Below are 123,756 nucleotides of genomic sequence, written 5' to 3'. Positions count from 1 at the left end.
TATATTAAAAGATTTGAAATATCGAGAGGATTACATATATAAAATTTGGAACTATTTAGAGATAAATTCGAGTTGATCAAGATTGATTTGTCAATGTATACTTCATATATAGTCAATGTATATTTTATATATAATTAAACTACATTTAATTTTTGAGTATATCTTCATGTATAGACACACTATATTAAATAGTGAGTACTCTCTATACACTTTATAGGACTTTTAACAAATTATATGATATAAAAAGTCAATGTATACTTTCAATGATTTTTTTAATTATATGACTCTATTTATTATACACTAATTGCTAATTTATTATATCTAATTGTAGTTATTCCTAAAATATCTTTAAAAGACCAAAACAAAACATTACTAGTAAATTAAGTACCATTTTAGTCATTTCTCAAAAAATCTCACATAAAGACAAAATAATTTACTCATATCCTACTCACACTCTTTAGTTACTAGGTACCAAAAATATTTTAAAAAACAAAAGCTGTCATTGGAGGGTTTAGCTCAAGGTCTTTCCTTCTTTGCTAAGCAACTTTGCTTCATCAGCCTTTGATTTTGATCGCAGAGTCCTACCAGTTGCTGAATCTGATGGATTCCTGTGAGTTTTTTTTACTCACTGTCATTACTTGTTTATATGTTGAATGTTTCTGTATTTTTTTATAAATGAAAACAATAAAATTGAACACTTTTGAGATGTGTATGAAGTTTTGATGTTTTTTTCAGTGAATTGATTGGCGAGAGCTTCCTTTTTTAGGTTTCATTCTTTTTAGAGTTAACAAATGGGGATGAAAATAAGTTTATTTTTTTTCTGTTTGATTTTTTAACCCCACTTCTGTTTTGACGAAACTGGGGTTAGATTTTTTTTTTTGCGTGTGTTTTGTAGAGGAATGCATTATTTTGCTACTAGATTTAATGTATAAGGGAGTTTGACCATGAAAATTGAAAGAATTTGAAAAAAAAAATTTCACTCCAAATAACTCGCAAAAACTCAAAAGCAACTTCAATTTATGTTCACAACAAAACACAACTATGATTTTCAATCATTGTATTCACTTTTGATAGTGAATAATGATGATTGAAAATTGGAGTTGTGTTCGGTTGTGAATATAATTGGAGTTGCTTTTGAGTTCTTGTGAGTGATTTAATGTGAAAAAATGTGAAAACAACTTGAATTTTGAAATGAAGTTATAGAATGAATTTAGATATAAAGTAACTAGTGGAATTAGTGATGCATATATGTTTTTGTTGGAAGTTATTATTTTCCTTTCTTTTTACGTTTGGGTATTTTTTTTTTGAGGAGATGAGTATTAAAATGCCAAAATTTTATATGTTTATGCTATAATTAAAAGAAAATCAAAATATCATACTACTCCAAGCTACGTTCAACACATACCCATTTGTCTTTGAAAAGCAATCTAAGTTTCTACTGGGGTGGCTGAAGCCGTAGTACCTCATTTGCTATATCATCAACCACAACTAAACAACTATGGCCAAGCATTCACAATGTTGGCCAACTACAAATATTCCTGCTTTGTCGACTCAGAGATTCTGCTACGCAAAGGGCACATGAACATGAAGACAACCATGAAGGGTGACACCAGTGTTGGTCCGAAGCTGATCAATTCTAGCAGGTAAGTTGACCACCTGAAGAAAAAAAATTATGTCAGGCCAACTTACAAATGGAGAACCTTTTGATTGTCGTAGACTTCTTAAGAGTGTTGTGAGCAGCAAAAACATAACAACGATATAGTTTTCAGATCCATTTAAGAAATATCAAGTTTTCTGCATGACAGTTTCTCTTTACCAAAGTACGTCAAAATTAGTGAAATAAATAGCAAGGTGTGTGTGTACCTTCTTGAAGGCAGTAACACCCCAAAAATTGTCAAGTTGTTTTGGCTGACCAGTTATGACCAGGCGACCAGCTGGATCAGATTGAACCCGTACCTATGTTTATTTAGAGCTTTGAGATGGTGTAAAAGGATGAAAACAAATTGAATGCACTTGATGGAAACAAGTAGCATGATTGGTATTATACTTCCTCCCGTGAAAGCCCAGAAACCAGTGCATAGACCTCAAAGGAATCATTCTGTTTGCATAAAATCATTACAAATCACATGAGAGATAGAATGCATATATAATCTTTTGAGAGGAACTTACTGTTTCACGAACATTGATTTTCACCCAATCAGCGGGGGGTCCAACATCAACAACTTGGACATCCAATCTGTCCATTTATCTTTACATCAGTAACGGAGGAAACAAAAAGAGAAATACTACTGAAGTTCCTAGTACAATTTTTCTTTTGGGTGATAAAAACTGTCCGAGAAATTTAGTTTTGGCTTTAACCCATACTCTTATTAAAAAGGAATAGTGACCGCAGCAGAACTTCTTGTCGTATTAAGGTTCTCATGAGGGACAAAATGAAGAGGGGCAGCCAATGAAAGCTGCAGAAGCTAAAACATCTCAGCCAGAAGTCGTACTTTATCTAATGTTTTTATCTCTTCATTTATCTTGTATACCGACAGTTTTTATCACCCAAAAGAAAAATTGTACTAGGAACTTCAGTAGTATTTCTTTTTTTGTTTCCTCCGTTACTGATGTAAAGATAAATGGCCAGATTGGATGTCCAAGTTGTTGATGTTGGACCCCCCGCTGATTGGGTGAAAATCAGTGTTCATGAAACAGTAAGTTCCTCTCAGAAGTAAACTGCATTTCTATTTCTCTCATGCGATTTGTAATGATTTTATGCAAACAAAATGATTCCTTTGAGGTCTATGCACTGGTTTCTGGGCTTTCACGGGAGGAGGTATAATACCAATCATGCTACTTGTTTCCATCAAGTGCATTCAATTTGTTTTCATATTTTTACACCATCTCAAAGCTCTAAATAAACATAGGTACGGGTTCAATCTGATCCAGCTGGTCGCCTGGTCATTAGTGGTCAGCCAAAACAACTTGACAATTTTTGGGGTGTTACTGCCTTCAAGAAGGTACACACACTCCTTGCTATTTATTTCACTTATTTTGACGTACTCTGGTCAAGAGAAACCGTCATGCGGAAAACTTGATATTTTTGTTAAATGGATCTGAAAACTATATCGTTATTATGTTTCTATTTACTGCTCACAACACTCTTTAAGAAGTCTACGACAATTAAAAGGTTCTCCATTTGTAAGTCGGCCTGACATAATTATTTTTTCCAGGTGGTCAACTTATTTGCTAGAATTGATCAGCTTCAGACCAACGCTGGTGTCACCCTTCATGGGTGTCTTCATGTTCATGTGCCCTTTGCGCAGCAGAATCTCTGAGTCGACAAAGCAGGATTATTTGTAGTTGGCCAACATTGTGAATGCTTGGCCATAGTTGTTTTGTTGTTGTGGATGATATAGCTAATGAGGTACTACGGCTTCAGCCGCCCCAGTAGAAACTTAGATTGCTTTTCAAAGACAAATGGATATGTGATGAACGTAGCTTGGAGTAGTATGTTGTTTTGATACTGAAATGTATCTCTCTTTTTAGCATTTGACGATTCTATTATAATCTCAAAATTATTGGATAGACACATACATACTTTCAGAAACACCATTTGAGTGTTTGAACACAAACAAAATTATGCAGGTTTTTAAAGTTTAGCCAAACAGGCTCTTGGTATGTAAGGTGATGGAAGATGTTTATCAAAATATCAGTTACACCGTCTTCTTTGTTGAAGACTCGTATAGGATCGGTAAGTATGGAGTTTTTCTCCTTACAAGCTCCTTGCATGTGGTTTCATTGTGCGATTTGTGTCGGGGGTCTCAACTCCCAAAATCTTTTTCTTTCTAAGTTAAGCTTAACCTATTGTTTCGTCTCAACATTAGGAAGATGATTGTGGGGGAGATTTTCTTGAGAATGGAGAAAAAAGTAGAGTTTTGGAGGATAAATATTGTTGTTCATCTTGTTTTCGTCAAATACTTAAACAAAATTTTGAAGAACTTGATAAGATACAACAAAGTTTTAAGAACATTTTCACAATTAGAAAATTAAAACTAGTAGAGAAACTAGAATAAAAAACAGATTAGAAAAAAATATTTGAAATATTTTTCTTAAAGAAGAATTGTTGTCAATCTCTGTTTAAAAAATCTTACTGATTCCAACAAACTTTGCAGAAACACGAAATTACAAAAGTTTAATGAACCAGTGAAGAACAAAAATTAAGTCATAAATCTAATAATTGTAACACATACCAGAATTTAGAAAAACAGAAAGGAGATCAAGCCCAATGAATGCACAGTTTTCCCCTAAGGAAATTATTACCCTGTAGTATCAGAGGTTTGATTTGGAATATGTCCTCTCAGGATAGAATGATCTCAATCACCAGTGTATTGATATCCAAAGCGTTGGTGTCAGCGAGCCATTCAACGACGATAAAGTACACTTAGATTACTAAATTTAGTTGTAGTAGAAGAAGAAGTCCATAAATTCTATATTTTTTAAAATGAGAGAAAATCCTCCACTTTTTAGAAAACAAAGGATAGTGCGAAAATATTCTTATTGTTCCTTGCCGGAAATGTCCTTTGGAAAAATCACAGTCTTTCAAAAAGGTTGTCACCTTTCATAAAATTCTTAACTTTTCACAAAAGTCACAACTTTAAATAGAAGTCACAACTCTTCATTTTCCATTCACACCTTTTAAACTCAACAAAAATTAAGGAATGGTGAACTTTTTTGGAGCTGTCTGGAGAAAGAATTGTTCTATCAATGGGGAATAGACTGTTTAAAACGAATACGAAAGAGAAAAACGAGTACGGAGAAAGTCCCAACATAACCCCAGAATATGCCCTGCAATAAACATAAGCTCTACAGTATGCCATAAGGATTTAGTCGAAGCTCCAAGGAAACCCAAAAAAGAAAGAGAAAAATTAGCAAGAACAGGAATGCACTTTGTAGGTTAGCCTATACAATTCTATCTGAATATGGGATGTTTCGTGTACTGAGCTGTCCTTTTGCGAAATTTTATTTATCGCTTCACAAAGAAAGATGGCTATAAAGCTCAAATGGCCGATTTAAGGTCCTGAGGAGAAAGTCATGTTGGGAGTGTTACCCAAAAATAGGAGGCCTATAGTAAGCCGTTCAAATGTAGTCGGAGCTCAAATAGGACATCGACCGGGTGGAAATCCAAAAAAAGAAAGAGAAAACTAGTAAGGAAAGGAATGCACTTTGTAGGTTAGCATGTACAACTCTATGTGAATCTGGGATGTTTCGTGTAATGAATTATCTTTTTGCGATATTGTATTTTTGGCATATTGATTTAACAGTTTCGATAATGAACTTGCTTTCTTTTTATTATCGGGTTATCAGTTTTAAGCGATACACTATATTCAAGTGAATTCGTATGTATCTAGGATACACATTGACAAATTTTGTTCACCACTCTTGGTATCTCGAATACATGTGAATTGCACTACTTAGAAACATTAGCGTGATTCGTATGTATATGGAATACATAAGCAAATTTCGGTTGTCTCCCTCATGTTCTCGCTCGCCTCTCTCCCTATTTTAATAAATCTGATAGCAAAAAACATTTACAAAGGTGTATCTCACTTGAAATCTGGTATGAAATTATTAACTAATTGTATAAAATATAATATTATAAATTATAAAAAAAATTAATAAATACAGTACAAATATTTGTGTAATTAATTAGTTTCTCCTATATATTAATATCATAGAATTAGGTTCATTTCTAAACTTTTGGCGAAAAGATTCATTTCTAGCTATTAATTATCACCAACGTAACTAATTATACATGATATCAAATGACTGTACAAGTCATGTGAACAGATTAGATTGATAAATGAAGCAAAATAAATACAATAACCAAATAATTGTTTCTCTCTTATCTTTTTTTAGACGGTTTAAAAACAATATTTTTTTTATAATTTGTAGACAATTCTTTAATTCTAATTTTTTACATGTTATGTTTAAAACAAAAAAATTAAAGATCATCTTTTTGTTATCCAATACTCTGTATTAAGTCGAAACAAAACAAACAAATTAAAATAGAAAGAGAGTAAATAATATATTTCTCACTATTTATATTCATTAGCAAAATATAATTATACTTGTACTATATTATTGGGCTTGTCAATGAGAGACGAAACTTAAAACTAGTCAAATAGATCATGTTGATGGTCCATTTAATTGGACAAAATTTGGTTTTTCAACAATTGAAATCGACAATACATATTTCATCTAGTTATCCACTAAAATAAAGAAAAAAATAGGGAAAATGTATATGTATCCCCCTAGATTATAATCGAAGTCTCAGAGACACACCTTAAGTACTAAACTAAGGTTCTATTACTTCTTTGAACTTATTTTTTTTTTGTAATTTTGTGTACCTTTTTGATTTACTTAGACATATATTAATTTGCAATATTATGAATCTTTGAAATTTCAAAAACATTAAAATTGGCCAAACCCTTAGTTCTTTTTCTTCATTCTAGTTTCATCATTAATAAGTTCTTTCTTTGTCCCCCCCCCCCCCCTCCTCTTTTTCTTTTCATGCGTTAGTTGTTTTTCCCTTTCTTTTAAATTTGGCGTACTGTAAACGTGGATAGTTTCGAGTAAATTATATATTAAAAGATTTGAAATATCGAGAGGATTACATATATAAAATTTGGAACTATTTAGAGATAAATTCGAGTTGATCAAGATTGATTTGTCAATGTATACTTCATATATAGTCAATGTATATTTTATATATAATTAAACTACATTTAATTTTTGAGTATATCTTCATGTATAGACACACTATATTAAATAGTGAGTACTCTCTATACACTTTATAGTACTTTTAACAAATTATATGATATAAAAAGTCAATGTATACTTTCAATGATTTTTTTAATTATATGACTCTATTTATTATACACTAATTGCTAATTTATTATATCTAATTGTAGTTATTCCTAAAATATCTTTAAAAGACCAAAACAAAACATTACTAGTAAATTAAGTACCATTTTAGTCATTTCTCAAAAAATCTCACATAAAGACAAAATAATTTACTCATATCCTACTCACACTCTTTAGTTACTAGGTACCAAAAATATTTTAAAAAACAAAAGCCGTCATTGGAGGGTTTAGCTCAAGGTCTTTCCTTCTTTGTTAAGCTACTTTGCTTCATCAGCCTTTGATTTTGATCTTAGAGTCCTACCAGTTGCTAAATCTGATGGATTCCTGTAAGTCTTTTTTACTCACTGTCATTACTTGTTTATCTGTTGAATGTTTCTGTATTTTTTTTTATAAATGAAAACAATAAAACTGAACACTTTTGAGATGTGTATGAAGTTTCGATGTTTTTTTTCAGTGCATTGATTGGCGGGAGCTTCCTTTTTTAGGTTTCATTCTTTTTAGAGTTAACAAATGGGGATGGTAATAAGTTTATTTTTTTTCGGTTTGATTTTTTATCCCCACTTCTGTTTTGACGAAACTAGGGTTAGATTTTTTTTTTGCGTGTGTTTTGTAGAGGAATGCATTATTTTTCTACTAGATTTAATGTATAAGGGAGTTTGACCATGAAAATTGAAAGAATTTGAAAACATATATATTTTTTTCACTCCAAATAACTCGCAAAAACTCAAAAACAACTTCAGTTTATGTTCACAACAAAACACAACTCTGATTTTCAATCATTGTATTCACTTTTGATAGTGAATAATGATGATTGAAAATTGGAGTTGTGTTTGGTTGTGAATATAATTGGAGTTGCTTTTGAGTTCTTGTGAGTGATTTAAAGTGAAAAAATGTGAAAACAACTTGAATTTTGAAATGAAGTTATAGAATGAATTATGATAAAAAGTAACTAGTGGAATTAGTGATGCATATATGTTTTTGTTGGAAGTTATTATTTTCCTTTCTTTTAACGTTTGGGTATTTTTTGTTGAGGAGATGAGTATTAAAATGCCAAAATTTGATTCATATGATATGTTGCCTGTGACTAGTTGTCAGAATTGATAAAGAGTGAAGAAGAGATGGTGGTTGATAGATCAGAGGATCCTCAGATGAAGACAAACGCTGCTATTGTTATCGCTGATGATGATGCTAGGTCGGACCAGTTTCCGAAAGTGACAACTAAAGTTACAGATTCTTCTGCTTTGATAGGCGAGGATGATGAAGGCTCCCCTGAGCATCAAGCTGAATTTATAGAAAAACTAGGCTCCTTTTACCAGGAGAAGGCGATGGAATTTAAACAACCTAGGTTTTATGGTCATCCGCTTAATTGCCTAAAGTAAGTGTGTCATACTTTTATCATTGAGCCTTATTATTTTCATCTTGTTCTTGATACATATTATATCTTGTCATTTTTCTCGTGCTAGGTTATGGAGATCTGTCATCAAATTAGGTGGTTATGATCAGGTAAGCCTTTTATTTTGCACTTAATTTTTTTTTAAGAAATAAGCAATGTAGCTCCGTAGTTTATACTATAATTAAAAAAAATCAAGTGTTGGTTGTGTGTTTTCTTCTGTTACAATATGCTATGAGTCTGTGAGATTAATTTTATGTTATTCCCACGTTCTTTTGATGGTTTACTATTAAGCTACTTTGTCTCTGTAGGTAACTGGAAAAAAAATATGGAGGCAAGTGGGAGACTCCTTTAACCCCCCCAAGTGAGCATTTAGTTGGGCCTGACTATTTCTTTTTTTTTCTTGCAACTTGATATAAATATTTCTCCTTTTCTCGTCAATATATACTATGTAAGGGAGATGTTGTCTGTCATTATTTTACTGATGATGTGCCAAGATTTTGAAGTACGATATATTTTGGTTACAATATATCAGAAGGTGTTTGAAGAACAATTGTTCATGAACTGTATTAAATCTTAATAACTACTCCCATTGTTTCAAATGTTTGTCTGATTTTGACTTGACATAGAGTTTAACAAAGTAAATAATTTTCTTGAATCTTGTAGTCTTGGATCACAACAGTACATGGTCCAGTTATTTACTTAAAATTATAACAATTTTTCGAAATAGAGAATTATATGAATTTGGGAGAAACTCCATTAAAGGAAAATCAATGACCCATATAAATAGCTTAGCAGGAAATGTCCCGAAGAAGTCCAACGAGTAACATAATCTTGTTATATAGAAAAGAACAACTATTACCTTTTTCTGATGAATCGTATAGTTTTACGATTTTATCGAATAAAAAGGTTATCAAATGAAGGGTAACTAGGTAAATATATGGCACCGCGAAGCAACTCAACCCCAGCTCATGAAGGGTGGTTTGTCCATTTCCATATAAAAATTCCAATTTCTCATCCATCTTCCGACGTGGGATTTCTTAACATTTCCACGTATGCCCAGACCTCAACTAGAGCATGAACCGTTATAAATGGAGAGCCAACATCGATGAACAACAAACTGGGATAAGTCTAACTCTAATACCATATGAAGATATGATACCCGAATCTACCACAACTTCAAAAACTAGCTCGTGAGGGGAGATTTGTCCAAGTCCACATTAGGAGTCCAATTTCCCACTTCTCTTCCGATGTGGGACTTTTTAATAATTTAAGTTGAAATAATCGAAAAGGAAATGTGAGTTAATGTATGCTCAAGGTTGAAAATATCATTAAAAAACTTTAAAAAGAAGAGTCCCTTAGTTACATAATTTTAAATGGATGAGAATTGAATTCATTATAAGATCTATTAATCCTTCTTAGAAGATAGTATGTTGCCCACTCGAACTCGAGCCGAGATGCATTAGCACTGCTTCCTAAGAGCAATGTGTCCATCGATTTCCCCATAGCAGCATGTCTTGAACTCATAATAGCATATGAATAAGCAATTGTCGAGGTTGAGTAGCTATTTTTGTTTAGTAATGACAATAAAAAGTTGTTCAAATAAGAATTTTTGATTTGAGTTTATATAATGTACCAAAATGTCCTTAATCTTGTATTCTTGAACATGTCATGTGCGTTGTTAAATTAAGAATTGCCAAAAAAGGGAAGATACATTCTTTACTTTGAACTTGGTAAATTTGGAAGGAGGTATTCTTTTTATAGCGGAGAGAGTATTTAAACTACTAAAATTGAAAACACGAAGAAAACATGAAGTGTTTTTTGCAAAAATAACAACATAGATTCCAATATCGAGCTACAAGCTGAGTTGCTCGGACTCTACTTGTGACACGTTGAAATTAAGAATTGCCAAAAAAAAAAGGAATGAGGCATTCTTTTCTTTGAACTTGTTAACTTTGGAAAGACGTATTGTTTTTATAGCGGAGAGAGTATTAAAACTACTAAAATTTAAAATACGAAGAAAACATGAAGTGTTTTTGCAAAAAATTACAATATAGATTCCAACACCAAGCTATAAGCTAAGTTGCTCGGACTTTTAACTTTTGAAGCCACACACGTGTTGACACAACATGTGTACAATGTGTGATCCGTGTCCAATTTGGTCAACCAATTTTAGGTGCTTTGACCAAAATCGATGGGGTAAGTGTGGACAAATTTAATGATTGTCTGTTATCAATACAAAAGCGAATGTGAAATTGCAGAAATCTAAATACCTTTTATATAGAAATTACTATATCACTCCTTTTCAGTTAATCTCCTTTCAAATTCTCCCATAATATCTCATAATTTAGGTTTTCTAAGTCTTCTTTTAGATATTTTAATTATTATTAGGCGAATCCCCGCACCCGTATCCCTACGTAGATTCATATCCCCGAACCTTATCATGAAAGATCCAACATCTAGATCCACACTTGTATTGGACACCCGCACCGATTCCGAGCAACTTAGGCTATAAGGGCTAAGAAACATACACCATATTAACAACAAACAACAACATACCCAAGTCATGTTGCATCTTTCTTTCTGTTAGGTCTCGGTAAAAATAGAGGACCAGGGATCTAATACACGTATTTGAGTGGTGGCAATCGGTTCTGGAGTTAAGGACGCAGGGATTTGAAGCCGAAAATATCTACAGATGCTTCTTAATAGGGAGTCTAGACTTTATGAGATACGGATGGGATGCTTCCTTATGCTAGATTTGCTCAATATGAAATGAGTGTCGATGTCTGATGTCTCCAATTAGATGAGTAACTTAGAATAAAGAACGGGATTGTAATGAGTAACATATCTTTTAATGCTCAAATAAGATAAGAATTTACTGGAATATATAAGACAATTAATACCAATGCTTTCTATCTACTATTATATGGCTTCCTCTAAATTCTTTTTTGGGGGCTCTTATAATCTTCTTTCTCAGGACTTGCACTAATGTTTCTTCGACATTCCGCGGCTTCTATGAGAAGGTAATTACCTGAAGTTCTCTTCCCTTGATCGTTATTAGCATATTTTGACCTAAAAGTTATCTTTCTCTCTTAATTTTTGTTTCTGTACATTTTATTATCTCATGATTTCTCTCTATGTTAGTTACTTCTCCAATACGAAAGGCATATGACACAAATTGGAGAGCTTCAACTTCCTATTGCTCCTTCTCCTGTTGACAATGAGGTAACACTGTGTTTACTTTGTTGTTATGTGTGTATGTTGTACACCTTTGAATTGATATATGGGGAAGCCTAGCCTATTACCCTAAGTAGTTAAAATTATTGAAGTATTCCGACTAATGGTCTTTACTTCATCTAAATGTCGAATCAACTAATGTAGACTTGTAGTATATGTGTATATATACAAATATGAACTATTTAAAGTAATTCTACAGGGAAGTGGTTACCAAATTTCTGCATTAGGAAGGGCAGTAAGAGATTCCGCTGCTCGATGTAGGCTAGGCTGGCAGGAGCAACACTTTCTTGCTGAGCCAAATGTAAAGGTCTGCTGCTGAATCCTTGTAGAGGTCTTTGGGCGTTGATTTTCTTAAGTTTGATCTTGTCTATAGCCATGTACAAGTAATTTTGGTGTTTTTCATTTTTTATAGGATGGGAGTTCCTACAATACGCCAAAACGTGCGAAGAGCCAAAAAACTAGTGGTAAGATTATTCGCCAATTCTTTGCCAACTTTACTTCATATATCTCTTTCATTGAGCTGTTTTCTCCCAATATAAAGTGTGGTACTTCCAAAACTTTTGCCTTTCGTGTCTGTTAGTTAACATTTTAACTATATCAGGATCATCGTCCGAGAACTTTAGTTTTGACTTTAATCCATACTCTTATTAAAAAGGAATAGTGACCGCAGCAGAACTTCTTGTTGTATTCAGGATCTCACGAGGGACAAAATGAAGAGGGGCAGCCAATGAAAGTTGCGAAAGCCAAAACATCTCAGCCGTAAGTCGTACTTTATCTAATGTTTTTATCTCTTCATTATCTTGTATACCAGCAGTTTTTATACCGAAAAGAAAAAGAGTACTAGGAACTTCAGTGGTATTTCTCTATCTTTCTCTGTTTTTGGTTCCTCCCGTTTCTGATGTAAAGATAAATTACCAGGTTGGATGTCCAAGTTGTTGATGTTGGACCCCCCGCTAATTGGGTGAAAATCAATATTCGTCAAACAGTAAGTTCCTCTCAGAAGTAAATTGCATTTTTATTTCTCTCATGTGATTTGTAATGATTTGAGGTAAACAGAATGATTCCTTTGAGGTCTATGCACTGGTGCCTGGGCTTTTACAGGAGGAGGTATAATACCAATCATGCTACTTGTTTCCATCAAGTGCATTAAATTTTGTTTTCGTCTTTTTACACCATCTCAAAGCTCTAAACAAACATAGGTACGGGTTCAATCTGATCCAGCTGGTCGCTTGGTCATTACTGGTCAGCCAAAACAACTTGACAATTTTTGGGGTATTACTGCCTTCAAGAAGGTAAAGATAAACTGTCATGCAGAAAACTTGATATTTCTTAAATGGTTCTGAAAACTATATCGTTGTTACGTTTCTATTTGTTGATCACAACACTCCTAAGTTGGCTGATATGGTTTTGTTTTTCAGGTGGTCACCTTACCTGCTAGAATTGATCAGCTTCGGACCCACGGTGATGTCACCCTTCATGGGTGTCTTCATGTTCATGTGCCCTTTGAGCAGAAAAATCTCTGAGTCGACAAAGCAGGAGCACTGTGAATGCTTGGCAAAGGAGCATTGTGAATGCTGGGCAAAAGAGGTGTTACGGCTTCAGCCGCCCCAGTAGAAACTTAGATTGATTTCCAAAGATAGATGAATATGCGATGATCATAGCTTGGAGTAGTATGCTGTTTTGATACTAAAACATACCTATCTTTTTAGCATTTGACAATTCTATCATACTCAAGAAAATATTTACAGACATGTGCTTTCAGAAACACCATTTGAGTGTTTGCACACAAACAAAAATATGCAGGTTTTGAAAGTTTAGCAAAACAGGCTCTTGGTATGTAAGAGACCTGAAGCTGAAGGTAGTGAAAGATGTTTATCAATATCATTACAAATAATTGCTTTAATGGAATTGATTTATTGATGGTAGCTTCAGAGTAATTGATTTTAAACATTGTGATGTGCCTCTCATTTGTTGTTTCTTGACACACATTCGAAATATTACTTCACATGATTTGTATAAAATTCTAATTATTCTAAATTCACATGGAACACACGTGCATTGCATGTGTCCGGAGACTAGTATATATATACATATAAACTACATTGCTAAAAGGTAGTATATGTGGGTGGAAACTAAAAAAGACGCAAAAACAAATAAAAGAGTTGCCACTAAACGTTGGTACTATTGGAAACTAAAACTGCCACTACACCATAGAACAGTTGTTGCCAAACGATGGGGTTAGTGGAAACTTAACCGCCATAATTGATCTAAAATCACTTCTAAACGTTGATATAAGAGTCATTGCTAAAGTAAGTATAGTTGCAAAAGAAATAAGCCACTAATTCTTATTATAGTCGCCGCTAAAGAAAGAATTAATGAAACAAAAATGTGCCAAGAATTCACATAACAAACCTCGCTAAAAGTTCATATTCATGTCACCAAAACCGCCACTAAATCATATGACAATTACCGCTACAAGATTGTATTAATGACAACTAAAATAACGACTAAATCAGTAAACTATTGATGCTAAAAGATTGTATTTGTGGTATCTAAAATTGTCGCCGCTTAAAATAACTTTTAGCGACTAAAATTAAAGGTTTTAGCGGCGGTTTTTAGTCCCTGCAAAAAGATTTTTAGTGACAAAAAATTAAAGGCTTTAGTATAGTCATCGCTAAAATTTATAAATTTGGTGGCTAAAAGTCTCTTTTATGGCGACAAAAATTAATGGTTTTAGCGCTATTAAAGTTGCCGCAAAAAGTCACTTTAGTGACAAAAATTAAGGAATTTTAGCGGCAGTTGTGGTCGCCACTAAATCATATAAATTATCCCCTAAAAGAAAGAATAAGTTGAAACTAAAACCGCCAGGCACCGCAAAAAGTACATTTTAGTGGCATTAGAAATTGCCACTAAATCATATAATATTCACAGGAAAAAATATGCATTTGAGGCAACTATAATCGTCGTTAAAATTGCCGCTAGTATTATTATAAGTGGGAAGCCACAAAAGTAAAAGTTGAAATACTATTTTACCTCTACTTTAATTCAAAGCGTTATATATCTAAGCAACAAAATATTAAACAATAATTATATAATATTATATTAAATACTAAAAATGAAAAAGTGTTTTAAAACACAGTTTAAGAATATCTTTCCATTGATTTCCAACATAATTTTTGAGCTCTCTACCAAATTTTAGGCAAACTTTTGGCTTATAAACAAGTGCATGAGGTAAAATTATTATTGGAAAATACATAAGCTAATTCGTCTTTCATAACTAAGAAGAAAAAAAAACTGATTTCATCAATTATATAAAATGCTTAAGCATGGATATTGCAAATTAAGGTAGAAGGTTGTATTAGACTGTTCTCTCACTTTTCGAAGGGTTTAGGCTTAGTGGTGTGTGTCATAGTAGTACTCTTATTCTTCAACTGTCTTTCTTTTGCTTTCTACCACCAAATGTTTTTATGGTGTTTCGGTTATTGCACTTTTTTTTTTGTTGTTGATATTGTTTTCATAAAAGTTATTATAGCATTATATTATATCCTCTTCACTGATATTTTTCTTTTTTATATTTACTTTAATTTTCAATATTGTATATGTATATGTTATGATATGTGAAGCAACGAATATGTAAATTTTTACTTTTGTCAGAAATAAGTATTATCTTATTTTGGAGAAAAAATATGCATACTTCGTTATACATTATTTGTAAATTATAGGATTTTCAGTGCAAATACTTTCTTCCCTGTCATGGTCTGTGCCTTTTGTTTTTCCTCTTTAAATTTGTAGCTTCCGAATATGAATAGCTTATTAATTCTATATTTATTTTCTATACATAATCTATATGGATAAAGTCTTGCGAATGATGTGTATGTTTTAGTTTTCTTCTATTTGTTCTGTGGTTTTTGTGAATTTTTTTAATCATTATCGTAAGTATGTATATTATTAGGCTCAAATCATTCATATCACTTTATTAGAAGTGTGTTACCAACTAAACAGAGTTAAAAGATTAACGATAATAGCTTTAACGGAATTGATTTATTGATGGTAGTTTCAGAGTAACTGATTTTAAACATTACAATGTGCCTCTCATTTGTTGTTTCTTGACGCACATTAAAAATATTACTTCACATGATTTGCATAAAATTCTAATTGTTCTAAATCATATGGAACATTGCACGTGTCCAGAGACTAGTATATATATATATATATATATATATATACTTTTGAATCTAAAAATGTAGAAAAAACATCATATAAATTGGGACAAACGAATCGAGAAAATGATCAAAATGATTTTTAATGTATGGTAATGTTTTCTACTTGTCCGTATTAACATTTTATTTGATTGGAATGATTCTTAATGTATGACAAATTATGCGCGTCGTGGTCCTTACTAATGAATTTCACTTGATTGAATGGTCCTTATTTCATAACAAAACATTTACCCTAAACCTAATAGATTTATCAAAAAAATATTAAATTTGCTCTTTTCTAAAATATTATTCCACCCGTCTAATAGTAATACTCATGTTTTAAGCAATAGAAAATAATAATTGTTTTTAATGAAAGTAGGGACAATGACGTTATATTTCATGAAGTTCTTTCTTTGGAACAAATAAAGAAGATAACAATGATCGATTTTTTTAGCTATGTGGGGTCCACATTTAAATTTAACACATTCTTATTGGATAATTTATAAAAATTCTACTAGTTTAGAATTTAATACTTAGATGAATATTAGTTTGCAATATTATGAATCTTACTAAATTTTTGTGTGACGAGATATGTCCAAAAATATGTGTATTGTGATACTTGGGTGTAATTTGTTCTAGATACATGTATCTAAGCGGATTCACATGTATTTAATATACATAAACAAATCTCCTTCTCCTCCTTCGCCTCTCTCACATCTCGCTCGCCATTCTCTATTTCCTTCGAGTATCAGTATCCCGATTACATGTGAATCATACCAAATACATGTATCTGGTGTGATTCATATGTATTTGAAATATATAGACAAATCTCGCTCGCCTCCTTCATGTTCTTGCTCGTCTTTCTCCCTACTTAATATTTGATATGACACTATTAATTAGTGACACAAAATATAATTATTTCAAACTATAGAGACAATTAATAAATACGGTAGGCATGTTATGTACTTAGATAGTTTCTCGCTTTTTATTTAGGCTAACGGTTGAAACGAACACCTTTTACTATTTAGAATCATTCCAATCAAGTAAATTAAAGAAAAAAATGGTAAGAAATGACTGTTTGGCTATTTCTATTACCATAATTTTAGCTTAAATTTGGAAAAAGAACACAAGTACCTCCTACACTATGACCGAAATCCTAGATACACATCTTAACTAAACTAAGGTCCTATTACCCCCAAACTCATTCTTTTTGTAATTTGATAAATCTTTTGGCTTATAAGGCACACTCTAGACTTTATGAGATACTGACGGGATGCTTCCTTATGCTAGATTTGCTCAATGTGAAATGAGTGTCGATGTCTGATGTCTCCAATTAGATGAGTAACTTGGAATAAAGAACGGGGTTGTAATGAGAAACATATCTTTTAATGCTGAAATAAGATAAGAATTTACTGGAATATATACGACAATTAATACCAACTTTTCACAAAAACTCACAACTTTAAATAGAAGTCACAACTCTTCATTTTCCATTCACACCTTTTAAACTCAACAAAAATTAAGGAATAGTGTACTGTTTTGGAGCTGTCTGGAGAAAGAATTGTTCTATCAATGGGTAATAGACTGTTTAAAACGAATACGAAAGAAAGAGAAAAACGAGTACGGAGAAAGTCCCAACATAACCCAGAATATGCCCTGCAATAAACATAAGCTCTACAGTATGCCATAAGAATTTAGTCGGAGCTCCAAGGAAACCCAAAAAAGAAAGAGAAAAATTAGCAAGAACAGGAATGCACTTTGTAGGTTAGCCTATACAATTCTATCTGAATACGGGATGTTTCGTGTACTGAGCTGTCCTTTTGCGAAATTTTATTTATCGCTTCACAAAGAAAGATGGCTATAAAGCTCAAATGGCTGATTTAAGGTCCTGAGGAGAAAGTCATGTTGGGAGTGTTACCCAAAAATAGGAGGCCTATAGTACGCCGTTCAAATGTAGTCGGAGCTCAAATGGGACATCGACCGGGTGGAAATCCAAAAAAAGAAAGAGAAAACTAGTAAGGAAAGGAATGCACTTTGTAGGTTAGCATGTACAACTCTATCTGAAACTGGGATGTTTCGTGTAATGAATTGTCTTTTTGTGATATTGTATTATTGGTATATTGATTTAACAGTTTTGGTAATGAACTTGCTTTCTTTTTATTATCGGGTTATCAGTTTTAAGCGATACACTATATTCAAGTGAATTCGTATGTATCTAGGATACATTGACAAATTTTGTTCACCACTCTTGGTATCTCGAATACATGTGAATTGCACTACTTAGAAACATTAGCGTGATTCGTATGTATATGGAATACATAAGCAAATTTCGGTTGCCTCCCTCATGTTCTCGCTCGCCTCTCTCCCTATTTTAATAAATCTGATAGCAAAAAACATTTACAAAGGTGTATCTCACTTGAAATCTGGTATAAAATTATTAACTAATTATATAAAATATAATATTATAAATTATAAAAAAAAATTAATAAATACAGTACAAATATTTGTGTAATTAAATAGTTTCTCCTATATATTAATATCATAGAATTAGGTTCATTTCTAAACTTTTGGCGAAAAGATTCATTTCTAGCTATTAATTATCACCAACGTAACTAATTATACATGATATCAAATGACTGTACAAGTCATGTGAACAGATTAGATTGATAAATGAAGCAAAATAAATACAATAACCAAATAATTTTTTCTCTCTTATCTTTTTTTAGACGGTTTAAAAACAATATTTTTTTTTTATAATTTGTAGACAATTCTTTAATTCTAATTTTTCACATGTTATGTTTAAAACAAAAAAATTAAAGATCATCTTTTTGTTATCCAATACTAGTCAAAACAAAACAAACAAATTAAAATAGAAAGAGAGTAAATAATATATTTCTCACTATTAATATTCATTAGCAAAATATAATTATACTTGTACTATATTATTGGGCTTGTCAATGAGAGACAAAACTGAAAACTAGTCAAATAGATCATGTTGATGGTCCATTTAATACAAAAAAAATTGTGCCACAATTGGACAAAATTTGGTTTTTCAACAATTGAAATCGACATACATATTTCATCCAGTTATCCACTAAAATAAAGAAAAAAAATAGGGAAAATGTATATGTATCCCCCTAGATTATAATCGAAGTCTCAGAGACACACCTTAAGTACTAAACTAAGGTCCTATTACCTCCTTGAACTTATTTTTTTTGTAATTTTGTGTACCTTTTTGATTTACTTAGACATATATTAATTTGCAATATTATGAATCTTTGAAATTTCAAAAACATTAAAATTGGCCAAACCCTTAGTTCTTTTTCTTCATTCTAGTTTCATCATTAATAAGTTCTTTCTTTGTCCCCCCCCCCCCCCCTCTTTTTCTTTTCATGCGTTAGTTGTTTTTCCCTTTCTTTGAAATTTGGCATACTGTAAACGTGGATAGTTTCGAGTAAATTATATATTAAAAGATTTGAAATATCGAGAGGATTACATATATAAAATTTGGAACTATTTAGAGATGAATTCGAGTTGATCAAGATTGGTTTGTCAATGTATACTTCATATATAGTCAATATATATTTTATATATAATTAAACTACATTTAATTTTTGAGTATATCTTCATGTATAGACACACTATATTAAATAGTGAGTACTCTATATACACTTTATAGGACTTAACAAATTATATGATATAAAAAGTCAATGTATACTTTCAATGATTTTTTTAATTATATGACTCTATTTATTATACACTAATTACTAATTTATTATATCTAATTGAAGTTATTCCTAAAATATCTTTAAAAGACCAAAACAAAACATTACTAGTAAATTAAGTACCATTTCAGTCATTTCTCAAAAAATTTCACATAAAGACAATAATTTACTCATATCCTACTCACACTCTTTAGTTACTAGGTACCAAAAATATTTTAAAAAACAAAAGCCGTCATTGGAGGGTTTAGCTCAAGGTCTTTCCTTCTTTGTTAAGCTACTTTGCTTCATCAGCCTTTGATTTTGATCTTAGAGTCCTACCAGTTGCTAAATCTGATGGATTCCTGTAAGTCTTTTTTACTCACTGTCATTACTTGTTTATCTGTTGAATGTTTCTGTATTTTTTTTTATAAATGAAAACAATAAAACTGAACACTTTTGAGATGTGTATGAAGTTTCGATATTTTTTTTTAGTGCATTGATTGGCAGGAGCTTCCTTTTTTAGGTTTCATTCTTTTTAGAGTTAACAAATGGGGATGGTAATAAGTTTATTTTTTTTCGGTTTGATTTTTTATCCCCACTTCTGTTTTGACGAAACTAGGGTTAGATTTTTTTTTTGCGTGTGTTTTGTAGAGGAATGCATTATTTTTCTACTAGATTTAATGTATAAGGGAGTTTGACCATGAAAATTGAAAGAATTTGAAAACATATATATTTTTTTCACTCCAAATAACTCGCAAAAACTCAAAAACAACTTCAGTTTATGTTCACAACAAAACACAACTCTGATTTTCAATCATTGTATTCACTTTTGATAGTGAATAATGATGATTGAAAATTGGAGTTGTGTTTGGTTGTGAATATAATTGGAGTTGCTTTTGAGTTCTTGTGAGTGATTTAAAGTGAAAAAATGTGAAAACAACTTGAATTTTGAAATGAAGTTATAGAATGAATTATGATAAAAAGTAACTAGTGGAATTAGTGATGCATATATGTTTTTGTTGGAAGTTATTATTTTCCTTTCTTTTAATGTTTGGGTATTTTTTCTTGAGGAGATGAGTATTAAAATGCCAAAATTTGATTCATATGATATGTTGCCTGTGACTAGTTGTCAGAATTGATAAGAGTGAAGAAGAGATGGTGGTTGATAGATCAGAGGATCCTCAGATGAAGACAAACGCTGCTATTGTTATCGCTGATGATGATGCTAGGTCGGACCAGTTTCCGAAAGTGACAACTAAAGTTACAGATTCTTCTGCTTTGATAGGCGAGGATGATGAAGGCTCCCCTGAGCATCAAGCTGAATTTATAGAAAAACTAGGCTCCTTTTACCAGGAGAAGGCGATGGAATTTAAACAACCTAGGTTTTATGGTCATCCGCTTAATTGCCTAAAGTAAGTGTGTCATACTTTTATCATTGAGCCTTATTATTTTCATCTTGTTCTTGATACATATTATATCTTGTCATTTTTCTCGTGCTAGGTTATGGAGATCTGTCATCAAATTAGGTGGTTATGATCAGGTAAGCCTTTTATTTTGCACTTAATTTATTTTTAAGAAATAAGCAATGTAGCTCCGTAGTTTATACTATAATTAAAAAAAATCAAGCGTTGGTTGTGTGTTTTCTTCTGTTACAATATGCTATGAGTCTGTGAGATTAATTTTATGTTATTCCCACGTTCTTTTGATGGTTTACTGTTAAGCTACTTTGTCTCTGTAGGTAACTGGAAAAAAAATATGGAGGCAAGTGGGAGACTCCTTTAACCCCCCCAAGTGAGCATTTAGTTGGGCCTGACTATTTCTTTTTTTTTCTTGCAACTTGATATAAATATTTCTCCTTTTCTCGTCAATATATACTATGTAAGGGAGATGTTGTCTGTCATTATTTTACTGATGATGTGCCAAGATTTTGAAGTACGATATATTTTGGATACAATATATCAGAAGGTGTTTGAAGAACAATTGTTCATGAACTGTATTAAATCTTAATAACTACTCCCATTGTTTCAAATGTTTGTTTGATTTTGACTTGACATAGAGTTTAACAAAGTAAATAATTTTCTTGAATCTTGTAGTCTTGGATCACAACGGTACATGGTCCAGTTATTTACTTAAAATTATAACAATTTTTCGAAATAGAGAATTATATGAATTTGGGAGAAACTCCATTAAAGGAAAATCAATGACCCATATAAATAGCTTAGCAGGAAATGTCCCGAAGAAGTCCAACGAGTAACATAATCTTGTTATATAGAAAAGAACAACTATTACCTTTTTCTGATGAATCGTATAGTTTTACGATTTTATCGAATAAAAAGGTTATCAAATGAAGGGTAACTAGGTAAATATATGGCACCACGAAGCAACTCAACCCCAGCTCATGAAGGGTGGTTTGTCCATTTCCATATAAAAATTCCAATTTCTCATCCATCTTCCGATGTGGGATTTCTTAACATTTCCACGTATGCCCAGACCTCAACTAGAGCATGAACCGTTATAAATGGAGAGCCAACATCGATGAACAACAAACTGGGATAAGTCTAACTCTAATACCATATAAAGATATGATACCCGAATCTACCACAACTTCAAAAACTAGCTCGTGAGGGGAGGTTTGTCCAAGTCCACATTAGGAGTCCAATTTCCCACTTCTCTTCCGATGTGGGACTTTTTAACAATTTAAGTTGAAATAATCGAAAAGGAAATGACAGATAATGTATGCTCAAGGTTGAAAATATTATTAAAAAACTTTAAAAAGAAGAGTCCCTTAGTTACATAATTTTAAATGGATGAGAATTGAATTCATTATAAGATCTATTAATCCTTCTTAGAAGATAGTATGTTGCCCACTCGGACTCGAGCCGAGATGCATTAGCACTGCTTCCTAAGAGCAATGTGTCCATCGATTTCCCCATAGCAGCATGTCTTGAACTCATAATAGCATATGAATAAGCAATTGTCGAGGTTGAGTAGCTATTTTTGTTTAGTAATGACAATAAAAAGTTGTTCAAATAAGAATTTTTGATTTGAGTTTAGATAATGTACCAAAATGTCCTTAATCTTGTAGTCTTGAACATGTCATGTGTGTTGTTAAATTAAGAATTGCCAAAAAAGGAAAGATACATTCTTTACTTTGAACTTGGTAAATTTGGAAGGAGGTATTCTTTTTATAGCGGAGAGAGTAGTTAAACTACTAAAATTGAAAACACGAAGAAAACATGAAGTGTTTTTTGCAAAAATAACAACATAGATTCCAATATTGAGCTACAAGCTGAGTTGCTCGGACTCTACTTGTGACACGTTGAAGTTAAGAATTGCCAAAAAAAAAGGAATGAGGCATTCTTTTCTTTGAACTTGTTAACTTTGGAAAGACGTATTGTTTTTATAGCGGAGAGAGTATTAAAACTACTAAAATTTAAAATACGAAGAAAACATGAAGTGTTTTTGCAAAAAATTACAATATAGATTCCAACACCAAGCTATAAGCTAAGTTGCTCGGACTTTTAACTTTTGAAGCCACACACGTGTTGACACAACATGTGTACAATGTGTGATCCGTGTCCAATTTGGTCAACCAATTTTAGGTGCTTTGACCAAAATCGATGGGGTAAGTGTGGACAAATTTAATGATTGTCTGTTATCAATACAAAAGCGAATGTGAAATTGCAGAAATCTAAATACCTTTTATATAGAAATTACTATATCACTCCTTTTCAGTTAATCTCCTTTCAAATTCTCCCATAATATCTCATAATTTAGGTTTTCTAAGTCTTCTTTTAGATATTTTAATTATTATTAGGCGAATCCCCGCACCCGTATCCCTACGTAGATTCATATCCCCAAACCTTATCATGAAAGATCCAACATCTAGATCCACACTTGTATTGGACACCCGCACCGATTCCGAGCAACTTAGGCTATAAGGGCTAAGAAACATACACCATATTAACAACAAACAACAACATACCCAAGTCATGTTGCATCTTTCTTTCTGTTAGGTCTCGGTAAAAATAGAGGACCAGGGATCTAATACACGTATTTGAGTGGTGGCAATCGGTTCTGGAGTTAAGGACGCAGGGATTTGAAGCCGAAAATATCTACAGATGCTTCTGAATAGGGAGTCTAGACTTTATGAGATACGGACGGGATGCTTCCTTATGCTAGATTTGCTCAATATGAAATGAGTGTCGATGTCTGATGTCTCCAATTAGATGAGTAACTTAGAATAAAGAACGGGGTTGTAATGAGTAACATATCTTTTAATGCACAAATAAGATAAGAATTTACTGGAATATATAAGACAATTAATACCAATGCTTCTATCTACTATTATATGACTTCCTCTAAATTCTTTTTTGGGGGCTCTTATAATCTTCTTTATCAGGACTTGCACTAATGTTTCTTCGACATTCCGCGGCTTCTATGAGAAGGTAATTACCTGAAGTTCTCTTCCCTTGATCGTTATTAGCATATTTTGACTTAAAAGTTATCTTTCTCTTTTACTTTTTATTTCTGTACATTTTATTATCTCATGATTTCTCTCTATGTTAGTTACTTCTCCAATACGAAAGGCATATGACACAAATTGGAGAGCTTCAACTTCCTATTGCTCCTTCTCCTGTTGACAATGAGGTAACACTGTGTTTACTTTGTTGTTATGTGTGTATGTTGTACACCTTTGAATTGATATATGGGGAAGCCTAGCCTATTACCCTAAGTAGTTAAAATTATTGAAGTATTCCGACTAATGGTCTTTACTTCATCTAAATGTCGAATCAACTAATGTAGACTTGTAGTATATGTGTATATATACAAATATGAACTATTTAAAGTAATTCTACAGGGAAGTGGTTACCAAATTTCTGCATCAGGAAGGGCAGTAAGAGATTCCGCTGCTCGATGTAGGCTAGGCTGGCAGGAGCAACACTTTCTTGCTGAGCCAAATGTAAAGGTCTACTGCTGAATCCTTGTAGAGGTCTTTGGGCGTTGATTTTCTTAAGTTTGATCTTGTCTATAGCCATGTACAAGTAATTTTGGTTTTTTTCATATTTTATAGGATGGGAGTTCCTACAATACGCCAAAACGTGCGAAGAGCCAAAAAACTAGTGGTAAGATTATTCGCCAATTCTTTGCCAACTTTACTTCATATATCTCTTTCATTGAGCTGTTTTCTCCCAATATAAAGTGTGGTACTTCCAAAACTTTTGCCTTTCGTGTCTGTTAGTTAACATTTTAACTATATCAGGATCATCGTCCGAGAACTTTAGTTTTGACTTTAATCCATACTCTTATTAAAAAGGAATAGTGACCGCAGCAGAACTTCTTGTTGTATTCAGGTTCTCACGAGGGACAAAATGAAGAGGGGCAGCCAATGAAAGTTGCGAAAGCCAAAACATCTCAGCCGTAAGTCGTACTTTATCTAATGTTTTTATCTCTTCATTATCTTGTATACCAGCAGTTTTTATACCGAAAAGAAAAAGAGTACTAGGAACTTCAGTGGTATTTCTCTATCTTTCTCTGTTTTTGGTTCCTCCCGTTTCTGATGTAAAGATAAATTACCAGGTTGGATGTCCAAGTTGTTGATGTTGGACCCCCCGCTAATTGGGTGAAAATCAATATTCGTCAAACAGTAAGTTCCTCTCAGAAGTAAATTGCATTTTTATTTCTCTCATGTGATTTGTAATGATTTGAGGTAAACAAAATGATTCCTTTGAGGTCTATGCACTGGTGCCTGGGCTTTTACAGGAGGAGGTATAATACCAATCATGCTACTTGTTTCCATCAAGTGCATTAAATTTTGTTTTCGTCTTTTTACACCATCTCAAAGCTCTAAACAAACATAGGTACGGGTTCAATCTGATCCAGCTGGTCGCTTGGTCATTACTGGTCAGCCAAAACAACTTGACAATTTTTGGGGTATTACTGCCTTCAAGAAGGTAAAGATAAACTGTCATGCAGAAAACTTGATATTTCTTAAATGGTTCTGAAAACTATATCGTTGTTACGTTTCTATTTGTTGATCACAACACTCCTAAGTTGGCTGATATGGTTTTGTTTTTCAGGTGGTCACCTTACCTGCTAGAATTGATCAGCTTCGGACCCACGGTGATGTCACCCTTCATGGGTGTCTTCACGTTCATGTGCCCTTTGAGCAGAAAAATCTCTGAGTCGACAAAGCAGGAGCACTGTGAATGCTTGGCAAAGGAGCATTGTGAATGCTGGGCAAAAGAGGTGTTACGGCTTCAGCCGCCCCAGTAGAAACTTAGATTGATTTCCAAAGATAGATGAATATGCGATGATCATAGCTTGGAGTAGTATGTTGTTTTGATACTAAAACATACCTATCTTTTTAGCATTTGACAATTCTATCATACTCAAGAAAATATTTACAGACATGTGCTTTCAGAAACACCATTTGAGTGTTTGCACACAAACAAAAATATGCAGGTTTTGAAAGTTTAGCAAAACAGGCTCTTGGTATGTAAGAGACCTGAAGCTGAAGGTAGTGAAAGATGTTTATCAATATCATTACAAATAATTGCTTTAATGGAATTGATTTATTGATGGTAGCTTCAGAGTAATTGATTTTAAACATTGTGATGTGCCTCTCATTTGTTGTTTCTTGACGCACATTCGAAATATTACTTCACATGATTTGTATAAAATTCTAATTATTCTAAATTCACATGGAACACACGTGCATTGCATGTGTCCGGAGACTAGTATATATATACATATAAACTACATTGCTAAAAGGTAGTATATGTGGGTGGAAACTAAAAAAGACGCAAAAACAAATAAAAGAGTTGCCACTAAACGTTGGTATTATTGGAAACTAAAACTGCCACTACACCATAGAACAGTTGTTGCCAAATGATGGGGTTAGTGGAAACTTAACCGCCATAATTGATCTAAAATCACTTCTAAACGTTGATATAAGAGTCATTGCTAAAGTAAGTATAGTTGCAAAAGAAATAAGCCACTAATTCTTATTATAGTCGCCGCTAAAGAAAGAATTAATGAAACAAAAATGTGCCAAGAATTCACATAACAAACCTCGCTAAAAGTTCATATTCATGTCACCAAAACCGCCACTAAATCATATGACAATTACCGCTACAAGATTGTATTAATGACAACTAAAATAACGACTAAATCAGTAAACTATTGATGCTAAAAGATTGTATTTGTGGTATCTAAAATTGTCGCCGCTTAAAATAACTTTTAGCGACTAAAATTAAAGGTTTTAGCGGCGGTTTTTAGTCCCTGCAAAAAGATTTTTAGTGACAAAAAATTAAAGGCTTTAGTATAGTCATCGCTAAAATTTATAAATTTGGTGGCTAAAAGTCTCTTTTATGGCGACAAAAATTAAAGGTTTTAGCGCTATTAAAGTTGCCGCAAAAAGTCACTTTAGTGACAAAAATTAAGGAATTTTAGCGGCAGTTGTGGTCGCCACTAAATCATATAAATTATCCCCTAAAAGAAAGAATAAGTTGAAACTAAAACTGCCAGGCACCGCAAAAAGTACATTTTAGTGGCATTAGAAATTGCCACTAAATCATATAATATTCACAGGAAAAAATATGCATTTGAGGCAACTATAATCGTCGTTAAAATTGCCGCTAGTATTATTATAAGTGGGAAGCCACAAAAGTAAAAGTTGAAATACTATTTTACCTCTACTTTAATTCAAAGCGTTATATATCTAAGCAACAAAATATTAAACAATAATTATATAATATTATATTAAATACTAAAAATGAAAAAGTGTTTTAAAACACAGTTTAAGAATATCTTTCCATTGATTTCCAACATAATTTTTGAGCTCTCTACCAAATTTTAGGCAAACTTTTGGCTTATAAACAAGTGCATGAGGTAAAATTATTATTGGAAAATACATAAGCTAATTCGTCTTTCATAACTAAGAAGAAAAAAAAACTGATTTCATCAATTATATAAAATGCTTAAGCATGGATATTGCAAATTAAGGTAGAAGGTTGTATTAGACTGTTCTCTAACTTTTCGAAGGGTTTAGGCTTAGTGGTGTGTGTCATAGTAGTACTCTTATTCTTCAACTGTCTTTCTTTTGCTTTCTACCACCAAATGTTTTTATGGTGTTTCGGTTATTGCACTTTTTTTTTTGTTGTTGATATTGTTTTCATAAAAGTTATTATAGCATTATATTATATCCTCTTCATTGATATTTTTCTTTTTTATATTTACTTTAATTTTCAATATTGTATATGTATATGTTATGATATGTGAAGCAACGAATATGTAAATTTTTACTTTTGTCAGAAATAAGTATTATCTTATTTTGGAGAAAAAATATGCATACTTCGTTATACATTATTTGTAAATTATAGGATTTTCAGTGCAAATACTTTCTTCCCTCTCATGGTCTGTGCCTTTTGTTTTTCCTCTTTAAATTTGTAGCTTCCGAATATGAATAGCTTATTAATTCTATATTTATTTTCTATACATAATCTATATGGATAAAGTCTTGCGAATGATGTGTATGTTTTAGTTTTCTTCTATTTGTTCTGTGGTTTTTGTGAATTTTTTTAATCATTATCGTAAGTATGTATATTATTAGGCTCAAATCATTCATATCACTTTATTAGAAGTGTGTTACCAACTAAACAGAGTTAAAAGATTAACGATAATAGCTTTAACGGAATTGATTTATTGATGGTAGTTTCAGAGTAACTGATTTTAAACATTACAATGTGCCTCTCATTTGTTGTTTCTTGACGCACATTAAAAATATTACTTCACATGATTTGCATAAAATTCTAATTGTTCTAAATCATATGGAACATTGCACGTGTCCAGAGACTAGTATATATATATATATATATATATATATACTTTTGAATCTAAAAATGTAGAAAAAACATCATATAAATTGGGACAAACGAATCGAGAAAATGATCAAAATGATTTTTAATGTATGGTAATGTTTTCTACTTGTCCGTATTAACATTTTATTTGATTGGAATGATTCTTAATGTATGACAAATTATGCGCGTCGTGGTCCTTACTAATGAATTTCACTTGATTGAATGGTCCTTATTTCATAACAAAACATTTACCCTAAACCTAATAGATTTATCAAAAAAATATTAAATTTGCTCTTTTCTAAAATATTATTCCACCCGTCTAATAGTAATACTCATGTTTTAAGCAATAGAAAATAATAATTGTTCTTAATGAAAGTAGGGACAATGACGTTATATTTCATGAAGTTCTTTCTTTGGAACAAATAAAGAAGATAACAATGATCGATTTTTTTAGCTATGTGGGGTCCACATTTAAATTTAACACATTCTTATTGGATAATTTATAAAAATTCTACTAGTTTAGAATTTAATACTTAGATGAATATTAGTTTGCAATATTATGAATCTTACTAAATTTTTGTGTGACGAGATATGTCCAAAAATATGTGTATTGTGATACTTGGGTGTAATTTGTTCTAGATACATGTATCTAAGCGGATTCACATGTATTTAATATACATAAACAAATCTCCTTCTCCTCCTTCGCCTCTCTCACATCTCGCTCGCCATTCTCTATTTCCTTCGAGTATCAGTATCCCGATTACATGTGAATCATACCAAATACATGTATCTGGTGTGATTCATATGTATTTGAAATATATAGACAAATCTCGCTCGCCTCCTTCATGTTCTTGCTCGTCTTTCTCCCTACTTAATATTTGATATGACACTATTAATTAGTGACACAAAATATAATTATTTCAAACTATAGAGACAGTTAATAAATACGGTAGGCATGTTATGTACTTAGATAGTTTCTCGCTTTTTATTTAGGCTAACGGTTGAAACGAACACCTTTTACGATTTAGAATCATTCCAATCAAGTAAATTAAAGAAAAAAATGGTAAGAAATGACTGTTTGGCTATTTCTATTACCATAATTTTAGCTTAAATTTGGGAAAAGAACACAAGTACCTCCTACACTATGACCGAAATCCTAGATACACATCTTAACTAAACTAAGGTCCTATTACCCCCAAACTCATTCTTTTTGTAATTTGATAAATCTTTTGGCTTATAAGGCACACTCTATGACTCCACACAATTGAGGTGCGTTAGAGATGTTTGGATTACGTGGCACAATCCAAGTAAAAGATGTATATTTAAAATTACACAAAAATGGGCTCGGGGGGCTAATAGGACCTTAGTCTAGTTAAGAAGTGTCTTTGGAATTTCAGTCAGAGTCTAAGTGGTACTTATACCTTATCCCGCTAAAATTTCAAAAATATTAAAATTGGCCAAATATCTACTCTTTTTCTTCCTTCTAGTTTCGCCATTAATAACTTCTTTTCCTTCTTTGTTCCCCCTCCTCCTCTTTTTTCTTTTCATGCATTAGTTGTTTTTTTTCCCTTTCTTTGAAATTTTGGATACTGTAAATGTGGATAGTTTCGAGTAAATTATATATTAAAAAACTCGAAACATCGAGAGGATTACATATATAAAATTTGGAACTATTTAGAGATGAATTCGAGTTGATCAAGATTGAATTGTCAATGTATACTTCATATCTGGTCATTGTATACTTAATATATAATTAAACTATATTTAGTTTTTTTAGTATATCGTCACGTATAGATAAACTATTAAATAGTCACTACTATTTATATACTTTATATGACGTTTAATAAACTATATGATATAAAAAGTCAATGTATACTTTCAATGATTTTTTAATTATATGACTATATTTATTGTACACTAATTACTAATTTATTACATATAATTGAAGTTATTCCTAAAATATCTTTAAAATACCAAAATAAAACATTACTAGTAAATAAAGTACCATTTTAGTCATTTTCTCCAAAAAAAATCTCATATAAAGACAAATAATTTACTCATATCCTACTCACACTCTTTAGTTACTAGGTACCAAACATATTTGAAAAAACAAAAGCCATCATTGGAGGGTTAGGCTCACAATCATTCCATTCTTTGTTAAGCTACTTCACTTCATCAACCTCCGATTTCGATCGCAGAGTCCTACTAGTTGCTGAATCTGATGGATTCTTGTAAGCTTTTTTACTCACCGTCTCTACTTGTTTATCTGCTGAATGTTTCTCTATTTTTGAAAAAAAAAAACTAAACACGTTTGAGATGTGGAGGTATAATACCAATCATGCTACTTGTTTCCATCAAGTGCATTCAATTTGTTTTCATCTTTTTACACCATCTCAAAGCTCTAAATAAACATAGGTACGGGTTCAATCTGATCCAGCTGGTCGCCTGGTCATTAGTGGTCAGCCAAAACAACTTGACAATTTTTGGGGTGTTACTGCCTTCAAGAAGGTACACACACTCCTTGCTATTTATTTCACTAATTTTGACGTACTCTGGTCAAGAGAAACCGTCATGCGGAAAACTTGATATTTTTGTTAAATGGATCTGAAAACTATATCGTTATTATGTTTCTATTTGCTGCTCACAACACTCTTTAAGAAGTCTACGAAAATTAAAAGGTTCTCCATTTGTAAGTCGGCCTGACATAATTATTTTTTCCAGGTGGTCAACTTATTTGCTAGAATTGATCTGCTTCAGACCAACGCTGGTGTCACCCTTCATGGGTGTCTTCATGTTCATGTGCCCTTTGCGCAGCAGAATCTCTGAGTCGACAAAGCAGGATTATTTGTAGTTGGCCAACATTGTGAATGCTTGGCCATAGTTGTTTTGTTGTTGTGGATGATATAGCTAATGAGGTACTACGGCTTCAGCCGCCCCAGTAGAAACTTAGATTGCTTTTCAAAGACAAATGGATATGTGATGAACGTAGCTTGGAGTAGTATGTTGTTTTGATACTGAAATGTATCTCTCTTTTTAGCATTTGACGATTCTATTATAATCTCAAAATTATTGGATAGACACATACATACTTTCAGAAACACCATTTGAGTGTTTGAACACAAACAAAATTATGCAGGTTTTTAAAGTTTAGCCAAACAGGCTCTTGGTATGTAAGGTGATGGAAGATGTTTATCAAAATATCAGTTACACCGTCTTCTTTGTTAAAGACTCGTATAGGATCGGTAAGTATGGAGTTTTTCTCCTTACAAGATCCTTGCATGTGGTTTCATTGTGCAATTTGTGTCGGGGGGTCTCAACTCCCAAAATCTTTTTCTTTCTAAGTTAAGCTTAGCCTATTGTTTCGTCTCAACATTAGGAAGATGATTGTGGGGGAGATTTTCCTGAGAATGGAGAAAAAAGTAGAGTTTTGGAGGATGAATATTGTTGTTCATCTTGTTTTCGTCAAATACTTAAACAAAATTTTGAAGAACTTGATAAGATACAACAAAGTTTTAAGAACATTTTCACAATTAGAAAATTAAAACTAGTAGAGAAACTAGAATAAAAAACAGATTAGAAAAAAATATTTGAAATATTTTTCTTAAAGAAGAATTGTTGTCAATCTCTGTTTAAAAAATCTTACTGATTCCAACAAACTTTGCAGAAATACGAAGTTACAAAAGTTTAATGAACCAATGAAGAACAAAAATTAAGTCATAAATCTAATAATTGTAACACATACCAGAATTTAGAAAAACAGAAAGGAGATCAAGCCCAATGAATGCACAGTTTTCCCCTAAGGAAATTATTACCCTGTAGTATCAGAGGTTTGATTTGGAATATGTCCTCCCAGGATAGAATGATCTCAATCACCAGTGTATTGATATCCAAAGCGTTGGTGTCAGCGAGCCATTCAACGACGATAAAGTACACTTAGATTACTAAATTTAGTTGTAGTAGAAGAAGAAGTCCATAAATTCTATATTTTTTAAAATGAGAGAAAATCCTCCACTTTTTAGAAAACAAAGGATAGTGCGAAAATATTCTTATTGTTCCTTGCCGGAAATGTCCTTTGGAAAAATCACAGTCTTTCAAAAAGGTTGTCACCTTTCATAAAATTCTTAACTTTTCACAAAAGTCACAACTTTAAATAGAAGTCACAACTCTTCATTTTCCATTCACACCTTTTAAACTCAACAAAAATTAAGGAATGGTGAACTTTTTTGGAGCTGTCTGGAGAAAGAATTGTTCTATCAATGGGGAATAGACTGTTTAAAACGAATACGAAAGAGAAAAACGAGTACGGAGAAAGTCCCAACATAACCCCAGAATATGCCCTGCAATAAACATAAGCTCTACAGTATGCCATAAGGATTTAGTCGAAGCTCCAAGGAAACCCAAAAAAGAAAGAGAAAAATTAGCAAGAACAGGAATGCACTTTGTAGGTTAGCCTATACAATTCTATCTGAATATGGGATGTTTCGTGTACTGAGCTGTCCTTTTGCGAAATTTTATTTATCGCTTCACAAAGAAAGATGGCTATAAAGCTCAAATGGCCGATTTAAGGTCCTGAGGAGAAAGTCATGTTGGGAGTGTTACCCAAAAATAGGAGGCCTATAGTAAGCCGTTCAAATGTAGTCGGAGCTCAAATAGGACATCGACCGGGTGGAAATCCAAAAAAAGAAAGAGAAAACTAGTAAGGAAAGGAATGCACTTTGTAGGTTAGCATGTACAACTCTATGTGAATCTGGGATGTTTCGTGTAATGAATTGTCTTTTTGCGATATTGTATTATTGGTATATTGATTTAACAGTTTCGATAATGAACTTGCTTTCTTTTTATTATCGGGTTATCAGTTTTAAGCGATACACTATATTCAAGTGAATTCGTATGTATCTAGGATACACATTGACAAATTTTGTTCACCACTCTTGGTATCTCGAATACATGTGAATTGCACTACTTAGAAACATTAGCGTGATTCGTATGTATATGGAATACATAAGCAAATTTCGGTTGTCTCCCTCATGTTCTCGCTCGCCTCTCTCCCTATTTTAATAAATCTGATAGCAAAAAACATTTACAAAGGTGTATCTCACTTGAAATCTGGTATGAAATTATTAACTAATTGTATAAAATATAATATTATAAATTATAAAAAAAATTAATAAATACAGTACAAATATTTGTGTAATTAAATAGTTTCTCCTATATATTAATATCATAGAATTAGGTTCATTTCTAAACTTTTGGCGAAAAGATTCATTTCTAGCTATTAATTATCACCAACGTAACTAATTATACATGATATCAAATGACTGTACAAGTCATGTGAACAGATTAGATTGATAAATGAAGCAAAATAAATACAATAACCAAATAATTGTTTCTCTCTTATCTTTTTTTAGACGGTTTAAAAACAATATTTTTTTTATAATTTGTAGACAATTCTTTAATTCTAATTTTTTACATGTTATGTTTAAAACAAAAAAATTAAAGATCATCTTTTTGTTATCCAATACTCTGTATTAAGTCAAAACAAAACAAACAAATTAAAATAGAAAGAGAGTAAATAATATATTTCTCACTATTTATATTCATTAGCAAAATATAATTATACTTGTACTATATTATTGGGCTTGTCAATGAGAGACAAAACTGAAAACTAGTCAAATAGATCATGTTGATGGTCCATTTAATTGGACAAAATTTGGTTTTTCAACAATTGAAATCGACAATACATATTTCATCTAGTTATCCACTAAAATAAAGAGAAAAAAATAGGGAAAATGTATATGTATCCCCCTAGATTATAATCGAAGTCTCAGAGACACACCTTAAGTACTAAACTAAGGTTCTATTACCTCCTTGAACTTATTTTTTTTTTGTAATTTTGTGTACCTTTTTGATTTACTTAGACATATATTAATTTGCAATATTATGAATCTTTGAAATTTCAAAAACATTAAAATTGGCCAAACCCTTAGTTCTTTTTCTTCATTCTAGTTTCATCATTAATAAGTTCTTTCTTTGTCCCCCCCCCCCCCCTCCTCTTTTTCTTTTCATGCGTTAGTTGTTTTTCCCTTTCTTTTAAATTTGGCGTACTGTAAACGTGGATAGTTTCGAGTAAATTATATATTAAAAGATTTGAAATATCGAGAGGATTACATATATAAAATTTGGAACTATTTAGAGATAAATTCGAGGTTATCAAGATTGATTTGTCAATGTATACTTCATATATAGTCAATGTATATTTTATATATAATTAAACTACATTTAATTTTTGAGTATATCTTCATGTATAGACACACTATATTAAATAGTGAGTACTCTCTATACACTTTATAGGACTTTTAACAAATTATATGATATAAAAAGTCAATGTATACTTTCAATGATTTTTTTAATTATATGACTCTATTTATTATACACTAATTGCTAATTTATTATATCTAATTGTAGTTATTCCTAAAATATCTTTAAAAGACCAAAACAAAACATTACTAGTAAATTAAGTACCATTTTAGTCATTTCTCAAAAAATCTCACATAAAGACAAAATAATTTACTCATATCCTACTCACACTCTTTAGTTACTAGGTACCAAAAATATTTTAAAAAACAAAAGCCGTCATTGGAGGGTTTAGCTCAAGGTCTTTCCTTCTTTGTTAAGCTACTTTGCTTCATCAGCCTTTGATTTTGATCTTAGAGTCCTACCAGTTGCTAAATCTGATGGATTCCTGTAAGTCTTTTTTACTCACTGTCATTACTTGTTTATCTGTTGAATGTTTCTGTATTTTTTTTTATAAATGAAAACAATAAAACTGAACACTTTTGAGATGTGTATGAAGTTTCGATGTTTTTTTTCAGTGCATTGATTGGCGGGAGCTTCCTTTTTTAGGTTTCATTCTTTTTAGAGTTAACAAATGGGGATGGTAATAAGTTTATTTTTTTCGGTTTGATTTTTTATCCCCACTTCTGTTTTGACGAAACTAGGGTTAGATTTTTTTTTTTTTGCGTGTGTTTTGTAGAGGAATGCATTATTTTTCTACTAGATTTAATGTATAAGGGAGTTTGACCATGAAAATTGAAAGAATTTGAAAACATATATATTTTTTTCACTCCAAATAACTCGCAAAAACTCAAAAACAACTTCAGTTTATGTTCACAACAAAACACAACTCTGATTTTCAATCATTGTATTCACTTTTGATAGTGAATAATGATGATTGAAAATTGGAGTTGTGTTTGGTTGTGAATATAATTGGAGTTGCTTTTGAGTTCTTGTGAGTGATTTAAAGTGAAAAAATGTGAAAACAACTTGAATTTTGAAATGAAGTTATAGAATGAATTATGATAAAAAGTAACTAGTGGAATTAGTGATGCATATATGTTTTTGTTGGAAGTTATTATTTTCCTTTCTTTTAACGTTTGGGTATTTTTTCTTGAGGAGATGAGTATTAAAATGCCAAAATTTGATTCATATGATATGTTGCCTGTGACTAGTTGTCAGAATTGATAAGAGTGAAGAAGAGATGGTGGTTGATAGATCAGAGGATCCTCAGATGAAGACAAACGCTGCTATTGTTATCGCTGATGATGATGCTAGGTCGGACCAGTTTCCGAAAGTGACAACTAAAGTTACAGATTCTATTGCTTTGATAGGCGAGGATGATGAAGGCTCCCTTGAGCATCAAGCTGAATTTATAGAAAAACTAGGCTCCTTTTACCAGGAGAAGGCGATGGAATTTAAACAACCTGGGTTTTATGGTCATCCGCTTAATTGCCTAAAGTAAGTGTGTCATACTTTTATCATTGAGCCTTATTATTTTCATCTTGTTCTTGATACATATTATATCTTGTCATTTTTCTCGTGCTAGGTTATGGAGATCTGTCATCAAATTAGGTGGTTATGATCAGGTAAGCCTTTTATTTTGCACTTAATTTTTTTTAAGAAATAAGCAATGTAGCTCCGTAGTTTATACTATAATTAAAAAAAATCAAGTGTTGGTTGTGTGTTTTCTTCTGTTACAATATGCTATGAGTCTGTGAGATTAATTTTATGTTATTCCCACGTTCTTTTGATGGTTTACTATTAAGCTACTTTGTCTCTGTAGGTAACTGGAAAAAAAATATGGAGGCAAGTGGGAGACTCCTTTAACCCCCCCCCCCCCCCCAAGTGAGCATTTAGTTGGGCCTGACTATTTCTTTTTTTTTTCTTGCAACTTGATATAAATATTTCTCCTTTTCTCGTCAATATATACTATGTAAGGGAGATGTTGTCTGTCATTATTTTACTGATGATGTGCCAAGATTTTGAAGTATGATATATTTTGGTTACAATATATCAGAAGGTGTTTGAAGAACAATTGTTCATGAACTGTATTAAATCTTAATAACTACTCCCATTGTTTCAAATGTTTGTCTGATTTTGACTTGACATAGAGTTTAACAAAGTAAATAATTTTCTTGAATCTTGTAGTCTTGGATCACAACAGTACATGGTCCAGTTATTTACTTAAAATTATAACAATTTTTCGAAATAGAGAATTATATGAATTTGGGAGAAACTCCATTAAAGGAAAATCAATGACCCATATAAATAGCTTAGCAGGAAATGTCCCGAAGAAGTCCAACGAGTAACATAATCTTGTTATATAGAAAAGAACAACTATTACCTTTTTCTGATGAATCGTATAGTTTTACGATTTTATCGAATAAAAAGGTTATCAAATAAAGGGTAACTAGGTAAATATATGGCACCGCAAAGCAACTCAACCCCAGCTCATGAAGGGTGGTTTGTCCATTTCCATATAAAAATTCCAATTTCTCATCCATCTTCCGATGTGGGATTTCTTAACATTTCCACGTATGCCCAGACCTCAACTAGAGCATGAACCGTTATAAATGGAGAGCCAACATCGATGAACAACAAACTGGGATAAGTCTAACTCTAATACCATATAAAGATATGATACCCGAATCTACCACAACTTCAAAAACTAGCTCGTGAGGGGAGATTTGTCCAAGTCCACATTAGGAGTCCAATTTCCCACTTCTCTTCCGATGTGGGAATTTTTAATAATTTAAGTTGAAATAATCGAAAAGGAAATGTGAGTTAATGTATGCTCAAGGTTGAAAATATCATTAAAAAACTTTAAAAAGAAGAGTCCCTTAGTTACATAATTTTAAATGGATTTGAATTGAATTCATTATAAGATCTATTAATCCTTCTTAGAAGATAGTATGTTGCCCACTCGAACTCGAGCCGAGATGCATTAGCACTGCTTCCTAAGAGCAATGTGTCCATCGATTTCCCCATAGCAGCATGTCTTGAACTCATAATAGCATATGAATAAGCAATTGTCGAGGTTGAGTAGCTATTTTTGTTTAGTAATGACAATAAAAAGTTGTTCAAATAAGAATTTTTTATTTGAGTTTAGATAATGTACCAAAATGTCCTTAATCTTGTATTCTTGAACATGTCATGTGCGTTGTTAAATTAAGAATTGCCAAAAAAGGGAAGATACATTCTTTACTTTGAACTTGGTAAATTTGAAAGGAGGTATTCTTTTTATAGCGGAGAGAGTATTTAAACTACTAAAATTGAAAACACGAAGAAAACATGAAGTGTTTTTTGCAAAAATAACAACATAGATTCCAATATCGAGCTACAAGCTGAGTTGCTCGGACTCTACTTGTGACACGTTGAAATTAAGAATTGCCAAAAAAAAAAAGGAATGAGGCATTCTTTTCTTTGAACTTGTTAACTTTGGAAAGACGTATTGTTTTTATTGCGGAGAGAGTATTAAAACTACTAAAATTTAAAATACGAAGAAAACATGAAGTGTTTTTGCAAAAAATTACAATATAGATTCCAACACCAAGCTATAAGCTAAGTTGCTCGGACTTTTAACTTTTGAAGCAACACACGTGTTGACACAACATGTGTACAATGTGTGATCCGTGTCCAATTTGGTCAACCAATTTTAGGTGCTTTGACCAAAATCGATGGGGTAAGTGTGGACAAATTTAATGATTGTCTGTTATCAATACAAAAGCGAATGTGAAATTGCAGAAATCTAAATACCTTTTATATAGAAATTACTATATCACTCCTTTTCAGTTAATCTCCTTTCAAATTCTCCCATAATATCTCATAATTTAGGTTTTCTAAGTCTTCTTTTAGATATTTTAATTATTATTAGGCGAATCCCCGCACCCGTATCCCTACGTAGATTCATATCCCCGAACCTTATCATGAAAGATCCAACATCTAGATCCACACCTGTATTGGACACCCGCACCGATTCCGAGCAACTTAGGCTATAAGGGCTAAGAAACATACACCATATTAACAACAAACAACAACATACCCAAGTCATGTTGCATCTTTCTTTCTGTTAGGTCTCGGTAAAAATAGAGGACCAGGGATCTAATACACGTATTTGAGTGGTGGCAATCGGTTCTGGAGTTAAGCACGCAGGGATTTGAAGCCGAAAATATCTACAGATGCTTCTGAATAGGGAGTCTAGACTTTATGAGATACGGACGGGATGCTTCCTTATGCTAGATTTGCTCAATATGAAATGAGTGTCGATGTCTGATGTCTCCAATTAGATGAGTAACTTAGAATAAAGAACGGGGTTGTAATGAGTAACATATCTTTTAATGCACAAATAAGATAAGAATTTACTGGAATATATAAGACAATTAATACCAATGCTTTCTATCTACTATTATATGACTTCCTCTAAATTCTTTTTTGGGGGCTCTTATAATCTTCTTTATCAGGACTTGCACTAATGTTTCTTCGACATTCCGCGGCTTCTATGAGAAGGTAATTACCTGAAGTTCTCTTCCCTTGATCGTTATTAGCATATTTTGACTTAAAATTTATCTTTCTCTCTTACTTTTTGTTTCTGTACATTTTATTATCTCATGATTTCTCTCTATGTTAGTTACTTCTCCAATACGAAAGGCATATGACACAAATTGGAGAGCTTCAACTTCCTATTGCTCCTTCTCCTGTTGACAATGAGGTAACACTGTGTTTACTTTGTTGTTATGTGTGTATGTTGTACACCTTTGAATTGATATATGGGGAAGCCTAGCGTATTACCCTAAGTAGTTAAAATTATTGAAGTATTCCGACTAATGGTCTTTACTTCATCTAAATGTCGAATCAACTAATGTAGACTTGTAGTATATGTGTATATATACAAATATGAACTATTTAAAGTAATTCTACAGGGAAGTGGTTACCAAATTTCTGCATCAGGAAGGGCAGTAAGAGATTCCGCTGCTCGATGTAGGCTAGGCTGGCAGGAGCAACACTTTCTTGCTGAGCCAAATGTAAAGGTCTACTGCTGAATCCTTGTAGAGGTCTTTGGGCGTTGATTTTCTTAAGTTTGATCTTGTCTATTGCCATGTACAAGTAATTTTGGTGTTTTTCATATTTTATAGGATGGGAGTTCCTACAATACGCCAAAACGTGCGAAGAGCCAAAAAACTAGTGGTAAGATTATTCGCCAATTCTTTGCCAACTTTACTTCATATATCTCTTTCATTGAGCTGTTTTCTCCCAATATAAAGTGTGGTACTTCCAAAACTTTTGCCTTTCGTGTCTGTTAGTTAACATTTTAACTATATCAGGATCATCGTCCGAGAACTTTAGTTTTGACTTTAATCCATACTCTTATTAAAAAGGAATAGTGACCGCAGCAGAACTTCTTGTTGTATTCAGGTTCTCACGAGGGACAAAATGAAGAGGGGCAGCCAATGAAAGTTGCGAAAGCCAAAACATCTCAGCCGTAAGTCGTACTTTATCTAATGTTTTTATCTCTTCATTATCTTGTATACCAGCAGTTTTTATACCAAAAAGAAAAAGAGTACTAGGAACTTCAGTGGTATTTCTCTATCTTTCTCTGTTTTTGGTTCCTCCCGTTTCTGATGTAAAGATAAATTACCAGGTTGGATGTCCAAGTTGTTGATGTTGGACCCCCCGCTAATTGGGTGAAAATCAATATTCGTCAAACAGTAAGTTCCTCTCAGAAGTAAATTGCATTTTTATTTCTCTCATGTGATTTGTAATGATTTGAGGTAAACAGAATGATTCCTTTGAGGTCTATGCACTGGTGCCTGGGCTTTTACAGGAGGAGGTATAATACCAATCATGCTACTTGTTTCCATCAAGTGCATTAAATTTTGTTTTCGTCTTTTTACACCATCTCAAAGCTCTAAACAAACATAGGTACGGGTTCAATCTGATCCAGCTGGTCGCTTGGTCATTACTGGTCAGCCAAAACAACTTGACAATTTTTGGGGTATTACTGCCTTCAAGAAGGTAAAGATAAACTGTCATGCAGAAAACTTGATATTTCTTAAATGGTTCTGAAAACTATATCGTTGTTACGTTTCTATTTGTTGATCACAACACTCCTAAGTTGGCTGATATGGTTTTGTTTTTCAGGTGGTCACCTTACCTGCTAGAATTGATCAGCTTCGGACCCACGGTGATGTCACCCTTCATGGGTGTCTTCACGTTCATGTGCCCTTTGAGCAGAAAAATCTCTGAGTCGACAAAGCAGGAGCACTGTGAATGCTTGGCAAAGGAGCATTGTGAATGCTGGGCAAAAGAGGTGTTACGGCTTCAGCCGCCCCAGTAGAAACTTAGATTGATTTCCAAAGATAGATGAATATGCGATGATCATAGCTTGGAGTAGTATGTTGTTTTGATACTAAAACATACCTATCTTTTTAGCATTTGACAATTCTATCATACTCAAGAAAATATTTACAGACATGTGCTTTCAGAAACACCATTTGAGTGTTTGCACACAAACAAAAATATGCAGGTTTTGAAAGTTTAGCAAAACAGGCTCTTGGTATGTAAGAGACCTGAAGCTGAAGGTAGTGAAAGATGTTTATCAATATCATTACAAATAATTGCTTTAATGGAATTGATTTATTGATGGTAGCTTCAGAGTAATTGATTTTAAACATTGTGATGTGCCTCTCATTTGTTGTTTCTTGACGCACATTCGAAATATTACTTCACATGATTTGTATAAAATTCTAATTATTCTAAATTCACATGGAACACACGTGAATTGCATGTGTCCGGAGACTAGTATATATATACATATAAACTACATTGCTAAAAGGTAGTATATGTGGGTGGAAACTAAAAAAGACGCAAAAACAAATAAAAGAGTTGCCACTAAACGTTGGTATTATTGGAAACTAAAACTGCCACTACACCATAGAACAGTTGTTGCCAAACGATGGGGTTAGTGGAAACTTAACCGCCATAATTGATCTAAAATCACTTCTAAACGTTGATATAAGAGTCATTGCTAAAGTAAGTATAGTTGCAAAAGAAATAAGCCACTAATTCTTATTATAGTCGCCGCTAAAGAAAGAATTAATGAAACAAAAATGTGCCAAGAATTCACATAACAAACCTCGCTAAAAGTTCATATTCATGTCACCAAAACCGCCACTAAATCATATGACAATTACCGCTACAAGATTGTATTAATGACAACTAAAATAACGACTAAATCAGTAAACTATTGATGCTAAAAGATTGTATTTGTGGTATCTAAAATTGTCGCCGCTTAAAATAACTTTTAGCGACTAAAATTAAAGGTTTTAGCGGCGGTTTTTAGTCCCTGCAAAAAGATTTTTAGTGACAAAAAATTAAAGGCTTTAGTATAGCCATCGCTAAAATTTATAAATTTGGTGGCTAAAAGTCTCTTTTACGGCGACAAAAATTAAAGGTTTTAGCGCTATTAAAGTTGCCGCAAAAAGTCACTTTAGTGACAAAAATTAAGGAATTTTAGCGGCAGTTGTGGTCGCCACTAAATCATATAAATTATCCCCTAAAAGAAAGAATAAGTTGAAACTAAAACCGCCAGGTACCGCAAAAAGTACATTTTAGTGGCATTAGAAATTGCCACTAAATCATATAATATTCACAGGAAAAAATATGCATTTGAGGCAACTATAATCGTCGTTAAAATTGCCGCTAGTATTATTATAAGTGGGAAGCCACAAAAGTAAAAGTTGAAATACTATTTTACCTCTACTTTAATTCAAAGCGTTATATATCTAAACAACAAAATATTAAACAATAATTATATAATATTATATTAAATACTAAAAATGAAAAAGTGTTTTAAAACACATTTTAAGAATATCTTTCCATTGATTTCCAACATAATTTTTGAGCTCTCTACCAAATTTTAGGCAAACTTTTGGCTTATAAACAAGTGCATGAGGTAAAATTATTATTGGAAAATACATAAGCTAATTCGTCTTTCATAACTAAGAAGAAAAAAAAAACTGATTTCATCAATTATATAAAATGCTTAAGCATGGATATTGCAAATTAAGGTAGAAGGTTGTATTAGACTGTTCTCTCACTTTTCGAAGGATTTAGGCTTAGTGGTGTGTGTCATAGTAGTACTCTTATTCTTCAACTGTCTTTCTTTTGCTTTCTACCACCAAATGTTTTTATGGTGTTTCGGTTATTGCACTTTTTTTTGTTGTTGTTGATATTGTTTTCATAAAAGTTATTATAGCATTATATTATATCCTCTTCATTGATATTTTTCTTTTTTATATTTACTTTAATTTTCAATATTGTATATGTATATGTTATGATATGTGAAGCAACGAATATGTAAATTTTTACTTTTGTCAGAAATAAGTATTATCTTATTTTGGAGAAAAAATATGCATACTTCGTTATACATTATTTGTAAATTATAGGATTTTCAGTGCAAATACTTTCTTCCCTCTCATGGTCTGTGCCTTTTGTTTTTCCTCTTTAAATTTGTAGCTTCCGAATATGAATAGCTTATTAATTCTATATTTATTTTCTATACATAATCTATATGGATAAAGTCTTGCGAATGATGTGTATGTTTTAGTTTTCTTCTATTTGTTCTGTGGTTTTTGTGAATTTTTTTAATCATTATCGTAAGTATGTATATTATTAGGCTCAAATCATTCATATCACTTTATTAGAAGTGTGTTACCAACTAAACAGAGTTAAAAGATTAACGATAATAGCTTTAACGGAATTGATTTATTGATGGTAGTTTCAGAGTAACTGATTTTAAACATTACAATGTGCCTCTCATTTGTTGTTTCTTGACGCACATTAAAAATATTACTTCACATGATTTGCATAAAATTCTAATTGTTCTAAATCATATGGAACATTGCACGTGTCCAGAGACTAGTATATATATATATATATATATATATATATATATATATATATACTTTTGAATCTAAAAATGTAGAAAAAACATCATATAAATTGGGACACTCTATGACTCCACACAATTGAGGTGCGTTAGAGATGTTTGGATTACGTGGCACAATCCAAGTAAAAGATGTATTTTTAAAATTACACAAAAATGGGCTCAGGGGGCTAATAGGACCTTAGTCTAGTTAAGAAGTGTCTTTGGAATTTCAGTCAGAGTCTAAGTGGTACTTATACCTTATCCCGCTAAAATTTCAAAAATATTAAAATTGGCCAAATATCTACTCTTTTTCTTCCTTCTAGTTTCGCCATTAATAACTTCTTTTCCTTCTTTGTTCCCCCTCCTCCTCTTTTTTCTTTTCATCCGTTAGTTGTTTTATTCCCTTTCTTTGAAATTTAGGATATTGTAAATGTGGATAGTTTCGAGTAAATTATATATTAAAAAACTTGAAACATCAAGAGGATTACATATATAAAATTTGGAACTATTTAGAGATGAATTCGAGTTGATCAAGATTGAATTGTCAATGTATACTTCATGTCTGGTCAATGTATACTTAATATATAATTAAACTATATTTAGTTTTTTTTGAGTATATCGACACGTATAGATAAACTATTAAATAGTCACTACTCTTGATATACTTTATATGACTTTTAATAAACTATATGATATAAAAAGTCAATGTATACTTTCAATGATTTTTTAATTATATGACTATATTTATTGTACACTAATTACTAATTTATTATATATAATTGAAGTTATTCCTAAAATATCTTTAAAAGACCAAAATAAAACATTACTAGTAAATTAAGTACAATTTTAGTCATTTTCTCAAAAAAATCTCACATAAAGACAAATAATTTACTCATATCCTACTCACACTCTTTAGTTACTAGGTACCAAAAATATTTGAAAAAACAAAAGCCATCATTGGAGGGTTAGGCTCACAATCATTCCATTCTTTGTCAAGCTACTTCGCTTCATCAACCTCCGATTTCGATCGCAGAGTCGTACTAGTTGCTGAATCTGAAGGATTCTTGTAAGTTTTTTTACTCACTGTCGCTACTTGTTTATCATCTGAATGTTTCTCTATTTTTGAAAAAAAAAATTAAACACGCTTGAGATGTGGATGAAGTTTTGATTTTTTTTCGGTGAATTGATTAGCGGGAGGATCCTTTTTTAGTTTTCATTTTGTTTAGAGTTGACAAATGGGGATGAAAACAAGATTTTTTTTTGGGTTAGGTTTTTTTTGCGTGTGTTTGTGTAGAGGAATGCATTCTTTTGCTAATAGATTTTATGTATAAGGGAGTCTGACCATGAAAATTCAAAGAGTTTGAAAAAAAAACACTTTTTCACTCGAAATCACTTGCAAAAACTCAAAAACAACTTCAATTTATGTTCACAACCTAACACAACTGATTTTAGATCATCGTTATTCACTTTTGATAGTAAAAGCTTACATTAAGCTGTTTTTCCCAATATAAAGTCTGACACTTCCAAAACTTTGGCCTTTTGTGTCTGTTAGTTAACATTGTAACTATATCAGGATCATCAATCGAGAACTTTAGTTTTTGCTTTAACTCATCCTCTTACCAAAAAGGAATAGTGACCGCAGCAGAACTTCTTGTCGTATTCAGGTTCTCTTAAGCACGAGAGAAGAAATGAAGAGGAGCAGCCAATGAAAGCTGCAGAAGCTAAAACATCTCAGCCGTAAGTCGTACTTTATCTTGATCCTATCTTCTAATGTTTTTATCTCTCGAGTCAACCTTAAGTTATTTTGATGAAATCTAGAATGTTTCATTACAAATGCTAGTGATACTTCATTTATCTTGTGTACCGACAGTTTTTATCACCCAAAAGAAAAATTGTACTAGGAACTTCAGTAGTATTTCTCTTTTTGTTTCCTCCGTTTCTAATGTAAAGATAAATCGGTTTCCATCTGCCAGGTTGGATGTCCAAGTTGTTGATGTTGGACCCCCCCTGATTGGGTGAAAATCAATGTTCGTGAAACAGTAAGTTCCTTTCAAGAAGTAAAAGAATTAAGAACCTCTAGATTATATATGCATTCTGTTTCTCTCATGTGATTTGTAATGATTTTATGCAAACAGAATGATTCCTTTGAGGTCTATGCGCTGGTGCCTGGACTTTTACTGGAGGAGGTATAATACCAATCATGCTACTTGTTTCCATCAAGTGCATTCAATTTTGTTTTCGTCTTTTTACACCATCTTAAAGCTCTAAATAAAAATAGGTACGGGTTCAATCTGATCCAGTTGGTCGTCTGGTCATTACTGGTCAGCCAAACCAACTTGACAATTTTTGGGGTGTTACTGCCTTCAAGAAGGTACATCACACACCTTGCTATTTATTTAACTGATTTTGACTTACTCTGGAAAAGAGAAACTGTCATGCAGAAAATTTGATATTTCTTAAATGGATCTGTAAACTATATCGTTATTACGTTTCTATTTGCTGCTCACAACACTCTTAAGAAGTCTACGACAATCAAAAGGTTCTCCATTTGTAAGTCGGCCTGACATAAATTTTTTTTTTCAGGTTGTCACCTTACCTGCTAGAATTGATCAGCTTCGGGCCATCGCTGGTTTCACCCTTCACGGGTGTCTTCATGTTCATGTGCCCTTTGCGCAGAAGAATATCTGAGTCGACAAAGCAGGAATATTTGTAGTTGGCCAACATTGTGAATGCTTGGCCATAGTTGTTTAGCTGTTGTTGATGATACTGTGCGTCAAAAACATTGAATGGCCCAAATATAGCAAAGGAGGTATTTCAGCTTCAGTCGCCCCAGTAGAAACTTAGATTGTTTTTCAAAGACATATGGATATGTGATGAACGTAGCTTGGAGTAGTATGTTGTTTTGATACTGAAACGTATCTCTCTATTTAGCATTTGACGATTCTATTATGATCTCGAAATTATTTGCAGACACATACTTTCTTGAAATTAAAGTACTCAAAAACCAAAATATGCAGGTTTTGAAAGTTTAGCTAAACAGGCTCTTGGTATATAAGAGACCTGAAGCTGAAGGTGGTGAAAGATGTTTATCTAAATATCACTAACACCACCTTCATTGTTGAAGACTCGTATAGCATCGGTAAGTAGCTAGCATGGAGTTTTTCTCCTTACAAGCTCCTTGCATGTGGTTTGATTGTTCGATTTGTCGGGGGTCTCAACTCCCATCCACCCACAACATCTGTTTCTTCTCTACGTTAGGAAGATGATTTTGGAGGAGATTTGCTTGAGAATGGAGAAAAAAGTCCAATTTTGGGGGATTAAAATTGCTTATTTGGTAGCTATCTAGAGAAAAAATTGTTTATAGCGATGGGGAATAAACTGTTTAAAACGAAAATGAAAGAAAGAGAAAAACTAGTATGGAGAAAGACTTGTTGGGAGTGTTACCCCTAAATAGACGGCCTACGGTATGCCATTTGGCTTTAGTCGGAGCTCCAATGGGGGCACTGGGTAGGAAACCAAAAAAAGAAAGAGAAAAACTAGCAAGAACAGGAATGCACTTTGTAGGTTAGCCTATACAACTCTATCTGAATGCTGGATGTTTTGTGTACTGAGCTGTCCTTTTGCGATATTGTATTTATAGCTTGTTGACATCATCTGAATAAATGCGAAAATCCTCCGGGACATCTGAAATAACATCATCCTTTCTTAGCAAGCAGACATTTTGAAGGATACTGAAATCAAATTATGTTTATATCATTAAATTTAATTAACAATTTGCTATTATATACGATTTTTCCATTACTTTATGCAATTAATGTGATTATTATTCCCAATAATCAAATGTATACATACCTAATAGATTCATCAAATAAAATAATATTAAATTTAATTATGGACCTTACGCGGCTAACAAGTTCATGATTGTTGTGTTTTTTGTTAGCTTAAAAGAAATTAGAATATCATAAAATCTAACACTATTTTCTCTGCTTTCTCCAACAAAATTTACTATGTTCACTTTTCTAAAATATTATTCACTGGCCTTATAAGTAATGCCCATTTTTCGTTTCAAGTAAGAGAAAATGATAAATTTTGCTAAATAAAGGATATACAATGATGTTATCTTCAAGAAAATAATAAAGAAGATAATAATAGTAGATTTTGTTAGCCACGTGGGGTCCACAGTTAAATTCAACACATTCTTATTGGGTAATTTACAAAAATTCTACTAGTTTAGAAGCTAACTACTTAGATGCAGGGGTGGAGCCACCTTGGTACAAGGGGGCTCATTCGAACCCCTTCGATGAAAAATTATACTATTTATACATGGTTAAAATGATATTTTATGTATATGTAGTAGATGCCGAACCCCCTTCAACTACTCCGTGTGCCTGTTTCTACGAATTTTGAACCCCTTTATTAAAAATCCTGACTCTGGCCCTACTTAGATGCATGTTAGTTTGCAATATTATGAATCTTACATGAATTTGGTGCGACAAGATACGTCTTGAAACATTATATCAATTTATATGAACTCATATTTAGGTGTAATTTATTCCAGATGTAATGTATTCAAGTGGATTGACATGTATCTAAATAGATAGACCTCGCTTCCTTCACATATAACCCGTCATTTCTCCATCTTGTTCACATGTCAGTATACTAATTACATGAGAGTCACACCAAATACATGTATCCGTTGTGATTCTCATATATCTCAATATAGACAAATCTCGCTCGCCTTCTTCGTGTTCTTGCTTGCTTCTTTTCCTATTTCAGTATATCTGGTAACAAAATATGTATGTAGGTGTATCTACTTGAAATGTGAGATGAAGTTATTAATTAGTGAGATAAAATATAATTATTACAAAATATAGAAATAAAGGGGTAACTAAGCAAACACCCCATAAAAATAAAATAATTACAAACATATACCCCTTTATATTTATACCCCACTAAATAATTATACTATATATCCCCCACCCCTAACTAATTTCTCTTAGTTGATATTGAATCAGTGTCATATATTGTATTGTTGTCATTAAGGCAGATGATTTCACTTATATATATATTGTTGAATGCCTTGAATCGGACCCGCTACAAACAGAAAGGACGGGGGTCTCGCTGCCCGGTCAGCGAGTCGGGGGGTCCAGGGGGGCGACGCGCCCCCTGGCCTGGGGGTCCGGGGGGGCGGAGACGCCCCCGGGCCGACGGTATACAATGTTGTTGTATTGGGCCCTTAATTTTCTGTTGATTCTGTATGTTGGGCCCAAGCCTGTTAGGGCGTAGCTTAGCACTATATATAGACGCTATGGGAAACCCTATTCTGTAATTCTGTTTTTGCCTCTCCATAATAAAACTGCTCCCTCTCTTCCCGTGGACGTAGCCAATTTGTTGGTGAACCACGTAAATCTGTTGTCTTATTTTTCGCGTTTATATTTTCTCGTATTATCTCAAATTCCGCACAACAAATTGGTATCAGAGCCTCTCGGTTAATCGGTGTTCTTGGAGAATTCGAGATGTCTGCTTTGAACGTGAAAATCGACAAATTCACAGGGAGGAACAGTTTCAGTTTATGGCAGATCAAGATGCGGGCCTTGTTGAAACAGCAAGGCTTCTGGGCGCCGTTGTCGAAAGACAAGAACGCCGTCGTTACTCCTGAGATGGCGATTCTGGAGGAAAAGGCGCACTCGACGATCATGCTGTGTCTCGCGGATGACGTCATCACGGAGGTCTCGGATGAAGAGACTGCTGCTGGTCTGTGGTTGAAGCTGGAGAGTTTGTACATGACAAAATCTCTAACCAACAAGCTGCTTCTGAAACAACGTCTATTCGGTTTACGAATGGCTGAAGGTACACAACTCAGGGAACACTTAGAGCAATTGAATACTTTGTTATTAGAATTGCGTAATATCGATGTGAAGATCGAGGATGAAGATGCTGCCCTGATTCTGTTAGTATCTCTCCCAATGTCGTTTGAGAATTTTGTTCAATCGTTCATTGTTGGGAAAGATACTGTGTCACTGGAAGAAGTCAGATCAGCCCTTCATAGCAGGGAATTACGGCATAAGGCTAACGGCACAAGTACGGACATACAGCCTTCCGGTCTGTTCACCAGTAGCAGAAAGGGAAGGAAAAACGGCGGAAAGAAAAATAAGCCGATGTCGAAGGGTGCAAAGCCGGATGATGTTTGTAATTACTGCAAGGAGAAGGGACATTGGAAATTTGATTGTCCGAAGAAGAAGAAGCAATCGGAAAAACAATCAGTGTCTGCTGCTGTTGCTGAAGAAGACACCAATTCTGAAGAAGATATTGCCCTAGTTGCGGATGAGCACACTCATCATTCAGATGTGTGGGTTCTTGATTCTGGGGCATCCTATCACATCTGTCCTAGGAGAGAGTGGTTCACGACTTATGAGCAGGTAGACGGAGGCAGCATCTCGATGGCCAACAGTTCTGTCTGCAAGGTGGTTGGGACAGGCTCGATCAAGATAAGGACACATGACGGTAGCTTCTGCACATTGAACGAGGTCAGGCACGTTCCATTGATGACGAAAAATCTGATATCTCTCAGTCTTTTGGACAGCAAGGGATTCAGCTGGTCGGGAAAAGATGGAGTCTTGCGGGTCTGGAAGGGTTCAAATTTGATTCTGAAAGGTGTCATGCGTGGTACTTTGTATTTTCTACAAGGTTCCACGGTTACAGGTTCAGCCCATGTTGCATCGTCAGAATTTCACCAGAAGGATATGACTAAGTTATGGCACATAAGACTTGGTCATATGGGTGAAAGAGGGATGCAAATTCTGTCAAAGGAGGATTTACTTGCTGGTCATAAGGTTAAGAGCCTAGAGTTTTGTGAACATTGTGTTTTTGGAAAACTACATCGCAACAAGTTTCCAAAGGCCATTCATAGAACAAAAGGCACACTTGATTATATCCATTCTGATTGCTGGGGTCCATGCCGTGTTGAGTCTTTGGGAGGCTGCAGATTTTTTGTGTCCATTATTGATGACTACTCAAGGATGACTTGGGTGTACATGATGAAGCATAAAAGTGAAGCCTTCCAGAAGTTCAAGGAGTGGAAAATTTTGATGGAAAATCAAACAGGGAAGAAGATCAAGAGGTTGCGAACTGATAATGGGCTGGAATTCTGTTGGTCTGAATTTGATCAATTCTGTAAGGATGAAGGGATTGCTCGACATCGCACAGTCAGAAATACACCACAGCAGAACGGTGTAGCTGAGCGGATGAATCAAACACTTCTGGAGAGAGCAAGGTGCATGCTCTCTAATGCTGGGCTAGATAGAAGATTCTGGGCAGAAGCGGTTAGTACAGCTTGCTACTTGATTAACCGCGGACCACATACAGGTATACAGTGCAAGACACCTATGGAGATGTGGTCTGGAAAAGCTGCTGATTATTCAAATCTGAAAGCTTTTGGTTGTACGGCTTACTATCACGTCAGTGAAGGTAAGTTAGAACCAAGAGCTAAAAAGGGAGTATTTGTGGGCTACGGAGATGGAGTGAAAGGTTTCAGAATCTGGTCTCCAGCAGAAAAGAGGGTTATTATGAGCAGGAACGTTGTCTTTGATGAAAGTCCTCTGCTTAGAACCATTGTGAAGCCTACAACTACGTCAGAAACTGGGAGTCTTGACAAACAGGTGGAGTTTCAAGTCATTCAGAACGAGAGCGATTTAAAGGAACCTGAAGAGGAGGATCAAGAGCCACAGACTGAAACTGATATTCCAGAATCTATGCCATCAGATATCCATCAGAGTATAGCTCAAGATCGGCCAAGGAGGGTTGGAGTTCGGCCACCTACGAGGTATGGTTTTGAGGACATGGTGGGTTATGCACTGCAGGTTGCTGAAGAGGTAGATACATCTGAGCCGTCTACTTACAAAGAAGCCATTTTAAGTTCTGATTCTGAAAAATGGTTTGCCGCTATGGGAGATGAGATGGAGTCCCTACACAAGAATCAGACATGGGATCTGGTCATACAGCCTTCGGGGAGAAAGATTATTACTTGCAAATGGGTTTTCAAGAAGAAGGAAGGGATATCACCAGCAGAAGGAGTCAAGTATAAAGCCAGGGTTGTTGCCAGAGGTTTCAACCAAAGAGAGGGAGTGGACTACAATGAGATCTTCTCACCAGTGGTCAGACATACTTCCATCCGAGTGTTACTAGCGATAGTTGCACATCAGAATCTGGAGCTTGAACAACTTGATGTGAAGACAGCGTTTCTACATGGAGAGTTGGAGGAAGAGATATACATGACTCAGCCGGATGGTTTCCAAGTTCCAGGGAAGGAAAATCACGTCTGCAAGTTGAAGAAGTCCTTATATGGACTTAAGCAGTCTCCAAGGCAGTGGTATAAAAGGTTTGACAGCTATATGGTGAAGTTGGGCTATACTCGGAGCTCATATGATTGTTGTGTCTACTACAATAGGCTCAATGATGATTCATTCATCTATCTGGTGCTTTATGTAGATGATATGTTGATAGCTGCAAAGAAGAAGTATGACATTCAGAAGCTGAAGGGTTTACTTAGTGCTGAGTTTGAGATGAAGGATCTGGGAGCCGCTCGGAAGATTTTAGGGATGGAGATCATTAGAGACAGAGAGAGAAGGAAACTTTTCTTGTCACAGAGAAGCTACATTCAGAAGGTCTTGGCGAGGTTTGGCATGTCTTCATCTAAGCCCATTGATACCCCCAGTGCTGCCAATATCCATCTCACTGCCATGTTCGCTCCACAGTCAGAAGAAGAGAAGGAGTATATGTCACGAGTCCCTTATGCCAGTGCCGTAGGAAGTTTGATGTATGCTATGGTCTGTACAAGGCCAGATTTAGCACATGCAGTCAGTGTAGTGAGCAGATTCATGGGACAACCAGGGAGAGAACATTGGCAGGCTGTGAAGAGAATTTTCCGGTACCTTAGAGGTACATCTGACGTTGGTCTCATTTATGGAGGTGATACTCAGTGCTTGGTTACTGGCTATTCTGATTCAGACTATGCTGGAGATGTTGACACAAGAAGATCGATGACTGGCTATGTGTTTACCCTTGGAGGATCTGTCGTCAGTTGGAAGGCAACTTTGCAACCTACAGTGACTTTGTCTACTACGGAAGCGGAGTACATGGCCTTGACAGAGGCTGCAAAAGAAGGGATTTGGTTGAAAGGGCTGGTTAGTGATCTTGGTCTGCATCATGATCAGGCTACGGTGTATTGTGACAGTTTGAGCGCAATTTGTCTAGCCAAGGATCAAGTCCATCATGAGAGAACCAAGCATATTGACGTGAGGTATCATTTTCTGAGAAGTGAGAAGAGAATCAAGGTGAAGAAAGTAGGAACTGCTGATAATCCTGCTGATATGTTCACAAAGCCGGTTCCACAGAGCAAGTTTCAACATTGTTTGGACTTGCTCAACATCAGAAGCTGTTAATTGCCCTGCGGGGCAATTCTGAGGAAGAGGGGGAGGCCTGGCACTATCATAGTGCGTCTGAAGAATCTGTTTGGAGAATTCAAGTCAAGGTGGAGATTTGTTGAATGCCTTGAATTGGGCCCTTAATTATCTGTCAATTCTGTATTTTGGGCCCAAGCCTGTTAGGGCGTAGCTTAGCACTATATATAGACGCTATGGCAAACCCTATTCCGTAATTCTGCTTTTGCCTCTCCATAATAAAACTGCTCCCTCTCTTCCCGTGGACGTAGCCAATTTATTGGTGAACCACGTAAATCTGTTGTCTTGTTTTTCGCGTTTATATTTTCTCGATTTGTTGAATGCCTTGAATCGGACCCGCTACAAACAGAAAGGACGGGGGTCTCGCTGCCCGGTCAGCGAGTCGGGGGGTCCAGGGGGGCGACGCGCCCCCTGGCCTGGGGGTCCGGGGGGGCGGAGACGCCCCCGGGCCGACGGTATACAATGTTGTTGTATTGGGCCCTTAATTTTCTGTTGATTCTGTATGTTGGGCCCAAGCCTGTTAGGGCGTAGCTTAGCACTATATATAGACGCTATGGGAAACCCTATTCTGTAATTCTGTTTTTGCCTCTCCATAATAAAACTGCTCCCTCTCTTCCCGTGGACGTAGCCAATTTGTTGGTGAACCACGTAAATCTGTTGTCTTATTTTTCGCGTTTATATTTTCTCGTATTATCTCAAATTCCGCACAACATATATATATATATATATATATATATATATATATATATATATATATATATATATATATATATATTGATGTGGTATCATTAAGATTTTTTGTTCGGAAATCACTCATTAGTCACTGTTACTATAAGAGTAACCGAACCCCCACAAATAACTAAGATTGCTCGGGGTTGGATAATCTATCAAATGTCGATTAAGTGTTGAGGATATAGGTTGTTTAAGAAGGGAGAGTCGTTGGTTCCTTATAGTCATTTCTTTTTTTCTCTTTTCTATCGTGACAACTCTTGTTCCCCCACCTTTTAGCGTTCTGGGGCCCTACTATGTATTAAAATGTGAGTAGATGAACAGACGAACCAAGCGAGCTCAATGCAAAGAACTCGAGTGAGGGGATCTGGTTACTTTGTATAATATGTCTTACGAGTAGGCAATGCTAATGGAAGACGGAAGTCAGACAAGGCGATGACTATTGACATAGCCTATAGATTCGGTAATTCATATTGTGAAAGTACTTAACTTCAGATTCAATAAAGATCTGGAATAAGACTCGAAAGGGCAATGTGGAATAGCTAGTCTAGAGCTAGAGAAAGATTTTGACTTTATCAATTAATATCCTACAGCTTGCATTCGTCTTGCACAACCGCCCCAGGAAAGTAATTATCATTAAGAGGGAGAACTTTGATACCTAACTATGACAGTTATGGGGCACGAAGGGTTTAAGAATAAGAACAAGTGACGGAGAAGTCGTTTACTGATATATATATATATATATATATATATATATATATATATTGATGTGGTATCATTAAGATTTTTTGTTCGGAAATTACTCATTAGTCACTGTTACTATAAGAGTAAATGTATATTGACATGGTATCATTAAGGCTTCTTGTATTTGTTTTTCTTCCACTCGTCTTTCCTTTTTCTTTAAAATTTGATGTACCGCAAACTTTTAATCGTTTCGAGTGAATTATATATCAAAAGCTCAAAATGTTGAGAGAATTTCATATCTAAATTTCGGTACTATTTGGAGGTGATGTCGAGCTTATCGAGATTGAATAGTTAAGGTATACTTCATGTATAGTGAGTGTATACTTTATATATAATTAAACGATAATTAGTTTTTTTAGTATTTCGTCTTGTATAGGTGCGCTATATTAAATAGTCAGTACTCATTATATATATTATATGACTTTTAACAAACTATTAGCATATAATAGGCAATGTATACTTTTAATAATCTTTTTAATTATGACTATATTTATAATAAACTAATTCCTCATCTTTCTTTTTCTCATGCATCTTCTTAGTTACTTTTTCGTTTTTCTTTAAAATTTGACGCACAACAAACATGAATTGTTTCGAGCGAATTATATATTAAAAATTAGAAACATCGAGATGATTTCATATCTAACATTTGAGACTATTTAGAGGCGGTTTTGAGTTGATCGAGATTGATTAGTCAATGTATACTTCATATATAGTCAATATATACTTCATGTATAGTTAAGCTGTATTTAATTTTTGGGAAAATACATAAGTACCCCCTAGACTATGACCGAAGTTTCAGATACACACCCAAACTTAGCTATAGTCCTATTACCCTCTAAACTAATTTAAAATGGAATAAATGCACCACAAATGTTGACATGTCATAGAGAGTCTGCACACTCTCTTGAAGGCAAGTGATAAATCGACAAATTGGAACATGCTATTTTTTATTGGTAACTTTATAATTAGTTTGTACACATATTTATTGATAATAAAACTTATATATAATTATTTTAATTTATTTCTTTGTAAAATATTTATTTTTATTTCTTTTCACTTTAATTTTATTAAAGTTAATTTATTATCTTTTCAATTTTAGTTATTTTTAAAATTATGCGTATTTTAAAATAAAACAATTTAAAAGTGTCCTTTAATTTTAATGTTTTTAATACTTTTGTGTTTGTTTTGATATCTTTACTTATTTTGAAATTCATACAAAATTAACTTATTTTAAATACAAGACAGTTGAAATCAAATCAAAACAAAAGACAAAGAAAATAATCTCAATAGAAAAATAAAAGAGAAAAAATAATGAATGTAAGTACAAAAAAAATAGTTTCAATATAAGGTAAAAAATGTGTATTAACTTAATTTAATACAAGATAAAAAATAAGATTTATTTTTTAAAAAAAATTAAGTTTTTATAAAAAAAAATTCTAAAAATAATTTTAATTATTTTAAAAAAAAAACAAAATTTACATACATGGCGGGCGAATATGTACGAACACAACCAACTTGGGTTGTTGAAGACGCCACATCAACACAAAAGGTGCACAAAATTACGAATAAATGAGTTAATGGGGGTAATAGGATCTAAGTTAAGTTTAGGTGTGTTTCTGAGATTTCGATCATAGTTTAGAAGGTACTTATGCCTTATATTTTTAATTTTTTGAGTGTACTATATGTGTAGCTCACATATGGATACACTATATCATATAGTCAATACGCATTATATAGTATATATGACTTTTAACAAACTATATACGAGGAAACCTCACTAAGTTAATCCTCGATTAATTAATAATCGCTCTAAGATAATATTTTTCTCTGGTTACGACTTGGCCGCTAATGAAAAAAAATTATTCATTTCGATAAGATAATTAGATAATATATTTTCAGACCCCTATATAAATATATGGTTGATATTCAAGATAGTATATGAAAATGGTTTAGTAAAAAATAATATTATTTCTTAGATGCTTTTCATTGACCTCTGAAAATATAATTTTAAGTCATTATTCTATTAAATTAATACAATATAATAAAAAATAAATTTATTTTTATGAATTTTATTTTTGTATCAAACTTAACTAGAAGAATTTTTTTAAAAAAAAATAATTATGTGGGGTTAATTCATGCGGCGTGGGTCTATGCGGGATGGGGTGGAGCGAATTGACAATTAATAAAAAGTTGTTATGCGGGATGGGGAGGAGTGAATTAAAAAATTTGCGAGTTAAGCTCAACCCAGCCCGCCAATTACCATCCCTACTCCTCCTCCTTTTTCTTCTGCATCGTCCTTTTTCTTTCTATGTCGTTTCATTCTTCTTCTTCTTCTTCTTCTTTTTGTTTTAAAATTGGTGTACCGCAAACATGAATAGTTTCGAGTGAATTATATATCAAAAGACTCAAAACATCAAGATAAATTCATATTTAAATTTTGATATTATTTAGAAGTGTTTCAAGCTGATCGAGATTTAATAGTCAATGTATACTTCATATATAATTAAACTATATTTAGTTTTTTTGAGTATATCGTCACGTAGAGATACACTATATTAAATAATCAGTACTCATTATATACTATATGTGACTTTTAACAAACTAATCCATATTAATGTATATATAGTCAGTGTACTGTCAATGATTTATTAATTTTATGTCTATATTTATTGCAAACTAAAATTTATTATATATAATTGTAATTATTCCTTAAATATATCAAAAAGACCAAAATAAAACATTACTAGTAAATTAAGTACCATTTTAGTCATTTTTTCAATAAGTTTCACACAAGAACAAAAGAATTAACTCTATCCTACTCACACTCTCCATTACTTAGTACCAAAAATATTTGAAGAACCAAAAGCCTCCATTGGAGTGTTAAACTCACGATTGCTTCCTTCTTTGTTAAGTTGCTTTGCTCATCAACCTCTGTTTTCGATTGCTGATTCCAACCTGTTGTCGAATTTAATAGATTCAAGTAAGTTTTTTCATTCACTAGCATTACTTGTTTATGTGTTTAAAGCTACTCTGATTTTGAAAAAAAATGATAAAACAAAACACATTTGAGATGTGGATTTAGTTTTGGTATTTTTTTCCGGTGAATTGAACGGTAGGAGGACGTTTTTTAGTCTTCATTTTGTTTAGAGTTAACAAGCGGGGATGTAAAACAAGATTTTTTTTCTGTTTGTTTTTGTATCCTCAGTTCTATTTTGATGAAACTAGGGTTAGGGTTTTTTTTGTGTGTGCTTTTGTAGAGAAATGCATTATTTTGCTACAAGGGAGTTTGACCATGAAAATGGAGAGAATATTTTTTTTAAAAAAAAGCTTTTTTCACTCCAAATCACTCGCAAAAACTCAAATTCAATTAGAGTTGTGTTTGGTTGTGAATAATTGGAGTTGTTTTTGAGTGATAAAAAGTGAAAACAACTTGAATTTTGAAATGAAGTTATAGAATGAATTATATATGAAGTTTCTTTTCTTGTAAAAAAATTGAATTTGAAATAAATGTATGAAATTTGTAGAGAATCATATAACTAACTAGTGGAATAAGTAATGCATATTAATTTTTTTGGAAGTTATTATTTCCCTTTCCTTTTACGTTTGGGTTTCTTGCCGAAATTTGATACATATGACATGTTTCTTGTGACTAGTTGTCAGAATGGATAAGAATAATGTAGAGATGATGGTTGATAGATCAGAGGAGCCTCAGATGAAGACAAACGCTGCAACTCTTACCACTGATGGTGATGCTAGGTCGGACCAGTTTCCCAAAGTGACAATTGAAGTTAAGGATTCTTCTGCATTTATAGGTGATGATGATGAAGGCTCTTTTGAGGATCAAGCTGTATTTATAGAAAAACTAGGCACCTTTTACCAGGAGAAGGCGGTAGAACTCAAACTACCTAGGTTTTATGGTCATCGGCTTAATTGCCTAAAGTAAGTGTATCATATTTTTATCGTTGAGCCTTTTTATTTTGATTTTGTTCTTGCTACATATTATATCTTGTCATGTTCTTCATGCTAGGTTATGGAGATCTGTGATCAAACTAGGTGGCTATGATCAGGTAAGCCTTTTATTCTGCACTTGTATTTTACTTTTTTAATTGAATCAAGAACTGCAAAGGATATTAGTCACTTTCCCAAATTGTCCTCAGCTAATCAGAAGCAGTGGATCAACAATCGAGTGCAATAAGTCAAGGAATTATTTATGGATTAACCATGATCTTGTTCACACAACCGTGTGCTAAGCATCTTTGGAGGGCTATGTTTCTCTTGCAAAATATCACAGTGTGAACCTCGAGTTGTTAGAGAGGGTAGCTCCGTAATTAAGAAAATTCAAGCAGTGGTTGTGTATTTTCTTCTGTTACAATATGCTATGAGTCTGTGAGATTAATTTTATGTTATTCCCACGTACTTTTGATGGTTTACTATCAAGCTACTTTGTCTCTGTAGGTAACTGGAAAAAAATTATGGCGTCAAGTGGGAGAGTCCTTTAATCCCCCCAAGTGAGCATTTAGTTGGGCCTGATTATTTCTTTTTTTCTGGCAACTTGATATAAATATTTCTCCTTTTCTCGTCAAACATCAACTTCCCTAATATATACCATGTAAGGGAGATGTTGACATTGTTTTGCTGATGATGTGCCAAGATTTTGAATTACGATATATTTCGGGTACATGTGAAAGGAATAAGTTGCTTGGTTGCTAGAACAATATATCAGAAGGTGGTAGAAGAACAATTGTTCATGAACTACTCCCGTTGTTTCAAATGTTTGTGTTGTTTTGACATCACATTGAGTTTAAGAAAGTAAATGATTTTTTTTGAATCTTGTAGCCTTGGATCAAATTAGCACATGGACTAGTTATTTTACTTAAAATTATAACAATTTTTTCGAAATAGAGAATTATACGAATTAGGGAGGAACTCCATGAAAGGAAAATTAATGATTCATATAAATCGCTTAGTGGAAAATGTCTCAAAGAAATCCAACGAGTAACATAATCTTTATAGCCTTTTTATGATCAATCGTATAGTTTTACGATTTCATCGACTAAAAAGGTTATCAAATGAATGGTAATTATGTACTGATATGGCACCTGGACGCAACTCAACTTCAGCTCAGCAGCTGATGTTTGTCTATTTCCATATAAAAAGCCCAATTTCCCATCCATCTTCCGATGTAGGATTTCTTAACATTCCTCTGTACGCCTAACTCTAATACTATATAAAGATATGACAGTCGAGTCTACCACAACCTCAATAGCTAGCTCATGAGGACAGGTTTGTCCAAGTCCACATAAGGAGTCTAATTTCTCATTCCTCTTCCGATGCGGGACTTTCTAACAATTTCACTTGAAATGATCGCAAAGGAAATGTTAGTTAGTATATGCTCAAAGTTGAAAATATCGTTAAAAAAAACTTTAAATAGAAGAGTCCCTTAATTACATAATTTTAAATAGAAATCGGGAATTGAATTCATTATAAGATCTATTTATCCTTCTTAGAAGATACTATGCTGCCACTCGGACTCGAGCCGAAATGCATTAGCACTACTGCCTTGCGGCGGCAAAAGGATTAGACGTCCCCCCCATGCTACGGTTTTAAGAGCAGTGTGTACAAATTTCACCATAGCGGCCTGTCTTGAACTCATAATAGCATATGAATAAGCAATTGTCGAGATTGAGTAGTTATTTTCGTTTAGTAATGACAATAAAAAGTTCAAATAAGAATTTTAGGTTGATGGTCATTTTAGATTTGAGTTTAGATAAACCAATATGAGTGGATGTACCAAAATGTCCTTAATCTTGTTGTCTTGAACATGTCATGTGAGTTGTGACACGTTGAAATTAATTGCCGAAAAAGGGAAGAGACATTCTTTCTTTTGAACTAGGTAACTTTGGAAAGAGGAATTCTTTTTATAGCGCAGAGAGTATTAAAACTACTAAAATTGAAAATCTGAAGAAAATATGAAGTGCTTTTGCAAAAATAACAATACATATTCCAACATCAAGCTATAAACTAAGTTGCTCGGACTCTTCATTTTTGGTGCCACACCCGTGTCGACTTGACATGGGTGTGGGATCCGTGTCCAATTTGGTCAACTGATTTTAGGTGCTTTGACCAAAATCGATGGGGTAAGTGTGGACAGTTTTAATGATTGTCTGTAATCAATACGAAAGCGAAGGTGAAATTGAAGAAAATGAAGTACCTTTTATCTTGAAATTTCTATATCACTCATTTTTAGTTAATCTTCTTCCAGATTCTCTTCAAGTTCTCCCGTAATATCTCATAATTTAGGTTTTTTAACTCTTCTTTTATATATTTTAATTATTCTTAGGCGAATCCGCGAACCCCTATCCCTACATAGATTCATATCCCGAATCTTATCATGAAGGATCCAACATCTAGATCCACACCTGAATCAGATATCCGCATTGAGTCCGAGCAACTTAGGCTATAAGTGCTAAGAAACATACACCACATTAACAAAAAACAACAACATACCCAAGGAATGTTGCTTCTTTCTTTATGGAGTTAAGCACGCATGGACTCTATGAGATACTGACGGGATGCTTCCTTATGCTAGATTTGCTCAATGTGAAATGAGTGTCGACCTCTGATGTCTCCCATTAGATGAGTAACTTAGAATAGAGAACGGGGTTGTAATGAGAAAGATATTTTTTGATGCTCAAATAAGATAAGAATTTACTGAATATGTAAGACAATTAATACCAATACTTTCTATCTACTATTATACGACTTCCTTTAAATGCTTTTTTGGGGGCTTTGATAATCTATTTTCTCAGGACTTGCACTTCTGTTTCTTGGACATTCCGCGGCTTTTATGAGAAGGTAATAATCTGAAGTTCTCTTCCCTTAATAGTTATTAGCATATTTTGACTACTGTCCACCATGCTGCTAATATTTGCTATTAGGTGAGTTTCTGGAACCTGAATTATGTCGCCTTGTTAGTTAGGTGATTTGTGATGTTATATGGAAGGAGAAGGAGAGAGTATTTGAAGGATTAGCCTTTTTTATTGGTGCACCTATGAGGTCCCTGATTATATAGTGCTTTTGAATAGATTTGTTCTAAAAAGTTCTCTCTCTCTATATGTTAGTTACTTCTCCAATACGAAAGGCATATGACACAAATTGGAGAGCTTCAACTTCCTATTGCTCCTTCTCCTGTTGACAATGAGAACTCTGTTGACAATGAGAACTCATACGAAAGGCATATGACACAAATTGGAGAGGTAACACTGTGTTTACTTTGTTGTTATGTGTGTATGTTGTACACCTTTTGAATTGATATATGGGGAAGCCTATTACCCTAAGTATTTCGACTATGGTCTTTACTTCATCCAAACGTCGAATCAACTAATGTAGCCTTGTACTATATATATATATATATGTATATATATATAAAAACAAATATGAACTATTTGAAGTAATTCTGCAGGGAAGTGGTTACCAAATTTCTGCATCAGGAAGGCCAGTAAGAGATTCCGCTGCTCGTTGTAGGCTAGGCTGGCAGGAGCAACACCTTCTTGATTATGGTGAGGTTGCTGAGCCAATTGTAAAGGTATGGTGAGGTCTTTGGGCGTTGATTTTATTAAGTTTGATCTTGTCTATTGCCATGTACAAGTAATTTTGGTGTTTTTCATCTTTTTAGGATGGGAGTGCCTACAATACACCAAAGCGTGCAAAGAGTCGAAAAACTAGTGGTAAGATTTCTCCCAATATAAAGTCTGGCAATTCCAAAACTTTGGCCTTTCGTGTTTGTTAGTTAACACTGTAACTATATAAGGATCATCATTCGAGAACTTAAGTTTTTGCTGAATTCATACTCTTATCAAAGAGGAGTACTGACTGCAGCAGAACTTCTTGTTGTATTCAGGCTCTCTTAAGCACCAGGGAAAAAAAGAAGCGGATCAGCAAACGAAAGCTGCAGAAACAGAAACTTTTAAGCCGTAAGTCGTACTTTATCTTGATCCTTTCTTCTAACGTTTTTATCTCTCAAGTCAACCTTAAGTTATTTTGATGAAATCTAGAATGTTTCATTACAAATGCTAGTGGCACTTCATTTATCTCGTATACCGACAGTTTTATCACCCAAAAGAAAAATTGTACTAGGAACTTCAGTAGTATTTCTCTGTTTTTGGTTCCTCCGTTTCTGATCTAAAGATAAATTGCTTTCCATCTGTCAGGTTGGATGTCCAAGTTGTTGATGTTGGACCCCCCGCTGATTGGGTGAAAATCAATGTTCGTGAAACAGTAAGTTCCTTTCAGAAGTAAAAGAATTAAGAACCTCTAGATTATATATGCATTTTATTTCTCTCATGTGATTTGTAATGATTTTATGCAAACAGAATGATTCATTTGAGGTCTATGCGCTGGTGCCTGGGCTTTTACGGGAGGAGGTATAATACCAATCATGCCACTTGTTTCCATCAAGTGCATTCAATTTTGTTTTCGTCTTTTTACACTATCTCAAAGCTCTAAATAATCATAGGTACGGGTTCAATCTGATCCAGCTGGTCGCCTGGTCATTACTGGTCAGCCAAACCAACGTGACAATTTGTGGGGTGTTACTGCCTTCAAGAAGGTAAAGAGAAACTGTCATGCAGAAAACTTGATATTTCTCAAAATGGTTCTGAAAACTATATCGTTGTTACGTTTTGTTTATCACAACACTCTTAAGTTGGCTGACATGGTTTTGTTTTTCAGGTGGTCACCTTACCTGCTAGAATTGATCATCTTTGGACCAACGGTGATGTCACCCTTCATGGGTGTCTTCACGTTCATATGCCCTTTGCGCAGAAAGATCTCTGAGTCGACAAAGCAGGAGCATTTGTAGTTGGCCTACATTGTGAATGCTTGGCCATAGTTATTTACTTGTTGTTGATGATATAGCAAAGGAGGCATTACGGCTTCAGCTGCCCCATTAGAAACTTAAGATTGCTTTTCAAAGACGAATGAATATGTGATGAACATAGCTTGGAGTAGTATGTTGTTTTGATACTGAAACGTATCTGTCTTTTTAGCATTTGACAATTCTATTATAATCTCAAAATTATTGACAGACACATACATACTTTCAGAAACACCATTCGAGTGTTTGAACACAAACAAAATTATGCAGGTTTTGAAAGTTTATCCAAACAGGCTCTTGGTAGTAAGATACCTGAAGCTGAAGGTGGTGGAAGATGTTTATCAAAATATCAGTAACACCATCTTCTTTGTTGAAGACTCGTATAGCATCGGTAAGTAGCAAGCATGGAGTTTTTCTCCTTGCATTTGGTTTGACTGTTCGATTTGTCGGGGGGTCTCAACTCCCATCAGATCTCCCCATCCACCTCGCAAAATCTTTTCCTTAGTTAAGCCTAGCCTAGTGTTTCTTCTCAACATTAGAAAGATGATTGTTGGGGAGATTTGCTTGAGAAAGAAAGAAAAAAACTAGTATAGAGAAAGTTATGTTGGGAGCGTTACCCTAGGCCCTGCAATATACATAAGCTCTGAACGCCATTCGGATTTAGTCGGAGCTCCAATGGGGCAAGTGGATGGGAAACCCAAAAAAGAAAGAGAAAAACTAGCAAGAACAGAAATGCACTTTGTAGGTTAGCCTATACAATTATATCTGAATACGGGATGTTTCGTGTACTGAGTTGCCCTTTTGCGATATTGTATTTATTGCTTCACAAAGGAAGATGACAATAAAGCTCAAATAACCGATTTAAGGTCCTGAGTAGAGTACAAATATATAATCAAAACTTGAGCATCAAATTATTTGCACTAAGGTCATATTTTTATCAAAAAATCGATACAGTTTTGGTATATAACGATATATGCAAATACTAACTCTAACATTGATCAAGTTGCTAGTTCATACTTACAACTCCAGTTTTTTCTCGAGTCGTCATAATATACCTTAACCAGAACTTGAATCTGTGATATCGCGCTCTCAATTATGTTTACCATTCACCAAACGAGAAAAACCAGAAGCTCAAGCCAAAATTTGCGATATCGCGCTCTCTGTTCATGTCATCATATTAATCTGAAAGAAGAAACAGCCTGCACATTGCAAGAAACTTCAGACATTGATTCCAATCATGTGGAATAGACAATGAACATTTTCTTAAGAAATCGTGAAAACGTTCAACAGTTGAGATCAGTGCACTCAGGTTTTTCCGTCTTTCATCACTTAACATGGTGATCTAACTCAATCCGGGATACTAAACAGGCTTAGAAAGGAGATTGACGTGTATGTATAGGTAAACTGTGAAAATATATCCGTCAAGCTACACAACATTTTGCAAAAACTTGACAATTTCTGCTGAAGACAACTTCTAATTATACATATACAGAGTTAATATATATGAAATGTGATGCAACTTACTTCAACATATCACAGAAACTGTATAATATAATCACAGAAAGCTTCTTCTAGCTTGAGGTGTGTCCTTGATGACACTGTCTCGTGAGAGACAAATGAATGCATAGATTCATGTTTGGTTCGGGAAAGGATTATGGAATCCAGGATTCAAAATTACTCACAAGCTTAGAAAGAAAAGAAGAATCAGAACTGGATTAGGCCTCATATATGATATATATCTCGCGTGCAGGGGAAGAGGGGCAAATCCACCTCTTTCGCCTTCAATCCCGTTTCTCATATGTATAAGCACATATTTCTTTTTTCTTCTATATCTTTTTACAAAGCTGTCGAAGTTTACAATTCCTTATAACGAAAAAGAGAGTTCTTCCTAATCCACGAGGGAGGCTTTCTTTTGAGATACTATAGACATTTTTGTGATGCATATCTTCACTCAAAAAACTAGCACACACAAAACAAGAAGAAAATGAACTTAAACTTACCTTCTGTATTTTGGCACCATATTTCTCTGCCTCCTCGTCTACAAACTGCGAGATAAATCAAATCTTAATCAATTTTACAGTCTATCGTCTCTTCATCATCATCCTCTCGTAATGGAAAATTGAAAAGCCAAGTAAGTTTAATGCATGTATTTTTGCTTCGTTTAGCTGACCTGTCCAGTGAGAGTATACAGTCTGTTGTAAATCCCATTGTTTGCTATCCCAAGCACTGAAAATAGATGTCTGAGACTTTCACCGGGATTTTGGAGAGTGTACTCGATGTAATACAACCCTGATTAATAAGAGTGACAATTATTAAACGGCTTAAAAAATTAAACGTCCTCACATCATGTGCAAGTATAAACTCCTAAGCGTTGAAGCAAAGTTACAACTACTTCAGTGAGATAAAATCACTTAGTTTCTTAATGACAGAGACAGATGCAGGATTTTAAATTTACGTGTTCTAAATTCTAGGAATGAGAGCTTTTCTTCTTGACTCGTCGAAAATCATTTCATAAAAGCACTTTCTAATTGTGTAGGTACAATAGTATGCATTCATTTCATGGCTTTATAAACACACTGTTCGATTTATATGTAAACCTCAGATAACCATTGCATCGAGGCAAGTTTAGCAAGTGACTTTCGATAGTCTTATATACCTTTAGAAGCTTTGCTATCTATGAGTTTTGCTTTCACTCCCGGAGGCCTTTGCCAGCTTCTATCAAATCCGCTGACCTGTTAAAAATCATTGAGGGCCGAAGTAAGAACGTGAATTAAAATAAAAAAAAGAAGAAGGAACGGAGAGTTTCTTTCATAATAGGGATGGATTAAGACGCACCAGATTCTCAGCAAAAGCATCAACTTTCCCGAAAGATTCCAACTTGGTGAAATCAGCACCAAGGCTTGTGATTACTATGCTGACTGAAACAACATGATGATCGAGTTAATATACACAACAATGTAATAAAGCTCAAATGAATCGATCCATCACTAATGTCCAACTAATACCATTTGAGTTAGAAGCTTCTGGAGGATAGAAAGCTAAGAGTGACCTTACTCCATCACCTTCTCCCGCGCCTATTTGCCAATCTGCAAGTAATTCTTCATCTGTTAACATCATTTTCTTCTCATTCTCGTCGTGTTAGAGCAAATCTTTTTATTCCTTGACAGAGATGATCTCTTCTCAAGAACTATGGATTTAAAAGTTTTACGTCTCAATATCTAAGCCAAAAAGATCCTATATTTGTTCAAGAAAGGTGATTTTCCTTTTCTATCCAAGCCTTGGTAGACCGAGTTACTCGATAACTGTACTGATGGGAGGTAGTAGACACCCCGGAATTAGTCAAGTTGCCCAAAGTCACTACGGTTATCCAAAAAAAAAAGAAGAAAAGATCCAATTTTTGTTACTACATTTTACATACCAACTCTCAATTTTCTTACAGAATTAACAGTCACAGCTACTGTAAATCATAATATCCATACGCGCTCTTAGCACATGGTTTTATCGATACTTCCACTCAAGAAGAAAAAAACGGAATGTAAAAACCATACCACTAGGTATCATGATCTTAAACTTGTTGACATCATCTGAATAAACACGAAACTCCTCCGGGACATCTGAAATAACATCACTCTTTTTAGCAAGTAGACATTTTGAAGGATACTGAGCATGTCAAAGTCGAAAAATTAATCAACGTGTACCCTTCTCTGCCAATGCAATCGATGTAAAGGCGGACAGAGAAAATGCAACAGAGCCTGCCTGTAGCAGGAGCTCTCTTCTCTTGGTTACGCATTCTCCTTTAACTTGCTCACTATCCAAATATTCGAGTTTTAGAATCAAATGAGGTAAACAAAGAAGAAATTCACAAATGTGCTCTGATAATCGATCTAGCTGATCGAAAATTGACAACAGTTCATGGTAACCGAACGAAATAAAACACACAAAAAGAAAAAAAAAGATAAGGATAATTTCGTCGTATGATCACAAAACTTTACTAACGATAACAACAAACACACAAATTTATCCTTAACACATCAAACTAACTGAATTTTTAGCTACCATAGTCTATAACACTAAAAACACAAATATATTGTCAATTAAAATTACTGAGTTTTATCCACTATATCAATAAAGTCACATATTTTTACCCTCTAATCACTATAATGAAAAAATTTAAAACAATTTGTGTATTATCAACAAAATTTATCTCGCGAAACACTAAGTGATTTCTTCTCATCTGCCCCAACTTTAACAGATAGAGTTACACCGTACCTGTGTTAGTGGGATTGAAGTGCATATTATCTTAGCATAAACAACACCATTATAAAATTAAAAAAAAATCAAGGTGACGATAAGCTGGCCTGAACAACACGACTATAAAACAAATATCACTTTACTACAACGTTGAGTAAAGTGGTAGCAATTATGCTTCATAATGCACGCAAGCAAACTCAGACACTACAATTATCAACAAAATAGTTGACTTTATTGTTGTATTGAGTAAAATTTAGCGACTTTATTGTTACATTGGGTAAAATTCGAATAAAAAAAAATTACCCTGTTCTTGAATCAGGCACAGTGTTGTTGCAGCAGAAAATAAGTGAGTTTCGATTTTTCTTGGGAACTAAACAAGCGAAAAATAAAATAAAATTAGTTGATATATGTAAAAATTTACTAAGATAAAGAAGTAAAAATTGAACCTTTAAGAAGATGAGAGGAAATTAAAGGGACACGTGGCAAGCGAAGAATAGCTTGATACTGGTACTGGTTCAAACATGGAGATGAAGATGAAGATGAAGATGAAAGAGTCGCCATTTCTGTTTTTATTTTTTTTGTTTTCTTTGAAGAAGCAGAGATATTGGTGTATCCAATTCACAGCCAACCAGTTTTCTGCTATTTTCATCAAATAGATACAGTTGGAAATTCCACTCTGGCAGTTAGTTTTTTTTTATAAAAAAAAAGTTATTATTGAAAAAGAGCACTAAAAAGTTGTGGTATCCTTTTATAACGGGAGATTATGAGTTCGAGTTTTATGTATGAAGTTGCTTTTATTTAATGTGGTATTTTGGAGCGCGAATAGTTTTATATTGGTCAGTGTTTATAGTGAGTACTGAACACTGGATGAAAAAGAGACAACAAAAGAAATAGGTATGAAACGATTTTTTCAATGAAAATATTATGTTTGTTGTGACGTTTTTTTGATTTTCCTCGAGACTTTTTATGATGTGTAAATAAATATTTCCTCCTTTCTATTTTACGTAAAGTAGTTTTATTCGGCACAGAGTTTTAAGAAAGAAATGAAAATTTTTAAAAAACTTGCAGTCTAAAATGAGAAATTTGTGTGGTGGTAAATCGTTTCATTAAGGATAAAATCGACGTTTTATAATTAAATTGTTACTTAATATAGAATTGTGTCATTATTTTTGGACTGACTAAAAAGCAACGTAAGTCGCATAAATTGGGACACAGGGAGTACAAGATACGATTTAGTATCTCTTTGTTACGGACAATGGCGAGGCTAGGATTTTTGAATAGGGAATTTAAAATCTCAAGAAGTAAACACACGAAATAATCGAAGGAGATTTAATATCTACTACATATGCATAAAAAAAAATAACTGATCATATATAAATAGTACTATATTTTTCGCTAAAGAGAATTCAAATGAACCCCTAAATATATATTGGCTCCGCTTCCGATTATAATTTTTTACATTGGAAGTCTTTTCATTATATTTAAGAAGAGCTTCATGAGTCTAAATGATTTATCATATATTATTCCATCACCGAAAATATTAACACACATTACACATATAATATAAACATATTTATCAATTTTTTTTTTTTTAAATACACTTCTACATTACCCATAAATTAAACATATTTATCTAAAGGTCAATCATATAATTTATTTGTTTCACAAATTTTAGTAAAATATTATTATATATTAGCTATACTTATTTTTATTCCATATTTTATTTATATAGTTATCAGTATTTTTTTAATAAAATAAATTATTATCAAATGACATCACTTGTCATAAGGTGTCTTATCCTAAATAAATAAAAATACAGATTTTTTATGACTAGACAAAATTTAAGAAATTGAAAAGAAATGAAGTCACGTGTTCATATTGATAAATTTGAGAAAAAAAAGGTCTTGGAATTAAATGCAATATATAATTATTATTAATTATAATTGTACTAGAACAATTTTTAGCCTTACCTTTTCTTACCTTCCTTTTTCCTTTTTCACCTTTATTTATTTTGTATTTTTATTTTCAAATTAAAAAACACAAATTATTTCTAAAAAAAAAAAAGTCATTTCTATTTCTTTTTTTTTTTCTCTTCTCTAAACCCTAAATATATATTTTCTTTTTCTCTTCCATCTTGACAATTTCCAATTTACGGTAAGAAAATTCAGATTTCTTCTTATTTTCAATTGAATTTTCAGATTTATTTTATTTTTCGAAAAAAATAATTATTTTTTTAATTGTTTATGTGTTGATACTATTTTTCGACCTTTATTTAATTTTTTAATTTTTTTTTTTTGCTTGATCTGTTAAAAATTTGGGGAAAATTCTGAATTTTTTTCTGGGTTTATAATTAAGCTTGATCAATTATGCAAAATTTTGTTCTGTTGATTTTCAGTTGAATTTCTAGGGTTAGGGTTTATACTGATGAACTTTTGCTAGGGTTTTAGCTAAGAAATCTGTAAATTTCGTTTTTTTTTCTGCTACAAAGAGTAATTTTGTAGATTTATAGAAGCCATTGGAGCTGAAAAAAATGTTTTTTTTTGGTTATGGTGTTCTTTCTCAGGTGAATTTGGGGGGAAAAATCGATGAAAAATGTCGGTAACTGAGGCAGGTAGTGGAGTAATGACGAGTAGAGATCATTTCAGTGTTGCCGGAGTTCAAAATTCTCCGTCGAATGTTCCGGCAACGACGCCGGTGGTTCAGAATATGCATTTGGGTTACAGAGATGAAAATACGGCTGTGTTTGCCCCGCCACCGTACCAGTCGGCTGAAGGTTCTGCCGGAGCTGGGACATCGATGTTGCAGAACTTGAACAATAATTCGTCGGAGCCGATGAAACGGAAGAGAGGGAGGCCTAGGAAATACGGTCCGGATGGGTCTATGGCATTGGGATTGAATCCGGCTGCTTCGCCGGTTGGTGGTGGTTCTCTTGGCGGTAGCTTGTCGCCCCGAGATCCGGGTAATTCTGCTGGTGCTCAGATGCATTCTGGAGGACCAGGTTCGCCAAATTCGTCGAAGAAAGGTAGAGGGAGACCTCCTGGATCCGGCAAAAAACAGCAAATGGACAATCTTGGTAAATTCTTATTTATATATAAGCATTTTTTCATGTGTAATATAGAATATTGAATGTTTATGCTTTTGCTTTCAATGTCTTGAATTGAGCATAGTTAGTTGTCATAGTATAATATTTATTTCAAAAGTACTTTCTCCCTCACTTAGACTTGTCGCGTTTCCTTTCTCGAGAGTCGAACAGTATGCACTTTGACAAGTATTTAATATGTTTTTTTCACTTATACTTGTCACGTTTCCTCAAGAGAGAGGTATGCACTTTGACCAACATTTTAATATACTTTTTTCATTATTTTTCTTTACGATCTTAGAGTTCGAGTCAACTTTCGCGGACTTCGATTAATTTCACGAGATACCTATCACCTCCCAGTAACATGTACCATGTAACCGTATCCATCAAAACTAGGATAGATGGGAAGAATTAACTAGTGTTTTTCTCATCGAACTTGGAGCGTCATGACTCTCTGTCAATCATTTCATTGACCACTAGACCACACTCTTGAGTGCTTTTTATTATTATATTAATATTTGAGATAGAATACAACTTATAGTATTTTTTGTATAGTTTTCAAATATCTAAATTTAATTAAATTAATCTAATCCAATTTAACTTCTTAGTTTATAAGAGAATAAAGAAAGATGGGATTTGGATCAATGAATCTACATAGACTGACTTCAGAATCTTACAGAGGAAGTAGTACTTATATCATATTCTGTATATTGTTTATTAAATATGTTTCTTTTCTTTATTTTTTCTTCCGCCTTTTCACCTTTTGGCAAATATTCAAGACAGATGCTGATTTTCCAATCCTTCTCCTCCATTTTCCTCTTTTTTGGCGGGTGGGTGGGAGGTTGTGAACATGTTATACTTGCCCTGTATAGTAAAATCCCACATTATCCTGCGTTTTTTTTTATTCAGCATCATTAATAGAACTTCTCAACGTCATTTTCTGATTGCAGGATCAACAGGATTTGGATTCACACCACATATTATCGCTGTGAAACCAGGAGAGGTAACCTCTTTATCCTTTGTATTTCCTTTGAATGCTAAATAGATTTTAAAAAATTGACTGGAAGAACATTTTATTTCTTATGAAACTTGGGAATAGCCAGCAAATATTCTAATGTCTCGAATTACGACTATTCCGTATTAGTTTTACTGTCAATATTTCAGTTTCACTGTCATGACATCTGAGAATTTGAATTAGGAGAAGTTAGAAGCTGGTTAAGCCCTTTCACCCATTTTTACTTGTCCAATTGCCTTGAAACTTCTCCTCTTAGCACCCAACCAATATACCGCTATTCTTTTCTAAACCCGGATCTAAGTGTCTACACGTGTTTAATGTTGAAACTTGGAATTCCAGTGTTGCCTTTGGATTCTTGTACTTTCTTGGACACCAGTGATAGTTTTCGAGATATCTAATCTTTACTATCTGATTTTCAGGATGTGGCATATAAAATAATGTCGTTTTCTCAGAATGGTCCAAGGGCTGTGTGCATCTTATCTGCCAGTGGTGCAATATCATATGTGACTCTTAAACAAACTGCCACGTCCGGTGGAACGGCAACATATGAGGTTTTACTTCTTAATATATGTTACATGTTTTAGCATATCACATTCCATCTCACATACATCAGCTCATTATAGTTTTTCAAAAAAAATAATCCAATTAATTGATGTCTTTTTGTAGTATTTCTGCATTACTTTTATTTATTTTTATATTCATTAGCACTCTTTTTTCACTAAAGCCCACACATTGATGTACTTTGCTCTTAAAGCCTCAATTTATTGTTGTAATTTAATTAGTCTCTTATTTACTTCATAATATTACTTCCAGGGGCATCTCACTTGGATGTGAGGGAAATTTTTTATCATTTTTCCATTCTACTTGAGAGATGTTTTTTTTTTTACTATTATTTCTAAACTCCACATGCAGTTCATATGCATTTTAATCTTATTCTTGATTTCAACTTCATTCTGCGCCTGAAATTAGTTGATCGTCTCTTCTAGAACTCACTGATCTGCAAATAAAAATCTGTTCTTCTGCATCGCTCTTTTCGTATTGTCTATTATTTCGTGCTTGACCTTTTCCTCCTGTAGGGACGGTTTGAGATTTTGTCTCTCTCTGGTTCATTTATGCTGTCTGACATTGGTGGTCAACAAAGCAGAACAGGTGGATTAAGTGTATCATTAGCTGGATCTGATGGACGGATTTTAGGCGGTTGTGTGGCGGGTGTTCTAACAGCCGCATCACCAGTCCAGGTTTGCCTTCTCATATTACATCCGATTCTTGAAAATGCTCGAGTATTTTGTTTGTCAAGTCCAAAATGGAAGATTGGAATTAGCAGTATCCGCCTTTCCTGGATTTAGTGTTAAATGGTAAATAATGAAGCTGGTATTGGTATATATACGAGACAAGCAATCCGTTTATTATTAAGTTTTTGTTTTGGCACTCTGATTACTTCTGTACCTCTTTCCTTTGGATGAGACAATTCTGGCTTTATGAAAGCATGCAGCATGCATCGTTCAGAATAAAGAACGAAAGGATGTGTGTGCGTCATCCCTTTTTTGTGAAGGGTGTGGGGCAGGGGACTTAAAAAAGAAGTACAATCATATCTTGTCATTAGTTATCTTTGACCTTTTGAGGTGTGTGAGGTTTACTATATTAAAAAGTTAACTGATAAAGAAATTAAAGAAGAAGAAGAAGAAGAAGAAAGCCGCACTCAAAGGTATGAGGACCTACTAATAATAACAGAGGTCAATGGCTTGGCACTTGTGCTCGCACTACCATTTATCGCATATGTTAAATGTTAAAAGAGTAAACCTGGTACAGATTTTGTTAGCATATAGCAGGCACTAATAAACGGCTTCTCTTCCAGGTTATCGTAGGTAGCTTCATTGCAGATGGTCGGAAAGAGCCAAAAACATCAAACCATTTTGAGGTTTTACCTGCTCCGTTGAATGCCAATCTTGGTGTTGGTGGTGGTTTGACAGGGGCCAATAGCCCACCATCACGAGGCACTTATAGTGAATCATCTGGTGGACCAGGCAGCCCCATAAATCAGAGGGGTCCAGTATGCACCAACGATAACCTGCAAGGAATCTCAAGCATGCCTTGGAAATGAGTTATTAACGCTCTCTTTTCTGACCAATTGAACTCCGTGTCATCGACTAGTTCACTGAAGAAGACTCCAAGTGAGGATTGTTGTAATTTTAATCGGTGTAATCGTAGTTGTGCAGAAATAAGGTTCACAGACACTTCTTACCTCAAGTTCAAGAACTGGTGAGAAACGTCGATTTGCTGATGCGTAGTTGTTCTGCATTTTCTGTCTTGTTGATTTAATTTCTTGTATTTCATCAGTCATAGGACATGGTTTGGCTTTTTTTGTTCTATCTAGTAATCACTTACTCATATTAGCCATCTTCCAACTTTAGAGTGTATTTTATTGCAATTCTGTGATCTAGAATAATATCAATTATGTACTTTTTATGTGGTGGTTAATTCATCATTTGGGAAGGGAATTGTTTTCCCATTGTCTTAGATATAATTCTCACAAACCAGGTTGTTCGGATCCTTTGAAAATAATTAACTTACGGAGAATCCGATGTACATTTGGAAACATTTTAAAGGATCTGAGTAACATAACAAATACGGAGTTAGGAATCAAACTTTATTAAATTTGAAATAGTATTTGGGGAGGCCATGCATGTCAGATCATTCAAAAATGTTGTTTTACTCGTGGTAAATGGGAGTACCATTATGTTACGACTATTTATGTCAATCAGGTCTATCTCAGCCTCAAGAGCTAGTTCAATTAATTGAGGATTGCCCCAACATTATACGGAATCCAAAAATTCTAATCAATCATTGATGCGTTACATTTCTTCTCAAACACCCCCGCTCATGTCTAAACCTCTTTCTCTGAAGCATGAGATACACCTAAATACATGTTTTTTTTTTCAGCAAATACAATTCGAGATTTGCCTATATGTGTCCTCGATACACGTATTTATTGTGATTCACGTGTATCTATTTCAAATACATGCCCCATGGGGATGGTTTACAGGGTTCATAACTACTCCTTTTACTACAGGACGCTTACCTAGCCAATGCTTAGATTTGGCTCTACCCAAACTTTTCTAGTTCACCTACTCAGATGCTTTCAGCAGTTATCCGCTCTACCCAACGTTTACCGTGGCACGATAACTGGTACACCCAGAGGTGCGTCCTTCCCGGTCCTCTCGTACTAGGGAAAGGTCCTCTCAATGCTCTAACTTTTGGGCAGCTGTTCACCGTTGGATCTCGCCAATACAGCCCCCTATAGTTTTCGTTACCGAGATATCTTTTTTTTTCATTCTTATGTTTCGAATTGCAACTATTCCATATAAGTTTTGTGATAATATATTCATGTCAGAGGCGTATCCAGGATTTTGAGATGATGGATCCACTATAATATAAAGGTTGATTTATGATATAAATTTTATCGGTTCGACATTTAGGTTTTTACTACTAAAAACCGTTAAAATTTTAAAATTATAGGTCTAAAATTAATTCTTATATACCAATTACCACTTAGAGAAGTATTATCTAATTTAGAAAGAAAAATAAAACAAGATAAACATAAAACTCAACTCTCTAACCTCGCAGAGGTGCACCCAATCATAATCGCATTATGTGATACTTGAAGTGTGGGTTCGCGCATCTATATTTCAATATTTTTTAAAAAATTATAACACTACTATATATGATTTCCATAGAAAACCTCAGATAAACCTCTGATTCATGCAACATATTTAAGATCCATGATTCGAAAAGCGTTTGGGGTAGTAATACATACATTTTTAGTTTAACGTCATGTGATTCATTCAGAAATGATGTTCGTGTCTTGTCAAAATAAGACATATAAAATGAAACCGGGGGAATGTAGTATAGAATTTCTTTGAATTATACATTGGATAGTTCCTTAACAAAATACAACATAATGCTCAAAACAACAAATGAAACAACATTCAACAAATAGAAGGAAAAAAAAAATTACAAATATTTTTTTTTTTCACTTATTTTTGGTAGGGAAAGAAGCCATTTTGTTGATTCCACAAAGACCTGAGGCTTTACCAGTATTTCTCTTCATCTTAATATAACCTTTTTCTCCCCATTTTGCCCCCCAAGAATTCTTCACAATTATGTAATCCAACCCTTTTGTGGATCCATATCCAACTGCTGCCACTCCATGATCCAATGCTGTTCCACAATGTCCATCAAACACACCCTACACTCGTAATTCCAGGGTTTACTCAGTATATCGACTAGAAAAAGTAAACAGTAAATCTGACTGATTATTTTATTTAAAAGATTGTTTTCATAGTATACATCATGTATTACAACCAAAATCTTAAAAGATTCTATTTCTAGTTAAGGGTATATATGTTTTGATACGATGAAAGTCATTTTTTCTAGAAAATCACTTGTTTACACAAAAATATATTCCGATACTTAGTCGGAGAGTTAGAGATAATTGTAAAGGAAAATGACTTCCCACAAATAGTAAGGGAATTAAGTAACTTTTCATTCTTTTGGTATGACAATCAAACATCCAAAAACAACGACTTATTTTCTAAGAAAACATTTTTCGTCACGACAAACGGAACACACAAAAAGAGAGTCAAAAGGAAGTATTACCCCTTTGTAGAATTGGAAATCTCTACCAGAAGCCTCAATGGCAACACTCAAAGGTTGGTTAGCAAGAGCTTTCAACAAACTTTGTTCATCATTGACAGGTACATCATGGTAACCATCTATTGTCACCACTTCACTTTCATCCTGAAAAAAAAAACACATTTCAATTTTAAGAATTTTAGTATTGGTATCGGATCCTTCAAAAATATATAACTTCTGAAGAATCTAAACTATATAAAAAATTATCTTTAGCGACAATTAATTAACTGCTAAAAACATATTTTTAACGAAATTTAGCACTCCCAAAGCCTATAGTGATACTGTATCCAATGACAACTAACTAGTGTCAGTAAATGATTTATCACTCTTTGTTAATGTGTATATTTGTTGCCACCAAAAGTTGTTTTTGTTGTAGTGGTTGTTTGGCCGACACTCATCTGACAACATTTTAAAGGATTTGAGTAACATATAGCTAGAGGCAGATCCAGGAATTGAACTTCATGAGCGTCCAAGATTGAAATACTCATAGAAGCTATGTACGTTTGCTTAGATCCTCCAAAAATGTCGTTCTACTCGTGTTAGAAGAATATCCTTTATAAAATGAACTACTTTCGGAGGATCTAAGGATCCAAGCAAAGCTATAATATTAGGTACAAGTTCAATAGAACTCATAAACTTAAAATTATGACTCCGACTCTACGAGTAACATATCTAGGAATATTGACTTACTCTTTTTTCATCACAAGTGCCTTCTTCCATGAGATATGGATAGTCATCCTCTTTGTGAAGACCACCTTGTGAAACAATAAATTGAAAAGCATAATCCATAAGGCCACCATTGCAACCACTATTGTATTTTGTATCACAATCAATCAACTCTTGTTCAGACAAAGATGTCAAATTCCCTGTTCTTATTTGGTTTATTCCCTCTACCGCCGCTACCGTCGAAAACGCCCAACAACTACCTGCAAAACTCAACATATTTTGTTCGATAAGAGCATGATACATGACCTTTTAAAGCTGAAAATGAAGTTTTTACGGGTAAATATAGCTCTAAACTATGATTGTAAAGGTATATTAGTATAACATATGACTAATATAGTTTATTTTTTCGATAGTAGAGGGACAAATATGACTTTTTCCCTAAATATAAATATGAAAATAAGGATTAGTAAGTGTTTGGATTTATTGAATATGAAACTAAGAAAAAAAATAAACACGTTTTTCCAATGTTGCTTGGACCTTACAAAAATATTATCGCATCCATGTCGATCATATCTCCAAAAATATATTGGTTTCGGAGGATCTGCATACACCTGAAGATATTTTTAAAGAGTTCGATGCAATATAGAAATCTATAAATTTTGAAATAAAGGATTAATTGAAGTGTTCAGTAAAAAAACGTTGTCTAAACGTTTTTTTGCTGAAATGACTAAAATACCCTTAAAATCTATGAATTTGAAAATAAAGGATTAATTGAAGTGGTTGGTAAAGAAAAAAAAAAGTGTCTCAACACTTCGTTTTGTTAAAATGACTAAAAATACCCCTAAAATCTATGAATTTGAAAATGAAGGATTAATTGAAGTGTTTGGTAAAAAGAAAAGGCCAATGAACGTTTTTATGTTAAAATGACTGAAATACCCTTTAAAGTTGTTAACACTAAAAATGAGTCCCTTATAATAATTAACTTACCACATGAGCCTTGATTTTTGACATCAGTCACAGCACCTTTTTTTCTCCAATCAACAGACTTAGGCAAATCCACAAAATCACTATAAATAAATTCATCATTTGATCTCCTTTCATTTTGAACTTTGAGTCCTAAATACATTTTCTTGAATTCATCATGGCTTAAATCTGCAAAATCATTCAAACCAAGCGAATAATTACTAACAATATTGTTCCTCTCATTAATGTGTTTCAAATTATCTCTAAAAATCTCAAATCTATGCAATTTCTCTTCAATGCTCTTGTAAATCTTGTTGTGTCTCTCCATCCACGTCTCGAAGAGATTGATGATGTTATCGATGCTATTCAAGTCATCGGGGGAATATCCCACGATGGAGAAGTCACGCGCAAATGTTGCGCGTGACATGATGAGAGAAAGTAATAAAATGGGAAATAGGATAAGAAATGAGAATTTGGAAGCCATTTTTATATTTGTTTTGTAGTAATATAGAGAGGTGTTGAGATGAATGAAGAAATAGAGGGGAATTAATGAGTTTATATAAGTTGTAAATTTTTTGATAAATTTGCTTTAAAGCTAAGTTTTGTGCAAAAATATTAATTGTATATGCTTTATAGTATATGGAGTAGTAGTAATAGGAGACTTAAAGCATGGTGCTTTATTTTTATTTTTTTGTTGGCTTTGAATTAAAGATTCAACTTCTCATTAAATATGTGATTTTATGCTATAATATTATGATGATAAATGTGTGATTTGGACTGAATTATAATAAGACGAGATAAAATGGAATGTGTTAATAAATGAATTGTCAATTTTGTTCTAAAGTTATTTGAGCTGAAATGAACTGAATAATGAGACTTATTCCAATATGATCAATTTTTCCAAATTTTAATTTTTTTTTATAATATGTTTTAGTTACCAAACAAATCTAATTTAAAAAATATATTTTTCTTTATTGTAATGATATTTTGTTATATAACATATCAAACAAAAAAAAATTACATAAATACTTCTCATTGATCAGTTTAGATTATATACTTAGCTAAGTCAATCGAATTTTTAAATAGACTTAATTTGAGCGGAAAATCAAGACATGTTGAGTTTATAAATGGACAGATTAATGATCCACCAAAACTTAGAACGGATCGAATTAGACGGATCATCATGTTTTCATGGGAAATTAAACCACCCCTATTATTGTTGAATTGTTATTATATTCGGTACTATATGATGAACGTAATAATAATATATGTAAATTGCTTGACTATAGTATAGGTCAGATATTTACGTAAGCAGCAAACAACATATCTCTTCTTGATAATCGATTTTGTAAGAATTTTTTTTCTCTTTCACATTAATCATTCAGTCTAATATAATTATATGTACATTTACAGTATAATATAATTAATTAAATTAACAAAAAAAATATATAGCACATCAGAAGTATGTGCATCAATTCCTTTGGCCCTGCCCAGTCCCCACTTCCCAACCCAATTATTTTAGCAATTTTAAGGAATAATGTGGATTAAAAAAGTATCAATTGTATTGGTCAGTTTCATTAAGACTTTTTAGCACATCAGACAAAAAAAAAAAAGAATAAATATGTAAAGTTTGGAGTAGACAGAGCGTAATAGGTTCATCTGAATTTTTTTAATCAAAAAATTATATTATATATATAAAAAAATAAAATCATTCTTAATTGTATAAAAATGGGTTGTTTTTATGCGGAGAACTAAAATTTCAATGTTCGGTTGCTTAAATACTTCGAAAAGAAAAATATTTACTCTATGAAGATATATTTTTTAACTGGTTCCTAGAGGAACTAGGAAAAACAAGTTCTACAAAAAATATTCCACATTAATATTTGTCCTCTTCACTTTCTAACACATTTCATTTCCACCCGACCGTCGAACTCCTACAATATACATCTATGTAATATTTATAAAACAATAAAATAAGAAATTTTGCTTACATATAGATCAAATACAAGAAAATAAGTAAGAAATCTGATTATTTCCACGAGTATATTTTTTTAAGAAAAATACTTTCCTTCGCACCAAACACGTCCACAAGAGTATATGCATGTTAGATTTCTTTGACTTCTTCATATTTTTACTTCTCTTTAATACTTTACGTTCTTTTAATGAAAATTTTGATTCCGTCAAATATATAAACCCCAGCATCTTTCTTCTTTATTTAAAGGAGGTGAGCATAGTGAGTACTTAGAGAAAATAATGGTCATGAAGAAATGGGGCTCTACTTATAATTGTCAGTGGGATTTTATGGGTCCTCCATATTTATTTTGTTGGATGGCTACCATTAAAAGGGAATGATATTAAAATGTCATGAATAACATGATCAATATTTTATTAATTATTTGCCACTAATATGGAATAATATTAATCGCATTAGTGTGTTAAGTATGTTTTAATTAAAGAAGCACATTACTACATTTGGACAAAAAAATGAAAGAAAGAATAATACCACTCTAGGTAATGTTGCTCTGTGTAATATGGAGTTATGTTTTCATTTTTCTAATAACCATATGATATTTAGAATTAGCGACGAAATTACGATTTTTTTTACATAGGCTTAAAATATGAAGAACTAAATATACGAACTAGCCTAAGAGGTTCCGTCACGATATATATAAGTGTGTATATATAGATTATTTTTCATCGAAGGAAATTTGAGAACCTTATTAATCTAAGTAAATTTGTGTTGAATAAGGTCTCGTAAAAAAGAAATAGTCAATCAAGACTCGAACTTGAGATATCTACGAGATTAATAATAGAAGAATCCATCCATCCTATCGAAGGCCCTTCACCTAATCCAACCATACCCCTTGATCGATGGGGGTCAGTTGTCACATTCCCATTTGATTATTAGTAGAAATATTTTCATTTTTTTTTAGAACCTAAAAAAAAAAGTTACTATTTTTTAGGTGCGTAGCTCACAAATCACAAAAAAAAACATACTAAGATGAATTTAAGATGTTAATTTGATTGGTTTAATCTCTTTCTGTTCAAATAAATTTAAATTTTTAATTTCACTTAGAGAGGTGCACTCAATTATCATTGTACGACAGTATATGATACTTCAAATGCGAGTTCATGCATTTATATTTAAATACTTCTTAAAAAATATAGTACTACTATATATGATTTCAGGAGGGGAGCATGGGTTCATGTGAACTCAGTGATCCCCTCCTGGATACACCTCTAGCCTCACGATGTAATAAACATGAACGAATGTGCAAATAAAACTTTTTAACTAAAATTTATGGGTTCAAATTTTATCATGAAAAAAAATCTCACTAGATAAAACTTTCGAGTCTTACACTACACAGACCTGGATAAGTCGAATATCACAACGACATACCAAACATATCAGTGAGGAAGATAGTGTCTATGAAGTCATTGCTCAAAGCAATAGACCTTCAGCCACGGGTGGTTCGACAATGTTAAAAAATAGATATGTGTTTTAGGCCCAAATTTAATGGGCCTTATTTTTAATAATAATATGTTATAAGTTATTATTTCTTAACAAATATTGAGTATTATTTGTAGAAAAAATAAATTTTTCATGAATACGAAGGAATTATTAGAAGAAAATTAACAAAGTTGATGTATTATATCTCATGAAAAATAATTTAAAATAAGAATGGTTATATTATGAATTAAAAACTAAAAGAAACCAATTATATAAAAGTTCTTAACAAATAAAATTTAAAGTTCCATTTGATTTTTGCTTTAGCCATTAAGAAAACGAAAACTTCTTGAAAAATATTTTTATTAGAAATAAAACTACTAGTAATTCTCAATACACGTACATCAATTAATATATACACTCAGCCTAATATGTAAGTAATTACTTTTTAAGGTAAAAATGCATTTACATGATAATTATTATTCGGAGCCGATCGATTACCGATCTCACCTCCAACGGCCGCCGACGAGTTCATCACCGGCAGCTCACCGCACATACTACACCTTGAAACCACCGGAATCTGACGGCAAGACGGACACGACGAATGCGATCCCAACCACGTATCGATACATCCGACATGAAACCCATGGCCGCACTGCGGCAGCACTCGAATTTCATCTCCGATTACGAATTCCATCAAACAAATCGCACATTCAGAGAATTGCACAGATCGTTCCGGTGTGTAACTGAACTTTGGCAGTGATTTCAGTACCTTCTTCTTCAAACCTTTGTTCGCCGGAGGAAAAGGAGAATCATCTGAATTTCCTCCGGTGATCCGTCGGATCCAAGCGCAACGAGCTACGGCGACAAGTCCGATTACGCAAATTAGACCGCAGAGAAGAGCAGCTAAGATAACAACGAAGTCGGAATCGACGATGTTGATTTCTAACGGCTGATTCTCCGGCGGTGATAGTGAAGCCGGCGAGTTTATGCTGCCGGAGTTACTCATGTGGAGCTAAAAGAGTGCAGCGTTTTTCCAATGCGAAAAAGTTGGTTGCAATTTTTGTGTGATAGTTGTGTGAGTTGTTATATATAAAGGAAAATAAAAAAGAAATTCTCTCATTTCACTTTCATTTTGCTCCCTCCATTTGAATTTGACCCACGTCGTAAAGACGGATTCAATATTTGAAGTTTACAAATTTTTAAACTGACTTTGAATTCATATTATAACAGTAACAACATAATGTATCTTAATTTTTTTTTTATAAATATTCAATGATTTTTTTAATATTTACTCCTTTCCTTCTATTTTGTTCGATACTTCGCAAATTTTGAGATTTATACAAATAAGACTATTTCTATTGTTAAATTTTTTTATAGATATTTTAAACATTTTGAATTATCAATTATTGTGATTTATAGTATTTTTTACGTAATTTATAAATATAAATTTTATTTTTTAATAAATTGAAGATTGCACTCGTAAATTGCTGGGCAAGCTTAAAATGTTTACTCTCAAAAAATGAAATAATGTCACATAAATTGAGACGGAGAGAGTATATAAAATATGAGCAAATAGTGCAAAAAATATTAAATTATGAGTGAATCTATATATACACATTTAAATTTGAAATATTTCTAATAGGTTAAAAGCATTTTTAATTCAATAGGTGAAAAGACGAGTTAATGTGATTCAATACGTGATAAAAAGAATATTTTGAATCATTTATAATTGAGGGCATTTAAATATACCATGTTGCAAAGACTGATTCAAAATTCAAAGTTTTGTAATAATAGCTTAATATAAAAAAAAATTGAACAAAATTACAAACATAAATTGAGAAGAAGTCACATAAATTGATTAATTTAAATTTGTTCATATTATGGGTCTTTTTAAAAAAAAGTTTGTTTAAACAAACTTTAAATTAAAAATAGGAGCAAAATATAAAATGTGACCTAAAAGGAGAACATTTCCATAAAACAAGACATTATTTTTGCACTAAAGTCAACTGACTATGAACAAGATACTCACTAGCTAGTCACATCAATCAATCTTTCAAAGCAAAAGGCTACATATGCACAAATACCAACCATGAGTATTTCAATATTTTTCAAACTTTTGGGCGGGTGTCCGATATTATATTAGAGTTCAAATAAATTTGAATTTAGACGGTAAAGTTTCATATTGAGAATAAAACGCTTTCTAATAAATATAATTTCATAATAGGAGAACTCGAACCTGAAATATTTGGTTAAGGATGAAGAAGTGCTTATCACTGGAGCAAATCAGTAGTTGGTAGTGCTGCACTATTTGCCCTACTTTTTCTAGTGATTGCTATTTGCCACTACAATTTGAAGATATGACTTTGGTGGGAAGACTAGTCCACTAGAGAAAACCACTAATCTCATCCATATATTGTCAAAGAAGTTGTTGACTGTGTCTTGAATTCTGGTGGATTTAAATCGCGCTCCGACCTCAAAAAAATGGTGATGGAGACCTATATGAAAAAATAATAAAAGATATAGTATGATTTGAGCGTGAACATACACAAGAGCTTCTAAGGGTTAACACAATCATAATGTGATCAGAGCTAGCGTGTTCTGATCACATTGACCTAAATTCGAATCATGCTATGTTCTCATCTATGTAAAGCAAATTATTGATCATATAAGTTTGGGAAAAACACTTGGGAGTAAAGGGATTAAAATTAGGGATCTCACATGTTGTACTCTTTGTTTTAGGCTTTTGACCGAAGGACATAGGCTTAACTGGATCTCGTTAAATATTTATTTTATTACTTCTTCTCTGTTTATTTTGTATGTGTCTGTGTGCTAGTTAATCATATGCATTCCACAATGGAAGTTGAAAATTCTTTAAATTCCGTTTCAATTAGTTTATCTACTTTCCCTCTCAGCCTGTTTAAAATAAAATGTCTCACTTTTCGTTTCTTGCAACTCTTTCATTCTAACTTTCTATCTGACATGTTTAAAATTAGAAGATAATCGAACAACAACATGTCTTCACTATTGTTCATATTATCTTATATGATCATGTCAACAATATGCATGAAATTACAAGAAGTATGGGTGTATGTATACAATCTTGACGTTGATATACATCCATTTCTTTGGTTTGTGTTTTTTCACATACACCAAAATATACAGATATTTGAAACAATATTCAATGGTTCCTCAACTGATTACGAATTATGAGTAGTCAATGTACAGGGAAAAGAGCAGTCTACCGCGTTCCTGCAAATCAACTGAAGTTCTTGATTCAAGAAAACGTCATCTGAAACGCGAAAAACATTTGAATGAAATCTGTTCTGTTCTTACTGGGATAAGAAAATAAGGACTTCACAAGGAACTTAGGACATATGGAGGTTAAGTGAGAAAAGAAATCGACGTTTTTACACTATCAGGTCAGCTAAAACAAAACTACTAGCTAAAATAAGTTAAATTAGAGTGATTGTTCAAACAACGACGGATCAAAAACACATCTAAAGTATCCTGATTTTTCGAGTTTCATACATGAACTATTAGGTGTGTCAGTTTCATAAACTATTCATGTTTATTGAAAGACACCTCAACTATCAGTTGTTTACTTTTTCTACGTGAACGACAGTTATATTTCATGTAGGAAGGAACAACTGATAGTTGAGGTGTGTTTTGATAAATAGTTCAGATAGAAAAAGTGGACACCTAAAAGTTCAAGTAGGAAACTCGCAATAACGTGATACATAGATGTGTTTTTTATCATAAACGTGATACGTACAGATACGAAGATTAATGTGTTCGAGATAGTCTAGTTACCTCATAATCAAAAGCTGAAGTGACCGATATCCTCTGCTACAACGTTGAAACAATAAAATGCACCTCCATTTTCATCTGTGATATTCCACGATCCCCATCTCTATATATCTAGCAGTTTGTTCAGACGGAAAAAATTTAAAATGTAATAGCCATGTTGTCATAGCTTCGATTTCGTGAACTGACATTGAACTCTTCTGTTGATGGAGGCGGTATGTGCTTGTCAGATTGTGAACCACCTCTACTTGTACCTGAATGTTGTGCTTGAAGTAGAAGATAGTCAAGCGCGGTAACAATATCAGTAATGCTGGGGCGAAAACTGGCTTGTTCTTGAAGACACATTGCAGTAACAGCAACTGCATGGTGCAAACAACGCGAAGAGAATTGACCATCCAACATCGGATCCACCAAATGAATGTATTTCCTCCGGTCCTTAAGGAAAGGATTAGACTGCAACCAAGTCGAAGAGTTCGTCAGATAAATAGAAATTGTACATAAACAGAAACCATGTCTCGTATTCGGTGCAATTAATCTTGAAAATTATCAACTTAAAGTGTGAATATAGTGGAGATGCAGAGTTTCATCTGAAATAATCGGCAAAAAGGGGTAGCTCGGTGAACTAAGCTCTTACTATGCGTGGGATCCAGGGAACGGCAGTACCGGACCGTGACATCATGGGGTCTATTGGACACAGCCTTACCCTGCATTTATGCAAGAGGTTGGGTCTAGGGAAGGGCGGTACCAGACTCAGGGGTCTACTTTACGCAGCCTTACCCTGCATTTCTGCAAGAGGTTCTTTTCACAGCTCAAACCCGAAAACGTGACTGTATTTAGTATTCAGATTTAAGATAGTATAAGTTATAACTTACCCAAACAACAAGGTTCTGTTCTCCTTGTTTTTTAGTTCTGTCATAAGCTTTTCGTCCCGTTATTAGCTCCAATAGAACAACACCGAAGCTATAGATATCAGATTTCAGAGTCAACTTCCCAGTCATGGCATACTCGGGGGCACAATATCCGTAGGTTCCCATCACTCTTGTCGAAACATGAGTGTTGTCACCTACCGGTCCAAGTTTTGCAAGTCCAAAATCCGACAGCTTTGGATTGAAATCATTGTCCAATAATATATTTGAAGATTTCAAATCACGGTAGATGACGGGTGGATTTGCTTTGTGTAGATACTCGAGTCCATGAGCTGCACCTGCGGCTATCTTTAGCCTTGTCTTCCAACTCAGTGGCGTCGTTCCTGGTTCTAAATCTGTCAACATTAACGATAACAGAAAGTTAGTAAGTATCCCAAAAATCGAAAATGATAACTATAGTGATAGTACAAATCGAGTTGATTTCTCAAACGGTCACTCAACTAACCGTTACTATCTCAGAAAAACACATTTCTTCTTGATTCCAATTTGTATGTCTAACTTACAAACCGTGTCAAGTTTAAGGGGATATTTAGAAATTTAGCCTTCAATATACGAGCAAGAAGAGTTCGAGGAGATGTTACAAAAATTACCGAAAAGATGGTTTTCCAGGCTGCCTAGTGGCATAAACTCGTAAACCAACAACCTCTGTTCTCCGTGAGTGCAGTATCCGATCAGATTGACAAGATTGTTATGATGCATTAAACTCAACATAAGTACCTCCACAACAAATTCTTGGTTCCCTTGAAGGCCTTCGAGATTAAGTTGTTTGATCGCGACTATCTGCTCGTAACATCAAAAACACAACTAATCATCAACTGTCACACACAGTAACAATTTAAAGGCAAATTCTGTTTCTACATTCCCCTGTCTTCAATCATTTAGGCTAGTCGCGGAGCTACATAGACCAACGGGTGGTCAGTTGAACACCCTTCTTCGTTAAGACAATTATAATACATAGAATGAGAATCAAACCATCGAAATTTCGAAAGCAAAAAACTTGCCTGGCCTGAATCTATACGGCCTTTATAGACACTTCCAAAGCCGCCTTCGCCAATAAGATTTGTTTCCCTAAAACTCTGAGTCGCGATGGCTAGTTCCTTGAACGCGAAACTCCGAGCTACATTGTTGTTCTGATTGTTACTTTCCCCACTTTTTTTACTTCTAAAAAAGCCTTCCTTTCTCCCATTTCCTACATCGAAAATTCCACAAAAATGAAGGAAAAAAATCCGTCTCTCCCAAATGCAATTTGAATCTCATACATCCTCAACTGATGTTGTTCAGACTCTTCAAAAATATTGTCACGTGTGTGTCTAGTCCTTCAAAAGCTATGCAATTTTGGAGGATCTGACACAGATGCAACAACATTTCGAAGGGTGAAAGCATCTTATTAGTTCTTAAACAATACAATTTAACAAAAATCCTTACCACTTCCTGAATCACTAGAATTCCCCCTCGCGTGGACTGCAAAAGAACTCGAAAATTTTACATATTGTAACAGATACATAAAGACATCGTTCATATAACATCTAAACACATCAAAATTTCACAGTCGATAGTAATTTCAACGACATTGTATCATATATTACATTCTAAGATTGCTCGAATCCTTCAAAAAATGTCATCGCGAATGTGCCTAATTCCTTCAAGAGTTATTCCATTTTGGAGGATCTGACACAAGTGCGACAACATTTTTTCAGGACACGAGCAATATAGTGCACAAAGCATCCCGCATTCACACAGGAAAAAGGGCCACACTCCAAAGAGGTGCAACGAACATGTGATAACACGGAGACAACTATACCGTTGCTCTAAGGCTATAAAATTTAATAACATAAAAATGAAATTTTTTTTTATGTAAAATGAAATAAAATAAAAAAAAATAAAACCTGCAGAATTGTTGGATCTTGAGGTCATGTCTTCATCATAATCTTCAATAATCTTAGGACGAGAGCTCATGCAAGAAAAACAACTCATTTTATTTTTATTTTTTTTCAACATTGAAATCTTTGGCCAAGTATTTCCAAAACAAATGCAAAAGATTTCAAGAAATTAGAATAATAACACCTCAAATTTCAGCTAGAAAATCATTTGTTGATTACACAATTACAAAAAAAATAAAAATAAAAATAGTAATGATATATATAGGAGGAATCAAAAAAAAAATATGCAAGATATAAATGGAGCTAAGGAGAGAGAGAGAGAGAGAAAGATAGTTTATTATTCCCTCTCCCTTTTGAAATGTGTAGAAAAAAGATTGAAACTTTCACATTCATACATCTTCAAATACCAAAAAAAAAAATTATAATTAAAGGACAAATGTAAAAATAAATAAATAAAGGCCAGGTAATTATTTTTTTGTAATTGTGACTAATTAAACTCTGTGTGTGGAGCAGTGGCGAAGTCAGAATTTTGTATTGGAGGGGGGATATTGAACCAAGAAAGGGTCCTAATTTTTGGGGTAATGTGACAAAAATTTGTCCCAAAATATAAAAATAAAAAATAAAATAGTCGAGAGTGATCAAGTTAGTTGAGCAAATGACCTTCCTAATGAGAAGTCTCAGGTTCGAGAATTCTTGTATATTTTTTTCGTTGAGCTTGTCGCATGTGGTTTGTCCAATGGCATTGACTCATACAGTGAAGAGTGGTTAAGTTGAACATAATTCACCGAAAAATTATATTATTTATATAGAAAATTGTATGAAATAGGTTAAAAATTACTTTTGATCACATGTATTGCGAATATATTAAATCTTAAGTATTTTAACAATTTTTTTATCGTCACTGAGCTTGTCTAATATAATTTATTTTTTATTTGTGGTTTGCAGACTATTACACTGATTCGAAATTAGAGAAAGTGAGGAATAAATTGAACCAAAAATAGATCCTATATTATTATAATTTGGTCTCATATGACCATATGAATTAAAAAAAAGGAAAATAATACGTTACATATCCCATGATTTCTAAGTTTAGCAAAATTGTTGCAGCTCCTCATTTAGCGGCATCTCTTATTTCAAGAAAATATTTAAAAAATAAAGTTTGGTCATACATTGGATTTTAAAAAAAAAAAAAACACCAAAAAAAATTTGAAGATAAGTTTCAAATTTGAAAAAGTAATTTTGATTCATTTTTTAAAAATACTAATAATGTATTTTCTTCAAAGTTAAATTGATGTTCAAACATAATTTTAACTTCTAAATATTATTTTGAACTTTTATTAAGATATTCAATAAAACTATATTCATGTTACTATAAGTTATGATTCTTATCATATCAATATATATGATAGAAAAAAATATGTTAAAAAGTTGATAAAAGTTCATATAAATATTTGATTCACGAAAAGTGAAATAAGACAAGTATTTTGCTACCTTCAAATATATTTGTCTTCATGATTTATTCTCATTAATTAGTTTGCATTCAATTCTTTGTTTATTAATCATTGCAATAATTATTTTTAAAGAATTTAATATTACTCTGGAGAGAATGTAATTTTTATCGAGTCAGAAAGAAATAAGTAATAGATCATAGAATTCGATATTGAATTCCTCCTAAATCTAGTAGGAGCAAAAGTAGGTAACTTAGATAAAAAATAATCGATAGAGAAGTTAGATCTGGAAAAACACCTGGTCAAATATCCTATCCTCTATTCCATTTGATGGTGATGTTAATTCCTTCCTTATAATTATTCAATATTACCTAAAAAAAATATTGTCATTTTCTTATTTTTACCTTTATTAATGGGGTAGTAGTTTTTTTTCTAATCACATAGATTTCATTAATTATGCATTTTTTGTTTAATTACAAACTATAGAAGTATTTTTGTAAGCCACCATGCAAACTACACCAGAATAATTCCAAAAGAAATAATATTAGCTACTTGAGTTTAGGGAGGATTAATAAGCACAAAACAAGAACTAATAATCAAACTACTGATTTAATTTGTTTGTCTAATTTTAATGTGATACGAAGCTTCAAAGTAAAATAACTTTTGAATCTTTTTATCTTAAACTAAAAACATAATTAATGTATCAAAATATCTTTTAATCATATGAATTTAAGCATGTCACGTAAAAAGTTGGAATTAAAGAGTTGTGAGAAAAAGGAAAGAATCACCATTCCTTTCTAAACAAAATAAAAATGAAAGTAAGAAAAATAAATCAAAACTAAAGAATAATGAACATTGAATGAATCAAAACAAAGAATTCAACAATCAAATGTCTATACAAAAAAAAAAGGTTTCCTCTAAGAAGAAAAATAAATTAAAACTAAAGAATAATGAACATTGAATGAATCAAAACAAAGAATTCAACAATCAAATGTCTATACAAAAAAAAAAAAGGTTTCCTCTAAACTTCTTAGTGATCACAATTTAGGCTGTAAATTTGCAGTTGGTGCTCAATCAATACTAGCAAAAAATCAATTTGTCATAATATACATGAGTATTAAATAACTCTCAAAGAAAAATTTCGACCTATATGTTGCTTAGATCCTTCAAAATGATCTTCAAAGTTATGCATTCATGAAGGACCTGACATGAGTGCCATACCATCTTTTAAGGGTTTGTATTGCTCGGATCCTTCAAAATGATCTTCAAAGTTATGCATTCTTGAAGGACCTGACACGAGTGACATACCATCTTTTAAGGGTCTGAGCAACATAAATGCTAACTAGTCATCTTTGCCATTCCATACGATAATCATGTAAAGGAGTTGGAGACTTTAGGGTAAACCATCTCCGTGTTAAATCTTTTAAACCATTATCATATACCTCGCAAAACTTCAATGGCCAACCTTTAGGCTCAACCGGACTAAACCCTAGTCCTGGGGTTCGATCCTTTGAGCGTGGGTTCAATTCTTTAGTCCAATCAATAACATAAGCCGATACCCTTCTCCTAAACTTAGCCTTAAACTCAGGCCAAGCTTGAAACTTGTAGTGATTCACCGCCATATCATGAACACTCATTTTCTTTCCCCTATACCTTTTGTTCAATATGAAATGATGAATCATATTGAGCAAAGAGTGATGAACCGCGTCCAAGAATACTATAGACTTGTGTCTATTCTCAAACTTCCTTCTGCAGTTGTATCCTTGTGTCACTCCTGTTATAGGATGAGCGTTCATGTTCGATGGTCCAAATTCATAACAAGGGATACTAATTTCTCCGACTTGTCTCTTGTCAAGCAATGGATCTTGTATATTCTTATGATGTGGTAACAAAGAATGCAATAGAGATTCGTTTGGACGCGATAGATTAGCCCATAGGGGTGAATAGACAAATTCATCCACGTCAAAGTACATCATCCATGAACAAGAATCCTTAGCATAGATTGCACTATGCGAAAAACCGGCTTCTTGAGTTTTAGGCCACACCCAAAAATAAGTTTTCACATCATAGCCATCATGAACAAGCTCGTCGACAACTTTTCCTAAATCATCATCACTAGCATTGTCGTATAACACGAATTTTTCAACACCTATTTTTGAATGATACACTACCCATTCTTTTAAGAATTTACCAACATTGTACACCATGGTACATGCACAAAGACGAGCTTTCTCTGACTTCTTGTTAGTTGCCAGTTTACGTGGTGCATTGTAATAAGCCACGGAAGGTACAACCATTGGAACAGGAAGTAAATTTTCGAGAGAGATTGATACTCCTTCCCCTCCCAAAACGTTTGGATCAGGGCGATTACATCGAAAAACTTCTTGTATTGAACTCGTTACGTTAGTTCTAATTACGTTATTACCCCCATACCCGAAAATACAGTTGAATTCATTGGGTTCTCTGTTAATTCCTTGACGATTATTCAATCCTTTAACGAACAGAACAATGTCTTCGTCTGTTGTTAGAGAATCGTATACGAGAAATGTCCATCTTAACAGCTCGGGCATCGTTGATATCATGCTAACGTTTCGATTTTCCGTTGATTTCATCAATACTGGTGGTTTGAATGGCAATCTCCGGCGAGCTCTCTTTGGAAACTCGCATTTGAACATTGATCGAACAGGAAAATTGAGCTCCCCTGCAGGAATAGCAGGGGAAATTTCCCCTGTTCCGTATAAACAAATATAAGGATCGTTACGAGAAATTACATGAGTATGTTCCGGAGAAACAATAACGAAAATTTCCCAATCGGGCATTAGAATCGATACGGATGAGATTGGACCACGTAGCAGAGAAATTTGAAATGGAGTTATAGGTGAAGAGATATTTTCATCGATAACGAGGTTATCAGATTTTTTTGATGGAATAGTAATGGCGATTTTCGGGGGTGGGGGTGGGGGGGAGATAGTAATGGTGGTGATTTTCGGGGGTGGGGGGGAGATAGTAATGGGGGTGATTTTCGGGGGTGGGGGTGAGGGGGAGATAGTAATAGGAGTGATTTTCGGGGGTGGGGGTGGGGAGGAGATAGTAATGGGGGTGATTTTCGGTGGTGGTGGTGATGGTGGAGGATCAGAAAGACGGAGATAATTGTTATCGATAGAAGAGGAGGAGACGGAGGAGATAGAATCACGAAGGTAAAGATGAAATAGAGTAGCAAAGAAGAAAATCGAAGTAGTAATGAAAAAGAAAATAGTAAGGATTTTTCCGGCCATAATAACACAAAAGATGAGAATTTCGAAGATGATAATACGGGAGGATTCAGTAAGAGCAAAAGTAGGTAAGTTAGGTAAAAGAAAAATGAATTTTACCGATAGAAATGATAGATAGAGGATAGAAGCACGTTGTAATAATAATAATAAGAGGCCTTAAATATATACACACACATCATCATAATAGTGTAAAGTATTATATTCTTAAAAATACATTAAGTATTTAACTTTACATATTAATTGATATTAATATTTACATATAATTTTTTTTTTATATCTAATAACGAATAAACTTAAAAATCAATTGTTTAGATTGTTATATATAGGAAGATGCATGCGGGAGGGGGCTTGGCCTTACCACCTAATATAATATAAGGCTAAAATGGTAATTAATGAATTCTGGAGTTCGATTTATTTATTTGATTTTGATCTAATACAAAGTATTAAAAAATAAAAAGACTTTCGAAGCATCTATCTTAAACTAAAAACTTATTGAAATGTACAAATATATTTTTTTTTAAATATTGTATAATATACGTGAATCAATTCTAACTCATCATCTTTGCCATACCATACGGTAATGTATCCTGTTGTGCGGAATTTGAGATAATACGAGAAAATATAAACGCGAAAAACAAGACAACAGATTTACGTGGTTCACCAATAAATTGGCTACGTCCACGGGAAGAGAGGGAGCAGTTTTATTATGGAGAGGCAAAAACAGAATTACAGAATAGGGTTTCCCATAGCGTCTATATATAGTGCTAAACTACGCCCTAACAGGCTTGGGCCCAACATACAGAATCAACAGAAAATTAAGGGCCCAATACAACAACATTGTATACCGTCGGGCCGGGGGCGGAGAACCCCCAGGCCAGGGGGCACGTCGCCCCCCTGGACCCCCCGACTCGCTGACCGGGCAGCGAGACCCCGTCCTTTCTGTTTGTAGCGGGTCCAATTCAAGACATTCAACATATCCGATTTGGAGATTTTAGTCCGAACCATTTTCGTGCCAAATCTTTTAAACGATTATCATATACCTCGCAAAACTTTGATGGCTATTACTTAAACGATTATCATATACCTAGTAAGTGTTATTAATTATTCAATAATCACTACAACAAAAATGACCATTAGCGACATTTAATTCTTAATTGTCGCTATATTTAGCGGCAATTGTCACTCTTTGTATATGTCCCTAATGCCTTTAGCGATATTGATTTTAATAACACTTAACTAACTGCCGGTAAAGACTTTAACACTCTTTGTTAGTGTCAGTATTTAATACCGTTAAACATTGTTTTTGTTATAAGTGAATACGATAGACTTGTGTCTGTTCTCTATAGGATGAGACTTCTTGTTTGATGGTCCAATCTTGTACATTCTTGGGATTTGGTAACATAGAAGGTAATTGATATTTCACATCATCGTAGAACAAGAATCCTAAGCATAAATTGCACTATGAGAAAAACCAACTTCTTAGAGTTTTAGGCTCCATCTCGAACAAGTTCATTGAAACCAAAATGTGATAATAGGGATTCAAACTTGGACAGGTTGAGAAAATTAAACCCTTTTCAACAGATCAAGGGTCATATTTGTGTTAATGAGATCAAAAGTTAATATATAGGTATAGAACTTTAAAAACTGATCAAATATATATATATATATATATATAGAGAGAGAGAGAGAGAGAGTTATTTTTCAACGAAGTGGATTCATGTGAACCCACTTGACCCTCTGTGGGTCCGCCCTTTCTAGCATTATCGTATAATATGAATTTTTCCACACCAATTTTCGAATGATACAATACCCCTTCTTTCAAAAACTTACCAACATTATACACCATAGTGCATGCACAAACACGAGCTTTCTCTAACTTCTCGTTACTTTTCAATATCCGCGGTTTAGTGTGGAACATGTAGTATAATTTCGAGAGGAACGGATATCCTCTCTCCCTCGAAAACAATTGAATCAGGACGTTTACATCGAAAAACTTCTTGTATCGAACTCGTTACGTTGGTTCTAATTACCTTATTACCCCCATACCCAAAAATACATTTAAATTCACTAGACTCTCTATTAATCCCTTGACGATTATTCAATCCTTTAACAAACAGAACGACGACGTCTTGGGTGTGGCCCAAAACTCAAGAAGCTGGTTTTTCTCATAGCAAAAATTGAAGTGATAATGAAAATTGAACTTTTCGAGACATATCAAAACTTAATCAACTTTATTTTATAATTTAAAAAGTCGAATATATATATATATATATATATATGAAAGAGAAGGATTGTTAATTAGAATTTAAGTAGGAAATTGAAATCCTTTTAAGAGAAATGAAATTGGAATTATTGTTGGTTAATAATTTGTTTTTATTATGGTTTTGATTGGATATTGGTGAGAAATAATAGTATGTAATATGTCTATGAATTTCCATTTTAAAATGAGTAGTTAATTGTGTCATTCAACTAAATGATAGTCGAGATGAATTTATTATTACAATAAATAAATAATCAAAGATAAATTATAATTTTAATTTTATGTGTTTTGAATTTAAAATAATAACTTTAACACTAAATGAGTTCTAACTTTAATGTTTGTTTATATTTAATAAGTTTCTTAAAATAAATTAAATTTACTAGTATTTGAACCAAAGTCACGAAATTAACGAAATTAATATTTGGTCATAAATTTCCAAATTGACACATTTTGAAAAGTAATCGAAACTTAAAAACCAACACCAATAAATTGAAACTAAAATACTATCTTCTATTTATTTTTTAAACAAATGTTAAAAATAAGCATGCCTTTGTCTTTATAAATTTTAATAAATAAAATATAGGGAAAATTATATATAATAACAAACTAATAACCTAAAATAAATGGAGTAGCTAGGGTTTGATTTAATTGTGTTCCATAGCAAACGTTTGCAAAAAAAATTGTCAGGCGCTTCTCTCCCAAATTTCTCGCTCGCCACTCTCCTCCAATCTCTCACTCGCTTCCTCACTTTTTATACAAACACAAGTGTATACAAATTGTTTCTAATTATATAAAGCAGAGAAAATTGTATAAATACATATATTTTTATTCCACTCTTCCAGATCTCACTCGCCACTCTCCCGAATCTCGCTCGCCACCCTCGCCTTTCTCACTTATACAAAAAGAAGCGAAATGTATAAATTGTGTTTCTGTTTGTATAAAACGTGAGAAAATTGCATATACACATGCAAGTACATATACCTATACACTTATAATTATATACTAAAAATACTCCCTGCTCAGTTTCTTTTGTCTTTCTCTATTTCTCGTTTTATAGAATTTTCAAATTGTGTCTAATTTCTCTCTTTCTCGTTTTATACAATTCGATTCAATTGTATATTCTTTGTCAAATCTCTTTTGTCTTTCTCTCTTTCTCGTTTTATACAAATGTATATAATTGTTTTATACACTTATAATAATACAATTCATTTTATACACTTTATTATTATACAGTCCTCTGTCCACGTATCTTTCTCTTTCTTATTTTATACACTTGGTTTTATACAATTTACTTTAACTGTATATATATAACGAATTATACAGTTTCTATGTTTGTTATGGAGTGCAATTATGCAAACTTTATTATAACATACAAATATAAATTTTTTATTTACTGTGAAAATTGTCCTAAAATATATGGACAAAAGCATACGAAGAATAATTCTTCAAAAAATAATTATTAAACCTACTTTTGTTTCTACTAATAGCAGCCTTTTACGAAGGATTTGGTCAAGTATGCTGTCTGCCAGAGGCTAACTTTATGGTGACGTTGGAAAACATATATATAAATTTTCAAAATTAAAAAAAAAAAATTGGAAAAGAATTTTTAATATTTGAAAATTAACCTTATGTTTAAACCTAAATACAATATTCTTTCGAGAGTTGAGTGAAAATACAAATCACACACACATTAGAGCTTCGATTAAGTTCGAATCTCGCATTTGAAGTGATGCTCATTTTATTAATATCCAAGGCTCGATTCCATTCTCAGATTGAAATATTTTCTCAACTGCACCAAAATATTAGTGAAACAAAAAATATAAAGATAAAAGTCAAAAAAGATGTCATCCTACTAGGAGAATGAAAATTGTTTTTTTCTAAATGTTTTTTGAGAAAATAATTTCGTTAATATATTTATTATTTTTATATTTAAATGCCACAATATCATGGAATAAAAATATTTTTCTAAAGTTCACTTTCCATCTTATAGAACACAAACTTTTCTACGTCTCTTTGTTGGAAAGTTGGTAGGTAGAAATTAAATAGGATTTAAAAACTCTTTATGTCCTATCAACTTCATAATTTGTGGTTCCTAAATTTATTGTTTTAGAAAATTATGATATGAATTTATTTTAATAATTTTAATTTATTGTATTTCATATTTTATTATTCATATTTTTTTATGTTCAGATCAATTTATGCATACTTTGTTAACATTTATGTTATTAATATTATATTTTATGTAGCGAAGGAAATTAAAATATAATATCATAACATTATCATGAGGCCTTCCAGAAGAGCAAAAATTCTGTGGCGAGCAAATTTTTATTATTTAATTAGTCATCATAGCTATAGTTTATAATAATTACAACTTGCAATTAATTATTATGTGGATTGACTTCGAGTTTGTATAATAATTAATTACGTTTGCATAATTTGCAACTAACAATTTTTCATTTGATTTGTATTTTTATACAATGTATATGAAGATGATTTTCTTTAGTTTTTTAGTTTTGTCATCATACACATTTAATCTTTTTTATATAACTTTTTAAAGTTTGTATAAAAGTGTAGTTCTCAAATTTTGTGTAATATAAGTTATATAATGTAATTTATACGTTATAATGTGTACAATTGTTCAAAGTTCATATGTTTTTATATCTATCAATTCATTATTTTGAATTTTATCATATGTACAAATAATCGATTCATAATTTAATTAAAAAATAATTGCCATCTAGCTTGATGTGTTTGATACCGAGGAAATTAACTTTTTTTTTTCAATTTTTTCATGTTTAATTGGACAAAAAATAGTGAAAAAAAAATATTTTTCACCCCTACCCCTGCAACCTCCATTCAGGGCGGAGCCACCTTTTACGAAGCCGTTCATCCGAACCCTCTTTGATGAAAAAATATATTATTTATATATAGTTAAAATAATTTTATATATATATATATATATTATTTTTATTTATTTATTTTTGATGACTTAAAAGAACATTAAAGAAAACTCAATTATTTGCATGAAAAATATTTTCCAATAAAACTTGTACGAAGTACTTGCACCTAATGTGCTTGACTTTTGACTTCATTTTTATGGCGAAATTACTATTGAAATATCCTATGATCTTCGTAACGAGTTCATTATTCATCGAATTTCAAATAATATGTTACTATTAGTCTTTAAAAAATTATTGCTACTATTTTTTCGAATTGTGTGTCACTGATCCTCGAAAACTTCTCGATTATAAATAAATAATTGATAGTCTTTGTGGTCCACTTTTGATTAGACAATTCTCAAAGAGTGTTTTTGGCAGAGCTTCTTTTCAGGTACTCTTTTTTTTTTCCTCAAAAAATTATAATGTTGGTTTGTTCGTAAATTGTTTCTTATTTTGCTACTATATATTGTCAGAGGTAAATTTAGAATTTAAGTTTTACGAGTTTAATTTTTAAAAGATTTTTAGTTTGGATCTACTATTTGTTACAAATTTTTTATGAATTTTTACACATAAATTTATAATACTGTGCTCATATGGTTTTTTGACTGAATATACTGTTTATATATGGTTAAAATTATGATAGACATTGATTTACATTGTTTATGGGTACTGATTTAGTAATTATAGCCAATTATTTGCTGATATGGTGAAGGCTTAGGGTATTGACTTGTTGTCTATTCTAGTAGTCATAGTATTGCTCTTGTTTCTTCTCTTTTGATGTCTATTTACAATATAGTTTTTCGTGTAGTTTAATTATAATATTATTTTATTGTAATATTGTTATGCTACTATCTGTTGTTTTTCTGCATTTATCTTGAGCCGAGAGTCTACAGGAAACAACCATTTTACCTAGAGGTCAGATCTGCGTATACTCTATCCTACTAGATCCCACTGAGACTGGGTATGTTGTTGTTGTTGTATGGTGAGGGGCTTAGTTTTGAATTCTGAGTTTCATGATAAAATTTGATTAAAATTCTTAGATCTATGTCTTGGTAATTGGCATTAAAGGCAGTACGATGCGTAAAACATCCCATGTTTGGGTCCCGAGAAGGACCGCATACCAAGGGGTGTGATGTAGAGCTATTTGTTGTTTGGACTCTTCAAAAATATCGACGGGTTCGTGTTGGATCCTCCAAAACTAGTGAATTTTTGAAGGATCTGACGCAAGTGCAACAACATTTTTGGAGAGTCCAAGGAATATACATAGATGTAGACAACCTACCGTAATGCAGGCATTAGTTGCCACTTCCATGGCTCGTAACTTCGACTTATAGGCCACACGGAGACAACCTTATTGGGATTTAAAGTTATGGATTCGGTTGCTGCTATATATGAGTTCAAAATATGCAACTGGAAATGAACTAGTAGTAGCCAAAAGAGATTTGAACCAGATTATCGTTAGCCCGTCTATAACTCCCAGCCTTGGTAAAGAGAAATTTGCTCATACTGTATCGAATATTTACACTTATATTTGGCGAGTTCCATCCTCTTGATCCGACTAAACACATTTAACCTTCAATTAATACAATGTACTATTAAATTGTTTGATATTTGTTGGTACTAGATATTATTTTTGTTGAATGCCTTGAATCGGACCCGCTACAAACAGAAAGGACGGGGTCTCGCTGCCCGGTCAGCGAGTCGGGGGTCCAGGGGGGCGACGCGCCCCCTGGCCTGGGGGTCCGGGGGGCGGAGACGCCCCCGGCCCGACGGTATACAATGTTGTTGTATTGGGCCCTTAATTTTCTGTTGATTCTGTATGTTGGGCCCAAGCCTGTTAGGGCGTAGCTTAGCACTATATATAGACGCTATGGGAAACCCTATTCTGTAATTCTGTTTTTGCCTCTCCATAATAAAACTGCTCCCTCTCTTCCCGTGGACGTAGCCAATTTATTGGTGAACCACGTAAACTGTTGTCTTGTTTTTCGCGTTTATATTTTCTCGTATTATCTCAAATTCCGCACAACAATTTTTTTAACATTTCGTCCTTAATTTGTTTATATCTGAGTGGTGAGTTCAACACGATAATCGTGGTTACAATAACACGAGAAGAAGAAGAACGGAAAAAGTGTCTAGTTTAGCTCACTGCTTTAGTTAAACTAGTCTTAAGTGAATATCAGGTCCGTTGTCTTATAACAATTTTGACTGTTTTTCTTGAACCGAGGATAAGGTCTGTGTACACTCTATCTTTGTCAGTTGTTGTTGTGTTTTTTTTAACAATTTTCACCGGATCAACTTGTAGGTTTGGATCTTCGTAATATTCGCTGTTGCTCTTGCCTATTGCATCCTTGTGGACAAATGGAGTTGGCTGCAGAAGCTTCTGTGGTGATAGAGAGACTCAAGGATACGCTTTCTAATGAGATAACGAACAAAAGGGTGATAGAGAATGCTTTAGAAGATATGCAACGCGCCATTGCTGACACAAACGACAGCGAAGAGTTCAAGAAGTGGGCTGAAGGGTGTCTGCATAGTCTATACTATGTTGAGGACTCTGTTGAGTCTTTTGTCCTTGACATCGCCCCTCAGAACAAGAAATGGAGTTTCCTTATGAATCACACTTTGCTTCTCAAGAACTTCCTGGGTTGCAAGCTGACAAAGAAGATGAAGAGAATCCCTTCAGACATTAAACGGGTGATCAATGAAAAACACAAAAGTACTGGTGAACAGGACGCTCGTAGCAATGGGACAACCACCTATATGGGTGATCAGAATGGTGCGGAAGCTGAAGATGGAGATATTGAAGATCACAACGATGAGGATTCTGCAAAAGTTAGACTAATATGTCCAAAGGCACAATGTAGTTATCCTATGATCCCAGAGAGAGAGGAAATAGTACTGGAGGTAGATAAAAAACCTTTGAGGTGCATCGATGATGTGCCTTTGAGGTTAGACCGTGAAAACATATCTCTGGGGTGCATCAGCGACAAGTCTATGATGTTAGACCGTGCAACACATGCCAGACTTATTTACACATATTCTTATGATGACGAAGAACTGGAGATGTTTGACATTAAACAAGAAGTGTATGACTTAGTGGAAAGACTAACCACGACAGCTGATGATGGAAGGCCCCCGATCGTTCAAATTGCTGGTAAGATGGGTTCAGGCAAGACTACTTTGGCTCGTGCCATATACAGAAATAGGAATATCAGAAATCATTTTGAGTCTGGATGCGCATGGGTCACCATTTCAAAAAAGTTTAATAAACCAGATATATTGCAGAACTTGCTAAAACAGATGGGGGATTCCAAGGACTCTGTGGATCTAACTACCAATGAGCTGGAAAGTAGACTTTTGGAGTGCTTCAATAAAGAAAAATACTTGATTGTGTTGGACGATGTACAGAGTGAGCAGATGTGGGAAGAGCTGAGATCTGTTTTCTTAGGCAGTCGAAATGGAAGTAAACTACTTCTCATCACCACCAGCGTTAGTCCGATGTGGTATGTATCTCCTCCGAATTGTATCCATAAGGTGAAAAAGCTGAAAAAAAATTATAGCTGGAACTTGTTCATGAAGAAAGCTGGTTGGGATACTTGGGAGTTAGGAAATGAACATCAAGATTCGAAGCAGCGAGTTCTTGATGTCTGCTCTGGTCTCCCCTTGAATATTGTCCTTCTTGGCAGCATGTTGTCGACCAAGGGAGATACAAATCGCTTTGATTATCTTCAAAAAATGCTGCGCACAAACTGGGAAACGAAGGACATTGTATCCCTTAGCTATACGGATCTGCCTGACCATTTGAAACTGTGTGTACTCTACCTGGTGCTATTCCCTAAAGAGTACGACATTCCGGTAAGGAGGCTATTCCGTTTGTGGCTTTCAGAGGGTTTTGTAAACCCCAAACCAGATAAATTCCCGGAGGATGTTGTACAAGAAAACTTTGATGATCTAGTCAAGCGGAGCTTGATTCAGATATCCAAATTTAGATCAGATGGAAGTCCCAGAAGATGTCGGTTACTAGGCGTTCTCCATGACTATCTGTTGCCTAAGGCCCAGAACATCAAGTTTTTCCATGTTCACTGCAGTACATGTAGCACAGAAGATACAGTTCTGTTGAATGTTAGACGGCTTGTTGAGCATGCCAGCAGTAGGGATATTTATAGTGATGCTTCCCGGTTTAAACATCTTCGCTCTTACTTATCATTCAATTTCCAGAGGAAAGACACCCCAGCCAAGGAAGTAGGCATCCTTCTAACTAGCGTAATTACTAAGGGTTTCGGATTGCTGAGGGTGCTTGACCTGGAAGGAGTGTATAAGCCAAGTTTACCTGAGAATCTTGGTGAGTTATTTCACTTGAGATACTTGGGATTAAGATGGACTTTCTTGGATGCTCTTCCCTCGTCCGTTGGTGACTTGCCATATCTTGAGACATTAGATGTGAAGCACACTAACATAAATAACTTACCCACCTCCATGTGGAAATCAAAGAAATTGCGGCATCTCAATCTCAGTCACATCCGTCTTGACATGCCTCAGCATTCAGATACCAATTCTTTGCCTACACTCCTTACACTGTGGGGATTGTCCGTAGATGATGATAGCCCAGTGAAGAATGGACTGGATCGGTTGTGTAATCTTAGAGAGGCAGGCATTACTTTCTGTTTGACCGATTGTGACCACCTTCTCAATTGGATTTCAAATTTAACTTCTCTTCAATCTTTGAGGTTACGATCCATAAATGACGTAGGACATCCATCACGTTTTGGTAACCAGCCGTTGTCTCTGTCAAAGCTGAGCAATCTATCCCACCTAAACTTGCTAGGTAAATTACCAAATCTGCCTGAAAACTTACCTCAAGGGCTTAAGGTAGTCACGTTGTCTCTTTCAAAGCTGACAGACGATCCTATGCCGATTCTTGGGAAGCTTCAACATCTTAATGTCCTCAGGCTTCTGTCTGATTCCTATATGGGCAAGGAAATGGTGTGCCCTCAGAGAGGATTCAAAGAGCTTCGAGTTCTAAAGATTTGGAAACTGAAGAACTTGGAAAAGTGGGATGTGGAGGAAGCGGCAATGGAGAAGCTCAAAGAGATAAATATCCGATGCTGCTATAAACTGATGAGCATTCCCAAAATACTGAGGAAAAAAACAAGTCTCAGGGAATTGATCATAACCAACATGCCAGAAGAGTTCAAACAGAATGTCAATAAGTACATGAGGAGTCGGGATTTGATTCTCACTTTCAAAGATTATGATTTTACCCCCTTGCCGGTAAGTTTCTCCCTTCAACTCTCTATGTTATTGTCGAGACAAATAACTAGTTTACGAGCACCATTCCTTCCATAATATGTCAGGTTTGAATATTTATCCTTCTTCCTCGAGATTTTGTTGATCAATAGACTTACAAAAACACATTTTTCTTCGTGGCAGTGGGAGCATGCTGATCATACTTCTGATGAAAGTCACTCCAACGAGTAGCTTGCAACGATTCTGTACAAGTGTATCTCCAAGGCTACTTCAATCAGAGCTGTGTTACCATTCATCATCGATTATCACATTCAATCTTTTGATGCTAACCAGTAGTTAGCTACTGGGTAAGCAATGCTTCAATAATTTGCACTTCAGTTTCACCTGATGCATTAGTTATGTATTTTAATTCTACTCAATGAGGCCCTTATTATCCTCTGTAACAATTTTAAATTTTGATGTGATTCACCTGTAATTTCTAATATATACAGAACTTTCTCGTGCTTGATATTGAAACAACAACTGAAATCCCACTAAGTGGGTTCTGGGGAGGGAAGAGTGTACACAAACCTTACCACTGCCTCGTGAAGGTAGACAAATTGTTTCCAAAAGATCCTCGACTCATATCAATGAAACATTGTATTCATTTACTCAAATGTCTGTTTTTAGAGAGAAAGCAGTAATTTGCTTCTCCTACTAATAATATTGATTAGTTCACTCGTAATGCAATCCCTCTTTGATAGAGATTATACAACGACTACCCAGTGCAGTTTCACAAAGTGGAGTTTGGAGAAAGGTAGAACGTACACAGCCCTTACTCCTATCTCAGAGGTAGAGAGGCTGTTTCAATAGACCCTCGTTTCAATAAACTTTCACCTATTATGCATGGAAAAAATAATAATTTCACCGGTTGATCCGTGTTACTCAACCAATTCAACATAACATTATATTGCTCCACTTAGGTTAGTAATATGAATGGATTAGTTAGTATCTTAAATATTACAAGAAGATACTTCAAAATGCAGTCAAGAATTTTTTAGGACAACGAACTCAACTGCTCGTTTAGGTTTCTGAATTCAACTTTTGTACATATTTAATAAATTTCTTCGTGCGTATACATGATTTCACCAAGCTAATGGGTTCTAACGAACCCATATCTGTGTGTGTCCGAGTCAACTTTATGTAATAATCAAGTCTTTGTTATGTTCCTATTTTGTGGTCCCCCGGCCCCCTGTACACTAAGTTGACTCAACAAGTCTTCTAATGGTACTTCCAAGTTGTTTCCTTTTTCTTTCTTTTCCATATATCTGTGATTATAAGTAATATAAACATTTTCATCCATTGCTGTAACCAGCAGGTGGGAAGCAATTTATCGATAAGCCATGCTTTTACTAGGTACTGTTTGTTTCTGCTTACTGTTCTTGCTTCATCTAATTTTGTTTCGAAGTTAGTGTTGGAAATGTGAACTTAAAGTTTAAGTGTCTGTTACTCAATCTAGGTGTGTTGTTAGAGTCTTTCGAGGATGTTTAGTAATTATGGTTCGTGAAACTGAACGTTTAATGGTTAATATTGTTGCTTTATATATATATGGTAGGATAGTTTGTTGTTTTGTAAGAGTGGAGTTTTTTTTAATGATATAGGTTTGCTTTATATTTATCTTCCTTTCCCATACTCATTGTGCCTTATTTTATGAAGAGCCCACCTTATATTTGTTTGAGCGGGTTAGAGTCTCATATCGATTGGGGAATGAACTGATTGTTTGTTTATATCCCCTCATGAGCTAGCTTTTGGGGTTGAGTTAGTCTCAGGTGCTATATGATATATCAGAGCCAGATCTATTTCTGTTTGGGCTCATGCTCCACGGTCTAGTTGGGTCTGGGTGTGAAGGGGTGTTGGAGTGGGTTAGAGTCCCACGTTGATTGGAAATGGTCTGATAGTTTGTTTATATGGACGTGGACGATGCTTCCATCATGAGCTAGTTTTTGGGGTTGAGTTAGGCTCGGGGGTCATATTCTTACAATATTCCGACCTAGTTTTCCAATTTTTATCTTTGTTTTGGCAGCTGCAAGTGCAATATTCGTTAATGCTGAGAGGAGAAGGCTAATTAATTTGATTCCGGACAGCGTGAGGAAAGCATGGAAAGATTGGGAAATAGAAGTGCTGATTCTAGGAAGCCTCATCTTACAGATTATGCTTATTCTTTTTGGCAAACGCAGGCAGTGTGTGGCGAATTTATGGATCAGAATGACTCTATGGACATCTTACTTACTAGCAGATTGGATTGCTATTGTTTCATTAGGTATCATTGCTCAGAATACGTTGGATAAATGCAAACAAACAAGTGATGATGACAATTTCAAGGATGAATTGATGTCGTTCTGGGCGCCATTTATGCTGCTTCATCTTGGCGGTCCTGATACTATCACGGCTTATTCATTGGAGGATAACGAGCTGTGGTTAAGGCATTTAGTCGGTCTGATAATCCAGAGTGGACTAACATTCTATATCTTGCTTGTGTCCTTGCCAGGCTCTTCTTGGCTTCCATTTCTAAGCTTATTCATCTTCGTATCTGGTGTTATCAAGTTCTCTGAGCGGACATGTGCTCTTCGTTCAGCAAAAATCGAGAATCTCAGGGACTCAATGCTGACATCCCCTGATCCTGGACCAAATTATGCTAAATTCATGGAGGAATATACTTTGAAGAAAGCTGAGGGCTTCTACGTGATTGCGGATGAGGTTAAAGAAATCTCACTTCCAATTGATCATTCTTACCCTACTCGTAAAGATAAATTGCTGCTGATATCTGAAGCTTTCGATCAGTTCCAGACTTTTAAACGTCTTTTTGTGGATCTCATCCTTAGCTTCCAGGACAGAGACAACAGCCAATTTTACTTCAAGCAACTTACTCCAAAAGATGCTTTTGATGTGATCGAGACAGAGTTAGGATTTGCATATGATACCTTCTATACCAAAGCACCCGTTATTTATACTCCTCTAGGCTTCATTCTTCGTGTGATTACTTTCTCTTGCACTTTCTTTACCTTGATTTCATTTTCTTTATGTAAGGAAAGATCGAAATACCACATACTTGACTTGATTCTCACTTACCTGCTGCTGGTGGTGGCCTTTCTCCTGGAAATATGTGCATTGATCGTTTTGCTGTACTCAGACTGGACAAAGAATTGGCTGAGCAAAGGGAAACACGACAGAAAGTTTTGCCAGTCATTCCTCCTCAAAAAGCTGTGTCTGCGAAGATCAACTAATATGAGGTGGTCCAATGGCACACTGCAATACAATTTGTTGAGCTACTGTGTTGAGTTCAAGCCCCCACGGTGCTACTGGTTCCAAAAACTCTTCCGAATCAATGAGCTCTTGGAAAAACACAAGTACAAGAAGGATGAACTAGTCACCCCAGGGTTAAAAAAGCTGATCTTTGACCATTTCAAAAAGTTTGCCGGAGAAAGTAATAACAAGCATGATCATCCAGTCTTATGCACAAGTAGAGGCACTGAAGCACTTAAAGGAAATGGCTGTTCTTCCCTAGTTTGGTCGACCGAGTTAGAATTTGATCAAAGTTTCCTTATTTGGCACATTGCTACTGATCTATGCTATTACACTGACGATAGTAGTGGTACTCGTTCCATCGAATCCAAACAAAGCAAGCAGTTATCAGATTATATGTTGTATCTTTTAGTAGTGTGTCCCTTTATGCTGCCAATAGGACTTGGGATGATCAGATTTAGAGACACATGTGCTGAAGCCAAAGAGTTTTTTACAGAGAGGAAAGTCGGAAAAGACTGAACTATAGCTAGTCGCAAGTTGCTAACAGTGAATACTGAAGTTGGACCTGCAAAAGTGAAAGGGGATAGGAGCAAGAGCGTGTTGTTTGATGCGTGCATACTTGCCAAATCATTGAAAGCAAAGGGTAATCAGAGAAAATGGGAAATCATCAGTGAAGTATGGGTGGAAATGCTTGCGTATGCTGCTACACATTGCAGAGGGAACCATCACGCTCAACAGCTACGTAAAGGAGGAGAGCTTCTTACTCATGTCTGGCTTCTTATGGCACATCTTGGCATCACAGAGCAATTTCAGATAAACAGAGGTCATGCTAGAGCCAAGCTCATTGTCAAGTAAGAAACTCCGGTTCTTGTGCTGATCAAGACATAGTTAGGTAAATAAATGTGTGTTCTCTCTAATCGTTTAAGCTTTTTAGCATGATATTACAGTAGAGACAGGCTAAGAAAAATCAGTTGAATTTTAGCATGTATCTTTACTACTTGTAATTCACGATGCGTAAGGGTGATCAACTTGAACACTCTACATTGGAAAATCATAACTTTTGATTGTTTCCAGGGAATAACATCCACAACGTAGTGATTGAAGAGTCTTGATCTCTCCATAGTTTATTGATTTATTGTCTTTCAAGGTTTGCAGTTGATTTATTATCATGTTGTCCAAATACTTCGACTCTTCAATAGAGATGATAAAATAACTAAAAATTGAATCTGCAGATCATAGAAGTTTTATTGTCGCGTTCATCCTTCAAGTTTTCACCATATTTCCTCCTCTATGTTACCCCGGGGTTCATGAGCGATACAGTGAAGCAAAATATCTTATTGAATGTCAATAGTTTAGTACGAGGTGAAAGTAAGCAGAGATCTTGAAATGTAAAACAGAATTCATTGTTGAAATGCATCCTGGTTAATGGTGAAACCAGTCTATATGACTGTACACATGATATCCAAACTGTGTGATTTTACTGTCGTTCGTTCATTTATAAATTTTTGAACAAGGGAAACAATTTAGCTTCAAAAATCATCCATGCGGAATTTCAAAAAAAGGAAAAGAAAGCAGAGAGATTATTCGTAGACTTTGCATTCCTTGTCTGCAGGGTTTGTCTTGCAGTAGTCCTCTAAGGCGTCTCCGCTCCCTTCTGCAGCTGAACCGGGCCATTTGTCTGCTACCAGATGAGCTAAGTCGACCACACGTTGGCTGCAATTTTACCAAGTATGATCACAAGTGAATCAACGGTATATGTGTGCTTATGCATGTGTGTTTTTTTAATGTAAATGAGTATTCAGGTTGGTTGTATAAGTATGCGAAATGATTGTGTTCAGGTTACCTGTATCCCCACTCGTTGTCATACCAAGCGACAATCTTGACCATGTCGTCTCCCATAACCATGGTTAAAGAGGAGTCGATGGTGGTGGAAACATCACTGCATCGGAAGTCAACTGACACAAGAGGCTCATCACAAACAGCCAATATGCCATTCAACGGACCGTCAGCTGCCTTTCTGAAAGCTGCATTGACATCTTCAGCTGAAATTCCTTTCTTTTCAACATTTATAACAAGGTCAACAACCGAAACATTAGGTGTTGGCACTCGGAGAGCAATTCCATTAAGCTTTCCCTTGAGCTGAGGTAGCACTAGAGACACAGCCTTTGCTGCACCAGTGCTGGTCGGGACAATGTTCAATGCTGCAGCTCTCGCTCTCCTCAAGTCACGGTGTGATGCATCCAGAAGCCTCTGCATACAACATAATCAAATCCATTCAGCGTCACTGTAAGGTGCACGTTTTCACAAATTCCCCTGTTGTATCGTATATCATGATTACCTGATCTCCGGTGTAAGAGTGAGTTGTTGTCATAGTTCCCTTAACAATACCTACAAAGTGAATGAAAATAGTCAAACAACATACGCAGTGTAATCCTACAAGTGAGATCTGGGAAGGTGGTGCGTACACAGCCTTACCCCTAATTTGTGAAGGTAGAGAGTCTGTTTCCGATGATATAAATAATCGAACATTTAAAACCACATAAATTTGAACAGTATTAATCTTCTGCTTACCAAATTCTTCATCCAGGATTTTTGCAAAAGGGGCCAAGCAGTTGGTGGTGCAAGAGGCATTGCTGCATTTACAAAGGTAGAACATTACTTCAATGTCTTCTTGAACATTAAATATACTCCCTCCGTCCAAATTTATGTGACACAATTTCATTTTTAGTCCGTTCACAAAAGAATGATCCTTTTTTTCAAAAATCTTGCTTTATTTTTTTAAACTATGTGTCCAGTCAAACACGTTCACATAAATTGCACTGACCTTACGATATTGGCAACCTCGTGAGAGTAGTCTTGTTCATTCACTCCAACAACATATGTAGGAATATCAGCACCTTTTGCTGGTGCAGTGATGATAACTTTCTTGGCACCAGCTTGGATGTGCTTCCCAGCACCCGGACCATCAACGAACACACCGGTTCCCTGTAAGTTTTCGAACAACATTATTAGGTAATTTAATCAGCATCTTTTCTCAGGATTCATCATGTTGAAAGTGCTGGACTTGTATTGATCAATCTCGTTGATTTTATCTCGTTAAGCAAATAATGAGTAACTTTTGGAGAATCAGGCACATATCTGACAACATTTTTGAAGGGTCCGAGCAACATAGGTATGCATCAGTCAAATGTTATGATAGGATGAATTATGACATTCGCTACGTTAGTTATGTATATTAGCATGAAAGGTCAAGGGACCTTGTGAAGGCAGAGAGACTGTTTCTGATAGACCCTCGGCTTAGATATTACGAGTACTAAAAGTAGAATCTACCAATAACCGAGGGATCAAAAATGCTATTAACGCGTAGTTTACCTCGATAACAATGTCAATACCAAGTTCAGCCCATGGAAGCTTAAGAGGATCCCTGCTAGAGACAACTTTAATGTTCTTTCCATCAACACTAATAGTTTCATTATCCACTATTTTCACATCAGCCTTGAATGTTCCCAACATGGAATCATACTTAAGCAAGTGAGATGCCTGCATTAACATAATATTTGCAATACATTTAGCATCGTACCGCGAAAAAGTTTGATAGTAAAACCAACAAATGCTATAAATGTGCTGATCTTTTTGCAGGTAATGCTCACATTCTTGACACCACCACTGTCATTGACAACAACGACATCCAGTGGTGAGTCCTTGCGTCCATGCCAACAACGAAGGAAGTTCCTGCCAATTCTTCCGAAACCATTGATGGCAACCTTCAATTTGGCAACTGTTTCTCCTTTCACTGGTCCTGCTGATCCTGTGGTCTGATTTGAGATAAAAGTAAATGAGTTTCAGGAAGAAAGGTACAAAACACTACTGTTTTTCCGTTATATGATAGATGGTCAGAACTTCATTTGGGTACCCGCGTATGGTTCTGGCTGTGTTAATTATAACTTTTAGCGTAACTGATTATTCCTTGCCTCGAGATCAAATTGGTTATTAGCAATGAAAACATAACACACCTTGAATTCGAGACTACTATTTGATATCTTAGTGATGAAACACTGCATTTCTTATCTCATGTTTCACTCCATATGACAACGTAGTGAAAAAAGAACAATCTTTTTAGAGCTTGTTACGTTTAAACATGCCAATAACAGTAAAATGAGACGTTTATGGTGAAAAGGATACAGATATAGAAATATGTCATTCTTCTCAAAACAGACTAATGAGGGAAGAGTGTTTAGTCATAAGTATCGAAAAGATCAATATTCTATTGTGTTTAGTGTTTTGCTTCACGGTCTAAAGCAGATGTTTTACTGAGTAAGAGTGAAAATGCTTACCTTGGGAGTGAGTTGAGCAGACACAACATCAAAAAAGGAAGACTCTTTGTTACAAAATGTCACACATCCACTCGATCGAAGACCAGAGAACTCTGCTACTTCAAATTTCTACAAAAACAACAGATAAATCAACAACAACAACACATTTACTAGAAGAAAAATCTTCTTTTTTTTCGACTTTTTTTTTTTTTTTGGGAAGAAAGCAAAGACCTTAGAGAAGCATTGAGTAGGGAAAGAGTAAGAGTTCTTTGATAGAAGCCTTGTGCTTGTAGGGATTCTTGAAGGAGCCAAAGCTGCATGAGAAGCCATGGTTTTTGTATATTTGACAAAAACTACTTAAATCCTTTGGTATATATATATACTTTTCAAGTTTCACTTTTTTTTAAAAAAAATATATATTGTTTTAAGTTTTGGTTACAAATTGAGATTCAAAAAATGAGTGGTGTATCATCAAGATTAATTTGATAAGAGATAAGATGATCTATGTCCTCATGTATATATGTAATGCAATTTTTTTTTTCCACAATCTCAACCACAAACTGTTGAAAAATTTCATGTTATCCTTTTTACTTACCATAATTGTGGAAACAAATTAAAACATCCTTACAATAATTTTACATTAAGAAAAATGTATCACAAAAAGCCAATTGATAGCAATATACATGACATGGCGATCAGAGACGAATCCAGAATTTGAACATACATAGGGAGTAGGGTGATTTCTCTAGCATATAACAACAACACTAGAGGACTCCTACGCTTTTCATGGGTACACAGTTAATTATATCTTAGTTTCTATCAGTTTCTCAAAATAGTATATTCGTATGTACGTAAACTCCAACTTAGGGTTTGGGTCCGCCTTTGGTCGTGACACTCTTTCTTTTTTTAGTCTACTTCAACAAGAACGACTTCACTTCATACTTCTTGCTTTACCGTGCATGACGTGACTTTATAACTACAAAAGTGTCATGACATGTTTGAAACCACAAATCTCAATCACAACATATTAACCTTGATAGATAGAGTTACCATTGTAATAGACAAAGTTACCTCATACTTTTGCTGATGAAAGATACAAGAATCTGGTGAAGTTTAGCCTTTCATGCGAACAAATTGACTCGACCACCACAATTATAAAAAGAAACACAAATTTAAAAAAGAAAATTGACTCGACCACCACAATTATAAAAAGAAACACAAATTTAAAAAAGAAAATGATCCTTTTAAATTATTTTTTTTTACTTATTTTGTGAAATACCATCACCAAAAATGAAAAGGAGGGAATATTTAACTGTGTTTTTTGGCATTATTCTAGGCAACTGGAGAACTAGTACAAGAATTGTACCACTATCCATTCATTAGAGGACAGGACAATTTAGAGATGGTATTGCAGAAGGATAATATTTTTTTATTTTTTTTGTATAGAAAATAACTCTTATCCACAAAACACCAGTGGTCCTCTGTGATTCATGAATAACCAATCACTTGCAAGTTACTCAATACTTGTGCTCGTGGAAGGTAACAGATACTTGGTAGCAAAAACGTATCGATTGTTCTCCCACTCAACTAACCGTGTGTTATGTCAAACTTGTATTGTCACTTCATATTTGACAGTAATATAGTTTTATAACATAGTCCAGATAAAATGCTCTTGGAATTAGATCAATGTGTTCAGAAAGTTTATTCATTTACATGAAAACCAATTGTAAGTGTTGTTTATATAACACTTTCAACTTCATCTAGGTTCACTGCAGCTCCATTTTCTGCATCCCCGGACCTTAACTGGTTGGAGATGTCGTCAATAGCATCATTCAATTGGACTATCTTCTCCGTTAGTATCTTGCGTTGCTTCTGCAGACGAAACAGCATGCATACATTAGAAGAACTTGAAACAGGAATAAGAATATTGTTTTCTCAAACTTAGATCTTTAGTCCTTCGGCAGCTTTTTTTGTATCCTCCCGGAACTATATGATTCAAGCAAAGTAACAAACTTAGATAAAGGTGATAGGTTTGATGCAACAAGCCTGCTCCTCTTTCTTGCAATTGACAAAGAGAGAGAAACCCTGGAGAAGAAAGCACGACTTTCTTGTATAGAACACCTAACTAGGTTCATTTAAAGACCAAGAAAAACATCGTCTAGCTCCCGGAGGTTGAATAAGTCAGATTGTATTGCAGCTAACAGTTGCTACTGTTGTACGTTTTGCATCTCTAGATGCCAGTAATGAAACATCTTACTTAACAAAAAAAAAGAAGACGAAGAGTAGCATCTATATATAGTTAAAACGAAAGTTTTCTAAAAAGGGAGTATCAAAGCATCATTTAACTAGTAATCAAACAAAACTTCAGTTCTAAAACAATCGAACATTTTCACCCAGAGGTGTGGCCTAGTTGTTAATAAAGTGGGGTGAGAACCACGAGGTCTCAAGTTCAAATCCAGGGGAGACAAAAAACACAAGGTGATTTCTTCTCATTTATCCCAATTACATGGTACTTGGTACTTGATGCTAGTGGGAAGTGAAAAGTATCCCGTGGACTTAATTGAGGTGCATGTAAGCTGGACCGGACACCAAGGTTATCAAAAAACACTGTAGAACATCCTTGGTTGGGGGTGCTTCAAATCTTAGCAATGACTGGTCACAGAGTATCTTCTCTAGCCTTTGTCTTTATATCTCTTGCAAGGTACTTCGTCTCATAAGTTCATGACTACAAAACGGAACTTACATAAACTACCAAATCTCAGCAATCAGGATTCAGGACCATTTGAAGATCCACGAAGGAAGACTCCAAAGCGACAGATAGCTACAACTTAGAGGATTACACTTGTAAGGAGGGATTTAATCAGCCAGAATAGAGGACTCTGATATAATATGTGTGTTTGTTGTGTGTCTCTACACTCGCACGAAGCGCGAGCGTGCACGACCAAAAAAAAGACACTATTTCTCTTTCTTACTGCTTCCTAATAAAAGACGTACATAATATTAACTTACCTCCAATGCTTTTTCTTCATCATATATAAACTTTGGCAGTTTTCTCATGAGGTCCTTCCTATCTGTTTCGGCTAATGCCTTGCTAATCTGTAGAAGAGAAATTAAAGGGCAGTCAGCTTACTGCTCCCAGGTACACCGCAAGAGATGAAATGTGGAGAAGGCATTAATCAATGAGTGATGTGGCAAATTCACAAGTATTAACGAGCAAAGACGACCAAAGGCAGTGACTAATACAAGTGCTACTGCATTTTACCCGAAAATAAGTTAGTTTTAGCATAAAATGATTACCTCTGGTGCGAAGATACAACCAAGTGCACCAACGATTACTCCTCCTAAAAGAAAGCCACCTACAAAGATGCTTGAATTGCTTGGCCTCCCCCCATCACTGCCAATTAACAAGAAAGACTCGGTGGATCACCAATGTATGAAAGAAACAGAACTACAACACTCTTTTTCCTATTTAATGGCAAGAGCCAGGTTTGCTTCTGTCACTCAGGAATCAATTGGATTTATAGTTTTGCAGAACAACGGTCAGAGAAAACTAAATAATTGAAGGAGCAGGAAGGTTCTTTTGAGTTGATTTGGTCTAATTAAAGCTCACACTAACTTATTGAGATGAAAATATCATCTACAAGAAAGACAAGTGAGTGTGACAACCAAACAAAAAGAAGTGTGGTATATCATCAATGTATAAGTTGCACGAGTAGAGCACGTAAGAACAAGAGAAGCAGTACCTATATTCTGCTTGAACGGTTAATGATCTTCTAGATGAGGATGATTTTCCTCCGTGCCTTGGACTGAAGGCCAATTTGGTGGTGCCACCGACACTTTTATCTGCCGACTTCAAACTGGACCCTAGCACATCAAAAGTTACTGGACTTATATCACATCACTCATGTAGGTTTGGGTGAAGAGGGAGCCATCAATGCAGCATATGATCATGTACTACTAAAACCAATCATATTAGTCATGAGAATTTTTAGCTTCATGCAGTTCCACAAATAATTCGAACAAAAAAACACACAATTCATTTTGAATCCAACAATTTTCATTTAGATGTTATGCTTAAAGAATTGAATAAGAAGCATGGAAGGTCTTTGAATCTTATCATGCACCTTATTTTAATGTAGTATTGAAACAAACATATGCACCATTTTGCTTAAACATGTTTGGAGAACTATTGAATCTTGTGGACTTAAATTAGAGATGTTAACATACCAAAACTACCCTCTGAATCTTATCATGCACCTTATTTTAATGTAGTATTGAAACAAACATATGCACCATTTTGCTTAAACATGTTTGGAGAACTATTGAATCTTGTGGACTTAAATTAGAGATGTTAACATACCAAAACTACCCTCTGAATCTTATCATGCACCTTATTTTAATGTAGTATTGAAACAAACATATGCACCATTTTGCTTAAACATGTTTGGAGAACTATTGAATCTTGTGGACTTAAATTAGAGATGTTAACATACCAAAACTACCCTCTGAATCTTGTATCTTAAACATGTCATTCCTATAAGTGTGTCATTAAAGATAAAATACGAACGTTGAAATGAAGATAGTGCAATCTAAGGATAGTGTTTCTCTATTTCTTAAACTTCGTATCCAGCAAAACACCACCAAATAATATGAAGGAAATGAATATCTCTTTCATGATAGTGACAACTTGTGCACCGTGACTAATTCCACCGAATACCTGCTATCTCCCACCAAGTCAGGTACCTAGAGTTGTACCTAACAACTCCGACTACAAGCCTATCAAAAGAAATCACCTAGTTTCTAAAGCAAATTGGTGTTCCTTAAAACTGGATGTTCAATATATGTCATACTTATCACATACAAGCCTCTGATCAGAGCGAAAAAACAACTTAACGGAGGTATTACAACAATAAAGATCCTTTATCCAATAGCCTATAGCTCTTGAGGCCATTTTGCTTTGTTCTTAGCTAACTTCTTTCGAGACACAAATCACACTATGCAGCAGTTAGTTTACTACTTTATCAGTTAATATCAGTAAACAACAGCAAAAACATACACAGCGTAATCCCACAAGTGAGGTTTAGGAAGGGAGGTGTGTACGCAGACATTACCCTACCAACGCTAAAATCAGTAGGTAACAACAACATACCAAGTGTAATCACACAAGTGGGATATATCCGGGGAGTATGATGTGTACACATACCTTACACCTACCTTATGCTTGTGAAGGTAGAGAGGGTAGATTCTCGGTTCAACTAAAGCATCTCAAACCTAAAATCAATAGAGAACAGCAACAACAACAACACAGTGTAATCCCACAAGTGGAGTCCGAGTAGGGTGGTGCGTAGGCCTACCTAACACCCTCGACTCGAGTAAAGCATATCAAAGCTAAAATCAGTAGAGAACAAAACACAAATCTTGAAATAATCATTCAATTATGCTATTACGAAGCTCGATTAGTGAACACACAGGGTAAATTAAGCTCAAATACCAACTAATCAACATACCATATTCGAAATCACTTTAAAGGGTGCATCAAAAACAGCAAATTACAACAAATAATCCAAACCCCATGAATAAAAATGTAAACTTTAGAAGATTTAAAGAATTACCTGAAGTGAAATGCAGAGAAGGGGTTGTTGATAAAAGCAAAGAGTTCGAAATAGCTATCATCCTGTAAGGTTAGGGGAAGTGGGTAAAAGTGAGGTGGAAGACAGTCACCGGAAAAATGAATCAACGGCGGAGGACGGCGGCCGGCCGGCGTAGGAAGAGTGACAGTTGGAGAGCAGAGAAGAGAGATAATAAATATCAAGAATAGTGATAATTGTTTCTTTTAGTTTGGAAGATGATGATCAACATAGTTAACAATTGACACGTGGATATTAAGAAACCAAAGTAGCGTATTATCACTTTATCACAATTCTCGTTAATGCTGTGTCGCATTATTTATGTTAAAGAAGAAGACTTACATATATTATCCAACTTTAAGAAAATTTATTTATGTCACTCGTTAAAAATTGACTTATATATGTTGTTGAATATGACATAAATGAGTCAAGATTTTAACGGATGGTGTAGATAAGCCTTTTATCTAAAATTTGATGGTATACTAAAGTTTCTTGCGAGATTCACTCGGTTGAGAATATCATTAATTATGAATATGTGTTCTCTTTAATCGGTTAAACTTTTAGACGAGATAATCACACACTTCAACATGTTATTCGAGAGCTGACAGAGGTTGTGCGATCGGATCTTAATATTTGCTTTTTGAAGAAAGTCAATTCAGGTGAATGTTTTAAAAGTGATTCTCATGAAAAAAAAGTTTTTTGAGTCAAATCTTAATGGTTAAACTAATAAGGGAAAATGGTCTGATATACCCTCAACTTTGTCATTTGGAGCTGATATATCCTCGTTATAAAAGTGGCTCATATATGCCCTTACCGTTATAAAAACGGCTCACATATACCCCTGCCGTTACAAAATGGCTCACATATACCCTTCATTTAACGGAAGTTAAAAAATTAGTTTTAAATTTATATTTATTACTTCGATTTTTTTAAAAAAAATTATGGGTATATATGATTCTTCTATCAAAGTTTAAGGTATATTTTAATTTTTTTCATACATAAATTATTTTTTGACTTCTTTTATTATAATTATTTGAATTTCTTATTCTTATTTTGTTGTTTTCTTTCATTCCTTAGTTTAAAGAATAAAAAATTAAACTATTTTTTGTGTATTGTAATTTAATTTCGTATTCGAAGAAAAAATTTGGTTATCTACAATAAGTTTTACAAGAATATTAGTGAAACACAAATAAATTTGATTATCAAAATAATAATTATAAATTAGTCATTGAAACAAAAAAAAGTCAAAAAAAATATGTTTGGCAAGGATTAAATTTACTCATATGAGATTATATTTTTTAGAAAAAAATAATAAAAATTTAAATAAAAATTGTTATTTTTTTCATTTCCGTTAGAGGAAAATGGTATATGTGAGCCATTTGTTTACAAGTAGGGGTATATATGAGCCACTTTCATAACAAGGGGTATATCAGCTCTAAATGACAAAGTTGAGGGGTATATCAGACCCTTTTCCCAACTAATAATTATAACAATCGATAAATAAATATTTTAATAAGTCCGCAACAATTTAACATGTCTACAAACGGATAACAGTAACATCAATCACTTTGTATTGCTAGGGATTTTTCTATTATACCCTCATTTAAACTTCTTGAAAGTTTCCAAGTTTTAATTCATCATTTTTGAAATCATAATTAACAAGGGTAAAATTATAACTTCACTTTGCTAATTATTGTTATCTTAATATGTGTGTCATTTCTAAAGTAGACAACTGAATAGGGACAGAGGAAGTACATTATTACTACTTGTACTTTTAATTTATTACATGTATTTTTGATACTATATACATTATAATTTGGAAAGAGACAAGCGAGATAGGGAGGAAGGAGAGTGAGATACTAATATATTCCAAATACATGTGATTCACACCTAGATACATATATCTGTACGGATCTAATGTGATTTGGGATACCATATACAAAGAAAAGTGGTAAGCGGAACGGAGGGAGACTAGCGAGATTTGTTATATATCACATATACATACAAATTCACTTGTACAAAATGTATCTAGAAAAAAATTACACCTGAATTTGACATGATGTATCTGAGATATAAGTCTCTGGACGCACAAAATATGGTAAGACTCGTAATATTGCAAACTAGAGTGTAACTTAGTAATTAGTTCATAAACTAGTATGGTATATGCAAGTTTCCCAACTTAAAACTGTATCTCAAACCGCACACAACTCATACTACAACAACATATAAATCATAGTCTCACAAGTGGAGTCTAGAGAGAATGTTGTATATGAACTCTTTCCCCGATCTTGTAAAGATAGAGATGTTATTTCAGATAAATTCTCCACTCAAGTAAAACAACATAACCCATACTCTGGCACAGTCAAAGCTTATAGTCTAGTCGTATCAGTGAAACTCCCCCACACGATAGGTTACATTCTTAAGGACCTATTTCACCTTCCTTGATCTTCTTGTGTAATGAAAAAATTGTTCAAACATAATCAATCAAGCTGAGATACTGAAATGAAAGTGATATTATTGAAATTGAGAGTGTGTTCTTCAAGCACCAAAGTGAACAAGAACTCAACATAATTACATAACTTTAGAAAGTGAAACATTGAACATACAACTGTGAACTTATTCAGGTTCCAACATCATTATAGTAAAAACACAAGACATCGAAATTCGATACAAAATACAACATTACGATTGAAAAAGAAGTACAGTTTATAGCACAACGCGGACGTTTTTTTGCATTAGTCCTTCAACATTTGCAGCTTGAAACCATTTCAACTATTTTCATTGATTTTTCACATTGTAGGCTTCACAGTGAGACGAGAAGCGACCTTCTGACCACAGGACTTGTCAGCCTGCAATGTATGCACGCGAAGAAAAAGATTGGTTTTGTTTAATCACCGCGTTTTATTAGGCTAAAATGAATCATGGAAATGAAGAGAAGAACTCAAACCTGAGACAAGTATGATATCCATATGCTGCGAATCTCATGAGTGACTCGTGGATCGGATAAAGACTCAACCCATTTGTTGATGTATCTGTCTTGCCTGAAATAACAAGGATAATCAGTTATCATCGTGTGTTTACGAGGGGGTGAATTGGCGATAAATTGTATGATAGATGAACCAAATTAGTACCTGTCAGGTTCCCATGATCTGTACCTCTCCCCTGCCTGTTTGAAGTTGTTTTCTTTCGGAATGACACACTGAAAAAACAACATTGTATATATGTAAGTGAACGTTAAACTCATTCGTAGATCATTCAGACGAAGAATAACAAAGATTTGTCTCACATTTGTACGCCTTCCATTCAAGACACAAGAAGGAATCGGGTACTGCTCAGCAGGACGACAAGGATCAAACCTCGAGGGCAAATAATCCACCTGCAACATTTAGTCATACATCAGAAGAATGAAATGTTTGGTCAAAAGGCAAAACATAAGGAGCACCAATCGTCGAGTTGCATAGTACCTCTTCATCGCGATGTGTCATGTTCATAGCACCATCGCGATGATTGTTGTGATGACCACACTTGGGAGCATTAACTGGGAGCTGCATATAGTTTGGTCCAATACGGTGTCTCTGAGTATCAGCATACGCGAATATCCTAGTCTGGAGAAGCTTATCCTCGGAATAGTAAATACCAGGGACAATATGTCCAGGGTTAAACGCGAGTTGTTCATTCTCTGCGAAGAAGTTATCAATGTTCCTGTTCAACACCAATCGACCAACTGGGATCAACGGCAAGAGATCCTCAGGCCATGTCTTGGTTACATCCAGAGGATCAAAATCGAACTTGTCTACATCCTCGGGGTCCATTGTTTGGATAAAAAGCTTCCACTCAGGATAGTTTCCAGCAGCAATTGAATCGTAAAGATCCTTGGTCGCGTGGCTATGATTAGTACCACCGACTCTAATAGCTTCTTCCTCAGACATACATTTCACACCACAAGTTGGCTTCCAGTGGAACTTCACATAATGTGCTTTCCCCTCTTTGTTAATCAATTGATACGCGTGAACGCCAAAACCTTCCATGTGTCTGTAATCCGTTGGGAGACAAACATCATCGTAGAAGAAGGCGAATGTATGCAAACTCTCAGGAAGGAACGAGAAGAAATCAAGGATCCTCCAGTTCTCCTGAATGTGTGACTTTGGATTTGGTTTCAATGCACGAATCGTGTCAGGGAACGACTTAGCATCACGATTAAAGAACACGGGGACATTGTTTCCAACAAGATCAAAGTTACCCTGAGTCAATCAATTCAAAACATTACATTTTAAACAAAAAACCCAATCAAAGATTCCGTGACCTAAGTTCATGTTCAAGTAATTAACACGAAATTACCTCTCTGGTGTAGAACTTGACAGCAAAACCACGAATGTCCCTGATAGACTCGGGGCTTCCACGTTCATGGACAACAGTAGAGAATCGACAAATAACAGGCGTTTGAGCGCCAGGAGCTCGGAGAAAATCAGCACAAGTAAGATGAGAAATGTCATGAGTAACTTCAAAGAATCCCTTAGCACTAGCACCTCTAGCATGAACAACACGTTCAGGTATCTTCTCGCGATCAAATGTCGCGAGCTTCTCAATTAGATAGTAATCCTCAAGCAGAACAGGCCCTGCCAAAAATATGAACTTTGAACTAATGTACGAAATCTTATACCATCCAGACTTAAAAACACTTGAAATAAGTCAATTCAAACAAGCTCAACGTCTAACATCAAAATACCTCTAGGTCCAACAGTCAAGGAAGAAACATTGTTGTACACAGGACCACCAGCATTTGTTGTCAAGAAAGGGGTGTCGTATGCGCTTGATGGGCGATACTGTGTCACAATCATATCCAACAAAAATAAGATATACATTGCATATGCCACACAAATCGAGAAATCTGAAGTTTACGAGTTCTTACAACGATCTCAAGCTAATATATATACATATATACAATAATAACTGAACTCATAGTTAAATATACAAATACAATGAGATTTGAGCAAAAACTACTGAGATCACGTGAACTCATAGCTTTAAGGCTAGATCCACCTCCTAATACACAACCAAATGTAATAAAATGAGTGTTCACAACTTGATATTCAAACGGATCTGAAGTTTATAGGTTCCTATGATGATGTCAAGTTAATATACAATAATAACTAAGTTCACGGTTTTAAAAAAAATATTTAGTGGATTTGTTAATATAAATATGTTATTTAGTTAAAAGCTACTGAGAGTACGTGAACTTAAAGCTTTAAAGCTAGATTCGCCTGGTAATAAACAATTACGCAAGGATTGCTCACAATTTGTGTTTTTCTTCAAATGTTCCGATCGCCGGTGATTATCGCCAGCGATGATCGCAGATCAGATGTCGGTGAATATTCCGGCATCTACAGGACAGTTATTTAAGTTTAGTTTTTTTTTGAAAAAAAAATTATTTTTATTTTCAGAAAGGCGTTAGAACACACGTGACAATTTTTGTTGAGAAATTATAATATTTTAGATATGTTAGTTTTGTTTTTTTTATGAAAAGCTTTTTTTGAATTTTCCTAAGTTAGTTTAAAAGGAATTTGAGGGGTGTTTTTTTTTTTTTCATTTGAATTTTTTGTTAAATATGCATGAATTTTTTTTTATTCTTTTAAAAAATTACATAATATTAAACATGAAATTTATATTCAAACACAATTTCATATGACTAGTGCTTCATTTTTCTTTACGTGAAACTTGATATGCATGAGAAACCATTTTAAATGTATCAATAAAGACAAAAGACACCTTAATAAGGTGTTTTGTTCTTTAAAAAGAAATTATAACTATATCGACGATACTTTGATGTAACGAATAAGATCTCTTTATCTGTGATCAAAAAAAGAAATGAATTCAAACTTTGAGTGAGAATTTTTTCTTCCGATAACAATGTATTTTTACGTATTATACGAGATCGATATACTTATATTATAATATTATACCAATTATATAACACAAGATCAACTAAGAAAAAAATAGGATCACAAAGTTTTGTATACAAAAAAAAATTTATTGATATACCTTAGAGGGATCCATGGTGATGGAAATGAAAGAAGAATTGAAGAGAGAGCCTTTTGATCTATAAACAGTTTATGTTTGGTGTGTTGAGAGTGAGAAAAGAGCAACTTATTTATAACCTGTGGAGGGCACTTATGTAAAATTATAATACACATAAAAAAATCTCATAATGTTGATGATGAAATTCTATCTTATATTATTTTAATAAAAAAAAAGTTAAATCATATTGTTAATGTACTAATAATTATCGGTGGAGGAATCAGAATTTCATTAAGCGGTTCAAAATATAAAAAAAGTAAACATATTAAGATATTGAAGTGTGTTCCATGTCTACATATACTTACAAAAATTTAACCCATATAGATAACGTAATTCTTTTGCGGAACGGGACTCTGTCCTGATAATATCATATTTAGTGTATCCTCTAAAGGTAAAATGTATTTACGCAAATCTTACCCCATTTTAAGAGATAAATAGATTATTTCTGATATCCTTTTGACTGAAAAATATATATTTTATCGAACAAGCTTGAAAAAGATATACAATACTAAGAAATTAAGCGAAAAAATATCAAGAAAAAAGAAAAACTTGACAATGAAAATAATGATCTTACCCCATATTCTATTCTAATCCTCGACGTCCAAAAGAATCCTAATCTTCAACGTTGTTTTGTAAATTATTAATGTAGAAACAATTACATTATCTAGTCCCCCAAGCAACGGTAGGCGGGCTCCTTTCACTTGACTAGTTGATTTAGATTTTTTTCTACGATGTTCGAGTAGAGTCGAATATTTTTATTGAAAAATTAAAATATAAAGATACTAAATAGTATAGAAAGGTAATAGTCCTGTCTAAAATTTGAATTGTCTCAACAAATTTAGTTAAACTTCGAGTGTATTTCGTATATTTTTTTCCTTAAATAAAATATACTATATATTAAACTTGTATTAGAAATATCACTTTTTGATAATAAAAAAAAAAGATGTTTGATTGAACCTTTGGGTCTTTAATTCATTTTTGAGCCAAAGTATATGGTAATATACTTTAAAATGTGAAATTTATAATCATGAGAACTTAAATTAATTATTTTAGTATATATGTAATAATTTTTGAATAAATAAATAAAAAAGTTATACTGTTCAAATGGATAAGATTTAGTGCATTATAGCTGTAAGATGATTAAAATGAAAGCACTATATATGTTGCATTTTTTTTCATATATATTCATTGTATTTCTTGA

General features: G+C 33.8%; 15 protein-coding genes and 4 long non-coding RNA genes across 25 annotated transcripts; 11 read left to right on the top strand and 8 right to left on the bottom strand.

The window, feature by feature from the left end:
* Positions 1-484: 484 nt before the first annotated feature.
* Positions 485-13,477, top strand: LOC138340532 (AT-rich interactive domain-containing protein 5-like). Its single transcript, XM_069292263.1, has 14 exons — positions 485-610; positions 3,631-3,736; positions 7,998-8,284; positions 8,373-8,412; positions 8,611-8,663; positions 11,277-11,322; positions 11,444-11,524; positions 11,736-11,843; positions 11,949-12,000; positions 12,229-12,295; positions 12,455-12,521; positions 12,593-12,643; positions 12,736-12,828; positions 12,955-13,477. The coding sequence occupies exons 2-14, from the start codon at positions 3,680-3,682 to the stop codon at positions 13,057-13,059; spliced, it is 1,107 nt and encodes a 368-aa protein (XP_069148364.1). The 5' UTR covers positions 485-610; positions 3,631-3,679; the 3' UTR covers positions 13,060-13,477.
* A 6,188-nt stretch (positions 13,478-19,665) lies between these two features.
* On the top strand, positions 19,666-24,161 carry LOC104645298 (AT-rich interactive domain-containing protein 5-like). The gene is made up of 6 exons (XM_069292262.1): positions 19,666-19,803; positions 20,566-20,851; positions 20,940-20,979; positions 21,178-21,230; positions 23,842-23,887; positions 24,009-24,161. Exons 1-6 carry the CDS (start codon positions 19,794-19,796, stop codon positions 24,159-24,161), a joined length of 588 nt encoding a protein of 195 aa, XP_069148363.1. The 5' UTR covers positions 19,666-19,793.
* Positions 24,162-24,219: 58 nt separating this feature from the next.
* On the top strand, positions 24,220-26,573 carry LOC138340721 (uncharacterized). The gene is made up of 5 exons (XR_011213465.1): positions 24,220-24,408; positions 24,514-24,565; positions 24,794-24,860; positions 25,020-25,393; positions 25,520-26,573. It is a non-coding gene; the product is annotated as an uncharacterized lncRNA (long non-coding RNA).
* Positions 26,574-30,370: 3,797 nt separating this feature from the next.
* Positions 30,371-31,315, top strand: LOC138340546 (uncharacterized). The gene is made up of 3 exons (XR_011213102.1): positions 30,371-30,531; positions 30,716-30,808; positions 31,022-31,315. It is a non-coding gene; the product is annotated as an uncharacterized lncRNA (long non-coding RNA).
* A 3,591-nt stretch (positions 31,316-34,906) lies between these two features.
* LOC138340642 (AT-rich interactive domain-containing protein 6-like) lies at positions 34,907-37,319 on the top strand. The gene is made up of 4 exons (XM_069292560.1): positions 34,907-35,044; positions 35,809-36,094; positions 36,183-36,222; positions 36,420-37,319. Exons 1-4 carry the CDS (start codon positions 35,035-35,037, stop codon positions 36,483-36,485), a joined length of 402 nt encoding a protein of 133 aa, XP_069148661.1. The 5' UTR covers positions 34,907-35,034; the 3' UTR covers positions 36,486-37,319.
* Positions 37,320-39,442: 2,123 nt separating this feature from the next.
* LOC112940621 (uncharacterized) lies at positions 39,443-41,315 on the top strand. Of its 2 annotated transcripts, XR_011213371.1 has the most exons (6): positions 39,443-39,663; positions 39,769-39,820; positions 40,049-40,115; positions 40,275-40,341; positions 40,413-40,648; positions 40,775-41,315. It is a non-coding gene; the product is annotated as an uncharacterized lncRNA (long non-coding RNA). The 2 variants fall into 2 exon arrangements; XR_011213370.1 differs by having other exon boundaries at positions 40,413-41,315.
* A 19,491-nt stretch (positions 41,316-60,806) lies between these two features.
* LOC101247508 (AT-rich interactive domain-containing protein 5-like) lies at positions 60,807-63,523 on the top strand. Its single transcript, XM_026028786.2, has 10 exons — positions 60,807-61,212; positions 61,303-61,348; positions 61,615-61,749; positions 61,956-62,078; positions 62,169-62,220; positions 62,394-62,466; positions 62,704-62,770; positions 62,866-62,916; positions 63,009-63,101; positions 63,224-63,523. Coding segments are annotated over exons 1-10 (747 nt in total). The 5' UTR covers positions 60,807-61,210; the 3' UTR covers positions 63,329-63,523.
* Positions 63,524-64,257: 734 nt separating this feature from the next.
* Positions 64,258-68,272, bottom strand: LOC101247415 (psbP domain-containing protein 3, chloroplastic). The gene is made up of 10 exons (XM_004253067.5): positions 68,066-68,272; positions 67,923-67,989; positions 67,067-67,176; positions 66,917-66,982; positions 66,374-66,454; positions 66,204-66,286; positions 66,025-66,100; positions 65,539-65,657; positions 65,369-65,413; positions 64,258-64,567 (listed from the first exon to the last, which is right to left on the bottom strand). Exons 1-10 carry the CDS (start codon positions 68,178-68,180, stop codon positions 64,541-64,543), a joined length of 789 nt encoding a protein of 262 aa, XP_004253115.2. The 5' UTR covers positions 68,181-68,272; the 3' UTR covers positions 64,258-64,540.
* A 1,275-nt stretch (positions 68,273-69,547) lies between these two features.
* Positions 69,548-74,179, top strand: LOC101247708 (AT-hook motif nuclear-localized protein 10). The gene is made up of 6 exons (XM_004253068.4): positions 69,548-69,773; positions 70,183-70,692; positions 71,649-71,701; positions 72,133-72,264; positions 72,790-72,951; positions 73,569-74,179. The coding sequence occupies exons 2-6, from the start codon at positions 70,212-70,214 to the stop codon at positions 73,812-73,814; spliced, it is 1,074 nt and encodes a 357-aa protein (XP_004253116.1). The 5' UTR covers positions 69,548-69,773; positions 70,183-70,211; the 3' UTR covers positions 73,815-74,179.
* Positions 74,180-75,593: 1,414 nt separating this feature from the next.
* Positions 75,594-78,566, bottom strand: LOC101248000 (cysteine protease XCP1-like). Its single transcript, XM_004253069.5, has 4 exons — positions 78,059-78,566; positions 77,096-77,331; positions 76,370-76,510; positions 75,594-75,959 (listed from the first exon to the last, which is right to left on the bottom strand). Exons 1-4 carry the CDS (start codon positions 78,516-78,518, stop codon positions 75,744-75,746), a joined length of 1,053 nt encoding a protein of 350 aa, XP_004253117.1. The 5' UTR covers positions 78,519-78,566; the 3' UTR covers positions 75,594-75,743.
* A 3,364-nt stretch (positions 78,567-81,930) lies between these two features.
* LOC101248283 (RING-H2 finger protein ATL8-like) lies at positions 81,931-82,491 on the bottom strand. Its single transcript, XM_004253070.5, has one exon. The coding sequence runs from the start codon at positions 82,489-82,491 to the stop codon at positions 81,931-81,933; it is 561 nt and encodes a 186-aa protein (XP_004253118.2).
* A 1,997-nt stretch (positions 82,492-84,488) lies between these two features.
* LOC101248562 (probable serine/threonine-protein kinase PBL21) lies at positions 84,489-87,016 on the bottom strand. 2 transcript variants are annotated; one of them, XM_019211331.3, is made up of 4 exons: positions 86,806-87,016; positions 86,162-86,550; positions 85,296-85,742; positions 84,489-84,774 (listed from the first exon to the last, which is right to left on the bottom strand). In XM_019211331.3, exons 1-3 carry the CDS (start codon positions 86,924-86,926, stop codon positions 85,431-85,433), a joined length of 822 nt encoding a protein of 273 aa, XP_019066876.2. In that variant the 5' UTR covers positions 86,927-87,016; the 3' UTR covers positions 84,489-84,774; positions 85,296-85,430. The 2 variants fall into 2 exon arrangements, with proteins under 2 accessions (XP_019066876.2, XP_019066877.2); XM_019211332.3 differs by having other exon boundaries at positions 84,489-84,745.
* A 3,359-nt stretch (positions 87,017-90,375) lies between these two features.
* On the bottom strand, positions 90,376-93,167 carry LOC101247802 (glycosyltransferase family 92 protein RCOM_0530710-like). Its single transcript, XM_004253150.5, has one exon. The coding sequence runs from the start codon at positions 92,816-92,818 to the stop codon at positions 90,890-90,892; it is 1,929 nt and encodes a 642-aa protein (XP_004253198.2). The 5' UTR covers positions 92,819-93,167; the 3' UTR covers positions 90,376-90,889.
* Positions 93,168-98,058: 4,891 nt separating this feature from the next.
* Positions 98,059-103,774, top strand: LOC101248861 (putative inactive disease susceptibility protein LOV1). 4 transcript variants are annotated; one of them, XM_069292743.1, is made up of 3 exons: positions 98,059-98,405; positions 100,317-103,282; positions 103,442-103,774. In XM_069292743.1, exons 2-3 carry the CDS (start codon positions 100,373-100,375, stop codon positions 103,487-103,489), a joined length of 2,958 nt encoding a protein of 985 aa, XP_069148844.1. In that variant the 5' UTR covers positions 98,059-98,405; positions 100,317-100,372; the 3' UTR covers positions 103,490-103,774. The 4 variants fall into 4 exon arrangements, with proteins under 4 accessions (XP_069148844.1, XP_069148845.1, XP_069148843.1 ...); XM_069292744.1 differs by having other exon boundaries at positions 98,405-98,489; XM_069292742.1 differs by lacking the exon at positions 98,059-98,405 and adding an exon at positions 98,788-99,499.
* Positions 103,775-104,402: 628 nt separating this feature from the next.
* Positions 104,403-107,643, top strand: LOC101249163 (uncharacterized). The gene is made up of 2 exons (XM_004253073.5): positions 104,403-104,653; positions 105,321-107,643. Exons 1-2 carry the CDS (start codon positions 104,641-104,643, stop codon positions 107,057-107,059), a joined length of 1,752 nt encoding a protein of 583 aa, XP_004253121.2. The 5' UTR covers positions 104,403-104,640; the 3' UTR covers positions 107,060-107,643.
* Positions 107,644-107,921: 278 nt separating this feature from the next.
* Positions 107,922-111,341, bottom strand: LOC101249445 (glyceraldehyde-3-phosphate dehydrogenase B, chloroplastic-like). Its single transcript, XM_004253074.4, has 9 exons — positions 111,085-111,341; positions 110,875-110,982; positions 110,191-110,355; positions 109,913-110,080; positions 109,365-109,525; positions 109,112-109,173; positions 108,879-108,928; positions 108,384-108,790; positions 107,922-108,253 (listed from the first exon to the last, which is right to left on the bottom strand). The coding sequence occupies exons 1-9, from the start codon at positions 111,181-111,183 to the stop codon at positions 108,121-108,123; spliced, it is 1,353 nt and encodes a 450-aa protein (XP_004253122.1). The 5' UTR covers positions 111,184-111,341; the 3' UTR covers positions 107,922-108,120.
* On the top strand, positions 109,424-110,569 carry LOC112940540 (uncharacterized). The gene is made up of 3 exons (XR_011213484.1): positions 109,424-109,552; positions 109,642-109,712; positions 110,180-110,569. It is a non-coding gene; the product is annotated as an uncharacterized lncRNA (long non-coding RNA).
* Positions 111,342-112,509: 1,168 nt separating the features above from the next.
* LOC101249717 (uncharacterized) lies at positions 112,510-116,839 on the bottom strand. Its single transcript, XM_004253075.4, has 5 exons — positions 116,466-116,839; positions 114,597-114,717; positions 114,151-114,247; positions 113,863-113,949; positions 112,510-112,725 (listed from the first exon to the last, which is right to left on the bottom strand). Exons 1-5 carry the CDS (start codon positions 116,524-116,526, stop codon positions 112,591-112,593), a joined length of 501 nt encoding a protein of 166 aa, XP_004253123.1. The 5' UTR covers positions 116,527-116,839; the 3' UTR covers positions 112,510-112,590.
* A 2,136-nt stretch (positions 116,840-118,975) lies between these two features.
* Positions 118,976-123,395, bottom strand: cat1 (catalase). Of its 2 annotated transcripts, XM_069291841.1 has the most exons (9): positions 123,130-123,395; positions 122,520-122,635; positions 121,207-121,303; positions 120,819-121,096; positions 119,945-120,721; positions 119,767-119,856; positions 119,612-119,679; positions 119,428-119,521; positions 118,976-119,329 (listed from the first exon to the last, which is right to left on the bottom strand). In XM_069291841.1, exons 2-9 carry the CDS (start codon positions 122,532-122,534, stop codon positions 119,270-119,272), a joined length of 1,479 nt encoding a protein of 492 aa, XP_069147942.1. In that variant the 5' UTR covers positions 122,535-122,635; positions 123,130-123,395; the 3' UTR covers positions 118,976-119,269.
* Positions 123,396-123,756: the final 361 nt, after the last annotated feature.

Source organism: Solanum lycopersicum, chromosome 12 (genome assembly GCF_036512215.1).
Source record: "Solanum lycopersicum chromosome 12, SLM_r2.1".
Classification (NCBI taxonomy): domain Eukaryota; kingdom Viridiplantae; phylum Streptophyta; class Magnoliopsida; order Solanales; family Solanaceae; genus Solanum; species Solanum lycopersicum.
Note: the sequence above shows the minus strand (reverse complement) of the source record. Positions and strands in the feature narration are given on the sequence as shown.

Bases quoted from the DNA above. Each gene is read 5' to 3' on its own strand.
- LOC101247708 (XM_004253068.4), top strand. From the start codon at position 70,212: ATGTCGGTAACTGAGGCAGGTAGTGGAGTAATGACGAGTAGAGATCAT. The intron at 70,693-71,648 runs GTAAATTCTTAT...TTCTGATTGCAG, and splicing joins ACAGCAAATGGACAATCTTG to GATCAACAGGATTTGGATTC. The intron at 72,952-73,568 runs GTTTGCCTTCTC...CTTCTCTTCCAG, and splicing joins CAGCCGCATCACCAGTCCAG to GTTATCGTAGGTAGCTTCAT.
- LOC138340642 (XM_069292560.1), top strand. The intron at 36,095-36,182 runs GTAAGTGTGTCA...TTCTCGTGCTAG, and splicing joins CATCCGCTTAATTGCCTAAA to GTTATGGAGATCTGTCATCA. The intron at 36,223-36,419 runs GTAAGCCTTTTA...TTGTCTCTGTAG, and splicing joins AATTAGGTGGTTATGATCAG to GTAACTGGAAAAAAAATATG.
- LOC101248861 (XM_069292742.1), top strand. From the start codon at position 99,406: ATGAGTTCAAAATATGCAACTGGAAATGAACTAGTAGTAGCCAAAAGA. The intron at 99,500-100,316 runs GTAAAGAGAAAT...ATCAACTTGTAG, and splicing joins GTCTATAACTCCCAGCCTTG to GTTTGGATCTTCGTAATATT. The intron at 103,283-103,441 runs GTAAGTTTCTCC...TCTTCGTGGCAG, and splicing joins ATGATTTTACCCCCTTGCCG to TGGGAGCATGCTGATCATAC.
- LOC101248283 (XM_004253070.5), bottom strand. From the start codon at position 82,491: ATGAGTAACTCCGGCAGCATAAACTCGCCGGCTTCACTATCACCGCCG.
- cat1 (XM_069291841.1), bottom strand. The intron at 120,722-120,818 runs GTAATTTCGTGT...TGATTGACTCAG, and splicing joins TCAAGTTCTACACCAGAGAG to GGTAACTTTGATCTTGTTGG. The intron at 119,522-119,611 runs GTACTAATTTGG...TTGTTATTTCAG, and splicing joins AGATCATGGGAACCTGACAG to GCAAGACAGATACATCAACA.
- LOC101247508 (XM_026028786.2), top strand. The intron at 61,349-61,614 runs GTAATAATCTGA...TCTATATGTTAG, and splicing joins TCCGCGGCTTTTATGAGAAG to TTACTTCTCCAATACGAAAG. The intron at 61,750-61,955 runs GTAACACTGTGT...GTAATTCTGCAG, and splicing joins ATATGACACAAATTGGAGAG to GGAAGTGGTTACCAAATTTC.
- LOC138340532 (XM_069292263.1), top strand. From the start codon at position 3,680: ATGTTTATCAAAATATCAGTTACACCGTCTTCTTTGTTGAAGACTCGT. The intron at 12,644-12,735 runs GTATAATACCAA...AAACAAACATAG, and splicing joins CTGGGCTTTTACAGGAGGAG to GTACGGGTTCAATCTGATCC. The intron at 12,829-12,954 runs GTAAAGATAAAC...TTTGTTTTTCAG, and splicing joins GTATTACTGCCTTCAAGAAG to GTGGTCACCTTACCTGCTAG.
- LOC101248000 (XM_004253069.5), bottom strand. From the start codon at position 78,518: ATGGCTTCCAAATTCTCATTTCTTATCCTATTTCCCATTTTATTACTT. The intron at 77,332-78,058 runs GTAAGTTAATTA...TGAGTTTTGCAG, and splicing joins CAAAAATCAAGGCTCATGTG to GTAGTTGTTGGGCGTTTTCG. The intron at 76,511-77,095 runs GTAAGTCAATAT...TTTTTTTTTCAG, and splicing joins GCACTTGTGATGAAAAAAGA to GATGAAAGTGAAGTGGTGAC.
- LOC101247415 (XM_004253067.5), bottom strand. From the start codon at position 68,180: ATGGCGACTCTTTCATCTTCATCTTCATCTTCATCTCCATGTTTGAAC. The intron at 66,983-67,066 runs GTACACGTTGAT...ATGTTATTTCAG, and splicing joins GATTGCATTGGCAGAGAAGG to ATGTCCCGGAGGAGTTTCGT. The intron at 66,455-66,916 runs GTATGGTTTTTA...AATTACTTGCAG, and splicing joins TAAGATCATGATACCTAGTG to ATTGGCAAATAGGCGCGGGA.
- LOC104645298 (XM_069292262.1), top strand. The intron at 20,980-21,177 runs GTAAGCCTTTTA...TTGTCTCTGTAG, and splicing joins AATTAGGTGGTTATGATCAG to GTAACTGGAAAAAAAATATG. The intron at 21,231-23,841 runs GTGAGCATTTAG...CTTCTTTATCAG, and splicing joins GACTCCTTTAACCCCCCCAA to GACTTGCACTAATGTTTCTT.
- LOC101248562 (XM_019211331.3), bottom strand. From the start codon at position 86,926: ATGTTGAGTTTAATGCATCATAACAATCTTGTCAATCTGATCGGATAC. The intron at 86,551-86,805 runs GTAATTTTTGTA...TAATGTTGACAG, and splicing joins CCTGGAAAACCATCTTTTCG to ATTTAGAACCAGGAACGACG. The intron at 85,743-86,161 runs GTAAGTTATAAC...ACTTGGTTGCAG, and splicing joins AACAGAACCTTGTTGTTTGG to TCTAATCCTTTCCTTAAGGA.
- LOC101249445 (XM_004253074.4), bottom strand. From the start codon at position 111,183: ATGGCTTCTCATGCAGCTTTGGCTCCTTCAAGAATCCCTACAAGCACA. The intron at 108,929-109,111 runs GTAAGCAGAAGA...TTCACTTTGTAG, and splicing joins AATCCTGGATGAAGAATTTG to GTATTGTTAAGGGAACTATG. The intron at 108,791-108,878 runs GTAATCATGATA...TGTTGTATGCAG, and splicing joins ACTCTTACACCGGAGATCAG to AGGCTTCTGGATGCATCACA.
- LOC101249717 (XM_004253075.4), bottom strand. From the start codon at position 116,526: ATGATAGCTATTTCGAACTCTTTGCTTTTATCAACAACCCCTTCTCTG. The intron at 114,718-116,465 runs GTAATTCTTTAA...TTGATGTGCTAG, and splicing joins TTCTCTGCATTTCACTTCAG to GGTCCAGTTTGAAGTCGGCA. The intron at 114,248-114,596 runs GTACTGCTTCTC...GTTAATTGGCAG, and splicing joins ACCGTTCAAGCAGAATATAG to TGATGGGGGGAGGCCAAGCA.
- LOC101247802 (XM_004253150.5), bottom strand. From the start codon at position 92,818: ATGGCCGGAAAAATCCTTACTATTTTCTTTTTCATTACTACTTCGATT.